General features: G+C 41.6%; 7 protein-coding genes and 1 pseudogene across 10 annotated transcripts in view; 4 read left to right on the plus strand and 4 right to left on the minus strand.

The window, feature by feature from the left end:
- The first annotated feature begins 294 nt into the window (after positions 1-294).
- Positions 295-3,374, plus strand: LOC128618404 (uncharacterized; annotated as a pseudogene).
- A 12,186-nt stretch (positions 3,375-15,560) lies between these two features.
- Positions 15,561-67,431, plus strand: nr3c1 (nuclear receptor subfamily 3, group C, member 1 (glucocorticoid receptor)). Of its 2 annotated transcripts, XM_053640776.1 has the most exons (9): positions 15,561-16,092; positions 20,492-21,642; positions 48,194-48,357; positions 50,053-50,169; positions 51,641-51,919; positions 54,710-54,854; positions 55,327-55,457; positions 57,559-57,716; positions 64,176-67,431. In XM_053640776.1, the coding sequence occupies exons 2-9, from the start codon at positions 20,501-20,503 to the stop codon at positions 64,326-64,328; spliced, it is 2,289 nt and encodes a 762-aa protein (XP_053496751.1). In that variant the 5' UTR covers positions 15,561-16,092; positions 20,492-20,500; the 3' UTR covers positions 64,329-67,431. The 2 variants fall into 2 exon arrangements, with proteins under 2 accessions (XP_053496751.1, XP_053496752.1); XM_053640777.1 differs by lacking the exons at positions 15,561-16,092; positions 20,492-21,642 and adding an exon at positions 47,202-47,303.
- Positions 67,432-72,274: 4,843 nt separating this feature from the next.
- fgf1a (fibroblast growth factor 1a) lies at positions 72,275-78,313 on the plus strand. Its single transcript, XM_053640778.1, has 3 exons — positions 72,275-72,446; positions 75,868-75,971; positions 77,621-78,313. Exons 1-3 carry the CDS (start codon positions 72,275-72,277, stop codon positions 77,810-77,812), a joined length of 468 nt encoding a protein of 155 aa, XP_053496753.1. The 3' UTR covers positions 77,813-78,313.
- A 1,022-nt stretch (positions 78,314-79,335) lies between these two features.
- ndfip1 (Nedd4 family interacting protein 1) lies at positions 79,336-89,582 on the minus strand. The gene is made up of 8 exons (XM_053641440.1): positions 89,355-89,582; positions 84,969-85,059; positions 84,635-84,765; positions 84,450-84,537; positions 83,653-83,777; positions 80,984-81,050; positions 80,766-80,874; positions 79,336-80,654 (listed from the first exon to the last, which is right to left on the minus strand). Exons 1-7 carry the CDS (start codon positions 89,382-89,384, stop codon positions 80,768-80,770), a joined length of 639 nt encoding a protein of 212 aa, XP_053497415.1. The 5' UTR covers positions 89,385-89,582; the 3' UTR covers positions 79,336-80,654; positions 80,766-80,767.
- A 3,542-nt stretch (positions 89,583-93,124) lies between these two features.
- gnpda1 (glucosamine-6-phosphate deaminase 1) lies at positions 93,125-99,531 on the minus strand. The gene is made up of 6 exons (XM_053641438.1): positions 99,046-99,531; positions 95,301-95,402; positions 95,025-95,207; positions 94,714-94,898; positions 93,519-93,693; positions 93,125-93,334 (listed from the first exon to the last, which is right to left on the minus strand). Exons 1-6 carry the CDS (start codon positions 99,167-99,169, stop codon positions 93,294-93,296), a joined length of 810 nt encoding a protein of 269 aa, XP_053497413.1. The 5' UTR covers positions 99,170-99,531; the 3' UTR covers positions 93,125-93,293.
- An 802-nt stretch (positions 99,532-100,333) lies between these two features.
- On the minus strand, positions 100,334-119,728 carry hspa4b (heat shock protein 4b). Its single transcript, XM_053641436.1, has 19 exons — positions 119,425-119,728; positions 114,441-114,498; positions 114,161-114,301; positions 112,624-112,746; positions 111,129-111,228; positions 110,881-111,014; positions 110,541-110,785; positions 109,213-109,289; positions 108,963-109,114; positions 108,629-108,735; positions 108,405-108,538; positions 108,105-108,301; positions 106,353-106,445; positions 106,071-106,226; positions 105,863-105,988; positions 103,257-103,364; positions 103,033-103,152; positions 102,795-102,956; positions 100,334-100,803 (listed from the first exon to the last, which is right to left on the minus strand). Exons 1-19 carry the CDS (start codon positions 119,529-119,531, stop codon positions 100,606-100,608), a joined length of 2,538 nt encoding a protein of 845 aa, XP_053497411.1. The 5' UTR covers positions 119,532-119,728; the 3' UTR covers positions 100,334-100,605.
- Positions 119,729-126,504: 6,776 nt separating this feature from the next.
- Positions 126,505-137,252, plus strand: mars2 (methionyl-tRNA synthetase 2, mitochondrial). Its single transcript, XM_053641437.1, has 3 exons — positions 126,505-127,465; positions 129,217-129,551; positions 134,706-137,252. The coding sequence occupies exons 1-3, from the start codon at positions 126,943-126,945 to the stop codon at positions 135,858-135,860; spliced, it is 2,013 nt and encodes a 670-aa protein (XP_053497412.1). The 5' UTR covers positions 126,505-126,942; the 3' UTR covers positions 135,861-137,252.
- med12 (mediator complex subunit 12) overlaps positions 137,102-144,179 on the minus strand; it is a 49,824-nt gene continuing 42,746 nt past the window's right edge. For all 3 annotated transcript variants that reach the window (XM_053641432.1, XM_053641431.1, XM_053641429.1), the window contains exons 41-44: positions 143,338-143,533; positions 139,888-140,088; positions 139,686-139,773; positions 137,102-137,523 (exon numbers count right to left, since the gene is read on the minus strand). In XM_053641432.1, coding sequence (XP_053497407.1) covers positions 137,474-137,523; positions 139,686-139,773; positions 139,888-140,088; positions 143,338-143,533 — 535 coding nt within the window. In that variant the 3' untranslated portion in view covers positions 137,102-137,473. The remainder of the gene's footprint in view (positions 137,524-139,685; positions 139,774-139,887; positions 140,089-143,337; positions 143,534-144,179) is intronic.

Raw genomic sequence — 144,179 nt, forward strand, 5'->3', positions numbered from 1 at the left:
CGGCCTCTCCGAGCTGGGCCAACCAAAGTGACCCTTCTTTCCTCGAGGGCATCTTACCAGGTGAACATTCCTTCATTAACGAGCCGCTCCTGGCCCCAGAAAACAAACCCCCACCCCCCCCTCCCCCCCCGGCACTGAGCCCTCCATAGCCAGACACCTTAACCCCTCCCAAGGTGATTTGCTCGCTCCCCCCAAGCCCACTCTCCCCAGCAAAATGGGGTGTTTTTCTGCATCCATCCACCAGACCTCTTATAAGGCCTCAGTCTTGGCTGTCAGACTTAGCTCCTTGTTGACATGGGGCAGCAACTGGAGAAAGGGCGTCCCTTACCCTCACTCTGGAAGGAGATCATCACTATTAATGACCTCGCCCTGTGCGATGCACGTCAAGCCATCCACGCAAGCGGGCGTTCCATGGCCTTCTCAGTGGTTGGCAAGTGTGAACTGTGGCTTAACTTATTGGGTCTCCCTGACAGTGAGAAGCAGTGCATCGCTGGAGCGCTGTTGGAGCCCGGCCAGGCCCTTTTTCGGTCCTGCCATTGCTTTGATGCAACAACATTGTGACAACAAAACGATGGGGAACGAGGCTCTCAAGCTGTGTCTGCCGAGGAAATCCATGCCACACCAGGCCCCCGCTGTGCGGTCACCTATTCCACCTGGGGGATGCCATTTCCAGAATGCCAGCAGACCGAAACCTCAGAACAAGCCAGTGGCTCAGCAGGGTAATCCCCCTTCTGCAAAGCCTTGGGGGAGAAAGTCCTTCGCTGCAGCCACAGCCAAGAAAACCCCTAGCCCTGCTCCTTCTAATGCCAAAAGGAAGCAGCCGGCCTGATGCACGGCCCCAGGGGGCTTTGAGTCCACTTTTTCGGGTGGCCAGCCCTCTGGACTCCAGTTTTACCCTCCTATCCTACCCATCCAAGGGAAGGAGGCTTTCTGTCAGTGGGGTCAGCCACCCCCCCCCCCCCCCCGCCCATACCAGTGGGTGCCCACCAGGTGTTTTAGTGGCTTCTCTTTAGTGGCATTCAGGGAGATCTGCACAAGCAATGTCACCAAACGGCTTCCCACACACAGCTTCCACACATTTAATAAAGGCTTCGGCCCCAGTGTTCTCCAAAACACAAAAATAAATAAATAAATAAATAAAAACAAATCAAATTAATTCATTTCCAGGAGATGACATCCCCTGGCAGCCCCACATGTTACCCCCAAGCTGTCTGCTAGATAGCGCCACTGTATCGCAAATGGACGAACCAGGTGCATGCGCAGTTCTGAGCAGCTCTGGTGGCAAAACTCGAAAGTCCCATAACAGGCTGCAGACTTCAGTTTGCGAAGAAACCCCTGTGGTTCAGCTGAGTTATCTCTTCTCATACATAGGAGAGCTCCGCTCATATTCTGAAAGACAAAATCTCCTCCCTCAATTCAATTCAATTCAATTTTATTTGTATAGCGCTTTTTACAATGGACATTGTCTAAAAGCATCTTTACAGAAAGATATAAATAGAGGACACAGATTTTAAGTTTGTGAATTTATCCCTTAGAAGAAGAAACCTTGAGAGGAACCAGACTCAGAAGGGAACCCATCCTCATCTAACAACAGATAGTGTGAAAGTAAAAGAAAGTTCATTATGGTTTTAACATGAAATCTGTTTTGTTAAACTAGTCCACTGTTCACCAAAGGAGACCTGCGTGCAAAACTGCATGTGGTAATTGCAGTCCCAAGGCCATTTTAGCTACCGTAGTCCCAGCAACCACAGCAAGACATTCACCATTCTCCCTCCTCAAGAGAGGGGCGATTTGAGTGGTTTCCCTGCATCTACGTCATCAGGGGTTTTATTCCTGGTATTTCCTGGTCTCAAAAAAGCACCGCCCATTTCATTCTATTCTGGATCTCAGAGTGTTGAACAAGCCTTTGAAGAAATACGCTTTCAGAATGCTGACACAGCAATCTTTTTTGCTTAATTCATTAGAACGACTGGTTCATGTCAGTCGATCTGAAAGATGCTTTTTTCCATGTAAGCATTTATCCCCGACACAGGAAATTCCTTCATTTTGGCATACATTACGAATTCACAGTTCTTCCTTTCGGTCTCTCACTGAGTCCGAGAGTATTTTGTTTGTGTGCGGAGGTGAGTTTAGGCCCTCTGAGAATGACAGGTCTCAGAATCCTAACTTATATAGATGATTGGATTATCATAGTCGATTCCAGAGAGAAAGTGTTGCAAGACACTCATCATGTGCTCGCGCACATCACATTGCTCGGTTTCAGAGTGGATGTGAGCAAAAACAATTTCACTCTTTCTCAGAATGTTATATTCCTGGGGTTGGAGCTGAATTCAATAACCATGCATGTGTGTCTATCGCAAGAGCGCATTCTCTCCCTAATGAATTGCCTCTCACAGTTCAGGGAGGAGGCGAGGGTACAATATTGCACATGTCTCACACTACAGGGCCTTATGGTTTTGCCTCTCGGCCTTCTGAGAATGAGAGCATCATGAAATGGGTTTTATCACTCCACCTCAGCCGTTTAAGTCACCTCGGCCGCTCCATCACAGTGATGCGCTTGTGCTCAGCAGCCCTGAGCCACTGGAGGAATGCAGGGTTTTACACTCAAGGCACTCCCCTCGGGGTGGTCATGTTGCGAAAAGTGGTGACGACAGATGCATCCTCAATGGGGTGGGGAGCCACCCAGGAGGACAGAACAGTGAATGGCGTGTGGGCAAACGAACTCCGCTCAGCCCACACAAAAACTATTTGGAGCTCATTACACCGTGGAAGGATCTGAAACATTTTCTGCCCCGCCTCCAGGGGCATCATGTGCTGGTACGGTGTGACAAAACCACAGCTGTAGCACATATCAATCCCCAAGGAGGGATGCACACCCCCAAGCTTCATGCTCTAGCTCACAGGCTTTCAGTGTGGACCAGGCAGCACTTTCTGTCATTCCATACAACCCATTTCCCAGGCATCTTGAACAGGGGCCTAGACCTCCTGTTGAGGGGGAACCTACTCTATGGAGATTGGCACCTCCACCTGCAAGTAGTGGACTTATTTTGGCTGGGATTCGGCCGGGATGCTGGAGATCTCTTCACCTCATGTGAAAACACCCATTGTCCTATGTTCTTCCCGCTAAGGGACAGGGACGCACCCCTTGGCATGGACGCACTGGCCCATTTATGGCCCAACGTGCTGCTCTAGGCATTCCGTTCCCTTTGCTTAATAGCCCCCACCATAGCCAGGGTGAGAGTTCAGAGCCTAACCCTCATTCTGGTGGCCTGTCCGATTATACAGCCCTCCTGTCTCAGGTGAACGGAGAAATCTATCACCCCCACCCAGTCCATGTGGCCCTCTGGGCTTGGCCCGTGAGAGGGCAAACCTGAATGCAATGGGGCTTCCTCCACATGTGGTCACCACCATACAGAGTGCTAGGGCATCCTCCACACGTTCCCTTTATGACTGTAGATGGCACGTGTTCAAGGAGTGGTGCAGTGGGTGCCACCTGATATCATATCAGTGTTTGGTTTTGGACATTTTATGTTTTTAGCAAGACTTTATGGATGGTGGTAAATCCTTTTCCACTATCAAGTCTACCTAGCGTCTATTGATGCCATGTTGAGTTCGATGGTGTGACAGTCGGTCAACACCACCTCATTCGTTGGTCCATGAAGGGTGCTCGTCGCCCACTTCCAGTCAGTGGAAAAGCTGTTCCAGAGTGGGACCTCTCCATGGTGCTGGAGGCTCTGTCGCAACAGCCTTTTGAGTCCCTGGGGGACATTTCCTCTAAGCTTCTGTCCTTGAAGGCAACTTTACTCCTGGCCCTGGCTTCAGCCAAACGTGTTAGTGATTTACATGCACTCTCTGTTCATTCCATCCATCCATCCATCCATCCATCTTCTATACCACTTATCCTTTTCAGGGTCATGGGGAACCTGGAGCCTATCCCAGGGAGCATCGGGCACAAGGTGGGGTACACCCTGGACAGGGTGCCAATCCATCGCAGGGCACAATCACATACACATACACACACCCATTCATACACTACAGACACTTTGGACATGCCAATCAGTCTACCATGCATGTCTTTGGACTGGGGGAAGAAACCAGAGTACCCGGAGGAAACCCCCATAGCACGGGGAGAAGATGCAAACTTTTTTCATTTTCATGCACTCTCTGTTCATTCCTCATGCACTTAATTCTCTCTTAGTTGAGATAAGGTTTTTCTTAGGCCAAGCCCCGCCTTTATGCCTAAATGCTTTCCAGCATTCACCTGTGAAGTGATTGAGCTTTCCACTTTTCATCCTCTTCCCCTCTCCACAGAGAGGAACAGCGGTTGAATGCTCTTTGTCCTGTGCATGCCCTTCAGGCCTACATGGATAGCTTTTTTTTAGGAGAAGTGGCCAGCTCTTCATTTTCTGCCAACAACCCCCCCCCCCCAACGCCTATCCCATTGGCTTGTGGAAGCTATTCCTTTGGCATATGAATCGAGGGCCTTAGAGCACACTCTACTAGGGGCGTGGGTGCCTTGTGTCATTGCAGGACATCTGTTCTGCTGCAAGCTGGGCCTCTCCCCATACATTTATCAGATACTGCTGGCTCAATGGCACTAGGACACCTGTAGCTCACTCTGTCCTAGGAGTGAGCTCCTCGTAGCGTTTCTCCCTTGAGCCCTCTTCTCCATCTTGAAGCTTGGACTGTCAGGCTTTGCTTATTCATGTCACCAGCATGTCCTTCATGTTCTGCCTGTGTACCACTATCACCTTCGTGCATGGTGTAACCAGGCACGTCATTATGGGATGCGTCAAGCACCACCTATCTAGGTGACCATCCCCTGGCTTACAGGGCCTTAATGTGAGTGTGATGGGCAACTGGGGAGTTGTCCATTTCTCCCATAGGTGGATCTCAAACGCGAGATGATGAAAGAGAACAATAGGTTACTGTCCGTAACCCCGGTTCTCTGAAAAATTGAGTGGAGAGATCCACCAAGCTTGCCCCGCCTGCCACACAAGAAGCAAATTTGTTCACTGAGGAAAAGGTGCAATTGGATGATTCTACAGAGGTAATGATGCCCTTCCCATAGGAGATCTCTCCACTCAATGTTTCAGAGAACTGGTGTTATGTACAGTAACCCATTGTTTTGCATGCAAGTCTTCATCATTGAACAGTTGATAACTTCAACAAAATAGACTTTATGTTAAAACTGTAATGAATTCAGAAATACAATTACTCTGCTGCTCATATTTTCAAATTCCTGGTTACACAATTGCACAGTAAACAGTTATAGAAGGGAAATTATTTATAATCACACTATCCGTTGTTACCCAGATGAGGATGGGTTTCCTTTTGAGTCTTGTTCCTCTCAAGGTTTCTTCCTCATATCGTCTCAAAGAGTTTTTCCTCGCCACTGTCGCATCTCGATTGCTCATTAAGGAAAAATGTATAAGTTTTAAATTTATATCCTAAATTTTAAATCCTAGCAATACTATTAATACAACTCATTTGTGTATCACCCTCCCCAGCCCTCCACTACCAGCATATTCCTGACTGCTGAGAACTTTGCTACCTTTTCTTTAAAAACAGATGAAGGCTGAGTTTATGTAGAGCAAAGTTCCCTGAAGTTGCCCAATGAGGCAAGTTTTTTTCTCTCTGGTTTGTTAACACAGGGGATATAATTCAGTCTTAGTTGTCAAGATAAAGGACCCTTTATCCTAAATTTCATTTCTACAAAAAATAAAAAATAAAATAATGAATTAAACTAGGTGGAAAAACACGCATTTATAATATTTAATAGCAGTTTAATTTTACATATTAAAAACCAATAGGACAATTTTAAAATCACAACAGATTTTTTTTTTTTTGGTTTGTACCTTTGTCCTGAAGATCAGCCCACCAAATTAAGCTGTAATGTTGGAAAAAAATATTAATGTAAAAGTACTATACAGAATAAGTATTGGAGCTCACAGAGACCAGTCTTAACTCCATAAACCAACACTATTCTTACAGTGTTAACTCACTGTCTATAAAGGCTCATTAAACAGTCTAGATCTGTCATGGCCAAGTTTGGAACTGCTTGTGGATTCTGTTTTTTCTCATCAGGATACCAAAACATACATCCATCCATTTTCTATATCGCTTATCCTACAGGGTCGCAGAAAACCTGGAGCCTATCCCAAGGAACATGGGACACAAGGCGGGGTACACCCTGGACAGGGTGCCAATCCATCACAGGGCACAATCACATACACATACACATTCATACACTACGGACACTTTGGACATGCCAATCAGTCTACCATGCATGTCTTTGGACTGGGGAAAGAAACCAGAGTAGCCGGAGGAAACCCCCGTAGCACGGGGAGAAGATGCAAACTTTGCACATACAGGGCAGTGGCAGGAATCAAACCCCCAACCCTGGAGGTGTGAGGCAAAAATGATAACCACTAAGCCACCCACTAAAACATACATATAATTTAAATATGCTTAACGTATGACTTTCAGTTATTTGGACAATTTAATAAAAGGTCTTTGGTGTCAGTGGTAGATTGTGGTAGTTGTGCTAGATTTATTTACAATTATTCATCTGTAGGAACCACGCTATCCTGGTCAGGGTCAAGGTGGATACAAGCTTATCCCAGGAACCTTGGGCATGAGGTGGGAATACACCCAGGATAGGAGAGCAGTCCATCACAGGGCATCATGAACACACCTGCACACCATAGGGCAATTTCTCATAGGCATTCCACCTACTGGTATGTTTTTGGGAGGTAGGAGGAATCCAGAGAACTCAGGAAGCCTATATAGACATCGGGAGAACAAGTGAAACTTCACACAAACTAATGATGAACCAGGGGTACTGCAGCTTTATGGCACCACCAAACCACGAACTCCCTTCTCTCATTTCTATCACATTTCAACCTTTTGAATATTTTCAATATTTTTTGTTTTGTTTTTTTCTCAAGAAGAATGGCTAAAATCCTGAAGTCATGGCTTTTTTTTTTTTTTTACCCAGTTGGATCTATCTGCAGATGTTCATATCGTGATTCTCTTTGATTCTCTCCTTTGTCTAATCACTTTTGGGGCGGCTGTGGCTCAGTCGGTAGAGCAGATTGTCCACTAATAATAGGGTTGGTGCTTCAATTCCCAGCCCACATGTCTCCACATGCAGAAATGTCCTTGGGCAAGACACTGAACCTCAAGTTGCTCCCGATGGCAAGCTAGTGCCTTGCCATGTGTGTGAATGGGTGAATGAGAAACAGTGTAAAGCTGCTAAGGCTAAAAGTGGTATATAAGTGCAGAGCATTTACTTTACAATACAATGAGGTCCCTATTGCATAAGGGGGAAGATTGAAAGTCATATCAGCTAATAACCAGGTGTACCTCAATGATCTATGCTTGGCCCCCACATTTTCTCATTGTATACAATCTTGGAGGAAGCAATCATCCAATCTTACAGCTTCTTGTATTACTTCTATGCTGATGACACTCAACTGTAATTTCCCCCGGGCCACACTTTGGTCTTCACATGCCTCACAGACATCTCAACCTTGTTGAAGCATCACCATCTCCAACTCAACCTGTTAAAAACAGTGTGATGTCATTCTGTCCTCCTGACAAGTGTCAGTGTTCAGTACATCACTATCAAGCTCAGGAAATAATTGCTATTGCCACCAAGTTTTACTTCAGGGGTAAAATCTGATGACCAGTTAGCCTCACAAACTTCATCCCAACATGACAATCTCCCAACATGACAGATTTGGTCACAAAAACAATCAGGCTACACTTGTCAGAATTATATTTGGTTGACACTTTTTTATTCTAAGCTATCTGCAGTTGATATTTAAACTCACAACTTTGTGATCAGTAGCCCAAAGACTTAACGACTGAGCCACTACTCCTCACACAACAGCAGGCACTTTATCCCATAGCACCACTAAAGGTTTTACTGAGGTCTCGCTGTATCTGTCCCAAATTCAGCCCAAGCCACTAATGCAGGAATACAACACAAAATTTCACCCATCCACATACAGACTGCAAATGAATGTCACCATTTGATACCACCACTGCATGCTCCAAAACTAGACTGGTGCTTCATTTTCTCTGCAGATTCGACCTTCAAGAAACACTCAAAGACTCAACTCCTCCAGGAATATTGACGCAGTAACACTTTCAGCTCGGTTTAGCTGAGTGTGTATTTGTTTATCACTTCCACTGACATGAAATCAATGATGTACATAAATTATTATTCTGTTTGAAACACTCTAAATCATTAATTAATCAGATAAAATAAAAGGTGCTAAGTTGCAAAAAAAAAAATTAAAAATTTTATCACGTTATCATGTATTATTGGCTGTTATGGCATTTTATCATATTATTGAATACAGAAGCAAATATCTGCCTTTTTGCAATATATTTCATTCCACTTTCTGGCAGTTAATTCATGTCCCAGCATCTTAGATTTTAAATAGTTTACATTTTGAAAGATTTATGTTGTGGCTAAATGTTTTTCTCAGTTAAATGCGAATGAAATGCAAGTGTGATGCCAGAATTGCAAGAGTACGCTCATATTGTCAGTGGTTGCAATCAGTTTTATGGACCATACTCAGCTCTGAATTTAACTCAATCCTGTTACTTGTACAGTTTCACCCAGAAGAGGATGAGTTGAGTTTGGGTCCTCTCACGATTTCACCGACATGTTGCTTCAGCGAGTTTTGCTCGCCTCTAGCTTGCTCATTATGGATCTAAATCTGCATCCAGTTTTAGGTATCGATGTTAAATTAAACCAACAAAAAAAAGGTAACTTAAAGTAAAAGTGTTTCTAATTTGATAAGATACATTTCTGTGCTTCATGCACAAAATAACAACTAATTATTCCTACTTAAATCCACTCTGCTGGACTCGACCCAGGACCTTTTCCATCTTACACATCAAATCTTACCAGCTACAGAATTTTCGAAAGTCTTTTGAACTGTTAATGTGTCCCTAAATGACCAACCATTCAATTACATGAAAGCTGCTCATCACATTTAAAAAAAAAATAATAAATAAATAAATAAATAATTAAAAAATAAAAACACACCATCTGTCAACTCCTAATTTATTTTTTCAGAAATCTGAATGGTTTGATTAGATAGAAAATAATGTCAATTCAATTCAATTTTATTTGTATAGCACTTAACAATTAAGAACTGATGTTGTCACAAAGCAGCTTGACAGAAAATTTTTACCTTTTAATTTATAAATTTTAACATATGCTATGGCCTGCACACTCACCAGATCTCAACCCAACTGAACACCTATGGAAGATTTTGGAGTGACATGTTAGACTGCACTCTTCATCACCACCACCATCATCACATCATCATCATCATCATCATCAAAACACTAGCTGAAGGATTATTATTTTGAAGAAGGGTGTTCATCCCTCCAGCACATTTCCAGAACCTAAGGTGCATCAAAATTCTTTAAGTTGGTTTTTCTTTCATCTGTCACCTGCCTGTATTACAATACACAGTTTACTGTAAACATTTCCACGAAAAAAGTGCAATAGGTTTTTATTATTATTATTCTGACAGCTGGCTGGTCATGGTTGATGGAGTTTTCCTCAGGTGCATTAGTTAGTTAGTTTGAAGATATCCACATGCAGTAACAATGTGAAAGGGTCATTGGCAGAGTTGGGGGCGGGTGTGTGCGAACAACCCTGGGCCCACCTTCTAGGGGGACCCCTACTGATCACAAAGATTTTTTTTTGTAAATTTATTGTCTTTTTTTAGTAACAGAACATAGATCAAATATCCATTCCAAATCATTTTATTACAAAATCATTACATCGCAGGCTACTCAATTGTATGTGGCAATTTGTTTACATATGCATCATTTCCCTTTAGAACAGTAACAGTGTGATTACCGTTAGATACTGTTGTTAGCCTTTGCTCGGCAAGAAAATATGAAAAATTAGAAAACATGAAAAGATATAAATCTGGCGCATTTAAGCAGAGAGAGAGGTTGGAGGAACAGCAGAGGAAAAACTCTGTCACGTCTAGTTGTGCCTGACTGCCAAGCTATTTCGTTCAGTTGCTCATTTTTCTTAATCAGACTGTCTGATTTTTTAGATCAGATAACATCACAGGTTGGAGCTGGATGGATTTTTAAGTTACCTGTTTGTTTGTAGTTGGTAATACTGCAACGTTGTGTTTTGGTCTACTGTAGGCCTAATCGTTGCTGAACGACTTTACGTTTTTTTGTGACCCTAAATGGAATGTATTGTTTTTGTAAACAATAAACCAACGATACTGACCATTTGTGTGTACTACGTGTGTGATTTGAAAGATTGCTGAACACAATACCTAAGCCTAGCCTACATTGTTTTGGTTTGCCGTTCCACACTGTTGAATAGATACATGTGTGTCCATTCGTGTTTGAGGTTGCATTTACTGCCACTATTTTTTTAATTATACAACAAGATATAAAAACCAAGTAAAAAACCTTTGCTCTGCCCTGGGAAAGAGTTTAAGTGTTTTTTTACACAACTGTATAACTGTAATATATACTGTACAGGCTGTAGTGAAATGCCTCACTACTACTAGAATGTGACTGTGATTTATATTTTATAGGTGCTCTTGGGAATCCCACTAAAAGGTCATAACAACCACTGAAAAGCTGCTGTTAATTCATTATTCATAGCTAGTCTATAAATAAAGCTTAACCTCCAAACTTTAAAAGTAATCTTTCATGGCCAGATAAAATATTTGTTTTGGGCACACTGGTGTGTTTTGGTGGCCTAGTGGTTAGCACGTTCGCCTCACACCTCCAGGGTCGGGGGTTTGATTCCTGCTGTGGCACTGTGTGTGTGGAGTTTGCATGTTTTCCCCATGCTGCGGGGGTTTCCTCCGGGTACTCCAAGCGGTAGAAGATGGATGGATGGATTTCATACTACATCAATATTGAATGCTCAATACTCAATACAGAAAGTATGTAATGCGTTCGTTCTAATACGTTCATCGTTTCTGTATTAACAACTCGTTCACACAAGTACAGCAGACTTTCCACATAATCTAAGCCTAATAATAAACTTTAATGATGTGCTGTTATTTAACAAAGGAGATGTTTATTGAACGTTTATGGAAGGAGTCTCCGGTGTCAGTGCTTTGTAAAAGTCAGTAAGTTTTCCACAATAGGAAAGTCTTCAGCGGTGAGAAGTTTACGCTCAGTAACTACTCTATTCTCAGTACTTACTGCTATTATGGCATTTTATGTCTTATTAACTGCAAGAGAGAGTAAAAGAGAGCGACTACTTAGGGAATGACTATTTATAGCTGCTAGAACGCAAGTGGTAACTTGTTTCATGGAGGTTGTGCATATTAAATGTAATTATAAATGTAAAAAAATATATATTCAATTGTTGATAAATACCTGTGGTATAAGAGAAATAAAACACCTTGTGATGTTATTTGAAAACAGTCATCAAGATAACTGATTATTTTCCCATGATACATTGTGTTTTCTTTGTTTCTTTAAAAATGTGTGCAGATTGCGTAACATCGAGAACATAGTGGTGTGTGGTTTGGGCAATATATAATGACACAGAAACCATCCAAGATACAAAGATGCAGTTTCCTCTACATCTCCGAAATAAGATATAATCAGGAAAATCCAAGAGATTTCTGCCGATCTAAATACCATTAAAGTGCAAAGTCATTGTTTCGTAATGTAAGTTCCTAAATCGACTGTTCAGGGAACCGTAACACCATTTCCTCTGCAAAAGCTTTAGTACAATAAGAAAATAAGTGCTATTTAAGAACTCAATGATCCTGAACTCAAACTGCCCTGGAGCATATTAGGTGTGCAGCCTACGTTACCATGGTGACATAACGCGATTAAATGTGATCCACTTGAAATTGAGACACAAAATCTAATTAAGCTCAAAGATAGATAGCTAAGCAGTCAATTCTAGTAGTGTTAAAGCAGAGATGGCTGCAGGACAGGTGAGGATATTACAACTGAGTGGATTCAGTGTTGTTTAAAGGATATGAAAGTGGTTATAAAGACAATACGAATGACTAGAGAATATTTGTATCACATTCAGAAAGAGAGATGCAAACTTTGAAATGGTTATATTTAAATGTTTCCCTATCTGTCCAATTCAGGAATGTGTTCCTGCCATGTGTCCAGTGTTCCCGATTCCACCACAAGCAGGAGCAAAAGAGGAACGAATGATTGAACAATCAATATCTTAAGATACATTAACTGAGCGTTTTTACTTATATACTAAATAATAAATGATAATAAATGTCTTGTAGGTATAAATGAAATTTGTCCTCGTCATGGGGTGCAAACTTTTCGTAATTTGTCAATTAATTTAACTTTCCTGAGATTTACAGTGCACTGTTTAGTCGTAATCTGAGAAAATAAAATGAGCTGTTAGAATAATGATTTTGTGTGGTGAAGTTATTCTCTTTTATATTAAAGTCTTTCAGTGCCTGAAATAGTCAGGTCTCAGAATTCAGTGAGTTCAGTGCTGTTTGTCTTCTTTCCCATGCTCTTTGTGTAGCGATCAGAGACTGCAAGTCTGCACATTTATCAGTTTTATCTTGGAATCTATCCAGTGTTTGAGATGTCAATGATAACACACCTAAGTGAGCTTTCTTTTAACTTCACACCACTGCTATTCGTTCAGGCAGAGGCATGTCTGAATAAGAAAAAGAAATGTGTTTGGAGAAAATAGCAACCATCAATTTGTTGGATTAAAATAAAAAGGTGGTTACGGATTAAAGGCCTGAACATGAGTACATCATGTGAAGCAAAGCAATGTTGTTGACCTGTGTAAGTCAAGTAATGCATATAAAATACATAAATGATTAGTTTAATAAAGGGAATATAATAATAATAATAATAATAATAATAATAATAATAATAATAATAATAATAATAATATAAAGAAAAACTTTATATCACTTTTCATACACATTGTAGCTCAGTATTGGAAGTAGTGAAAAATAATTTAAAAAATAAAATATACGGAGTACAATTTTAAAAAATGAAGTGAACTTACAAAATAAGGATACATGTTTTGCCATGGACGATGTCACATCTTCACTGAACAACTTGATTCTTTTTCAATTTTGCAAATACTGTAATTATAGGGTTGGGGTGGATGTTGATCTGCCACGTGTCCAGAAGGCGAGCCGGCGGAGGAAGTGTGATGCTCTGGATAATGTTCTGCTGGGAAACTTTGGGTCCTGGCATTCATGTGGATGTTACTTTGACAAGTACCACCTACCTGAACATTGTTGCAGACCAAGTACCAAGTGTCTTCATGGACACGGTTTTCCCTAATAACAACGGCTTGGTGTCAGATACCACAGCACACCTTCAGAGGTCTTGTAGAGTCCATGCCTCGACGGGTCAGAGCTGTTTTGGCGGCACAAGGCCGACCTACACAATATTAATCAGGTGGATTTAATGTTATAGCTGATCCACATCTAACTACACATCTTTCTCCATAACTGTCACTGTAGTTACCCAAAAAAATGCAGTTACTGAAAAATATCATTTAAGTTGAATAAATGAATAACAAGCTTAGACTTCGAGGTAATTCATTTTATTACATATTTAACCATCACACTACAATGATATTACTGTGGTGCATTAAGATAATTAAAATAATGTTTAATACATATTTAACCATGATATTGTTTTATGGGTTTTACAGTGATGCTTTAGGGTATGGTTATTATGCCAAAATTATAATAGATAGCATACATCTTGACTGCAACATTACTGTGGTTTTGCTGTAGTACTTAATATAAGATGTACTGTATGTTACTCTCATGACACTACTGAAAGACGTGGTCTGGCATTGGGTTAATATTTGATATACAGTAGAAGAAGGAGCAATGGTTTAGTTAGTTAATTTGTTTGTTTGTGTTTGTTTGTTGTTGTTTTCAAATTCAAAGTCTTTTCTCTGTGATACGTACATAATCCGATTGCCTGTACATTAAATTATCATATTGGTGTGGAACTTTTGACTAAACACCGATCAGCCATGTATGCTTCTCTTTGTTAAATAAGAGCACATGTTTTTAATCAGTTTATTATTAGGATTAGATCATGTGGCCATTTAAGTCCCTCAAAATAAGTTGTTACTGTAGAAAAAATATATTAAAGTGCTTTATATTGCACTACTGTCAGACCTGCGGATATAGAAAATCAATCAATACTAACCATTAAAACCTTTACCATTGCCATTATTGGTCGTAAATGGTATCCACTAGACATAACATGCCACCAATAGAAGGCAACAAATTACCAGTAGAGACCCACAGGAACCATTACAGTTTCCATTAAAGCCAGTACAACTCCCATTATAACCATTAAAACCATTACATGAGGGTTTATATTGTTGTTTTTTCAGCAGGGTCTGCTGGAGAACACCTCCGTCTGAAATGAAGAAACCCTCTGGGTATTCTGCTAAAACTAGCAGCATCGCATTACGCATGTTTGACGTCATTTGCCATCAACTGGGAAACGGCTAGTAAAAAAAAACGCTTTTAAAGTGCCCCATTTGAGACTATACTGCCCTTCTAAACTTCATACACTAGACGGTAGAGTAGAGCCAGGTGCACACTGTGCGATTTTTAATAGTCCTTCGTGGTTGTTGCTTGTCAGACTGTAAGAACATGATCCCCACTGTAGGCCATGTCACACTGTAGGATCTCAGCTGTTATTAATGTCAGACTGTACGACAGTCAAGACATGAAAAACGGATACACGCAAGAAGACTCGTACAGCGTAGGACAAGCCACACTACAGGACTTTGCCTCAAATCTTCTGACACTGCCAGACTTTAATCGGGTGTTGGGGAACGTGTCAAACTAGATATCAAAGACAACAGATTTTGGTCTAGGATTATAGGAATCTTTTAGGATTCCCAAACTCTGACGACCAAATCGAGGCCAAAATTGTACAGTGTGAACCTGGCTTAAGTACTACATAGTATAAGTGTATAGTATGTAGTAAACAACTTATGTCTTCATGGAGCTTGCTTGCTTTGTGCACAGGCGCATTGTCATGCTGGAACATTTGATTTTGGGCCTTTTAATTCCAGTGAAGGGAAATTGCAATGATACAGTAATACAATCTATACAACTGTGTGGCAACACTTTGGGGACGAACCACGTGACGGTGTGATGGTCCACATACATTTATACATACATATATATATATATATATATATATATATATATATATATATATATATGTATAGTTTATCACATATACATAAATTGTATAGCCTATATATAGGTAGTCAAATATATAGTTTATCATATATATAGTCATATATAGTTTCTCTCTCTCTCTCTCTCTCTATATATATATATATATATGTGTGTGTGTGTGGGTATCTTATATGTAATAAAGTAGACATATAGTGGATGTTTTCCATCCATCCATGTTCTACCGCTTACTCCTTCTTCAGGGTCACGGGGGAACCTGGAGCCTATCCCTATCCCTATCCTATCAGACCTCCCTTGATCCGGTTTGTTTCAGCGTTTGTCTGATATTTCTGACATGCCTGTTCACTTTCACCACTGATTGCCACACGAATGGCACGAAAACAGTGGAAACTTTCTGCCCGTGTCGTTATTATGAAACGTGTGCGGTTGTTATGACGCGTTATAGCCGTTAGGTCGCAGTGTGCGTTGTAAACACGCAGCTCTAACTGTAAAATCTCCATTTTGAATGTTGTTTTTTTTTATGGGAAAGTTAGCGCCTATTCGCAGCTGTTCACGAAATCCTAAGTGGACGCAGGAGTTTTATTTTTCTACTCACGGGTCGCGCTTCTGGATTACAGTTTGTTTGTTTTTTGACTGCGCAGTTTTGTTTTGTTTTGTTTTTTTTTGTGGGGTTTTTTTTTTCCTGCGCTGTGTTGAAGTTTGTTGAAACGACTTGACGGACTGGCTGCAGGAGAGAGAAGTGCTCGGTGTTGCTAACGGCTAGCAGCAGCAGGGAGGGAAGAAAATAACCAGGAAAAAAAAAACACAAACAAAACCAAACCATGTCAGATGATGCACCAAAACACAACGGGAACTTAAATATCGAATGGTATGTATTGTTTTTGACGGGTTTTGGCTGATTTTTCTAGGCGTTGCACCTCGAAAAAGAATGTTGAAGCCGTATTTGTGTTTAATTTGCTTCGAAATAAATCGGTGCTACTTAGCCAGGTTAGCTTAGCTAGCGGGGCTGCATTGCGTTGGCCGTGACACCATGTCATTGCTGGGCTTCTTGTCATTTTGACCTTCTAATTTAAATATAGTCTAGCGTGCAGGGGTGGTTGTACAAATTACTATTATGCTTACATATGTAACATTTTCCTGTGTGTGAGAGAGAGAGCCACGACTAAAAACAGGCCTCTCTCTTATGGGATCAGTTACCACGATAGCTTTAGTTTCGTTAACCGTAACCTGTGGCTGCGTCTCAAACCGCGTTCTATCGCGTGCAAGTGTACTAAATAGTGCGCAAAAAACCCATACTGCGCAAGTATTGTACTTCTGTACTAGTTTGTTTTTTGGATTATAGCACAGCGCTTCCTGTTTATCAATGCGCGGCACTGTTTAATCTTCATGAAGGGTTTGTTATTGAGCTGTGATTGAGGCAGGGGTGTTGCAGGTAATCTCAGGTGATCCTGTCCATGATTAAAAACCGCCTCTGAAATCAAAACTGGTGTTTCAGATTATTATTATTATTATTATAGCCTATAGCTGTTGTAGCATAGCTGGAAAAAAAAAAAAGATTCGGAAATTCTCGTTTATCGTCTGGGAATGCATTTAAAAAATTTTACGACTCATCCTGTACCAGTCTTGTGCTTGTCCAATTAAATGCTCTCCAGATCATATATGCCACGCCCCCTTTGCTTTACGGTAGCAGTAAAACGTACATGGTTCGTTGTTCGTCACGTGCGTTTCTGGCTGCGTTGACAAAAGCAGAGTTGATTCAATAAGTAGAAAAAGCGTTACACCAGTTTCGGGCCGCTCAGTGCTGGAATGTCGTATGGTTTAGTCCACCGTTCAGACGTGTCCGATCCAGGGGGTTACTCTGGGTCTGTCCGGTTTCAGACCTCGTCTCAAACATGTAGCGCAACTCCGAGAACACGCCGCGTGTCGTCGTCTGAGATATATCACCAGAGTTGGGTGTAACGCGTTACTGTAATCTAATGACTTTTTCTGATAACGCAGTAATGTGATGCATTACATTTTAAATGTATGTCATTTGATTACAATTACTGATGTCAATACAATTACGTTACAAATATATTGTTAAGAAAACAGTATAAAGTAAAATGCGTTTTTTAAAAATAAATCGGGTTTTGCGCGGCATCCAGAGGCGTAACCCGGACTGGGCATTGGGGGCTGTAGTCCTGAAGATTTTTTTTTTTTTTTTTAGCCCTGAATAATTCTCCACTTGGTGCAGTTTGTCTCTACGTAACTGAACATCAGTAAAATAATATGGCGGTTTTGTGATTTTATATCTTTAGTGAACGCAGGCGAAACCAATTAGACAGGGTTTACAGGAAAATACATGGAAATACTCGTGTCTTATTGGCTGACAGTCTCTCAGTTCTGCCAAACGCTAGCTCACAGTCATTGACTACGTTTCCATGGACAGCAGTAATCTAATTATTGACCTTATTCTGAATAAGACAATATTGTGATTAAGGTGTTTACATGAGTCGCTTTTAGAATATTCCTTTCATGTTCCCATTTTACATGTTATATCGATTAACGTCACACGTCATTACAGCCCCACGCCACGCCGTCCGACGTTCCCTCCAGAATTTCACGTATCGACATACAGTTGGTCTTCGTTATGGTACCGTATACAGTTTTGGGTGTTTTTATTTTTAATTTTACGAAAGTGCTGTTAATTATTTGTCACGCTGTACGTGCTAATAGACAACCGCTTGACGTCGTGGGCTGCGTCCCAAACCGCGTACTTGCCGTCTATATAATCGCCGATACACGTGTATTTCTCCTACTATATAAGGTAAGTACGCGGTTATCGGACGCAGCCGTGGTCTCTTGTTTACCGTCAGACGGTTGAGCGCTGCCGTGTGTGTACGTGTCCCGTCACAAAATGTGGTGAAAACTCCCACACGGCGTTAATAGTGTGATTAAGGTGTGTACATGTCTGTAACGCACTTCCATAATGCGACTAAAACAGGAATACTCCACACGTCTTAATTCCATTTGTGTTTACTACGAGTATGACTTTAATCAGATTAAGGTTATAATATATAATAATCGCTGTTTACATGCTAGTTTCTTAATCAGAGTATCATCTAAATCGGGTTAATATCAGATTATTGTTGTCCATGTAAACGTACTGAGTGTGAGGGGAAATGGATATACGGCAATTTATTTTTTTAAACCAGTAAAGAAACTGAAACGGTAACATCCCCTGATGCCGAGCAGGAAAACAAGGTGTGTAAAAGTCTATACGAGTTCCAGTTTACGTGAACGTGATCTGAGCAGAGCGAAAGGAAAGATAATGTACTTTGTAGCCCATACAACGAGAGCTTAGTTGTTCCTCCCCTTGGCTAGCGACACCAAACTAACCTAGATAGAAAAGTTTTCTATTTTATCCATCTGCTAGTCCTACAGTGTCATACGTTGACCACTAAGTTACCTCAGCGTCCGTAAAATAAAACTTAGGCTACTAGCTGAGCTGGGAAAAACGCACGGAGAAGAATCTGGGCTCAGCCCGGGATGATTAACAGTCCAGATAAGGCCTGTGGCGTGGCGTCTGCGTCAGTTAATGAGTAATGAGCATGCATTAATGAATCACCGGAGAACGCTCGGTAAAATTACTGACAGAACTCCGAGTTTCACTTTGTAGTGTATTTGTGTGGGTTTGAAAGTGACGTGAAAGTAACGTCTTTAGTAATCCGATTACTTTTTACACGCGGTAATCAGCAACGTAATCCGATTACAATTTTAAAGTAGTAATTAATCTGTAGTGGACGACTTTTTTTTTGAGTAACGTACCGAGCACTGGATGTCACCCTCATTAAAGTCGACAGAAAAGGGTGACGGTGGATTTTACGATTGCAGAAACGAATGCAAAATCAAGCAATATTCGTAGGAGCATGCAATTTTTCTTTTTTTTTTTATGAATTACCGCAGATTTCCCACAGATTTGGGCCAAGACACGTCATGTGACGTCATCACAGCGCGTATACAGCCAAAGCCCTCTTCGGATTCACGTCGAACACGAGTACGGCTTAAAGGTCTCAATTACCAACAAACAATTTCGCCAGCTCAAGTAATGAAATGAACAAAAAAAAAAACTCTGCAAGTTGCATCACAAATTCTGAAGAAGGAAAAAAAAAAATGCAGCAAATTCAAAAAGCAATTTTGGCCGCAACAATCACAACAACAACAACAACAAAAAAAAACCTCTTTTTAAACTGTCCTCCATATTTAGCTAGTTCACCAAGCTACTGTCAGGTTAGTTGGTGTATCGGGGGTGTGGTGTGTAAATCAGTTCCAAAAAGAACTACGTCATCATACAACATAATACGACATTGGTGTAACTTCACCATCATCACATGACGTCATATTAACGCTGTCTTTAATAATCGCATTCAGCGCTATTAACGTGTCGCGGTCATTGTACTTTCCCCTCGAGTGTTTGTTCGAATCGGGACTATAGGAGTGTTTCAGCAGTCAGTCTGAAAAAAATACAAATAACATAAAAGAATTCACTCCAACCGAATCAGGTACAAAAGAGATGGTGTTTTTGGTTGCTTGTAGGATAAATAGGTGTTTTTTTTTAGTGCAGTTGTGACCTACGTTTTTAACATACATATTGTCATTTCTGTATGAGCACATGCAAAAGCACACAGAATTATTGGCACCCTTCATGAAGATGAGTGAATGCCGGTGGTTTTTGTAGTTAATATCTGCTGAAGCTTCCCCTGAAGAGAAGAACAGCATTGAGTCTCCTTTTGAGCTGCTAGACCATCCCATATCTGCCCCATGCTCACGCCCGCTCCTCTGGCAAAATATTCAGTTCTTCCAGACTTCTGAAACTTGCTTATTAGTATTATTATTATTATTTTAAAACGATGTCGGTGATTGTGCCTAAGGATATTAAATCAAGTCTATTTTTTTTTTTCATATGAAGAAAACCAGTTTGCATTGATGTCAGAAGTTTATTAGGTGTGTTGATATTTTTCTGCATGCTTTTCTTTTAAAGAATACAATTTAAAAATAATAATAATAATAATATGTAAGTAGTTTCTACCTCTGTTTTACTGGAACATTTTAATCGGTGTGTTTATCTTTTATTGTGCAATCATTATTGCCCATACTCTTCAAGGGTGCCAATAATTCTGGCGTTTAGGAGTATGGGCAATACTGATTGAAAGCACGGTTAAAGGTAATTATATGACACATCTGCCGAGTTTATCATTCAAAAGTTGTTTCGTTGGGTTCCACCACAGCACTGAAAGATGGAGCAGGGAGGCGTGAAGAACGGCGCGAAGAGAGATGAGCATTTGATGACGCGGAGTTTCAGCGAGAGCCCAGCTGAGGGAGTTTTGCATAACGGCGCACGCGGCACCATGTCATTTGCCCCGACTACTGTAGTGCCTCCTGTCAGCCCTCTGTTGCAGCCCGTGACTGGAGATCTCCCCAACGGTGTGAACAACACGCCCTCTCCAGAGGATATCACCATCAATTTACCATCCCCTCTGGAGCTCTTTGTGGAGGACCCTGACCTGAAAATGGTTGGGAAGGACTTGAGGTCTCAGCAGTCCTTTCAGCAGCAGTCCTCCCTTGAGCTCTACAGCTTGGGGGATAATTTCTCACGTCTGGAGGCCAGCATTGCTGATCTCAACAGCTCCTTAACGTCCGTGGACTCTTTAATCGGAGGAGGGGACCCTACTCTGTTCCCACTGAAAAACGAGGACTTCTCACCAATGGGGAAAGGGGAAATGGATCTAGATCAAGATCCTTTCGGGAAAGACGTGGACGGCAGTAACCCGAAGCTCTTCGGCGAGAACACCATGGACCTCCTGGAAGAGTTCGACTTGCCCGAGTCGCCCACAGATCTATACTTGGGAGACGACGAGTTCCCGCCGATGGCAGACGACGCTCTGCTAGGAGTCATGGTTTCCGACAAGGACTCCAAGCCTGTGGACTCGTTGAGCCCCAGCACCAGCACCATCGCCAACGTCAACAACGTCAACGGCGGCGCCAGCTCGACTCCTTCCAGTGTGTCCACAAGCAGCCCAGTCTTGGTGATCAAGCAAGAGAAGGAGCCCATGATCCAGCTGTGCACTCCGGGCGTGATCAAGCAGGAGAACGCCAGCGGGAGGAGCTTCTGTCAGATGACCGCAGACCTGTCGAGCCCAGTCAGGAACGTTTCCATTGCCATCTGTGGCGTCAGCACGTCCAGCGGCCAGAGCTACCACTTCGGAAGCCCTGTATCCAGCGGCAGCCAGCAGAAAGATCAGAAACCTGTTTTTAACGTGTACACACCGCAGCCGACGGGCAACGAGTGGGGCCAGGGATTCGGAAACGCAAGTGCGATGCAACAGAGAGCCAGCAACAGCTTCGCCGCCACCCAGAGCTTCAGCACCGACTATGCCGGGTAAGTACAGACGAAGGTTTTTTTTTGTGTGTGTGTGTGCAGCTTATTACGCAGTGCTGCTTTCATTATGACATTTACGCTATTTGGCAGACGCCGTTATCCAGAGCAACTTACATTTACCTCATTTATACAACTGAGCAGTTGAGGGTTAAGGGCCTCGCTCGAGGACCCAGCAGTGGCAGCTTGGTGGTGCAGGGATTTGAACTCACGACCTCCCGGTCAGTAGTCCCTACGCTACCTATGTAGCGATCTGTTTGGTAGTACATCTCGTTTAAGCCGACATCAGCTAAGCCCAGGTAACCACGTCTGACAACGCTAACCTAGGGTGAAAAATAAGTCGATCGGAAGTGACTAGCTATAACTCCTAAGTTGTCGATATAAGTAGAGCTTAGAAAACGTGCCATAGGTGGAACACATGACGCTATGACCTGTACATGGCTGGATGCCGACCGTCATCGTTTACCTCGAGCATGTTAACGCAGCATGCAGAAACGAACGTTTTTTTGGCACTCAGAAGCAGAAATGTGTTGTTTGGCTTTTCCACAGTGGTTTATTTCAGCAAAGTTCCACTCAGTTTACACCCACCGGGCACTCTTGCGAACGAAACAAAAAAACCAGGCCCAAACCGGTCACGTACGCTGAGGTCTGTGGTAAATGGTAAGACGAAGGAAAAAGTGCAGTGCATTTCCTCCAAATGTGCAGTCAGGAAATAAAGAGGTCAGACGGTTGATTAAAGTGGGTTCTGATGCATGCGCTGCCAACATGTTCATCTACATCAGCTTTGTATCGCCTCGTAGCCTCCCACACTCGTTTTCACACGGCTGAACCCGAGGCTTTGGTGTTTATCGCGTAATAGATCAAGGCTTTTTACTCTTCACACCGCAGTATATTTGTTTCTTTCTCCTCACGATAATGAAATATCGGACCTTTATAACGTGATGTTATAAGGATCATGCGTATCGACCTGTATTACCGTTAGGTTTATATTGTCCTTTTCGTTGCGCTATAGGTTTTTTTTTTTTGTGTTGTTTGTGATGGGTGCAAACATCTCCTCGTCCTCCTCCACACACCACGAGAACGTGCAAAACGTGTACGCGGGTAGCTCCGATGCGGCGTGTTTTTTCCTGTTTCCTCGTTGCTCTCCACACTGCGTTGTAATTACCGGCACTCGGTGGCATTGTTAAGGCTAACGATCTTACCGTGCAGACACAGCGCAGGACTACACGGTCATTAGCTTTCCCTTCAGTACGAACACATTTTGAGAACGGTTTCCTCGCCACGTCGGACGAATCTGATTAGCGATCGAGCTGCGATAGCAGGTGTGAGTAGACGAGCCACTGAAACGGAGACCGCCAAAGGGATTTCGGGATCGTTTTGAATACCGCAGTCGAAAAAACAAATTAGCTGGGGTTTTTTGTGCTTTTTTTTTTTTTTTTCGTGTAGCTTTTGTTCCGTCACGTTTCATTCTCCGTGGATTATGTGTAGTATGTTGGAGTTGGGTTTTTTTCCCCCCATAATATATACGATTTATACCTTACAAAGAAGCGAAAGCGGTATATCGGATTAACCGCTGTAACGCGCACTACCGTTACAGAGTGCCAACATGTACATGTACAGTCAGGCTTCAGCGTTTAGGATTTCTGACCCCTTGCTACGGCAAACAAAAAGGGGGGGGACGTCTGAAAAGTGCACGTCTTTTCCCAGATCAGACAGAGCCCGAACAATCCCCAACGAAGCACCAACTCACTCATCAGTAGAATTTCTTACACTTGTTTACTTGTGCACGTCTAAAAAAAAAAATGCTAATTATCTCATCAAAAAATGCATCATCTCCATAATCACATGCCATCAGGACTGCAGAAAGAGGTGAACACGACACTTGGGGGGGGGGAGATTAAAAAAAAAAAACCATAATAATCACGAGTATTTTTTAAATGGTCAAAATATTATTAACACTTGGAAAAAATCCAAATTGTTATCAAAAAACAAATTAAAAGAAAAGCTCCTAAAACTGATTACATTGTTTACTCTGCATATTAACTGAATAGTATTTGTAGTGCTGCATGTCAGCAGGCCGTCCGAGACACACCCTCTCACTCACAGAGCCGTGTCAGGCTGAAAATAAACGCCAGAGCGCCTGTGTGAAACTCCGAACCAGAGCAGGAATTTTTGTCCTCGTGCCAACGAGGAAGCGAGTAGGAAAAAACACTGACCGGTTAGCTAATGACCGCACGAGATTTATTCAGGAGATAATACGGGGGAGATAAAAGTTTATTTTTGAAGCTGCTTCACTCCTGAAGACAGACATGGATATGATTTTATTTTCAAAGTGATATCTTTGAGTTCGAGAAACTCCAAAGCAACGGACATTCACGTTCAAGCAAGACTACCGGAGCCACTAAGCACCCAGCAGTCAGCCAGACGATTTAGACATCATCTCACCAGAAAATGTAGCACGCGGTATGGCGGTAAACATAACCTCGAGCTGATGAGGTCGCAAATCTCGCCGGGAAGCTGTCGAGTGTCACAGATAACGCTGCAAAAGTGCACGGTCTCCACTGTGTGATAAAGATGCGGTGTGGGAGTTAGTCTTTTCTTCAACGCCCACTAGAAGTAACGAAATCTTCCGAAGCTCGGAAGAATCTAGCTTCGAGTAGGAGTGGGCAATGTGAAATAATATCACATTGAAGAAAAATGTTAAGCCACGATACCTGAAGACATTTCCGTGATTAGAGAATGCTAGTAAACGACAAGCGTTCGCGGATGGATAAATCATTTGAAAATATTTTCATTAATTCATCAGGCACGATGTGATTACCTGGTCCCGTGTTGTGGCTGCCCAGAAACCTAATTGACTAGGCTACAAAGTTCATAATGTAATGTAATAGCGCTTCGTGAGCTAGTTAGCTAGATAAACCTGTTTAAATTCCAGTGGACCGGCGCCGTGTTTTGAGCAAAACTATGCTACGTACACAGCTTCTGTCTGTACGTACGCACTCATGCGATATACCTTTGGAAACTTAAGATTCTTTCCAAAGGTATACAGAAACCGTTTCAAGATGCAATCATGACAGCAGCTACAGACATCGTTTCTGTCGGACCGCCAACATACATACAAACACTTACGAAACTGAGGCAACCCGCCTATGAAGCCTCGTAGTAGTCCGCTGATCCATAACATCACGACAAAAACAGTCTTGTTACACTGGCAAAGGTCCAAACTATCCAGTTACGTAAACATATTTAGTCCAAAACGAAATCAATTTTTACCCACGGACTGTTGCTGCGCCATTTCAAATGACCGGCGGATACGCCTAATTTTTTTACGCATTCGCCGTTCTAACGTCATGTTCCTTATCGGTAGATTTCAAAGTGGCCGCCGGACTCTGACCTTTCGATTGGCACTTCATTTGAACCAATAGGAGGAGGAGTCCATGTCCTGTCCATAGCCTTCAATAGCCAATGAGAGTCCATTAAATTATGAATACACATTTTATAGATTGCTGGATATGGGATATGATTGCATTTAGTGCTCAAAATTATGAGCAAAATCCAAAGTAGTGGGCTTTTTATTCTCTGTATGTGTACGTGGTTACCTAAGGCCCTTTGGAGTCTCCAAGAGGTGATTTTTGGTAAAAACGCTTGGACGTACCCTTAGAAGAACATGTGTAAAATATCAGTTTTCTTTGGTATTATTATCAAATTTGAACTAGGATTAGGTAAGGGTTCATGCTTGGGTCCAGTTGTGTTTTCCAGCTAATAGATCCCAGGTGTAGTCATCTGCAGGAATCTGTATGCAAACCGAATAATAAATCAGGTGGGATTTTAAAAAAAAACAAAAAAAATACCCTTCTCCATTTCATTGTGTTTAAACTTCTATTACTCAATACCTGTAGCACCTTTCAGAAGGATAGCCCTTTTTTTTAGCTAATTTTACAGGAACTGTTAACTATCTCTTGAGTGTTACTTCTCTTTTAACCAAATTGCAACATAGGTGTAACACATCTCAACGCTCCGCCCAGTGTGAGTGAGCATGATATTGGAGGGCGGGGCTGTGGCAAGACATACACCGATGAGCCATAACATCCCCACGCGCATCAATGAGCCATGGGCGTCCGTCCACGACCCTGTCTCAGACTCACTGATTGGCCGCCTTTGGACCACTTTTGATAGGTACTAATTAGTGCTGCCACTAGTGATTATTTTGGTAATCTATTAATCTTTTCGATTGTTTTTTTTTTCGGTTAGTCGGATTAAAAGGCCAGTCACTGACGGGGGGTTATCCACAGTGATGTCACAGACCCGACTAATCCATAACGACACTGGTTGTCGATTATTTTAGTTTTTGATTATTATCGATTACTTGTTACAGCCCTAGTACTAACCACTGTTTACCAGGAACACTCCACAAGACCTGCTGTGTCGGAGATGCTCTGACCCAGTCGACACATCAACTTGCTGCCTAATATAATATATATCCCACCGCTTCACAGGTGCCACTGTAACAGGATAATCAGTTTTATTAGCTTCACCTGTCAGCGGTTTTAATGTTCTGGCTGATCGGTGTCATGTATGAGTTATGTCATTACAGCAGAAAAAAAAATACGAGCTGCTGGGGATTAGGGATGGGTGATATGGACTTATAACTGTATCACGATATTTTCTGTTATTTATTGCGATAACGATATCAGTGACGATATAAATACAGTACCATGCACCACTGCTTTTAGCTGCAAGTGATGGCTGTGATCTTGAGCGCCTCAGAAACACAAACACTGATCTAAAAGTAAAACTGGTTTTCTGTAACCGAACCAGTTCCAGATTGTAGAGGTAGCTCCTCGTTTAGCGATAAACTCCTCCTCAGGTTCACGTCCGCCTTCCGCCGTACTCGTTTTCGCTCCGCACGTGAGCTGCGAACGGTTCGCACGCCGTCGCACACAGAAACACATCATCAACTAGGCTTTTATCGTTAATATCGCGGGAAGACTCATTCTTATCGTGGGGAGAATATATGGTATATCTCAAACCATAAGATATCGCCCAATCCCTACTGGTTTTGAGACGTCTGTAGCTCTGTCAGAATTCATATCACAAAATTCAACACGCTTTATTTTTTGTCAAGAATAAATCTACCGGCTCGTGATTGTGATTTCAGACCGACGTTTACAGCCATCACGATACCTGGAATCCGTTGACGATTCCCGATACCGTCATCAATCGTCCCAAGCCTAGTCCCACATCCTGGACGTTTTAACATCATCCGCGCCCTCGACTTATGAGACAGTGGGAAATATCTTTAATAACCGTTCGCCGAATAAAGAACAAAATTAATGTCAAATCAGCACAGTACCTCAGAAAAACGTATCGTGACGTTTTTTTTTTAAATCACAATATCAATATCGTATCGTTATGTCATCCAGCCCTAGATTGAAAACTTATTTTTTTAAAAAAAAAAGGGTTGATGTTTTGTTGAACTTTGTTACCATGACATTTGAGGTTATTGTGTTCTCTGATGTGGAGCGTAAACTGTGTCAGGGCTTCACCGTTTCAACAGCATGCGGTTTCATTTAGCAGATATTTCAGCGCTGTATCATCTTAAGGTGTGCGTGCTGAAGGCAGCTGGCATTCGAAGTGATTTTTGGAGAGAGGTGAGAGTTGGATGCCATGCTGGATAATTTGCGTGGATTACACGTGTGTGAAGGTTGTTTAGTTTCCCTGTGTTTTAAAAAAAAAAAATAATCATCATTTAATAGACATAACTGTGTTTTGATAAATATCCAGAAACGAAGTGCTTGTTTTAGTCCGGCTTGTGAACGCTGGTAGAAAGCTGTAGAAGAGCTGCGGAGGGTCGGGTCGCTCTTTAAAAAGCAATCCGCTCTGTAAATACATCATAAACTGCGAGGATCTGGCGGTTGAAGGGAAGCAGTCGCAGTCGTGCGGCGGCTCACGGCCAGCAGCAACAGATGGCGAAACAGAAGGGTGGACTCATCTTAAGCGTTCATGTGGGCTTGATTATCCAGCCTTTTTGGTGCGCAGGATTCGAGTGGGAGTCAGGTTTTGTGTTTTCGCCGAGGAGTCTGTACATGCGTGACATTTAACGCCAGACTAGGCTACGCTCTGAAGCTTAATGGCTTGGCATCGGGTCAGAGACAGCACCGAGTTCTCACGAAAAGCACGCACACGATCGCAACCTTACTGTTTTTTCTTTGTTTGTTTGTTTGTTTGTTTGTTTGTTTGTTTTAACACGCGCGTGGTTACGACTCGTGCGATCGTTTCTTGTGTCTGAATCAGGTGCTGGTGTGTAAGTAGATGAGCTCCAGCTCCGGCGATCCTCCCTCACTGAGTTTATCCTGACTCACAAGCCTGACTGAGACGGCCCTGCCTTCAGAGCATAGCTAACTTTATTTGTTTTTTGTTTTGTTTTGGTTTGTTGTTTTTTTTTGCTCGGGTTTTCCTCCGCCAAACACACACCCACGGATGTCATTTTAACACTCTCTAACCCGTTGACAGAAAGAACTTTGGACTGTAAGCTGTCTGACGGTTCTCTAGCCGGAGTGATACTGCACAAGCTGCATGTGGACGTGATTCATTAGGATCAGCTGCGTCGGCAAAGTGACTCGTGATTGTGTAGTCCTGATTGTTGTTTTTACGACATCGTAAGCTCATAATGCTCCTACTCCTACAACTCCTATGTATACACGGGACGAACCGGTTGCACGATAAACCACGATAAAATTCCACGACGGTTAGTATTACCGCGTCGCATTTAATTATCATTTAAACCGATTTGTGAAACTCGCAATAAATGCTGTCCACACACACGCAGCAGGAGTCTGACACAGATGTGAAAACGGACATTAGAATTAAAAACTGAACGCGTCTGCTCAATTCAGCCTGAGCCGAACGAGTCAGAGGCGCAGCAGAGATCCGCAGGAGTCAAAGTTCATTCCTGACTGGGAGAGTGAGGCGAGGCAAGGGACCGGGAGAGTGAGGCGAGGCAAGGGACCGGGAGAGTGAGGCGAGGCAAGGGACCGGGAGAGTGAGGCGAGGCAAGGGACCGGGAGAGTGAGGCAAGGGACCGGGAGAGTGAGGCGAGGCAAGGGACCGGGAGAGTGAGGCAAGGGACCGGGAGAGTGAGGCGAGGCGACCAACAGGAAGAGTGAGGCGAGGCAAGGGACCGGGAGAGTGAGGCGAGGCAAGGGACCGGGAGAGTGAGGCGAGGCAAGGGACCGGGAGAGTGAGGCGAGGCAAGGGACCGGGAGAGTGAGGCGAGGCGACCAACAGGGAGAGTGAGGCGAGGCGACCAACAGGAAGAGTGAGGCAAGGCAAGGGACCGGGAGAGTGAGGCGAGGCAAGGGACCGGGAGAGTGAGGCGAGGCAAGAGACCGGGAGAGTGAGGCGAGGCAAGAGACCGGGAGAGTGAGGCGAGGCAAGACACCGGGAGAGTGAGGCGAGGCAAGACACCGGGAGAGTGAGGCGAGGCAAGGGACCGGGAGAGTGAGGCGAGGCAAGGGACCGGGAGAGTGAGGCGAGGCGACGCGACCGACAGGGAGAGTGAGGCGAGGCAAGACACCGGGAGAGTGAGGCGAGGCAAGGGACCGGGAGAGTGAGGCGAGGCGACCGACAGGGAGAGTGAGGCGAGGCAAGGGACCGGGAGAGTGAGGCGAGGCAAGGGACCGGGAGAGTGAGGCGAGGCGACGCGACCGACAGGGAGAGTGAGGCGAGGCAAGGGACCGGGAGAGTGAGGCGAGGCTATATATATACGTATGCTACAACTCTACCTCTTGTTGAGACACATGCGAAAGAACAACATATTTCAGTTCAGGGAAACTTCCATCACGTGAACGGTTTTCTCAGGCCACTGTACATATTTTGCAACCGTGGAAGAGATCAGGAAAGAAAAGTTTCATGGTAAGATAAACGGGATGAGTCAGAGGAACTTTATTAAAAATACTTTCATTTGTCAACTGTAAAAAAAATCAATGAAACCCCAGTCATGCATAATTATAGGGATTTAATTAATCATTCGTGTTCTAGCTTGATGAACAGAAATTTCATTAATACTCGCCATACTTGTTTTGTGTAGCTGTGAAGCCGCCCTGCAACTCGGACCGTTACGACCTGAAAGTGTCGTTTCTCAGTTCTGAAAGATATTCAACTTGACAATTGGTCGCGTCGTCACTCCTTTGGTTACGATTTGTAAAGCCAACACTGTGACGGACCAAAACGTCCGATAGCGAGTCGTCCGGTTATCATAGTACAATAATGTTTCACTCATACGAGTGATTTTTAGAAAAAGACGCCTCACGTGTACATTACAGCGGAGTGAAATTTTTTTCATCCCAGTTTGTTAGGAGGCTGGGGTCAGAGTGCCGCGATACGGTGCCGCTGGAGCAGAGAGGGTTAAGGGCCTTGCTCAAGGGCCCAACAGTGGCAGCTTGGCATTGATGGAGCTTGAACCCCCGACCTTCTGATCTGAAACCCAGGCCTTAACCACCAAGCCACCACTGGTCTCCTCTTCCAAAATTGGCCGTTTGTCGGGTCGTGTGATGTCTGAGAAGTGTGGTATGATTTTCCAACAAACTCTGACGTAATCTGTCTTGGGCACGAACTGTTGCCATGACGATGAGGTAAGCGTCCATGAAAATTCCATAGAAAGGAAAGCCTAGCTAGGTGCTAGGAGTACAGATCTTAAAGATCTTGGGCGGCTGTGGCTCAGGTGGCAGAGCGGGTTACCCACTAATCGTAGGGTTGGCAGTTTGATTCCCGGCCCATGTGACACCACATGCTGAAGTGTCCTCGGGCACGACACCGAACCCCAAGTTGGTCCCGATGACAAGCTAGCGCCTTGCATGGCAGCTCTGCTACCATTGGTGTGCGAGTGTGTTTGTGTGAAGCGGCGAATGAGACACAGTGTAAAGCGCTTTGTAGAACCGCAAAGGTTCGCTAAGATTTAAATATGAAGCAAGATTTTTAACTGTTTGTTTTGACTGTAATTATGAAGATTATTAACTGTTGAATGAAGCGAAACGTAATCATTGGGCGTTTCACTGTGTGTCCTGGCGTCTGTAAAGTTTGTAGTTCGCCTCTGAACGGTTGCCATCACCATCTGAAGTAGTTGTTGAAACTGCCTGGGGGCAAGCCAAACTAAATTTGAAAAGCTCCGCACATCCTCTGCCGGCAGTCCTCTGCATAAATGTAAGTAAGCAACAACCGCGGCTCCACCCACAACCTCTTCCTTTTCACGACACGTACAGACACGAGTAACAGTAAGATTTTTGATTGCGGTAAAAGAATCATCCGTTTTTAATTTTCAAAATCAGACTGCCGGAGCGGTGCGAACATGACGATTGTGGTTCCCTACATTTTAAATCCAACGGCCGACTCTTAACGGTCGGTCCGCGTCTGTCGGCGCGGTGCGAGCTAGGCTTTAGCCTTCACTCTCCCTGTTTACTAGCTGTTGGAAACTGTGAAATAAAAACCAACCCATCTTTTACTTGTGCATTCTGGTTTAATATTAGTGTTGTGAAAGGGTCTATATTTAATCTGTCACTGATTATCAGCGCTCAGTTACACATTACCCTGCCTAACTGTTGTGTAATGGGTCTTCAGGCTGATAAAAGACCTGAATTTAGAGATACACCTGGACACTGGTAGAGAGGGAGAGAGAGTGTGGTGCACGTCGAGCTTTATTTAAGTGCACATAAATAGGGGATCATTAGCTTGTCTGTCTCTGAGGAGGACGGTGGTAACTGGACCGTAAAGCCGAGTCTCACTGGCAGGGTTTTCAGAGCGCACGTAAAAATAAAGAAATCAACAAAAGCAACTGAAATTTCAACCTCGACCGAGACCGAGTGTTTTTATCGAGGTCCTCTTTGCTGACGGACATCGAACGTCTTGTTTCTACAGAGCAGTACTGGAAGTCTACTGCTGGCTCGTCACAGCTGTTACATAACAATTACATCATTTTAAAATCATCAAATTCTAAAAGGAATTACATCATGCAAATAAGCAAGCGCAAATATAACGTCTTCTCATCGTAAGTAAACGTTAATCATATCATTTCACCTAACTGTCATCGAGACCAGCAGGAAGCGAGGCTAGTAAACCAAACGTTTGAATATCCCTTATACAGCAGAAAGCGAAATCTGGCAACAACAAAAAATCTCGAACGGTGTTGCCATGGCGAGGCAATTAATTAACGTCACGCCACACAAACAAGAACGGCGGCACTGTGTCGCTGCACCACAGTGCATGACTTTACGTGTGTGTTAGGTATAATCGCGTACACGTGGCGTTAGTGAGGCCTAGCGGGGGTCGCTAGATCTGTGCCGATATATACAGTACTGTGTATATCTCTTCGCTTTAGTTGCTATGGAAGAAGGATGAGGTTTAAAAAAAAAAAAACATGAGGTAGCTGCTCCAGCTAGTTCACCTCATGGTCCTGAAGTCTTTTTTTTCCCTTTGTCCAAGTCTTTTGTCCACTGGATCCCAATCTCAGTCCACGGCACGTGACGTTGAGTAGCATTCTTTTAAAATTGAGTTAGAATTGACTTGGCTGTACAATGTAAAAAAACGCTCAGAACATCTCTCTTCTCTCTCTTCTAACTCACTTTCACCCTGTAATAGGGTTGTAATAAATATCGGTACTAAAAAGGAAAAAAAGTCGACTGTACCAGATTTTCATGAGTACCGGGTCAACCCGGTATTGACGCAGGTCGGAAACTTCTCACGGCTGCACCGTGCAACAAGAAGACATCGGCCGCGTCCCAAACCGCATACTTGCCTACTGTATAGTAGCCGAAACGCATGCGGTTTCAGACGCAGCCATGCCGACCGGCGGAGCAGACCACAAAGGGAACGTTGTCAGTAACCCGAAAACCGATTTGCAAACGGCGTAACCAAAGTTTTGTGACGAAAGCAGGAAACACATCGAACCTATGAAAGCGCCTTAAAGACCGACACCCAGATTTATGTCAAGTTTTGGTTTTGTTACCTATTTATTTTAAATGATCGTTGTTAATGTGCTTTAGTTGCGTAAGAGCTCGCGGACACACTTTCTTTTTCTGCTATCCTTACGCTGCTGTTACCGCCGAGTGTGTAAAAGCCGCGCCTCTAAAATTTCAGTGCGGATAGATGAACCGTGCTTTCAGGAAGAACCGCCGTATTTATTCAAGCAGTTCAAGCAGGTGAGTTTAAAATGATGGAAACGGTTGCATTATGAATGTAGAATAGTTTAATTCCAGTGTATTATTGCAACAACAACAACAAAAAAATACTCGTTTTTGTTTACGTAATGGTTAGCATATGCGCGTTTAACGCTAATACAGTCAGGAGTCCTTATTAACCGTTTAATGCTTTAACTTTTATTGGGGTAAAACAAATGGGAAGACATGATGGGGTGTACTAATTTTACACATCAGAGGCTTTCTGATGAGCGATATATCTGAAAGGTACGTGTTAGAAAATAATATGTCAGTCAGAAACACATTTCTTCTCTTGTCTGGAAAACTCTAGTAGCTTTAATAATGAAATACTTGAAGTATACAGAATGGCATTTTAAAAATACATTTTATATTGATCTTTATAACAGTATTAATAAAATAGTGTGTTGTTCAATTTGCATGTTTTTGTGTTGTGCTTTGGTTCCGAGTACCGTGGAATTTTACCGGTATTGGTACCGACTACTGAAATTTTGGTACCGTGACAACCCTAACCCTGTAAAGGCCTGGCTAATGAGCTGATGATGGATTTGAGTGGGAAATCAGCTAGAAGACTCTTTAAAATCTCACTCTCCTGATCTGAACTCGGTACTCGGCTCGCTTTTGTTGATCCCAAAGCCGTTGCTTCACTTAAAAGCCAGTAGATCGTACAGATTTTTTTTTTTTGTTGTTGTTGTTGTTCAACAGTTGAACCACACTCTCTGAGTCTTTGCCCAGACATGTCTCACATCTCCACAATCTAAACAGAGGCTACCTCAGATTCCAGCCTTTAAAAAAAGAAATCCTACTGGAAATCCACTTCGATTAAACTGTGTTTAGGATTAGAAAGTAGACGTTTAAAGTTGCAGGCATTACAGTGCTGTTGTTATGTACCATGAGGAAACCCTGAAGATTTGAACACATGCCAACCGTTACACGTTGTTGTGTAGGAGCTCTGCATTTTAACAGCGGAGTACGTCGTTACAGGTTTTCATGCAGAAATAATACTCCGAAAATAACACCCCCCCCCCCCCTCCCCACGGACACAATGAAAATGTCAGTTTGCATTCGAATCTGGAACGATTGACAGTCGCGCAAGCGTTTTGACGTCTCGAATATTTAACTGATGTCCTGGAAGCCCCGCCCCCTCACGTTAGTCATTTCTTGTCTCGTCGCAGCTTTCTCGCTCGATAGATTCAGCCCCGTTTTCTCGTCAAGCTAAACGGAGAACGTTTTCAGTTCATCCGTGTGGAAGAAAATCTACCGAAGTCTGTTCAACGTGTTCTCCCATCAGACAAGTATGTAGTTAAGATCAGTTCGCGGTGTATATTAGGGATGCCGCTGAAAATCTTTGGCTACAAATGCTACTTTTTCTTCCAAGTGACACATAAACAGATGTGCCTACAACCAAGTATAAAGTCCAACGCTTTTTGCAGTAGAGAACGGAGTGTACTTGTGTGTGGGAGGGGTTTACGGTAAAAAAAAAAACAAGAAAAACTGCTGCTCGTCAGTTTTATTTAAGATGTTGAAAGTAGAGAAAGAAAGTACACTTTGCTAGTGTCTACTAGAGGTGGACCGATAGTGGATTCTACCGATACGGATAACGGAGTTGGACGGTACCTGTGTCGATAACAGAATAATCAACGATGGTTTTTAAAATTGATACCGTATTACAATATACCACTCAAAGTAAAATATTTCTGAGCTTTATTACTCAAATAAACAGTACTGACTGTACCGTGTACTTTTTAAAATGAGATGCCTATTAGGGCTGGACGATGAATCGAAAAGTCATCGAAACTGAAATTCAGAACCTCTAACCGACCCGATTTCCCCTTTTCGGTTTCCCCGATTATTTCCTTTTTTTTTTTAAATCCTGTTACTACGTTCCCCTTAAGAACGTACTGACGTGTGTGTAGTCACGTGACTCCGCGCCGTCCAGTCGGCGGCATGGAGGCGGACTCGAACACAGAGGAACGTCTCGGACACGGCGTTTTTCTTTGGTACGTCATTTGGACTCATTTTGGCTTCGGTAAAGACGACCCCGAACAAAAAGACCTCAGATGTAAACATTGCAGGAAAACGGCTTCAGCGACCAAAGCTAATACCACCGATCTGTTTCAACACTCGCGACACAATCGTGTTACTGAATAGGAACTCGAAAGGAGAGAGACTGACAAGCGCAGAGTGACAAGTGCCTCCATAGAGCAGGTGTCAATAACACGAGCGTTTAAAAAATGCCGCACAATATGGAAAGGATTCAAGAAGATGGAAGGACGCCAGTGTCTTACTACATGGCAAAAGATATGGCTCCCATAGCTACACCGGAGCTCAGTGGGTTTAAACACCTCATTAAAACCCCGACACTATACAGTGTGCTACTGCGACCATTTTTTTCCCAAAATGCGCTGGCCAACATGTACAAAACATGCCGTGAAAAGGATGCTGAACTGAAGTCTGCACTTTGCAGCCACATCTGATCTCTGGGCAAGTAGGACGATAGTTTATATACAGTTTAATAGTTTGTGTTTCCTTCGATTCTTTTAAAATCACAAAGATAAGAAATGCACGCTTTCATTAGAAAAAAAATATCCCACCTTTAATAGTTGAACGTATTTACAGTACGAACCTCGTCGGTAAACTATGAGGGCAAAAAAAAAAACAACGAAGCAAAAACAAAATAATCGTTCGTTAATCGTAACATGTTCCATTAACCGAGATTTAGATTTTAAGTCATGTCGTCCAGCCCTAACATAGATAGATAGATATATATCGTACATTTCCAAATTCCAAATACAAATAGAGACCTCCAAAATGAATCAAAAAACACTTTAAATAACACAAGAAAATTCGTCGGTGATATTTCACCTTGTACTGTATAATGACAGCGGACCGTTCTCAACCCTGCAACGGACACACCCGGGAAAAACTACCGGTGTGGATTTTTGCAGATAACCGATAGTTCCAGCAATCGTTTTTTTGATGCTGATTAATCGGCAAACCCGATCAATTGGTCAACCTCTAGCGTCTACATCTTAACTAAAACAGGCAGATTTAAAAAAAAAAAAAAAAAACAACAATTCATGCCCAGGTCTCACCCTTGGGTCAGGAGATAATCTCACCTGGATGGTGTAGATTTGTACCTGCTGCTGTAATCATAAACACATCCCAGGACTCTCATTCAGAATCTGCTCATACTGAACATGCTTAGTGTAGTCATGGTTAGTTGAAGTAAGAATGGTTAGTTGCAGCACGAGTTCCCGTTTGATTCTGGTTCTTCTTACTGGAGATTGTCCTCTCGGCTGTCACCTCTGGCCTGTTCACTAGGGGTCTACATCTGGATTTCTGTAACGCTGCTTTGTGACTGAAGCACTATGCAAATACTGAGCTGAATGTAAATTAGACGCCGTCTCCCGTCTAGTTGTTTTGGTGTCTTGTGTGCGTGTGTGTGTAATGGCTATTGATCAACATGGCGTTAGCGGACCGCGCACGGAGTCCGACTGTCACTCGTCTAACCTGCTTTCCCTTCCTCTTCACAGTTGGACGGCAGCACCCATTAGAGACTGTTTTTACTATGCGTATGCACGTGCGTGTGTGTGTGCGTGTGTGTTTTGTACATGCACGCATGTGTGTACATGCACTGTTGGTTTCCTGTATCCTTTTAACCGCCACTTCTGCCAGCTCACAGTACAGTACTAAAAATGAAGGAACTACAGTGTGCGTTTGATGCGAAGGCATTTCCGCGACCTGCTTAGTGCATAAATCTGACCTAGATCTTAAGAACAACGACTGGTTGTTCCCCAAACGTTTTAAACTATTCAGCGCGAACACAGTCCAAATGCAGATGTTCGACACGTGGGTGTTGGTTGTTTTTGCCTTTCCTATTCGCATGAATGGATGAATGGACAGCTAAAAGTCAGATAAAGTAGCTATCACAGGAACACACTTCTAGAGTCGAGCGCAGAACTATCCTGCAATGAGATAACCATCTGAAACATAAGGCTGAATGAAAGGAAATGCACAAGCTATGAAGATATTCTTTGAAAACAACCAAAAGAAAGAAGTCGGTGTTTTGCCGCAGCTCTTTTTGTCCTCAGAGCCGGTTTGGAGAAGGCAGTGACCTCTGGCAGAATTTTTAAATTTTTTTTTTTTTTTTTTTAAACCAGGCAATGTGCCCCGGGTTAGAAAAGAGACACGGCTTAAATATTGTACATGAGAGGATTTGAAAAGCAACGCGAGTCCATTTCTTCCACATAATAATGATAATAATTAAAAAAAAAGAGATGAATTAAAAATCCTAAAAAGAACATTTTCTCATCATCATCATAATGATTTCATTTGTTTAATAATAAATAATCTCCTCAATTATTTGAGAATTCATCATTATAATAAATAAATAAGAAAGTGTTTACTTTGAGAAAGTAAGTTATGTTTGAGTAAATCTTTTGTTATGATGATAAACTACGCCAAGTCGTAACTAAGAGACGTTTTCTAAACCTAGCGATAGTTATAGGAGTTTCTTCTGATTATTATTATTATTATTATGATTATGAGCTAATTTCTCTTAATTACGAGATGCAAAGTCATCATTGTGACGAGACAAATCGAGGATTCGTCTCGTTATTTATTTAGTAGTGAAACTGGCTTCTGTGTAAAAACCTGTTCAGAGATTAGGAAGGAGGTCAGAGGTGTTTATAAAAGCAACAGGTTTTTATATGTACTTTATACAGGTGTTATTTCGCGGAGAAATATTGCGACACGGCATAAGGAAATGTGCCACAAGGTTATAAATGGACAAGCTGTAATAAAGCAATCAGCATCGTAAAAAGACCAATGCTGGGCACGTAAGCAAATACGTTATGATTTTAATATCTTAGCACTGCATACAGTATTTTAGTTGCTTGTATTAAGGGAGAAAGATCTGTGTAACAAAACCCGCGAAGCGTATTGTCGGTATTGTCTTCTTCGTTTTTTTGTCTTAAAGGAAATTCGAGTGTTCCTCACAAGTAATGAGTCATCGTATTTCATAAAGAATCTTCAAAATATAACAGCGAAGAAGAAATCGTCAACAGAATGTCATGTAGAACACTGGGGACTGTTCGTCCTGACACGCATCAGATACCGAACTGTATGAATAATAAGCTGGCCAAGACAGGAAGTGGAGCGTTCGAAACTATTCCACGCATGAAGCGCTTCTTTCAAGAGTCCAGAGTTTAGAGAGAGTAGACCAGTAGAAAGGGGAAGGGGAAGAGGCCAGGAACAGGAAGGTCACTGACACTGTTGACTGACAACATGTACGAGTGTATACTGGCCCTGCTATGATGAGCAAACTCATGGGAAGGGGCTGATGGGAAAACTGTACACAGATACGGGATATTAATTATGTCGAAAGCAGGGGAGATACCATGACAGGATGCACTCCACCATAATATATCACTGATAGATAGCAGTGATTGATTGTTAGCAGCCATAACCTACTGTAATCCTGCCCAATCGTTAGAAGTAGGCCATAATAATCTAATATAATATAAAATAGTAATGATAAGAAGAAGAAGAGTGTGCATTTCCTGTAGGAAAACAATGCTTGAAAGAAAATGAGGACTGTGAAGGAGGGAGAAAAATGTGAGGGAGAAGAGTACAGGACGAAAGAAAATGCAAAAAAGAAGGCGTGACGAGAGCAGAGATGCTGATTGGTCAGGCGTGCGGCCGTTTACGACCTCAGCAACGAGAGAAATGGAGACTGTGAGAGTATTGAAAAGGTAGAATGTGTAGAAGAGAAGCAGTCTCTATTAGTGTGCACATGCATTGTGTACATTTGAAACAGAGCTGCTGATTGGTCAGCTGGACACTACAGCCACTTGTGACATCACCAGAAGGGGGGGAAAAAAAAGAAAGAATGAAAAGAGAAATTGATTGGTTAGCTGTAAAGCTAGTTGTGACATGACCTGTTGCAGAATATCTAAAAAAAAAAAAAATTGAAATATATAATTTTAAAAGTGAAAGTAACTCATTGTATGCTCTTTAGTAGTAGTAGTAATAATAATAATAATAATAATAATAATAATAAATATAGCTGCAAGCAGCAATACCAGGGTCAAACCAATTATCGGCACCATGAGCAGCAAAAGAAGCTTTGTGACATGTTTTTGGTTGGAGTCCAATGAACAGTGTATTAGGAGTTAGAAAAAGTAAACTTTCAATCATAAAAAAAAACAACATTTATTTAAAAAATTAAAAATAGCTACTTAGGATTTTTGTCCAGTATGTGGTGCTGTTCTGAAACCGCTCAGGTAGCATCTGGGCATGATGGTTATCATGAAGGGTTACAAGAAAGAAAAAGCAGTTTTTGCAATCTCCTGACCAGTAAGGGGCAGTGCGCTGAATCTCTGCAGTCAACCTCAGGGCCTAATGTTGATGACATGTACCAAGTTTTTGTCAATTTCTCTGAAGCGTCATTCGAATAACGGTAGGGTTCATCAAAATTCTGTGCACAACTTTTCGCTGCGAGTGTCTCTACACGATGCAGGCCATTGTGTTTTTGTGCAAATCAGGTAAACGGCCTAGACGAGTTCGAAAAAGTAGGTTTTTCAGAAAATTCAAAAGGGCAGAAAAGATTTTCATGACGGAAAGCGAATCGTCTTGAGCGAAGGAATCGGAGGGAAAAGAATTTCGTTTCAAAAGTTATAAACGTAAGTGAAAATTTGGACAGCCGGTGGCGCTAGACGGATTGAGTTAGAGGCGCCAAATTTGCTGTAGTAACAGATCAGCCTGTCCTCTATCTGTGGACCAAATTTCATAACTTTCCCCCAAGCGGTTCTGTGGGCTGTAATAGACTCGATAGCGGAAGAAGAATAAGAAGCAAACTACTTCACCCATTCGGGACTTGACCGCCTTTGTCAAAGTCTCTCAGATCCTTACACTTGCCCATTTTTCCTGCTTCCAACACCTCAACTTTGATAACTGACTGTTCACGTGCTGCCTAATAAATATATCCCACCTCTTAACCGGTGCCATTGTAACGAGATAATCAGTGTTATACCCTTCACCTGTCAGTGGTTTTAATGTTATGGCTGATTGCAGTGGTTTTACTGTTATGACTGATTTTCCAAAATCACACTTTGTACATCAGCCTCGATGTAGTTCCCATCATAATGATGTCCAACTAAATGCAAAAACACAATGACGTTTCTATTTTTTATTTTTTTTTTTCAACCTCAGGGAATAACCATTTCCTCCGTTTCTGGTGCAGTGCGCCTTGAAGAGATGTGTAGAGTGGAAAGAAAAAAAACAGACTGCAAATACAATCCCTCTCGAGGGTACACCAGTTTCCGAACTCATGACGCGCTTATGAAACCGTTAACGTGAGTCATATCGTCCTGCTCGGGAAATTAAAAGTGTGGCCAAATGTCATAAAATAAACCGGAGGTAAAAACCTCGAGGTCTTTCGCAGGCGTCAGTTGGACGATGCTGAGTTGACGTGATCTGTCTGTCCTGGCTGTATTGTATCATAAGGCGAAAGAACAGTCTGTGAAATAAAATCAACAGTTAAAGTATTGGTCTGTTGTATAAGCATTACAGTATAGCTGAAGCCATAACAGGAGCTGGTTGTTTAGTGGGGAGATTCCAGAGTCGGATGTGTTGCAGAGCACAGCCACCGCTTCAGCTGTTGTTGTCTCAGCAAAGTCACGTTTTTGTGGTTTGCTAAAAAGAAAAAAAGAAAAAAAGCCTGTCTGCTTCTCAGCACCTCACAATGATCTGATCTACCAAATGGTTGGCTTTTGTGAGGAAACGAAGGCAGCTGGTGTTGTGGGGAAACGGAGATCGCAAGGGCATGTCTGTCCGTGCAGAAAGTTTGCACACAGTCTGTTTCTTTTCACTTATTGATGGAAGGCTGCAATTCAGTTCAGTTACCACTCAGTTATGAGCTAAACAAACACAGAGGCATGACCAGGCTAAGAAGCATTGCTGTGAGTCAGGCCTTCGTCTCGCTGGCGAAGCACAGTGCAGTGAGATTGGTAATTGACCTAGATTTCATGATGTCCAGTGTTCGATATGTGGCTACCAGCGCACAGACACGTTAAGGCCCTGACGTCTGCTGCCGGGGCACGTGATCAGACAGATGGTGCTCTAAACAGCGCTTGGGATAGATTTTCAATCCTGCTGACAAGGTCAAGGGAATTAAACGTGTGCCACATATTTGTAGATTATAAACGTTTAAGTGATTAAAGTACATTTTTTACTGAGGATAAGCAAGGTCCTCGCGTATATACAGCGGGGGAAATAAGTATTGAACACGTCAACGTTTTTTTTTTTCTTTCAGTAAATATTTTTCCAGTGAGACGATTCACATGAAATGTTCACCAGACTTCAGTATTAACTCAGGAAGTTTGGAAATATGAAGAATTCACAAGTCCATGAATGAAGTTGTATTTAATACTTAGTGGAGAAGACTTTGTTTGTAATGACGGCTTCCAGACGCTTCCTGTATGAAGAAATTAATGGGCCGCGGTATCCAGGTGTGATTTTGGTCCGTTCTTCTAAACATATTGTGTTTTAAATCTTGTTCAGCTGGATTCGAGTCAGGTGATTGACTGGGCCGTTCTAACACCTCGATTTTTTTTTTTCCTCTGAAACCAATTAAAAGTTTCCTTTGCTGTATGCTTTGGATCGTTGTCCTGCTGGAAGGTCCACGCACGTCTCATCTTCATCATCCTGGTGGATGGCAGCAGATTCTTCTCAAATATCTGCCGGTAAAGGGCTCCATTCATCGTTCCTTCAATTAGAATAGTCTGCCAGTACCATGTGATGAAAAACAGCCCCACACCATGATGCTTCCACCTCCAAACTTCACTGTTGGTGTAGTGTTTTAAGGGTGACGTGCAGTGCCTTTTCTTCTCCAAACATGGTGTCTAGAATGACAGCCAAAAAGTTCAATTTTGCTCTCGTCTGCTGCCTCCAAGTGTTTCTGGAGCTCTTTCCGAGTGGTCCTTGGCTCTTGGGCTACTCTTCTGACTATTCTTCTGACTCCCTGGTCAGAAATCTTGTGGCGGAGTGATGTTGCTTCCACTTGTGGATAATGGCCCCAATGGTGTTTACTGGAAGATTCAGAAGTTTTGAAATATGTCTGTATCCAATTCCATCAATATGTAGGTTGCAAAGGTCTTGGGAGAGCTCTTTGCTTTTACCCATCATGTGATGTTTCTTGTGTGACACCTAAAGAAAAGCCTTTTTATAGACCATCAATTTACTAACCCGGCTGATACTAATTTGCTCATATATATATATATATATATATATATATATATATATATATATATATATATACACACACACACACACACACACACATATACCCGTTGAGGCATGGACTCTACAAGACCTCTGAAGGTGTGCTGTGGCGTGTGGCACCAAGACGATAGCAGCAGATCCTTTAAGTCCTATAAGTTGCAAGGTCGGGCCTCCATGGATCGGACTTGTTTGTCTGGCACCCAACCGTTTTTTTTTCTTTCAAGTAATCAAAACTATTAGAACATGTGACAGACCGGTGTTTCTGGTTGCCCAGATTGATTGCATAGCTTACTTTAATTGAATAAGAATATCCCTGAAAGTCTGCTCTTGGTTTGAGCCCCACTGTTCCAGTACTTTTGGACAGGGCTGTTTTCCGATGCCGTCCTTCACACGCCGTATTAGATGGCAGCGGTCTCCGACCATGTAAAAAGCGAGCATTATTAGTTGTTAAAATGCTATGTTCACTCATATTCAGTATGTGATAAATGTCCCCACCCATACGGGTTGTGTTATTTATAAACGTTTACTATCATCATACAGACCGCACTTATTATTGCCGCAGGTCTATTTATAAGCGCCAGTCCCTGTTCTAGCAGTTCCAGTCTGCAATGCAATACTCTAACACAAGAAAGCAGCAGACAATGGCTCCTCAGTGGTGTGTCGTCGGGATCTTCTCGAGCTCCATACCGGCATCTCGCAGTGCTTTTGAGAATTGGCTTTTGATAGAAACATGTTCGGTGTATATTGTTGAACGTTTAAACATTTTGACTGGAGTTGGAATTTGGGTTGGGCGATACGGCAAAAATATATCATAGCACTTGAAGACATTTTATACCACACATCACGATATTTATAGTTTTCTAACAAAATGCTAGTATCGCGAGCCGGATTTCTAGCATTCGCGGTAGAGTAGTGAATAAACAGGCCAGAAGCTGCGTGCTTTCACAGAAAGAATCAATCTGATTTAACACGTATTGATTCGTACACAAATCTTTATTCATTTTTAAATAATTCTGTTTTATTTTAGTCCGTATTTGACAGTATGTTTCTATGAAAATCTCAGCGTTGTGCTGTTCCGAAGTTTATTTTCCCGTATGAACGTTTGCGTACGCAGAAGTGTGGACAGCCAATCAGATTGAAGCCTTCTAGATTCTGACGCTTGTGACTAGAAAAGTGTAAAAAGTGTATGTTTGTTTAAAAAGAGGGAAGATGAACCGTCCGGTACAGCGAGCTACTTGTTACTCTGAGAAACGATGTAACTGAAGTACTGATAATACCTACAGTATCTCGCATACAATGTACATATTATAGCTATAACAATATTGACGTTGCGAGTCGAAATTATGATATAATAACAGACTTCTCAGCCGCTCCTTCTAAAGGACGCAACCGGGAAAAACTCGTTTATTAAACTCGTTTATTAACTTCATTAATACTTTGTCAAATGTGTTTGAAGGACTTTTACTTAACTCTTAAAGTGCACTTATTATGATTTTGAAACGTCCCTAATTTTGTATTAAAGCTCTCATACAATAGATTTACTTGCATGCAAGGTCAAAAAACACTTTAACGTGCTCATAATTTAATCTGCAGCATTACCTTTTTCCCCCAGTGTCACAAACGACTCATTAAATGATTCATTCTAAAGGATTCATTCTAAACTCCTCCTTTCAGAGAGCATACTCTGCTCTGATTGGTCAGATGTCCCAGTCTGTTGGGATCGGTCTACCGCTGTCAGCGAGCAGCCGATGAAGACCAGAGGCGGGGCTTTTTGTTACAAACCTACGTAGGTTAGTACAGGAAGAAAGTCTGGAATCATTAACGAATTGTTTCAGCTGTGTAGAATCGATTCTTCTTTAAAGAGTCAGTCAGTACGTTTACATGGGCAACAATAATCCGATATTAACCCGATTAAAACGATACTCTGATTAAGAAACTAGTCGGATCAAGGTCATCAATAATCTCTGTTTACATGCTAAAGTCATACTCGTAGTAAACACAAATGGAATTAAGACGTGTGGAGTATTCGTGTTTTAGTCACATTATGGAAGTGCGTTACAGACATGTACACACCTTAATCACACTATTAACACTATGTGGGAGTTTTCACCACATTTTGTGACAGGATACGTACACACACGGCAGCGCTCAACCGTTTAACAGTAAACAAGAGAGCACGGCCGTATCCGAAACCGCATACTTACCTACTACAGTATATAGTAGGTGAAATACATGTATTTCGGTTGCTATATAGTGGGTTTGGGACGCAGCCCACAGCTTCAAGCAGTCGTCTATTTGCACGTACAGCATGACACATAATTAACCGCACTTGAAGCTTTCGTAAAATAAAAAATGAAACACCCAAAACTGTATACGGTACCATAACGAAGACGAACTGTATGTTGAATCGTGAAATTCTGGAGGGAACGTCGGACGGCGTGACGTGGGGACGTAATGACGTGTGCTGTTAATCGATCTATGTTCTAGAACATGTAACACGGGAACGTGAAAGGAATATTCTAAAAGCGACTCATGTAAACACCTTAATCACAATATTCTTATTCAGAATAAGGTCAATAATTAGATTACTGCTGTCCATGTGAAAACCTTGAGACCAGTCTTTCTCAGAGCCATGAGATCAGTATGTGGGATTGATTAGCTGTGCACAGATCTCTCGGTCCTGCCTGCAGAAACGTTCTGGTTTTTGTATGAATCTGTTTCTATGAACTGAAGTGAAACGATTCTAGACCGAGCGCTGCCCGTCGTTCTTTAAAATCCTAGCGAGAGCGTAAACATCGCAGGACTGACTCACACCCCGGACTGCTCCATGAAAATAAACCTGCAGTTATGTAACCGAGGACTTGAGGATGTGAACATATATAAGATCTAGACTTTTTTTTTTTTCTTTCATGACTCACCACTTACTGCTTCAAACAAAACTTAAATAACTTTTAAATAGTAGATTCTGTGAGCTTATTATAAGTCCAGTGACCAATCCTGCTGTGAAAAGCTCATTATCTGGTGGGGTTCAAACGTTCGCCCCCCCCAAACAGATAACGTGTTCTACACAGATACAAATATGGCATCTGGTTTAAACTAGAGGTGTGCATCGAGGCTGGATCCAACAAGAGTGTTGCTCAAGCAAGCGCAAGCTTTTCACTCGAGTGTGGCGGATCCGATATGACGAAAGATAACGTTTATTATCATGTATAGTATAGTATTGAGACACTCCTCCTTAGTAACTACCTGGTCCGGGTGACGGTGATTGACATTAGACTAGTTGTTTGTTTATATTTTGGGAAGTAGAACCAGCTACGTTTGATGGAAAATATCGTACGAAGATACTTATATATATAATATATATATATATATATATATATATATATATATATATATATATATATATCTGCACAAGCAGGATTAAAAACCAGTTCTGATCATGAATTGGAGTTGAGGAACTCTCAGAACCAGAAATCATACACCACGTACTTTCTTAGACCGTTCCCCCAGTCATCCCCCCAACCCAAACCAACCAAAACCCCACCAAAAAAAGGTTTTTCCTGAAGAATAGTGGTGGAGTTCATATCTAAATAAAAATACAAATATCCAGTTTAAGCCACGCCCACTTCCGGTTTAAATCCGAATACAGGTATTCATTGTGCTTTGTCACGTGTCAGGTTGCTAGCATACTAACATACTGGTGTATTAGATGAGACGTTAAACCGAGGTCCTGACTCTCTGTGGTCGTTAAAAATCCCAGGACACTTATCGTAAAGGAGTAGGGGTATAACCCCGGTGTCCTGGTGAAATTCGCCCATTGGCCCTTCTATATCCTTAATAATCCCCATCTCTGAATTGGCTACATCACTCTGTCCTCTCCACTAATAGCTGGTGTGTTGTGGGAGTTCTGGAGCACTATGTCTGCCGTCGCATCATCCAGTCGGACGCTACACACTAGTGGTGGTTGCGGACACGCCCCTTCGTGAGACGTACCAGTATAAGTTAGCTATTTTGTTACATTCTGATCTCATGATACCTCCATGTCATATCACATGGTATGAAATGTGAACTTTGTGTATGGTTACACTTGAACAGACACACGTGTTTGATGCACTACAGAGATGCGGAGTGTGTCATTGTGTTACACCCCAGTACACACAGGGCAGGTGTGGGGGAGCAGTGAGATGGTGAGAGAGGTAAGACTGTGAAACTAGTGGCTAGAAGAGAGGTAGGAGACGGAACGTTCCCTGTGGGCAGAGCGTCGGAGGCGGAGTCTGACAGCGTGCCCGTAGAACAGCGGTGTACTTTTATAGAAACTGAAACAGTGAAGCGTTTATTTAGTGGCGACTGAGACAAACCTGCAGGACTTGAGCATGTGAAGATATAAATATAAGCTTTAATCTTGTGATATCAGAGTGTACTTCAGCTGCTTCTTTTTTCCCTTGTTTTTGCAGCACGTCATTTGCACGTACACTATCCGTTTCACACTCTGTATCTCTCTCTTTCTGTCTCTCTCGCACCTTCCCTCTCTCTCGCTCTCTCGCTCTCTTTTTCTTTCTTTCTCTCTCTCTCTTTCTTTCTCTCTCACTCTCTCTTTATCTCTTCTTCTCTCTCTTTCTTTCGCTTTCTCTCTCTCACTCTCTTTCTCTCGATCTCTTCTCTCTCTCTTTCTCTTTCTCTCTCACTCTCTCTTTTTCTTTCTCTCTCTCTTGCTCGCACTCTTTCTTTCTCTCTCTGTCTCTCTCTCTCTCTGTCTCTCTGTGTGTGTGAGTGAATGTGTGTGTGTGGGGGCGTTTTTGGTTGTTGATACAGCTTCGTGCAGTCAGTTCTGTGCCACTGTGGCTGCAGGGCAGGGCTCAGCTCACCCGCTGCAGGCTCTCATCGCCCCCTGGTGGCCACATCAACACCAGCATGGCTGTTTCTTCTCCAAAGTGACCTTTGGATAGAATTTGACACTCTGGCGTGTCCAGATGTCAGAGCTAATTCACAGCTCCTCGATTTGGTAGGCCGTGCGGGTGACAGTTTTCTCCTTCACAGCGGCGCGAACGGGTTTCTGCGACGATGAGCATAAACGAAGACGAGAACAATATTAAAAGCCGAGGATATTCTGTCATTGATTTGAAGTGATTAAAGCAGAGAGGTGATGAGTGCGGAGAACAGCTGGGGGTTGGGGTATGTGCAGTTTTTATCATGAGAGTTGTGTCTTTTTTCTGAAACGGTTATATTACATGAAATGTCCGTTTTAAATCTTTATAATAAAACCCTGTAGGAACATCTCAATGTCTAGTACAAGGCAGTGGAAGTGGATCTTATATAATAATAATAATAAGAAGAAGAACATATTTTATTTTATATAGCGCCTTTAAAAAGGACTCTCAAGGCACTTTACATAAGAGTATATAGGCATGTATCAACAAAACACTTAATAATAAAATACAATTCAGTTATTAATAATCATTAAATAATAATAATCATGAAATAACAAAAATCAGTCATCGAGTAAAAGCAGTCGTAAATAAATACATTTTAAAAGATTTAACTACACTAAAAGACTGTTTGTTTATTTACATGCCTATTTAATAATTTATTTCCTTGCGTATTTATCTGCACACTCGAATATAAATAATGTTTTATTTTATTTATGTATTTATTTGCTCGCTTTGATTTGCTTGTATTTATGTACCTTTGAATTGTTTTACTCGTGTATTTACGTATTTATCAATCTATTAATTAATTTATTTGCCTTTATTTATTTATGATATCAGTTGATGCTACATTTTGCAATTTTTTTTTTTTTTTTTTACAAATCTACATTTGTATTCTTCTTTAACCCATTGTAAAAACAATAAGAAGAAGAAATAAAGAAAGGGGAAAGAAAGACTTGAACGGCATGAGACAAAAATGGTATTGAAATGAATTACTATCAAATTCATGCCTCTAGGCTGATCGTACCTGAGAAGCATAATGATGTCCCTCTCTCTCTCTCTCTCTCTTTATCTCTCTCTCTCTCTCTCTTTATCTCTCTCTGTCTCTCGCTCTCTCTCTCTGTGTGTGTTTGTTAGTTCGACTGCCAGGCCCGAGGCCAACACCGCCACATCCTCGGCCACAGGGAAGGCCAGCGGCACACACAAAATCTGCCTGGTGTGTTCAGATGAGGCATCAGGCTGCCACTACGGAGTTCTCACCTGCGGCAGCTGCAAGGTCTTCTTCAAAAGAGCCGTGGAAGGTGAGGGGCTCTCTAACACGCCCGAGTAACGCTGCTCGCTCTCTCTCACTTTGTCTCTCTCTCTCTTTCTCTCTCTCTCTCTCTCTCTTTCAGGGTTTTCCCTGCAGCAACAACAACAACAAAAAACAATAGAAACATTACAGTAATTCTAATAGTTTCCACTACAGATACCATTACAAACCATCAGCTGTTAACCATTAAAACCATTACCCGACGGTTTCCATTACGTAGCAAGACGTATTAAGATCGTAGGTCCTTAATGGAATCCACTAGACCCATTACCAGTAGAGACCCACGGGGCCCCATTAGAGCTTCCATTAAAACCAATACAATTCCCATTATAACCATTAACGCCACTAAAATTCTATGAGGGTTTCTATTGTTTTGGGGTTTTTTCAGATGTAGATCTATGGATCTACATCTGGGTTTCTGTAAAGTCAATATCTGTTCAAAAATAAATAAATAAATAAATAAAAAGAAGCTTTAAAAAAAAAAAAAGAAAAGAAACCTCTCTGTGTCATCACCGAGGCGTGTTGTGAGTGTGAGGAGTGAGGGGGTCAGAGGGAGCTCTCCCACCTCCACACACCCACATACCCACACACACACACACACACACACACGTACACCTGTATATCAGTGCCCTGGGTAAACAGAAAATGAATAATATAGCATTTGTTCATTTGTGCCGTGTTTGTGGTGCAGTAGTCACAGTTTTGTTGTTGTTTTTGTTTTCGTTTCGAGACGTTAACCTGTTTGACGTGACACTCAGATAAACTACCGATCTGGTTCATCTGTGCCACGTTCCTGTCTCGAAAACCATCCAAACCCAGCACTAGCACCGACACTCAGACGCGTTTGATATTATCTTCTGGCATCTACATTAAACTACAATGGCATTTATTTATTTATTTTTAATCTAATCAACGATTTGTTTATTTATTTATTTATTTCTCTGTACCGAATCCGTGGCCTTAGCTGTCTTTTATTCGTGTATTGTTATAATAAAGTCGTCGACTTTACATGAACTTTAATAAGGGCAGTGTTTATCTCTGAACGCTGTCTGAGGGACAGGTCCATGTTCTGTTCATACATGCGCTCAGGACAGAACGCAGATGGGAACTAAACTCAGTAAATACTGCTGATGTCTGCCTCCGCTGTCTCTCTGAGCCTCATCGTGTTAAGATGAGATTACCAGCATGATGTCGAAGTGTGTGTGTGTGTGTGAGAGAGAGAGAGATTCTCTGGCTGCTGATTGAACCGTGCTGTTCTTCTCTGTTAGACGCAAAATGCATCTCTGCAGCGTGTTATTAGAGAAGAGTCTTGTTTGGATGTAGATTCCAAAAATACATATTTCATCTATAAAATTTCTTATATACTTATTTCATAATATCGATTAAACACTACTTGTTGTTTAATGCTTTGTAAAGTGGGCAGTGTCTCTAAAAAGCACAAATAAATAAATAAATAAATAACTGTCCTTTATGCGTGCTGTGTTTGTGCTGGTTTGGTTTTTGATAGAGATGCACCAATACTAAATGTCTCAGCTGATACGATAACCGAGTGATATCGGCCGATACCGATAACTGATTTTTTGCTGTTGTTGTTGTTTTTTTGTTTTTTTTTAACGACAATATCTGTCCATCCTAAACAAGTGCACTTGGTTTGTTGCCTAATTTTTACCTTGACTCCTCACAGGGCAACACAATTATCTGTGCGCCGGGCGAAACGACTGCATCATCGACAAAATCCGCAGGAAGAACTGTCCCGCGTGCCGTTTCCGCAAGTGCCTCATGGCCGGCATGAACCTGGACGGTAAAACTACATGGTGTTGTGATGTATGCGTTGAATATTAATGTGTCTGTGATGTTATATCGCCGTAGACAGACAGAATATTAGCTGCGGTGCTATGCTGTACGTTAGGGCTGGGCGATATATCGATATAATATCGATATCCTGATAACTGATCACACGATATGCTTTTCTGAGACATCGTTGGTATGGTAATGTATTTTTTATATATATATATATATATATATATATATATATATATATATATATATATATATTTATAATTACAAGTTAAATAGTACCGAACGGATGCCGTCGATTTGCCGTAGTTATTTTTACAAACTTTTTTTTAATCTTCGTCGTCTTTGTAGTGATCAATGAAAGTTTTTTTTTTATTTTTTTTTTTTATTTTGCCACTGTTTCGCCGACAGTTTATTAGCCAAATTATATATCGTAAAACGCATCGTGAAACACGAGGACATCGAGAAATGTCCTCGATTTTATATAATATGATACGTGATCTGCTATTATTTGATATTTTTTGTCAGCTCTAGTATACGTTCGTGTCACTTAAAGAACAAAAAGGGGCAAATTGTGTCACCGTCTTAAAGTGAAGAGAATTGCAGAGAGACAGTTTTTATATAATTTCATTATATAAACAGTTTCGATATTTCTTAATGCTTATATTGAGCTCGATTTTTGCATTTCCTGTCTGACCCGTTATGTACGCTCATCTTCAGCAGGTTAAATATTAAACGTCTTTCCTATTCACCATATGTACGGTACGTGCTCGCTACATTGAGTATAGCGTAATGGTGGTTTAGACCCAGTGCACTACGTGTCCAATACATAATAGATTGTAGATTCAGACACACAAAAACAGCTTCTAGAAAGGGTGTGTTGGAAATCAACTACTTAAATATTTAAAAATGGATTTTTGTCTTAAATATTCTGGAAATGTCAGGAGTATTTAGTAAAAGTCTATATATATATATGACGATAAACTATCGCATGAGTTGTCCATGTGAAGCCACAGGTATACCTTGCTGCAGAGCAGATGTCCATGTGGTGGAGTCTGACCTGACCCAGCTCCTCCTACCTATGCGAGTCGAGTCATAAGTCCAGGTGTGGGGGTGTGCTTCAGGCTGGACATGTGTGATTAACGTGTTGTTTTGTGTTGTACAGCATTGTGTGGGTTAGGGGTTATAGGAGGAGTTGGATGAAGTACAGCTCCACCCCCTGGACTTTTGGTTCTGCAGCAAGGATTATCTCTGTTCAAGCTTTTTTTTTTAGGGATCAAGTCTCAAGCCGTCAGTTTGGACAAATCGTAAACTTAGTATTGTAGGGTTTTATATATCTCCTATTTATTCTTAACCCAGAGAGAACCTTACCATACTAAGGTCACAAAATACGACTTCTAATACTAACTTTACCTAAATATCCACTCTGACTCGGCTGTTTCAAAACACTAACAGATAAACATCTCCTCCCCCAGCACGTAAATCCAAGAAGCTGAAGATGAAAGGTGTACAGCAGACGAACACGGCCGAGGTAACTCCTCCTCCGGCGCCCGAGGCGCGCTCGCTGGTGCCCAAAGCCATGCCGCAGCTGGTGCCCACCATGCTGTCACTGCTCAAAGCCATCGAGCCCGAGACCATTTACGCCGGCTACGACAGCACAGTCACAGACACCTCCACGCGGCTCATGACCACCCTGAACAGACTGGGAGGGCGCCAGTTCGTCTCCGCTGTCAAGTGGGCCAAAGCTCTGCCCGGTACTGACAACACGTACACTTCATTCACACGAGACTGTACGCCATAGATCGATGGAGAACATAGTGTAAATTCACATATCACCAGGGTCGGTGGATAAAGATGCTCACTGGCATTTTAAAACGAGTCAGGTGATTCAGTGGTTAATATCTGAAGTGTCCCTTCTGCCAGATTAGGACTATCATTACTGATACCATATAGTGCACATATTGATTGAAAATGGAATGAAATAAAACCTTGAACGTAACCGTTGTACAGGGTGTCCAAAAAGTCTCCATACAGTAGGGGACGGTGTTTGCCAGCGCCACGTCGGTTGTGCCTTCGTCAGTGGATATTCGTGGACGTCTACTTCTCCATTTGCAACACTTCAAGTCTTTTTGAATTTGTTGATAAGTTTGGCAGCCGTGTTGTGTGTGTGTGTGATGAGATCGGCACGTTTCCTGTTAAAGTCCATCGCAGCCTTGCGACAGCTTCCTGATCCAGCCATGAGAATGATTTCAATACATTCTTCTTTTGTCAAAGACTTTCTGGATCTCTGGAATATATATATATATATATATATAAAACTAAGTATGACTTAAACTAAGAGTCTTTTGGGACACCCTGTATTATTGTGTTATTATCCACCCTTAAAGACCTAAATTTGGTATATTTAGTATTAAGCAGAGTTTTGCCTGAGCGTGGACATTGAGACTTTAGTGTAGGGCTGAACAATTTGGAGAAATGATCTCAGCCCCTACAAAGTGCACGAGCATAATTACAAACTGTGTATAAAACCGGTCAGATGAAATGATCCTGTTCTTTGTATGAATGTTGAAACTCCTGTTACGTTGCTTTCACACTTTATACTTTCATACGTTTTTGTTTGCACCCCGTCCCCCCACCCCCCCATCTGCCACTGTGCACGTTTTGCATGTCATCCTGTGGGAAGCGTTTGGATAGCAGACAGGATGTGGGCGCTTTTAAAAAGCGGAACGCTCCAAAATGAGATCAGCTTTTCAGAGAAGCACCAATGTGAAGTGGTTTTTTTTTGTTTTGTTTTGTTTTTTTTTGTGGGTTTTTTTTTTTTTTTAAACCTTTCAATCAGTTTACAGCTTGGGGTGCAAAAGATAAAGCAGTAACATGGAGGACAGATTTGCAGCGTGCTGAATCAAAACTTATCTATTTTTCTAACTGTAGTTACATACAGCCAAAGCTACAGCGAAGACGAATCACCAACATTAAAGTGCACCTGTTATGGTTTTGAAATGTGCCTCATTTTTGTTTTAAAGCTCTCATGCGATAGATTTACATGCATCCAAGGTCAAGAAACACTTTAATGTGCTCATAATTTAAACTACAGAATTACCTTTTTCCCTTCAGTGTCACAAACGACTCGTTAAATGATCCGTTCTAAAGGATTCGTTCTAAACTCCTCCTTTCAGAGAGCATACTCTGCTCTGATTGGTCAGATGTCCCAGTCTGTTGGGATTGGTCTACCGCTGTCAGCGAGCAGCCGATGAAGACCAGAGGCAGGGCTTTTTGTTATAAACCTACGTAGATTAGTACAGGAAGAAAGTCTGGAATCACTAACGACTCGTTTCAGTTGTTCAGAATCGATTCCTTCTTTTAGGAGTCAATAACTCTGTTTGACCTGCGCTTTGATTTTTGAATCTTTTTACATTCACAAACAGCTCTATAACACACTACATGAAAGGTAATATCTGAAAATCCATAGTAGGTGCACTTTAAACTGTTCTTTATTTCTTCTTTATTACTGCTAACGATACACCTGATCTCCAAAGCGAGCTAAAATGATCTCAACCCTTAGCCACTGTGAACGTAATTTGCATTTTTCTGTCCCGTTTCCTCTGTTTTAGAACTAACAATCAGTGTTCACCTCAGGCATAAAAACACAATAGGATTAGAATTGAAATAATGTTCGTAACTTTGTTGTTCGCTATTGTTTTAGCTCTCTAAATTTAGAAGCACTTAAATAAATGAAGTGGGGGCGAAAACAGCAAAAACAGACTCGAGACTTGAATTTGTTCAGTTAAAAAAAAAAAAAAAGTCTAAAATAAACATATATCTATGCACTTTATAATACATTTGTATTTTAATTTCATTATAGACATATGTTTGATCGTGCTATATTTAGCTCGATTTTGCATTTCCTGTCTGATCCGTTATGTATTTTCATCTTCACCAGGCCAAATATTAAACGTCTTGCCTATTCACTATATATGCTCTGTACACACTGAGAATAAAATAATGGTGGTTTAGACCCAGTGCACTACGTGTCCTATAAACTATAGATTATAGATTATATTATAAATTATAGGCAAAAAAAACATCCTCCAGAAAGTGCCTGTTGGAAATCAACTGCATAAATATTTCACTGTGGGTTTTTGTCCTTGAATATTTCAGTATTTATAAAAATTTCAGTAGTATTCGGTGAAATCCAATCTGGCAGCCCTGTTGTGCAACATTAGACCAGAACACAAGCCCACGGCGTGCTGCGTATGCTTTAAGAAGTAGACCAAAACATTTGACCCTGTCCCGCGTTTGTAGCTGTGGTCTCATATCCAGTGTTCGGTGCTTCCTATTGGCTGAACTCGTCCACAGGCGTTTAACTGAAGCTTTTGGAGCGATGACATTTCGGTGATGGAGGTCGAAACCGAAATTGCCGCTCTTGTGATGTAAAACCCACACACTTCTGTATACACGTATTAGTTTGTATTGTAATTCAAACAAAGTAGAATAAAGCTCGACCTCAGCGTCGTGACGGCTCATGAACGCCTGCTTGTCTTTAGGTTTCCGAAACCTCCACCTGGATGATCAGATGACTCTGCTGCAGTCCTCCTGGCTCTTCCTCATGTCGTTCGGTTTGGGCTGGAGATCTTACCAGCAGTGTAACGGCAGCATGCTGTGTTTCGCCCCAGACCTGGTGATCAATGAGTACGTACACCTCCTAATCTCCTCAACGCACTCTGATCTGACTGTAGATGACCTTTTTGTGCTGATCCAGGGCCAGTTTAGATTAAGATGAGAAGACAAACAACTAATTTGGACTAATTTTTATAGCTAAATACCTTCTTTTTTTTTTTTTTTCACACAATAACCAACATCTGGAATATTACCGATATAATAATTAAAGAATGAAAATAAACACGCAAAGTCCTTCTGACGACAGGTGTATGTTTGCTCAGGCACGAGATGGAGGTAATGGAACAGGAAATAAATTTTTTTCCTATTTGTGTCGTACTCGCGTTCGCTTTTATCAACACTTTTATTCCATTTATTTCCAAATCCCCTAAACATAATCTCTATAATCCATTTTAGTAAACCATTTCCATTTTTAAACTTCATTTTAGTATTGTTGCGCTCGCAGTTAAACGCAGGAGAGTAACTGTTGTGAACGTGTGTGCAGGGAGAGGATGAAAATGCCCTACATGGGAGACCAGTGTGCCCAGATGCTGAAGATTTCCAATGAGTTTGGGAGACTGCAGGTGTCGAATGAGGAGTACCTGTGCATGAAGGTGCTTCTGCTGCTCAGCACAGGTGAGCAACCCACCACGGCACACGCCTCTCGGCTCACTCCTTACCCCGAGAGCTGTTTACACGCAGATGGTAATAGGATCACGTGATGCAGTGTAGCAGTTATATCAAGTCTAGTCTGATTATTTCAACAGAGTTTGTAAACTTTTAATCTGATATCTGTTGGAACATAACTAGACAAGAGAGAAAACTTACCTCATAGATAAGAGATGTGCCGTTTGCACCCAGAAAAAAAACCCCAACAACTTCCAAATAAATATTTATCATTAAAGCGACTGGTAAAAGTCAAATTTGCTTCCAGACAACTGACAAGAAATACATATGATGGGCCGTACTCTTTTTAAAAAAAAAAAATATTGGAGGCATTAAACATGATGGAGCATGTTTTTATAGGAAAATAATCAACGGTGCGATGTGACCTGATACGAGGCGGGTGCTTGGAATGGATTACTTTCCAATAACGCCGTGTCTTGAAGTTTTATTCCTCCTTACACCAATGTATTATTAATTAATAAACATTTCATATGCATTCACTTCATATAGTTTTTATCCATGAACTTTTTGTGTTATACTACACACCATGTCTGGAGAAGAAACGGCACTGCACATCACCACTATACCGTCAGTAAAGTTTGGAGGTGGAAGCATCATGGTGTTCCATCTCCAAAACATATTGATGGAATCGGATGGAAGCAACATCACTCCGTCATCAACCGGCCACGCACAGGAGCTCCTCGCAAGATTTCTGACCAGGGAGTCAGAAGAATAGTCAGAAGAGTAGCCCAAGAGCCAAGGACCACTCGGAAAGAGCTCCAGAAACACTTGGAGGCAGCAGATGCCATCGTCACAGAGAAAACAATAGGCGATGCACTCCACTGCTCACGCTCACCCCGCAAGACTCCATTACTAAAGAAAAGGCATGTCGAAGCTCGTTTAAAGTTTACTACAACTCATTTGGACAAGCCTATGAAATACTGGGAGAGTGTAGTCTGGTCAGACGAGAGCAAAATTGAACTTTTTGTCTGTCATACTACAGACCGTGTTTGGAGAAGAAATGGCACTGCACATCACCCTAAAAACACTACACCAACAGTGAAGTTTGGAGGTTAAAACATCATGGTGTGGGGCTGTTTTTCATCACATGGTACTGGCAGACAGGAGATTCTTGAGAAGAATCTGCTGCCATCCACCAGGATGATGAAGATGAGACGTGGGTGGAGCTTCCAGCAGGACAACGATCCAAAGCATACAGCAAAGGAAACTCTCAACTGGTTTCAGAGGAAAAAAAAAAATCAGGCTGTTAGAATGGTCCAGTCAATCACCTGACTCGAATCCAATTGAACAAGATTTAAAGACAATATGCTTAGGAGATTGGGTCAAAATCACACCTGGATACTGCGGCCCATTAATTTCTTCATACAGGAAGTGTCTTAAAGCTGTCATTACAAACAAAGGCTTCTCCACTAAGTATTAAATACATTTTAATTAGCGTGTTCAACACTTTCAATATTGCCGTGTGTGTACGTGTCCTGTCGCGGAATGCGGTGAAAACTCTCACACGACGTTAATAGTGTGATTAAGGTGTGTACATGTCTGTAACGCACTTCCATAATGCGACTAAAACAGGAATACTCCACACGTCTTAATTCCATTTGTGTTTACTACGAGTATGACTTTAATCGGATTAAGGTCATCAATAATCTCTGTTTACATGCTAGTTTCTTAATCAAATTATCATCTTAATCCGGGTAATATCGGATTATCGTTGTCCATGTAAACGTACTGAGTGTTGTATTGGCTACGCCTAATGCTTATGCAATGCCTCTGATAGACTTTCCCTCTTTTCTCATCTTCAAACCGGCCTGCTTTTCTCCCATAGACAGCTCTCTGATCTTCATGTTGGCTTATCCTTTTGAACAACAAATGCAGTCTTGACAGGTGAAACTGAAGTTTCAGAGGCGACTGTAACCGTGCTGGATTAGTTATTGCCGAAAATGTGTTGTTGGGTTTTGTTTTTATGGGGAGATGAACCAAAAGCATTGCTCAGTAAAATGTACACGTTACCCCTATTTATATGAAATAATACTTTGCCGTTCTTCCTCAGTGCCAAAGGACGGTCTGAAGAGCCAGGCTGTGTTCGATGAGATCAGGATGTCGTACATTAAAGAACTGGGAAAAGCCATCGTGAGGAGGGAAGAGAACTCCAGCCAGAACTGGCAACGATTCTACCAGCTCACTAAGCTACTGGACTCCATGCACGATGTAAGAGTCCTGCGATTCTGCACTTAGATACAAATAAGACACAAAACATGGGATACAATTCTGATATGAAATCCGTCTCCTCCCAGCTTTGATGCGATGTTATGCACAAAACCCGTCTTTCCATCGACGGATAATGTAGCACAAGGCATGTTTAGTGTCTGAAGTGTTTGTTTCTGTAGTGTTGCACCGGGCTAATGCAGAGAACGTTTAAAACAAGTCTGTCTCACTCAGAATCTGTCTTCAAACCATGACCTCTTCTTCAGCAACGTCACTTGTGGTCTGAGACACGGTAATCTATAAACATCACCACGTAGCTGAACTCTATAATGTAACGACAGCTGCAAGTCGAGATCAGATCATCACCCCCCAGGCCCTGCATCTCAGCGGTTTGAAGACAGAAAGCTGAAAGTCATGAAGACGTTGATATAGTTTCAGATTAAAGTTACATTTTTAAATGTGGACAATTCGTACTGTCGTTCATAATTATTCAGAAATGAGATGAATAATGTCAGTCCAAGCGTGTATATGAGCATCTGGACAAGTAACATTACCCTCAAAACTCCAGTGCAGGAATAAATAAGCAAAAGTCAGACAATAAACATGTCACTGCTGTGAAAAAGTATTCGCCCCATCCTGATTTCATCTGTTTTTGTGTATATCTCATACTGAATGGTTTCAGAAATGAAAACAAAATCTAAGATAAAACAAAGGCAACCTGAGTAAAGACAAAATATAGTTTGTTTGTTTTTTAAATGATACTTATTTATTGAAGCATAAAAGTTATCCTATACCAACTGGGCCTGTGTGAAAATGTATTTGCCCCCGTAGTTACTAATTCCCCAAATATATGAACATGCATTCATAACAGGGTTCAGCTGGACTAGACGCAACCTGATTACTGCAAACCCTGTTCAATCAAATCAACACTTGAATAGAACTTTTGTTTTATGTTGTGTTTTGTTTGAAGATCTAAAACTATTTAGTATGAGATATACACAAAAACTGAAATAATCAGGATGGGGCAGATACTTTTTCACAGCACTGTACATTTGGGCTGGGAGGACCATTTATATTCACACGTATGGCATTCGGCATTGACGCCCTTCTCCAATACGCCTTCTAACTATTATTATTATTTTATATATATATATATATATATATATATATATATATATATATATATATATATATACATATATATATATATATATATATATATATATATATATATATATATATATATATATAACTGAGTAGTTGAGGGTTAAGGGTCTGGGGCAGTGCTGGGATTTTTGCACTCACGGCCTTCTGATCAGTAGCCCAACATCTTAACCACTGAGCTACCTCTGCCATTTCTATACATTTTTCATCCGCTTTAAAAGGTCAAGCATTTTTAAAACGATTGCGTTTATTCACCGTTATTGTCGTCATCACCGTCTTTTTATTCAATACCGTTTACGATTCATCCTTCAGTATAGCAAGTGTGAAGTGTTTTCACGCACGTGATGTAGAGATGAACCGAAGCTAAATTTCTCGGCCAATACCGATAACCGATTATTCAGAGTCACATCGACCGATACCGATACCGATAGTTCTGCCTTTTATACCTTCTTCTAAATGAATAATAATTCATTCCACAATTCTGAAAGAAATGCAGATAAAAACTTTATTCTCTCCGTTTCAACAAGCTGTTTCACAGTAACTGCTCTCATCAACACAAAACACATGACTCACATTAACATTAACACATGAACTCAATTCTGAAGATTAAAGTGAGATTATTAACTTATCGAATGTTATTAATTCATATTAACAGAATTCATTGACTGAATTGTAAAAATCCTCCTGTTAGTCTCACATTCACTCAGCACAAACAAAAGCATTTCTACTTCATCATTAACATCAAACTGCTAATATACAATATCCACTTTTTATATATTAACATTAACTGGATATGAAATACTCTACTCTACAAATATAATTTTCTGTGTAATATATACTTTTTGTGAACTCTCCTTCAGCAGTAGTGTTGTATCAGTGTGAGGCGTGAGAGCTCAGCGTTCCTGTGTAAAATGTGTTGGGTTAAATCTGTATGAAGTGCTGATACTATAGCCCTGTTACACTTGATGTTTGGTAGTTAGTGCTGATGAGCACTAGATGGCAGCTGAAGAAGGAAGTGAAACCAGCGGTAGTGAAGCACACGCTGATGGTTTAGTGGAGAAAATACAGCAGAGAATAAACGAGCCACGCGGTTTAATTGATTCTTTAAACGTTAGCGGGACGTTCCGAGCAAATTAGCCGTATTTTAGACTCGATCACTGATTGGAGGATGACATCAGCGCTTTTATTCATGTTTAATGAGCAGTTACCGCAGTACCATTTAGAAGGTGATTAGTCCATAAATACACACACATACACACACACACACACACACACACGCACACACACTTTCATTCTCTAGCTGTCTGCTTATCCCTCATTCTTATTCGTTCTCTCTATTATTCTCTCTTATTCTTTCTCTGTCTCTCTAATTCTCTCTCTCTTTCTAATTCTGTGTCTCTCTAATTCTCTTCTAATTCTCTCTCTCTCTAATTCTCTCTCTCTCTAATTGTCTGTGTGTCTCTCTCTAATTCTTTCTCTAATTATCTCTCTTTCTAATTGTCTCTCTAATTCTGTGTCCCTCTTTAATTCTCTCTCTCTAATTCTCTCTGTGTGTCTCTCTCTAATTCTCTGTGTCTCTCTCTCTCTAATTCTCTCTCTCTAATTCTCTCTCTCCTAATTCTTTCTCCCTCTCCTAATTCTCTCCCTCTAATTCTCTCTGTGTGTCTCTCTCTAATTTTCTCTGTCCTAATTCTCTGTGTCTCTCTAATTCTCTCTCTCTAATTCTCTCAGTGTCTCTAATTCTCTCTCTCTAATTCTCTCTCTGTGTCTCTCTCTAATTCTCTCTGTGTTTCTCTCTAATTCTCTCTGTGTGTCTCTCTCTAATTCTCTCTGTCTCTCTCTAATTCTCTCTCTCCTAATTCTCTCTGTGTCTCTCTAATTCTCTCTCTCTAATTCTCTGTGTCTCTCTAATTCTCTCTCTCTAATTCTCTCTGTGTCTCTCTCTAATTCTCTCTCTCTAATTCTCCGTGTGTCTGTGTCTCTAATTCTCTCTCTCTAATTCTCTCAGTGTCTCTCTAATTCTCTCTCTAATTCTCTCTCTGTGTCTCTCTCTAATTCTGTGTTTCTCTCTAATTCTCTCTGTGTCTCTCTCTCTAATTCTCTCTCTCCTAATTCTCTCTCTCCTAATTCTCTGTGTCTCTCTAATTCTCTCTCTCTAATTCTCTCTGTGTCTCTCTAATTCTCTCTCTCTAATTCTCTGTCTCTCTCTAATTTTCTCTCTCCTAATTCTCTCTGTGTCTCTCTCTAATTCTCTCTCTAATTCTCTCTGTGTCTCTCTAATTCTCTCTCTCTAATTCTCTCTGTGTCTCTCTCTAGTTCTCTCTGTGTCTCTCTCTCTAATTCTCTCTCTCCTAATTCTCTCTGTGTCTCCCTCTCCTAATTATCTCCCTCTAATTCTCTCTGTGTGTCTCTCCTAATTCTCTCTGTCTCTCTCCTAATTATCTCCCTCTAATTCTCTCTGTGTCTCTCTCCTAATTCTCTCTCTCTCCTAATTCTCTCTCTCTAATTCTCTCTGTGTCTCTCTCCTAATTCTCTCCCTCTAATTCTCTCTGTGTGTCTCTATCTAATTCTCTCTCTAATTCAATTTCAATTCAAAGTACTTTATTGACATGATTGTTTACATACAATATTGCCAAAGCGTCAATATACATAAGAAAGGAGAATTCAAAAAACAACAATTATGCTGGAATAAAATGTAAATAAAAATGAAAAATAAAGTGGCGGAATGCTAGGTGCCAGTGTAGGACAAACGTAGAAAGGTTACAGTAATTCTGTACATCAGTGCAATAAAATAAGACGGTGAGGTAGACGAGAGTAAATGAGCAGTACGAGTGTGTACGATGGTCCAGTGAGATGTGATCAGAGCAGTAGTTGGTTTGTGAGCATGTCCAGGTCAGAGATGAATTTTACTGCAGTAGGTGCGTGACTCCGCCCCCAGCCGCACCTGCATTCGTTTGTTTCTGATAGGCTGGAAAACGCCGGTAAGAGCTTAGAGAATTTTTCCAGGTATTTTTCCTCTTGTGTCATGGAAGGTATTACAGTGAAGGAATAAGTGTGCCTCTGTCTCAACCTCACCTAATTCTCTCTCTCTCTCTCTCTCTCTCTCTCTCTCTCTAATTCTCTCTCTCTCTCTTTCTCTTATTCTCTCTCATTAATTATCTCTCTCTAATTCTCTCTCTCTCTCTCTCTAATTCTCTCTCTCTTTCTCTCATTCTCTCTCATTAATTATCTCTCTCTAATTCTCTCTCTCTCTCTCTCTAATTCTCTCTCTCTTTCTCTCATTCTCTCTCATTAATTATCTCTCTCTAATTCTCTCTCTCTTTCTCTCTCTCTTTCTCTCATTCTCTCTCATTAATTATCTCTCTCTAATTCTCTCTCTCTCTCTAATTCTCTCTCTCTCTCTCTAATTCTCTCTCTTTCATTCTCTCTCATTAATTCTCTCTCTCTCTCTCTCATTCTCTCTCTCTTTCTCTCATTATCTCTCTCTAATTCTCTCTCTCTCTCTCTCATTAATTATCTCTCTCTAATTCTCTCTTTCTCTCATTCTCTCATTAATTATCTCTCTCTAATTCTCTCTCTCTCTAATTCTCTCTCTCTTTCTCTCTCATTAATTATCTCTCTCTAATTCTCTCTCTCTTTCTCTCATTCTCTCTCATTAATTATCTCTCTCTAATTCTCTCTCTCTTTCTCTCATTCTCTCTCATTAATTATCTCTCTCTAATTATCTCTCTCTAATTCTCTCTCTCTTTCTCTCATTCTCTCTCATTAATTATCTCTCTCTAATTCTCTCTCTCTCTCATTCTCTCTCTCTAATTCTCTCTCTCTCTCTCTAATTCTCTCTCTCTTTCATTCTCTCTCATTAATTCTCTCTCTCTCTCTCTCTCTCTTTCTCTCATTATCTCTCTCTAATTCTCTCTCTCTCTTTCTCTCTCATTAATTATCTCTCTCTAATTCTCTCTTTCTCTCATTCTCTCTCATTAATTATCTCTCTCTAATTCTCTCTCTCTTTCTCTCTCATTAATTATCTCTCTCTAATTCTCTCTCTCTCTTTCTCTCTCATTAATTATCTCTCTCTAATTCTCTCTCTCTTTCTCTCTCATTAATTATCTCTCTCTAATTCTCTCTTTCTCTCATTCTCTCTCATTAATTCTCTCTCTCTCTCTAATTCTCTCTCTCTTTCTCTCTCATTAATTCTCTCTCTCTAATTCTCTCTCTCTCTTTCTCTCTCATTAATTATCTCTCTCTAATTCTCTCTTTCTCTCATTCTCTCTCATTATCTCTCTCTAATTCTCTCTCTCTCTCTCTAATTCTCTCTCTCTCTTTCTCTCATTAATTATCTCTCTCTAATTCTCTCTCTCTCATTCTCTCTCTCTCTCTCTTTCTCTCATTCTCTCATTAATTCTCTCTCTCTAATTCTCTCTCTCTCTCATTCTCTCTCTCTCTCTCTTTCTCTCATTCTCTCTCATTAATTCTCTCTCTCTCATTCTTTCTCATTAATTCTCTCTCTCTAATTCTCTCTCTCTCTTTCTCTCTCATTAATTATCTCTCTCTAATTCTCTCTCTCTCATTCTCTCTCATTAATTCTCTCTCTCTAATTCTCTCTCTCTCTCATTCTCTCTCTCTCTCTTTCTCTCATTCTTTCTCATTAATTCTCTCTCTCATTCTTTCTCATTAATTATCTCTCTCTAATTCTCTCTCTCTCTTTCTCTCATTAATTATCTCTCTCTAATTCTCTCTTTCTCTCATTCTCTCTCATTAATTATCTCTCTCTAATTCTCTCTCTCTTTCTCTCTCATTAATTATCTCTCTCTAATTCTCTCTCTCTCTCTTTCTCTCTCATTAATTATCTCTCTCTAATTCTCTCTTTCTCTCATTCTCTCTCATTATCTCTCTCTAATTCTCTCTCTAATTCTCTCTCTCTCTCTCTCTCTCATTCTCTCTCATTATCTCTCTCTAATTCTCTCTCTAATTCTCTCTCTCTCTAATTCTCTCTCTCTTTCTCTCTCTCTCTCATTATCTCTCTAATTCTCTCTCTAATTCTCTCTCTCTCTAATTCTCTCTCTCTATTCTCTCTCTCTCTCATTCTCTCTCATTATCTCTCTCTAATTCTCTCTCTCTCTCTCATTAATTATCTCTCTCTAATTCTCTCTCTCTCTCATTCTCTCTCTCTCTCTTTCTCTCATTCTCTCTCATTAATTCTCTCTCTCTCATTCTTTCTCATTAATTCTCTCTCTCTAATTCTCTCTCTCTCACTTTCATCCTCTCTCTCTCTCTCTTTCATCCTGTCTCTCTCCCCAGATGGTGGGTGGACTGATGAACTTCTGCTTCTACACGTTTGTGAATAAGTCTCTGAGCGTGGAGTTCCCCGAGATGCTCGCCGAGGTCATCAGCAACCAACTACCAAAAATCAAAGCCGGGAGCGTCAAGCCGCTGCTCTTTCACCAGAAATGAAAGGGGGAAGAAAAAAAAAAACCCCAAACTTTTTTTTTTTTCCAGCAGCGGGACAACATGCCTTAAAGCTACACCACATCACCAAGCGTTCCTCACGAACCACCCAGAGGGACGGAGAGACACGGGGGCAGTGGATGAAGGGCTTATGAGGGGAAGAGACATGGTGTCGGGGATGGATGGGGAACAGTATGCAACAGATCCAGCACAGAACAACGACGGACAAGTTTAAAGACGGGTAAACGATAGAAAACTAGACAGTGACTACAGTCTGAATAATAGTGTAGTGGATGAAAAAAACAACTTATATTATAAATGTTGTCTCAGGTGTTTGATTCTCAACATTACAATAAGTAGTAAAGCTATCTCTACACATCGTCTGATTTTTTTTTTTTTGTTTATTTTTTGAGCAAAAGCAATGCCATAGCGCGCACTGTCACTGCTCACTCCGCTCGATTTTCACATCTTTCATTTCTGTCCAAACAAATACAGATTTATTACGTCATCTGATATGCATCCTGTCTGAATGAATCATTTCAGTAATGTGTACAGCGATTATAGCTTTGACGTTGCTTGAAGTTAGAGAAGTTGAGTACTTACACAAGACATATCTTTTTTTTTTGTTTTGTTTTGTTTTGTTGTTTTTTTTTTCTATTTTAATGCTCACGATTTGCTAACCGCTTTACTGAATCTCACAATTATACAATTATAGCAAAAAGGGAAAATATGTGCCTTTTTTTGAGCTTGGTCCCATTTTAGCCGTTCTTTTCTGTAACAGTGCGTACCGAGCGTTCTGCATCCATCATGTTCGATATTATATTTGATTGTATTTTTATACCCACTTGCACTGGCGGTTTTATTTTCCTTTTAACCCGACACGGCCGTATTTCAGTTCCTGGCAGCTCCGTGATGATATAGCGTGAACTAACCTAATCTTTCTCGGTATCGACATTTAGGAGTCTGATCCGCAAGTCACATCTTTCCCACGTCGGCCCGTCGGACGCGACTAAAATGCGATTTTAAGCACTTTTTTTCCACTCCTTTTAAACGCTTTAAAAGACGGGAAAGATCGCAGGTTTGCGTGCGAGCGGTGGAGCTTGTGTGTTTAAGTGTTTGCCACGTTGGATTTGTTTTCGTCGTTTGTTGACCGGTGTAGGAATGAATTCATGCAATGTGAATCGCGCTTATGATTTCTGTTCATTTATGGTCCTTTTTGTTTTTGTGTTGTCGTTGCTGATTTACGGAGGAAAAGCCAATCATACAAACGAAACAATACAGACTTTCACTCATGAATAATGAATGAACCATCCTGCATATACAGACCGCCTCACTGAACGGTAGTGAATGAAATACAGTACAATCATTATAGAGCGCTCTCGCGCTCTCTCTCTCTCTCTCTCTCTCTCTCTCTCCCTCTCTCTCTCTCTCTCTCTCTCTCTCAGTCTCACACACACACACACACACACGCAGTACGCGTCTCAGCTTAATGCCGTTGTTCCTTAGACGCTCGTGTATGTTATCCTCGCTCTGCTGTTTAATCAGTCTAACTAACACTTGTGGTTATAACCTTACTCAGTCCATTTCTCAGATAATGAGCAACGTGCTAGCCTCATACTCACTTCTCGGGGAATTTCTACAAGCCTGTATTTGTTGTATTCTACTCTTTCTGTGCCAAAATGTGTATTACTTTCTGATTTTTCGACGCGTAAAACTGTGCTCGTCTTAACAGTTGTCAAGAGTTCTGCTGAGCAGGAAATGGAGAAAAAGGAAAAGGAAAAAAAAAAAAAAAAAAAAGATGGAATATTTTCATTTTCCTCTGTTAAAGCTTATTACATGTTTAATACATGAATAAAAAGACCCGATTATACCTAGTGTCCCTTTGTTCACCAAGTTCTCTGGGATCAGCAGCAGCCAGCTATGAGAAATCAAAGCTATGAGCCATTAAGCTGTAGCTCTTTCTCCAGAGATGGAGAAACGGAAGCCTTCTGGCAGCAGGACAACACGCCTCGAAGCTACACTATAGCACCAAGTGTTCCTCGTAGTGAAGGGAATTATGGTTTTACGGAATTCATTTTTCAGCTGTCGAACGCATTGTTGATGAGAGAGGTCCGACTGGTTTGAGCTGACAGGAGGCTACAGTAACTCAAGTAACCGTGCTTTTACAACCACGGTGAGCAGACAAGCATCTCCGAATGCACAACACGTGGCTGTTGTAGCCCATCCGCTTCAATGTCCAACATCAGCCGCAAGACCACATCAGGTTCCACTCCTGTCAGCCAAGAACTGGAAAATTGCTAAAAAGTTTGAACATTTTTTCCCCACCTTTTTCTAGCGTTCTGTGTAATCCGTCTGCCAAAAATGTAATACGTTGGACGTCATCTATCTATCTAGAATGGTGGTGCCATCAAATTACCGGCTTGACTGATACGCAGGTACAGGGTGGTTTGTACTGCAAGCTTCTTTTTGTGTGATTGCAGCCATACCGGACGTGTTATTTACACCATTTGCATCAGATTTTAAGAGTCCTTTCAAAATCTGTTGGAAACATCCTCCTGTCGATCACGTTCTGGTTTATGGGTCTCTCTAGCGCCATTTTGAAATTCACGAGTCAGAAAATTTTGGGGATGCGACTTTAGCCAAAAATGTATCTTTTCGTAACGTTTATCTACAAAAAGCACTTTCTATGATCATCCCTTACACAACATGTGGTTTTGTTTGGTTTGTTTGTTGTTGTTTTTTTTTTTTTTTTAAAATGTTGGAACTACGAGCCAGTGTTTTAATGCCTTAATTCCAGTAAACCTTCCAGGTTAATAGATCGATCACTGGATCAGATTTAGTGACCTGCAGGGGTTGCCGGAATTAAGGCTTGGAAACACTTGCTTGTAGTTCCAACAGTGTTTTAATGCCTTAATACCAGTAACTCCTGCAGGTCACTAAATCTCTCACTGGATCAGATGTTTTTGGTTTTTGTAATAAACACATTAAATTACTTCATCAATCATTCATTTGTTTGAAGCTTTTCAGTAGCTGACAAAAATGATAGATTATTAAAAAAAAAAAAAAAGTCAGTGTTTGTCAGGCTGTAATTAAACGCCTTTCAAAGAGATGTGATGATGTGTGGTGTTTTATTGAGATGCGTCGAGGTTATGACTTTTTGGCGATCAAATTTGTTATACGTTTAATCGCAAATAAGGATTTATTTAGTTTTCTGTTGACAGTACTCTAGTCTTATAAACACAACATTAATGCACATACAGTTGTTTGCAGAAGTATGGGCACCACTGGCCAAATGACACGTTTTAATGTGATAGATTTTTGAAGTGTAAAGAGGTAAACAGAACTGCTGCATCTAACTAATTAAAGACATGAGATGTTTTAAAGTTGCTAGAAAAAAAAAATGAAATGGTAATTGTGCCACATAATAAATTCTCTCTCAGCAAACCTTGTGCTAACATTCAACACCGATGGGGTCGTCTAAGCAGCTTCCATCTTCTATACCGCTTTATCCTTTTCAGGGTCACGGGGAACCTGGAGCCTATCCCAGGGAGCATCGGGCACAAGGCGGGGTACACCCTGGACAGGGTGCCAATCCATCGCAGGGCACACACACACCCATTCATACACTACGGACACTTTGGACACACCAATCAGCCTACCATGCATGTCTTTGAACTGGGGGAGGAAACCGGGGGAGGAAACCCCCGCAGCACGGGGAGAACATGCAAACTCCGCACACACAGGGCCACGGTGGGAATCGAACCCCCAACCCTGGAGGTGTGAGGCGAACGTGCTAACCACTAATCCACCGTGCGCCCCAGCTTCCATCTTGCATGTCGTAAATGTCATTAATAAATGACAATTAAGAGGAACTGTGGAAATCAAAGCAAGATCTAGAAGGCCAAGAAAACTTTCAGGTAGAAGTGCTCATATGCTGGCAGACACGCATAGCGAAACCCCCCAGAATTACACTAATGACCGGCAGGAAGGTTTCGCTGACACAGAATGGTGGTGTATCGTTCTATTCTGCGGTGTTAATTCCACAAACATGATCTGCATGGAAGAGTCATCAGAAAGGGAACCTCACCTCACAATAGTCAACGTCTATTTTGTGTAAAAAAAACATCTAGATAAGGGAGAGGCATTTTGGAAACAAGTGTGGACTGATGACGTAAAAAATGGAACTTGGGTCACAAACACCAAAGGTTTGCTTGGAGAAAAGAAACGCCAGTGACAAGGGGAAACATTGCACACAGACGCTGCACAGATGGAAGAACGGATTCCAGTAAATATCGGAAGCGAATGTGATGCAGTCAGTCAAGACATTGGAAAAGAGCTTGGCTTCTGTAACTGGACAATGATCCAAAACTACTTCACAAAACGCAATCTGAACCTTTTTGAACGGCCCTCACAGTCCCCTGACTTGAACAACATTTTAAATGCGTAGGTAGATCTTAAATATGCTGTGCATGCAAGACAGCATAAGAATAACTCGGTCAAACCTAGAAGCATTCTGCAAGGAAGAGTGGGTGAAAATTCCTTAAACAAGAACAGGAAGACTCCTAGCTGGCTACACGAAGCTTTTGCAAGCTGTGATAACTGCCAAAGGTGGTGTTACTTAGTATTGACTAAGTAGAGTGTCAAAACTTTTGCACATGCCACAATTTATTTCTTTCTTTCTTTTAAATTAAGGTCATCAAATACAGTCGGGGAAATAAGTATTGAACACGTCAACATTTTTTTTCAGTAAATATATTTCCAATGAGGTTATTCACGTGACTTTTTCACCAGACTTCAGTATTAACTCAAGAAATCCAGAAATATAAAGAATTCACAACATTAACGACCATAAATAAAGTTATGTGTAATAAAGAGGAATGACACAGGAAAAAAGTACTGAACACGCTAAGAAAAAGCAGTTCTCCAAGGCAAGGTAAGGCAAGGAACCAGCTGAAATCTGTAAGTAATCATACCTCCTATCTGTGCAAATTAATATCAGCTGGGTTAGTAAACTGATGGTCTATAAAAAGGCTTTTCGTTACCAAGGTGTCCGACAAGAAACATCTCATGATGGGTAAAAGCAAAGAGCTCTACCAAGACCTTCACAACATTATTGTTGCGAAACATATTGATGGAATCGGATACAGATGTATTTCAAAACTTCTTAATCCCCCAGTAAGCACCACTGGGGCCGTTATCCACAAGTGGAAGCAGCATCACTCCGTCATCAACCGGCCACGCACAGGAGCTCCTCGCAAGATTTCTGACCAGGGAGTCAGAAGAATAGTCAGAAGAGTAGCCCAAGAGCCAAGGACCACTCGGAAAGAGCTCCAGAAACACTTGGAGGCAGCAGGTGCCATCGTCACAGAGAAAACAATAGGCAATGCACTCCACTGCTCGCACTCACCCCACAAGACTCCATTACTAAAGAAAAGGCATGTCGACTTGTTTAAAGTCTGCTACAACTCATTTGGACAGGTCTATGAAATAAAAAGATTTTTGGCTGTCATACTACACACCATGTTTGGAGAAGAAATGGCACTGCACATCACCCTAAAAACACTATACCAACAGTGAAGTTTGGAGGTCGAAGAATCATGGTGTGGGGCTGTTTTTCATCACATGGTACTGGCAGACTTCATATAACTGAAGGAACGATGAATGGAGCCCTTTACCAGGAGATTCTTGAGAAGAATCTGCTGCAGTTCACCAGGACGATGAAGATGAGACGTGGGTGGAGCTTCCAGCAGGACAACGATCCAAAGCATACAGACTCAGGCATGAGGCGGGGGACACCCTGGACCATCGCAGGGCACAATCGCACACACATTCACACTCTACAGATGATTTAGAGATGCCAGTCAACCTACAGCGTATGTATTTGGATTGGGGGAGGAAGCCAGAGTACCTGGAGGAAACCCTCGCAGCACATGCAAACTCAGGGCAGAGGCGGGATACGAACCCCCAACCCCAGCGGTGCATCTTTACACTGTTACAGAAAAGAAATAAAGGCAGAATTTGAGTTTGGGGCTGGTTTGTACTGCTCATTTTATTGGTTTACTTTTGTGTCATAAACCTGGCAACCCTCTAGCGTGGATAGTCAGTGAGTCAGATCATGTAGCTCACCTATAAGAGCTAACTGTTTCAACTCCTAAATAGTTATATTGACTTTTTTTTTGTTCTAAACTGTACAAAGTTTGTGAATTTTTCTCCAACATCCAATTATCAAAACAACACCTCTTTGCACTGCATTGTATGAATTCTAGATAAATAATGATTCTGTGTAACCAAGCCAATACACGTGTGCATATAGTGAGCATCCCTGCATTAATGTTATTCAAGTACATGCACTTTATTAAGAAGATTCATTTTCATTTGTACTGATAATCACCTCCCGTAATACGCTTTGTGTACATCTTCAACAAGCAGAAGTTTCATTCCCCATCCCCATTTTTTATTCAATTGCTCAACAAGAGTAATGTCATTGCCTACATCTACAACAAAGGGAAAAGAAGAAACCCAAATGACTTATACATGCAAGGTTCACATGAAGGAGCCGGTCGAAGGGCCGACAACATACTGTACGTCTCACGGATAAAGATTTGCACTTACCAAAAACAAGTTGTTCTCAAGACACTAGTTCACTCCAGAAGAGGATAATGTCACTTGTATACTGTTCATTTCTGCTGTAATTATAAAGCCTGGTCTGTGTTCAACGCAGGACTCTTATACACATACACTCACTTCATGAGAAACACCTGTCCAAACAGCCAATGATGTGGCAGCAGTATAATGCAGGTTCGACTTGACAAGGCTACAGTAACTCGGATAATTGCTCTTTACAACCACGGTGAGCAGAAAAGCATCTCAGAATGCACAGCATGTCAAACCTTTAGGCGGATGGACTACAGGAGCAGAAATCCACATCGGGTTCAGCTCCTGCCAGCCAGGAACGTGAATCTGAGGCCACAATTTCAATAAATGTAACAGTGGTGGCTCTGCGGTTAAGGCTTTGGGTTACTGAGCAGAAGGTCAGGGGTTCAAGCCCCAGCACTACCAAACTGCCACTGTTGGGTCCTTGAGCAAGGCCCTTAACCCTCTCTGCTCCAGGGGGCGCTGTATCATGGCTGACCCTGCGCTCTGACCCCAACCTACTCGAAGAAAAAGAATTTCACTGTGTTATAATGTATATGTGACCAATAAAGACTCATTATCATTACTCCTCTGCACTTCTGCTGTATACTGAATGATAATCCAGAAGTGTCTCAACCAGAAGAGGTTCACATTTGAGTCCGGTTCTTCTCAAGTTTTCTTTTCAGGGTTTTCCCTGCAACAGCAACAACAACAAAAACAAAAACAAAACAAAACAAAAAAACACCAATAGAAACCATCACAGAAATTCTAATAGTTTCCACTACAGATACCATTACAAACCACCAGCTGTTAACCATTAAAACCATTACCCGACGGTTTCCATTACATAGTAAGACGTATTAAGATCGTAGATCTTTAATGGAATCCTCTAGTCTGGAAACAAATTACCAGTAGAGACCCACAGGACACCATTAGAGCTTCCATTAAAACCAATACAATTCCCATTAGAACCATTACAAATTCTATGAGGGTTTCTATTGTTTTGAGGGGTTTACTTAGTGTTGGCTTGCCACTGTCACCTATGGATCTGCATCTGGATTTCTGTAAAGTCAACATCTGTTCAAAAATAAAGAAATAAAGAAATAAACAAACTAATAAAAAGAAGTTTAAAAAAAAAGAGAAAAGAAACCTCTCTGTCATTACAGAGGCGTGTTGTGAGTGTGAGGAGTGAGGGGGTCAGAGGGAGCTCTCCCACCTCCACACACACACACACACACACACACACAGGACATTTCGACACTATCACGTGTTGGTGGATAAGACATCAGATCTGACCTGCTGAGTTCACACTCGCAGTAATGTCGGAGGCGGAAGTTGTGGCACATTTCCCCCGCGGTTCTGATAAACTGGACCTCAGCGGGTTGAAGCCCACAGAGCTGACCCGGCTGTACTGCATGAAAGGCGGTCACCACCTGCAGCTTCTCCCCGAGGGCTCAGCGAGAGGAAGCAGAGAGGAGCACGACCCTTACAGTAAGATCCTTAATCCTTAATCCCAGCCTTCACTGGGGCAGATCTAGTAAGAAACACCTGATGGTGTTTAAGATTAGACATGTATAAGTGTCAGATAAACAGCACACTAAAGTCTAGTGTAACATGTCTGTGTAAACGGGTTATTATATATTTATAAGTGGCGTAAATGGCAGTGTTTATAACAAACATGTTTCCTCTTCAGGATACAGACTGCACATAAACGCACTTTCTTCTAATAATCTGAGGCATTGGGAGGGGGTTACTGTCATCAACTGCACTCAGGGGAAGATAGGGGGCGCTGAAGGCATGTGTTCAAATTCCCCATGGCATTCCCAGAAATCCCAGGCTCCAGCCTGAAGAACGGGGCGGGGCTACGCTTTGGGCGGGGCTATACGTGTCGCTTCGCCCATAACTGGTCTCACTGGTTAGTGGTAATGTAATGACATGGACGCCTCAGTACTATCACAGGAAATGCAGTTAGTGGCAATAGGAAATGCAGTATGCTTACAACTCATATGTGATATTAAACTGTGTTTGATATTATGGGATATTAATAAGCTACAACCCACAGTTCATACACTGTCAGTTTGTTTATTCACAAGTACATTTCCAATCAAGAATCCACTTACTGATTTACTTGGCTGATTTGGACTTAGCCTTATATACTCAGCAAAAAAAAAAAAAAAAAAAAAAGGAAAGAAAGAAAAAAAAGAAACGTCCCTTTTTCATTTCATTTTCAGGAGGCTGTGTTTTAAAGATCATATTGTTAAATCCAAATAAGCTTTACAGATCTTTTTCATGCTTGGTCAATGAACCATAAACAATTATTGCACATGCACCTGTGGGACAGTCCTTAAGACATTAAGAGTTTACAGGCGGTAGGTGATTAAGGTTACAGTTGCAATAACTTAGGACACTAAAGAGACCTTTCTACTGACTGAAAAACACCAGAAGAAAGATGTCTAGAGTTCCTGCTCACGGTTAAATATGGTGGTGGCGCTTTAATGTTTTGGGGCTGTTTTTCTGCCAGAGGACCTGGACATTTTGTTAGGATACATGGCATCATGGACTCTATCAAATATCAACAGATATTAAATGAAAACCTGACTGCCAGGAAGCTTAAAATGAGCCGTGGTTGGATCTTCCAGCAGGACAATGATCCAAAACATCCATCAAAATCAACACACAAATGGTTTACTGACCACAAACTCAAGGTCCTGCCATGGCCATCCCAGTCCCCTGACTTGAAACCTGTGGGGTGAACTGAAGAGGAGAGTCCACCAGCGTGGACCTCGAAATTTGAAGGATCTGAGAGATTCTGTATGGAGGAACGGTCTCAGATCCCTCGCCATGTATTCTCCAACCTCATCAGGCATTATAGGAGAAGACTCAGAGCTGTTATCTTGGCAAAGAGAGGTAGCACAAAGTATTGACTAAAAGGGTGCCAATAATTTTTGCACACCAATATTTAACAAAGATATTTTTTGATAAACCTGTGTTTTATTTGCAATTGTTTGATATCCGTGAGAGCAGAGTATTTTTGTGAATTTTTTTTTGTTAGAAATGTGTTCAGCATGAAGGTGCATCATCTCAGCATTGCTGTGTCCTGTTATGTAACACATCCTCAAGGTTTAATTCTGTGCTTAGTTTCCATCATTTCCTATTTTCATTTTTTTTTTTTCTATTTTAAGCGAGTATGAACATGTTCAGGATTGAGCAAAGCAGCTCAGCACAGTACATAAGAGCAGGCTGGTATTAGAAAACATTTTTTATCCATTTAAGTAAGCATTAGATTAAGGCAAGACACTACATGTGAATATGGTCTTTTTTAAATAATAGATATAACAATCAACTATAAAAACAGAATATCTAAAAAAAAAAAAAAAAATGTTAACTAGATAGAAAATGTATCAAATGTTTGCTCTACTGTCTTCACTCCCATTGGTAGTCGCTGCGCCAAGTCGCTCCAAATTTGCATAAACTTTTCTCAACTTTCAAAGTCGCTGGACACGCCCACATCCAGTCGCCAATGGTCGCCGTCACCCTCCAGAAGTCGCAGTTCACAGTGAAAATGAATGGTCTCCAGTCACATTGTCGCTGTGAGTCACTGTGTGTGTGAATGCACCTCAGACTAAAAGCGGAAGCGACCATGCATAACGTCCAATCAGAACATGCTGAGGCTTCGACGTCATTACATTGCCACTAACCAATGAAATCGGTTATGGGCGGAGCGACACTGTAGCCATGCCAAAAATGCATCTCCGCCCCGTTCTCCAGGGTGCAGCCAGGACCTTCTCAGAAATTCAGGTAAAACTGGATAACCAAACATTGAATTAATTGATTAGCACAAAACGTAGTTAAGATCAGAACGTTGTGAGTTCATATCCCAGCACCACTGATCGACATTATCGGGCAAATTTACCCTCAAACTGCTCCGTTTTACACGATATGGACAAACATATGCGGACACCTGAACATCACACTCACACGTGGTTCTTCCCCAAACTGTTGCCACAAATTTGGAAGCACACGATTGTATAGGATGTCTTATATGATGTAGCATTACAGTTTCCCTTCACTGGAACTAAGAGGCCCAGTCCTGTTTCAGCATGACAGTGACCCTGTGTACAAAGCGAGCTCCATGAAAGCATGGTTTGACCAGATGGGACTGGAAGACCAGAGCCCTGATCTCAATGAACTGGAACAACAACTTCACGCCAGGCCTTCTTGCCAGACATCTTGTGCTCTACTGGTTGAATGATCACAAATCCCTACAGCCATGCTCCAAAATGTAATGGAAAGCCTTCCCAGAAGAGTGGCGCTTCTTACAGGGAAAGGAGAACTCAATATTAATGCCCATGGTTTTGGAACGGGATGTAATACAGCAGCAATCTTTTCTGCTGTGATTCTTGGAAACTAGACACTGTGTGTTTTGGCCTTTAAACCCCAGGGTCAGGGTTTAGTGATTAGCTGAACCTAGCTGTTTTTAGACTTGGAATCTAAACATATACATTCCCTCCATTCGCTGTTCCCTTTAAAGCATAGATCTGCAACTGGCACCAAAGTGCTAAATGGAGAATTCTCACAGACTTACAGATTTTTAAATGGTAAGATTTAATTCAGCTAAATGGGTAGTTAGAGATGAGCCATGAAGCTCATCACTACTCATGACGCCAGGCTTTACGTAATCCGAATAAAGAAGGGATAGTTAAAACTCAAAGAAATACGAGTGTTGTTATTCATATTAAAATATCAGGACCATAAAAGTAGGCGTTCTTGAATGCACTGAATTCCAGCTGTCTAAACTCCATAAAATTTGAAATAGAACCAGCAATTATGCGCAAATTTACAGTCTTAAAAGAAACCATCGTGGGTGCCATGGTAGTATTGAGTAAACACAACCTCCTGTGTGTTTTTAAAGGTGTGTTGCGGATTAAATCCGTGAGCGCTGGAGTGGTGGTCATCGAGGGAACAGAGGCCAAACGCTTCCTCTCTATGAGTGAGGATGGCAAGCTGTATGGATCAGTAAGTGCATTATCTACAAATCATACCCGAAGCTGATGCACCTACTCTGTAACTGTAATGGCAATTACTATCAGGTAAACCTACCAATATACCGAAGTGCGACAAATGAAACAAAAAACCTGAATAAATAAGTGGAGAAACATGAGTGAAGGTGTAGTGCTTGATACAAATACAGCGGGGGAAATAAGTATTGAACCAGAAATTTTCACCAGACTTCAGTATTAACTCGAGAAATCTGGAAATATAAAGAATTCCCAACATTAACGTCCATAAATAAAGTTATGTGTAATAAAGTGGAATGGCACAGGAAAAAACTTTTGAACACGCTAAAAAAAAAAGCAGTTCTCCAAAGCAAGGTAAGGCAAGGAACCAGCTGAAATCCGTAAGTAATTATACCCCCTACGTGTGCAAATTAAAATCAGCTGGGTTAGTAGAGTGGAAGCAATATCACTCCGTCATCAACCGGCCACGCACAGGAGCTCCTCGCAAGATTTCTGAGCAGGGAGTCAGAAGAATAGTCAGAAGAGTAGCCCAAGAGCCAAGGACCACTCGGAAAGAGCTCCAGAAACACTTGGAGGCAGCAGGTGCCATCGTCACAGAGAAAACAATAGGCGACGCACTCCACTGTTCACGCTCACCCGCAAGACTCCATTACTAAAGAAAAGGCATGTTGAAGCTCGTTTAAAGTTTACTACACTCATTTGGACAAGCCTATGAAATACTGGGAGAGTGTAGTCTGGTCAGAGGAGAGCAAAATTGAACTTTTTGGCTGTCATACTACACACCATGTTTGGAGAAGAAATGGCACTGCACATCACCCTAAAAACACTACACCAACAGTGAAGTGTGGAGGTGGAAGCATCATGGTGTGGGGCTGTTTTTCATCACATGGTACTGGCAGACAGGAGATTCTTGAGAAGAATCTGCTGCCATCCACCAGGATGATGAAGATGAGACGTGGGTGGAGCTTCCAGCAGGACAACGATCCAAAGCATACAGAAAAGATAACTCTCAATTGGTTTCAGAGGGAAAAAAAATCAAGGTGTTAGAATGGCCCAGTCAATCACCTGAACAAGATTTAAAGACAATATGTTTAGAAGAACGGGCCAAAATCACATCTGAATACTGCGGCAGATTAATTTCTTCATACAGGAAGCGTCTTGACGCTGTCATTACAAACAAAGGCTTCTCCACTAAGTATTAAATACATTTCAGTTAGCCTGTTCAATACCTTTTTCCTGTGTCATTCCACTTTATTACACATAACTTCATTTATGGACTTTAATGTTGTGAACTCTTTATATTTCCGGATTTTTTGAGTTAATACTGATGTCTGGTGAAAATTTCATGTAAATAACCTCAATGGAAATATATTTACTAAAAGATTTCTTGACGTGTTCCATACTCATTTCCCCCGCTGAAAGTAATTGAAAGAAATATCCATCCTGAATGACTTTCAAAAAAAAAAAAAAAAAGCCATTCCTTTGGCTTGTAGTGGCTCAACACTTTACTAAGACACTTTATGTTGGTTTTCCTTTAATTGGTCACCCATCTGTAGATCACAAGATAGCAGCTAAATAAATCATTATACATAGAACCACTGGGATGATGATAAAATCTGCCTAATTGTGTGTGTGCGCATTTTGCAGTCGTCGGTAACAGATGAAAGTTACTTCCTGGAGAAGATGGAGGAGAACCACTACAACACGTACAAATCCCAGAAGTACGGCCCAGACTGGTATCTTGGAATCAAAAAGAATGGGAAACCAAAGCGAGGCTCGAGGACACACATTGGACAGCAGGCCATTTTCTTTCTACCTCGGCAGGTGGAGCAAGGATAAGACTAAAATGTGCTTGAACAGTTGTTTTTCAGTTAACTTCAGTCACACAAAATATATAGAGGCGCTTATTTCCTGTGACACAGCTGTAGCAAAAAAATCACATGTGGAAACACTTTACTGTAGACAAGTTTTTATTTTTGCCAACATATGAACCATATATTTTATTTTATCTTATTCAAACCTCATAATGCGAGCCTTACCTAAGGTTTACTACATTTTTATCTAATATTAAGCTGAGGATGATGCTCATTTGTTTTTACTGTCGAATGCACTTTTTATATTGATTAGGACTACTCTACAAATACATCCTCTGTATAGACTGATATATTTGCTTGATTCTCTACGGGGAAATATCTGTACCAATCAGGGATCACTGAACAAGCAAGCATTCAAAAACAATAATTTTAAAAAAACCTACATATTAACATATCTACATATTAAGTCACTACAACATTTATTTAACATCACAATTGTGTGGATGTACTCTGAGGAGTAAAATGTGAATTGGGTCAATTATATTTTATATTTAAATCAAAAAGGCATTTCTTAGTCTACTCTGTATTTATTCAAGTGTCTGTGGGAGTGAAGGGGAGCGGTCGGGGCGTCCGTGGGAGTGAGGGGGAGCGGTCGGGGCGTCCGTGGGAGTGAAGGGGAGCGGTCAGGGCGTCTGTGGGAGTGAAGAGTGCAGTCAGGGCGTCCGTGGGAGTGAAGGGGAGCGGTCAGGGCGTCCGTGGGAGTGAAGGGGAGCGGTCAGGGCGTCCGTGGGAGTGAAGGGGAGCGGTCAGGGCGTCCGTGGGAGTGAAGGGGAGCGGTCAGGGCGTCCGTGGGAGTGAAGGGGAGCGGTCAGGGCGTCCGTGGGAGTGAAGGGGAGCGGTCAGGGCGTCCGTGGGAGTGAAGGGGAGCGGTCGGGGCGTCTGTGGGAGTGAAGGGGAGCGGTCGGGGCGTCTGTGGGAGTGAAGAGTGCAGTCAGGGTGTCTGTGGGAGTGAACGGGAGCGGTCAGGGTGTCTGTGGGAGTGAAGAGTGCAGTCAGGGTGTCTGTGGGAGTGAACGGGAGCGGTCAGGGTGTCTGTGGGAGTGAAGAGTGCAGTCAGGGTGTCTGTGGGAGTGAAGGGGAGCGGTCGGGGCGTCTGTGGGAGTGAAGGGGAGCGGTCGGGGCGTCTGTGGGAGTGAACGGGAGCGGTCAGGGCGTCTGTGGGAGTGAAGAGTGCAGTCAGGGTGTCTGTGGGAGTGAACGGGAGCGGTCAGGGTGTCTGTGGGAGTGAAGAGTGCAGTCAGGGTGTCTGTGGGAGTGAACGGGAGCGGTCAGGGTGTCTGTGGGAGTGAAGAGTGCAGTCAGGGCGTCTGTGGGAGTGAACGGGAGCGGTCGGGGTGTCTGTGGGAGTGAACGGTCACGGTTTGGGTGAGCAAGGGATTTAAAGAAAGCGCTTACTTCCAGCTCTACACTAAACTGATTAAATACATACAAAACAATTTTTTTTTAATTGTGTTACTGACAGGAGGAAAGCCATTAAGACACGGGTGATGTCGGTATAGAAGCAATGTTTATTAAAAGTTATTTTTGCACAAGTGTAAACATATAAACCACATTATACCACAATGTGCAGAACTGTTTAATCACCATGCATGTCACGGAAACTTAAGAACATCAACAAGACAGTGGATTACGTACTGATACTTTTGGCATTATAAATTACCGTTGTTCATGATACAGAGCACAGAAAAATACAGGTACAATTTTAGGTGTCACTGCATTACAAATCGGTGTGCATCAGACTGAAAAGCTTCTTTTGATTATTTGGTCCTAATCACAATAGCGAGACCCTTTTTTAAATGTTAGATCGATCATTCTGAGACTCATTAATCATGATTTTGGAGTAAAGGCCTACACTTTGAAACTGACTGTTGCTTTACCTTCAAAACATCTTCAAAGTGCAAGTGTAAAATAACATCTGATATTCCACTGTACCTAATACATCTAAACATTATATTTCACAAAAAAAAAAAAAAAAAAAAAGGTTATAATACTTACTCTCAAAGTAAAACTAAAAATTTCTCCCCGGCACTCTATAAATGACGACACTAAAGCCCATTTTACACCAGATGCCACACCTGTGCTGCTTGAAACACACTCCTACGTTAACTGATGTGTCCTTTTACGTTAGCTGAACTCACTGAGTGCCGTCATAGGCCCGTAATCTTACACCATATGGGTTTTTTAATACTACAACAATAAATCATAATGCAACACTATGAAATCAAACACAGGAGTGAAATCCTCAAACTTTAGAAACGATATAAATTGTGTTTAATAATCGGATACTGAATTCAGATAACCGCACGTTCTATTGAAACAGCCATGGCGAGAGAACGCACAGGCGCTCGATGCTCTGGATTTTCCCCTACGTTTGTACGAATTGAAAAGCATTACAGCGTGGTTGCTGCATTGCATCTGGTGTAAAATGGGTTTAACGGGCATCATTCAAGATATTCACTGGGTGCAGTGTTTGTTTTGCAAGGCATTACCTGTCTAAAGCTGTGGCGCCTATAGGGCTGTTCGTTATAACCATCAGTGTGCTGATTAAGGAATATTAAGAGACAATGCATCTGTCACCATGATTGATTGCACTGGAAATTAGTTACAGATAAATACTTGATTAGAGGGCTATCAACAGCCTGGTAAATATACATAACTGTACCTAAATCTTTTTTTTTTTTTCTTTTTTTTAATTTCTCATTTATTTGCATTTATTAGCAGCGGCTTCTGCTTAGCGCCGTTTTCTGAAGATTCAAAGCCGAATTTCGCCATTTTGCGGATTTCATAACAGTCCTGAGATGCAAAATCTGAACACAAACAGAGCACGGATTTAATAAAACATGACAAGATGTTATCACTCTTCACCCTCACACACACACACACAGCCTGTTACAGTAAATACGTCATGACAGATTTACCTTCAGTAGATAAAAAGGACTCTGGTGCGAGAAACGGTTGGGAAGGAATGATCAGCCATGTTGCGCACTCTAGAGTAATTAACAAACCCTCTGATAAACAGTAGGAATCCTGTTTAAAAATAAAGAAAGAAAGATAAACACAATAATTTCGCATTTTTACCAGACTTTGATAGAACAAAAAAAACAAAGATGGTGCACATTTAAATATGCGTACTTACCTACAACCAGAAACACCCACCACAGCCAGTACTGTCCATCAAAGTAACCCGGAAAATATGTGGAGAACTGGTTTAACACAAACAAGAAAAAAATGGTTACTGACATCAGGGACAGAACTGATTTATGAAGCTCATAACTCGCCGCGTCAGTACTGACTGAAGCTCATAACTCACCGTGTTACACTGCAAATACACCATAGAATGACACACTGGAATTAAACCTTTTAAGCAACTCGCACCAGTTTCCCCTGCCCCTTACACACAGTGGAGCATTTTGGATATAAACATATTTGTGCTTCCGTGCTACACAACCTCCACTTTGTAAAGTTTACAGTATGCTCCACGTGTTTAATAAAAAATGCTCCACTGCCTTACGCCTCCGTCTGATGGTGACTGAGGTCATGTTGGGTATAAAAGGTAACGTTGATATAAACAGTAAACAAGAAAGTTATTGTCGGTGACTCTGGATATCTGCTAAAGCTAGCTGCAGTGCATTGCGTGCATTTGGCATCATGTTCCATCGACTACGAAGCGGCTTATACTTCCAATGTTACCTTTCTAACGTTCACACACTAGAAGGTAGAGTACACAGTGTATAGTACGTCATTTGGGACACAACTTTAGTATTTACTCTCTGATGCGTGCTTTCGGAACAGAAGTAACGCAGTGAGTAAACGCGCCCCATGCCGCGCAGCCCGACTGATCGACAATCAGATTCGTTGGCAACGATTTTCATTATTATCGATTAGTTGCTGCAGCTCTAATCCTTCCCCGTAAACTTCTAATTTTTTAAAGCCACTTCAACTGTAATTAAGCAGAAGATTTGTAATGATGATAAACAAAATATAAAAACCCTCACACTTCCAGGTGTTTAGAAAAGAAGAAGTAAAAACGCTCACTCTGAACACCCCTATACAGTCCCTCCAGGAAAAATCAAGGAAACTGCGCAATATTTGTAGGAGCTTGTGATTTTTCTAAATTACCGCAGATTTGGGCGCGCATTCAGCCAAAGGCCTCTTCGACTCACTTGATTCGAACAGGAGTACAGCTCAAAAGGTCTTATTTACTAACAAACATCACTGTGAAAGACAGTTTCATGCAATTGTAATTTCGTCGATTCCAGTAGTTTTCCACCAGGAAAAAAAAAAAAAAAAAAAAAAAAAAAAAACAGCCCGAAATCGTGTACTATAGCCCAAGTCTTGACAGCTGATGGTTGTTATTGCAGGAAAACACCCGTACACTTTTTCCTTACAACAAGCACAGCGAGAAATGACACTGACAGGTGGTGCAGCTGCTTTTTTCCTTTTTTTCAGGTGATCTTAAAACACTATTTGAAACTATATGACTCTTCGTATAGAACGGAAACAACGTGCCCTCATGTACGAAAACTCTAAAATCCTATAAGGACTATGCAACCTGAGATTTGCAATATTTATAGTTTGAAATATTATACTTATTAAGTTGTGTAGAACTAACAGGTATGTTTCATACTACAAAAAAATTAAAGGTCCTTAATCACGGATCAATTCCTCTTTTAGTCGCATTATCGATGTTCATTACAGACATGTACACACCTTAATCACACTATTAACGACAGGAGACGTTCACACACGGCAGCGCTCAACCGTTTAACGGTAAACAAGAGAGCACAGCTGCGTCCGAAACCACGTACTTACCTACTATATAGTAGGAGAAATACACGTATATCAGCTACTAAATACACAGTATCTCTTCATCTCTGTTATCAGCTACTATATAGCGGGTAAGTACAAGGTTTTGGTTTGGGACGCAGCCCACGGCTTCAAGCAGTCGTCTATTTGCACGTACAGCATGACAAATAATTAACCGCACTTGAAGCTTTCATAAAATTAAAAATAAAAACACCCAAAACTGTATACGGTCCCATAACAAAAACCAACTGTGTGTCGATACGTGAAATTCTGGAGGGAGCATCGGACGGCGTGACGTGGGGACGTAATGACGTGTGCCGTTAATCGATCTATGTTCTATAACATGTAACACGGGAACATGAAAGGAATATTCTAAAAGCGACTCATGTAAACACCTTAATCACAATATTGTCTTATTCAGAATAAGGTCAATAATTAGATTACTGCAGTCCGTGTAAATGTAGTCATTGACATGTATGCCTTGTGCGTCGGGAAGTGGGTCACCCGCTTAATGCAGTTATTGCAAGCAAGGGATGAGCAACATTAAGCATCTACCTGTTCCAATACTTTTGCTCACCTAAAAATTGGGTGATCTGATACAAAAGGTGCCATGTTTTAAGCTGTTTAACACATCTAGACGTAAATATAATCAAATTCTAATCTATCGCCTTGTTCATCTCAAACCCAAATGTCTTCAAAGTACAGCAAAAACAAAAAGAATTGACCTTGTTGTTCCAATACTTTCGGAGGGGACCGTGTGTATGTATGTATGTATGTGTGTGTGTGTGTGTGTGTGTATATATATATATATATATATATATATATATATAAACAAACATGATCAATGCGAAATATGGTAATGAGCCTGAAAAAATATTCTAGATAATCCTAATCCTAGATTAGCTTTTCTTGTGTATCTACTGCATCTACAACAGTATCTCTCCATCTCCGTTACAAAAACACGGTCCCTTTCCGTCCATTCGTTCTAAAAAGTCTTACCCTGACAATCAGGACCCACTTAACCAGGGAGAGGCCGAACCCAGAGACTGCGCCGTAGCGCCCCGCTGCAGAAGTGGTCAGGCAAAATGACAGAAAGAAGCCAATCCAGTTGAAAAGGAAAGCCACTGAAAACGAAAGAACACAGGAGATCATCAGCCTGCCTGCTAAGGACGGCGATCCAACACACTCAGCACTGCTAGAGTTACACAGCTGATCGTAACCGACTTCTACCACAGCGCTGTGGATTCTCAACTCTGATTGGTCAGAACGCGTCGATTAATTTCCTAAAACAGCAGCTCTGACAGCGCTGCCGGGATTTTAACGAAGGAATAAATAAATAAATCTTTTTTTTTTAAAAAGAGTATGAGCATTGAAGACAGATTTTGACTCATTACACTTAAAGAGAGAGGAAAGGGGATGCTGTTTATAGCTGCTACAATACAAGTGATAATAGGAACTAAACCATCTTGTAGACACTCCACAGTAAGTTAAATGTCACTGTGAATGGTTACAAAGTATCGGTCTTTGCTGTGACGCGAGAGGAATAAATCACTTCGGGACATGCCGTTATAGGAAAATAATTCATTCTGCCGGTTACTGCTCTCCCCGGTCGTTGATTACTTCCCGATAACAGAATGTCTCGTTATGTTTTCTTCCTTACTCGGAGGATTAACAACTCACCAGCTAATAATGATATCACTGTGTAATCAAACGTAGTGCACAGAACAGAAGAGCTAAAATCGAGAAACGAACGCCACACTGTTAGTGATTATGTTCGTCTGGGACGCAGGTCTTACTAAAAAACGTTAGCATGAATATGCCGTCATTCCCGACTCGCAGCTGGTCGACGTCGTCAAAGTCGTCTCTGGAGACGAAATCCTCGTCCTGTCAGAAGGAAAAACGATTTTTAAGAAAGAGTTGAACAGAATCATGTGAAAGTTTGACTGATAATCAGCGTTTTGCGTTCCGCTCGTTTCCTCACCCGTGTAGGCATCAGAGGAACGCTGGACTCGGCCTTGTTTCTCTCTGCTTCGTCGTACGATGGCAAAGACGTGGCGACGTTGTATGACGGGGGCTTGGGGTAATTCCCCTCATCTTTGTAATCAAAGAAGGCTGTTGGAACAAAACAAAATCATTCATACACTGTACTGCATACTCGATTACTTACAGGGTCAAGATCAACCTAATCAGAAAATAGGCGCTGATTATTAAAGGAAAACGCATTTCTACTTCTCTGGATTATACATTAAACCTAGACGAATCCTCGAAAACGTTTCATAACCTCGCGCCAGCGTGTCGAGGTGAGCAGCTCTTACCCGTGTCAGCGGCGATGCTGGTGTAAGGAGGAGGAGCATCAGCTCCCTGCTGGGGCACCTCAGGTGTCTCCGTCTCCTCCTCATTGGTTAGCTGCAGACGAGAAAACACACTATACTGTAAATGTAAATTCTATTTATTATTTTTATTATATTCTTCTGCGTAAATCCATCAAAACCACACTTGGTTGTTCGGGGACAATCTGACTGTGCTATCTTGGACACGATATTCCTTTATAAAGCACGTGTTAGCGTCTGTTTTATAATCATTCTGGTTATTTTCTCACTACTTGCAATGAAGACTTTTTTTAAAAAATAAATAAATAAATAAAAAGAAGTGCAAATATTTAATAATTTATGGATCCAAGGACGCACCGGGCCACTGTAATGTACTTCAAGTCAAGAAACGCTAGTACATTCCAATCTTTACACCAGTAGTTCCCCCGCCCGGGGTTGAGACCTTTCGTGTCTGACAGTTCCACTCGCGCCAACACTCAAGTTTTTAAACACCAACCTAAAGCGCTCTCTCGATTGGTGCAGAGTTACGTTTTGTTTATTTAGCTCAGTAGTACATCAAGGACGTGAAATCTGCACAGTTCCATGGTCTTGCTGCTCGGAAACCTAATTTCACCGGCCAAAGAAAACGGAATCTAAACAGAACGTTAAAACGTCGGTGAAGCTCATCGGCAGGTCGTTAGCCAACGTTTTGGATACGAGCTGCGGTGTCCTCGCCAAGACTCTGCAATCTGGTGATTCAGAAATGGTTGTAAATCCTAAAGGTTTGTGCAGGGTAATTAATCCATGTAGTGAAAGGCAAGGTGGGATACAGAGCGAGTAGTAGTTGCACGCTGTAGTTACAGTGTCGAGGTGTGGCACACCACCAGGAAGCACATTTTATTGTAATATACACACCGTAAAAAATATTTACTTTGCGAAAGACAGCGAGTCTGGGGTTTTCTCTTTCTCTAGCTGTTTGAATGAGGAAAAGTCTTCACTAACTGACTGGACATGGAGATTTGTCCACTTCTGTGGTTGGTTATAAATAAAATAGATTATTGTATTTTTTTTTTATTAGGTCTGGATAACATGCCGATTTAAATGCTATCGTGATCAATTAATTCAGTATGGTGAGAATCGTCAGAAATTCCGTCACTGATACTTAGACGAGACTCTGATTAAACGTACAGTTTTATTCCTTTATAAGTATCTTGCATAACGTTTGATATATTTATGTAATATTTTAGAGTAATAAACACTAGCACACGTGAATCTGCGCACTCTCAGTTAAACATCCAGAAAGAAAATAAAGACACTTGAATAATATCTTCGAGGACGCCACACGTCATATCTGAAACGCTGGGCAACACTTCACAAGTTAAATTAAATACGTGTTAAGATTTTTGTTTCCTTTAATGCCACTTCACCATATCTGCAACACTGATACGGAAAATATAGAAACCTCATGTTTCCGGTAAAGAACGAGTGAAGACGCTCACGCTGAACACCACGATAACGGCTGACGGTGCTCGTTTCAGGAAGCTGCTCTTACGCTTGGTCCTGACTACAAGCACAGTGAGCGAGCAACACTGACGACCTTTCTTTAAGGACGCCCCGTTTTCTATTTCCGTAACTCGAAGAATGAAGAAGAGAAACTTGTCCATAAAACAGAGAAAGAAGGAAGCTATAAGACCCTTCCTCACACTCAGCACGTTTACATGGACAACAATAATCCGATATTAACCCGATTAAGAAACTAGCATGTAAAGAGCGATTATTGATCACCTTAATCTGATTAAGGTCATACTTGAAGTAAACACAAATCGAATTAAGACGTGGAGTATTCTTGTTTTAGTCGCATTATGGAAGTGTATTACAGACATGTACACACCTTAATCACACTATTGTTGTGTGAGCGTTTTCACCGCATTCTGCGACAGGACACGATCACACACGGCAGCGCTCAACCGTTTAACGGTAAACAAGAGAGCACGGCTGCGTCCCAAACTGCGTATTTACCTACTATATAATAGGCCAAATACACGCATCACAGCTACTATTACAGTAGGTAAGTACACGGTTTGGGACGCAGCCCACGACTTCAAGCAGTCGTCTATTAGCACGTACAGCATGACAAATAATTAACCGCACTTGAAGCGTTCGTAAAATTAAAAATAAAACTCCCAAAACTGTATACGGTCCCATAACGAAGACGAACTGTATGTCGATGCGTGAAATTCTGGAGGGACGTCGGACGGCGTGGCGACGGGACGTAATGACGTGTGCCGTTAATCGATCTATGTTCTATAACATGTAACACGGGAACATGAAAGGAATATTCTAAAAGCGACTCATGTAAACACCTTAATCACAATATTGTCATTCAGAATAAGGTCAATAATTAGATTACTGCTTTCCATGTAAACGTAGTCAGTGTTAGAAGGACATTAACAAACAGGAAGTGCTCACATTTACAGCTCTGTAGAAAGCGCATTTATAATTGATCATCACATCACTGTTTGACTGAACGTCAGAAATGTCCGACACATTTTCCCACCGTTAGTGTTCGCCACCAAACAAGTAACAATAAATCCTGAACGGTCATTTCATTTCAAACAAAATGGCGCTTCTCTGACTTTCGCACGTTTCATACTAAACCGTACTATTAAAGCTGCATCATCACTTATTTTAAGACCTTCGAGGCTTTGTAAAGACCTGCGGACCTGTATTTATTCACACCGAGGGGCTGTTTAGTGTAGTGCAGCCAATCCACATACTTCCTACTTATGTTTATGTCAGGAAACCTGGAGGATGCGGATGAAACCCGTGCGGATTCAGAGACAAGATGCGAGAACGTGGCCGATTGTAACCCGCGCTGAGGATCAAACCGTGGACCCTGGAGCGGTTGTTTGACGTATCAAGTAAACATGCTCTCAAGACTCCACATCTTCTTGGAGAATAACTTCAACTCAAGTTGAAGAACAAGAAGAACAACGGACACTGTCACAAAGCAGCTTTACATATATCTGAATGTAGATATTTATACCGATTCATATTTATCCCCAAGGAGCAAAACATAGGTGACTGTGTCGAGGACGAAGCCCTCCCCGAGAGGGACACGAGGACGAAGCCCTCCCCGAGAGGGGACACGAGGACGAAGCCCTGCCCGAGAGGGGACACGAGGTCGAAGCCCTGCCCGAGAGGGGACACGAGGTCGAAGCCCTGCCCGAGAGGGGACACGAGGACGAAGCCCTGCCCGAGAGGGGACACGAGGACGAAGCCCTGCCCGAGAGGGGACACGAGGACGAAGCCCTGCCCGAGAGGGGACACGAGGACGAAGCCCTGCCCGAGAGGGGACACGAGGACGAAGCCCTGCCCGAGAGGGGACACGAGGACGAAGCCCTGCCCGAGAGGGGACACGAGGACGAAGCCCTGCCCGAGAGGGGACACGAGGACGAAGCCCTGCCCGAGAGGGGACACGAGGACGAAGCCCTGCCCGAGAGGGGACACGAGGACGAAGCCCTCCCCGAGAGGGGACACGAGGACAAAGCCCTCCCCGAGAGGAGACATGTCGAAGAAACCTTGAGACGAACCAGACTGAAAAGGGAACCGGTCTTCTTTCATGTGTCCTCAAACACTTCAGGGGCACTCCTTTTTTTTTTTCTACGTCTTCTTACTATTATTATAAACAAGTCCTTCTATCTAAAATGGCCTGTCAGGAGTCTAAAGACAAAAAGAAAAAGAAAAAAGATTTACAAATGGGATTAAAGATTATTTGTAATTTGTTCTCTGCAGTGGCTTGTTCAGGTTTTCAGACATGGGGAGGTAAAGGAAAGGAAAGGAAAAGAAATGTGACTTGAGGTTAAAAACCGGGTGATAAGCATAGTTTAAGGGGGTCACTGATTAAACAGGAGTCTTGAGTAAATCTGGACAGAGTCCTGTGTTGATTTTCCCCCCCCACATTTAATCGGATTACATAATGATTAGGACTGCGGGATAAAACTATCAGACCAGATGATGGGCCTGTAACCGCAAAAACAAGAAAATACGCAATTTAATACGGCTTTCAGGCTCCAAAGGGCTCAAAAATTTTCTACCACAACAATTTAATTATAAACGAAAAGGAAAAAAAAAAAGGAAAGTAAAGAGCTGACAGGATTAACAGCGAATGAAGACTGTGCTACTGTTTAGCTAATTAGCGAGATTAGCCGTGTAGGTGTCCACCTCCAAAAGCACATTTGCTGTAAAAACAAACGCTTTTATCTGACCAAAACGACATTTTAAAATCTATCAGTCGGTAAATTAGCAATAATTAAACTTGTTTACGAGGTAAACAATCTAACTCTAGCGCGCTAGGTATCAGAAGAAGCTAGCATGCTAAGTGTTTCCTACCTGCCGATATCCGCTCCTTTGCTCAGCCATTCTCTGCTACGCGTCTTGAGCAGTAATCACTTATTCATACAAGTAGCTAGCTAAATAATTTAACCAGCTGTATGAGGATATATCCTCGCCCTTCTTTCTTTCTTTTTCTTTTTTTCCCCACCACCACCTTAATTGTCTGTTGTAGACACTGCGAGGTCAGCGCACTCGGTTTAAAAAAAAAAAGAAAAAGAAAAAGTAACCACAACAGAAATGGCAGCCACTGCGCATGCGCACTCGGGAGCGTTGACCTTTTTCCGTCAGGGAGTGTTTACAACTCAAAGATTAACACCGAGCTAAATCATACGACTAATAATAAACCGAGTTGAAAACGTTTAAAACATTATGTTCTTCATGGGCATTTAATAAACTACCATGTAATCTTCAAAAACTTGACCCAATAACTGTATTATTAATGTTATTTGAGATATACAGCAGTGTATTAGCATTAGTGTGAGGAGGAGGCTGGCAGTAGGGTGGCAGTAGAATGGGAGTAGAATGGCAGATGGGTAGCAGTAGAATGGCAGTAGGGTGGCAGTAGAATGGCAGTAGGGTGGCAATAGGGTGGTTAGGATAACAAAAGAAGAAGGGGAAATGTAATACATGCAGTAAAATAAAACAAGCACAGGTGCCATCTAAAAGTATTCAACACCTTATACTGCTTTTTTTTGTTTGTTTTAAAGAGAAGTTCATATGTATTACTGCACAAAATGCTTCACAGACTGTGTTTTGGAAAAGTATTGAATTGTTTGCCACATTGTGGTACAGAACTTGTGATACTTGTAGTAACCCATAAAGTAATATGTCTAGCAGTATCAGGCCTACTATATGGACAAAAGTATGTGGACACCTGACCATAAGCGGTTCTTCTGCAAACTGTTGCCACAAAGTTGGAAGCACACAATTGTACAGAATGACTTGGAACTAAGGGAGCCCCAAATCTGTTCCAGCATGATCATGCCCCCGTGCACAAAGCGAGCTTCATGAAGACATGGTTTGCCAAGAATGGAGTGGAAGAACTCAAGTGTCCTGCACAGAGCCCTGACGTCAAACCAGGTTAACACCTTTGGGATGAACTGGAACGCTGACTGCACCCCAGACCTCCTCACCTGACATCAGTGCCTGATCTCACTAATGTTTCTGTGGCATGATCACATCCCCATGGCCACACTCCAAAATCTAGTGGAAAGCCTTCCCAGAAGAGCAGAGCTTATTATAACAACAAATGCCGACCAAATCTGGAATGGGATGTTCAACAAGCACATATGGGTGTGATGGTCAGGTGTCCACATACTTTTGGCCATAGAGTGTACTATAAGCATCCAACTGCTTAAATAAGTATTAGAATTAAAATTAAAGTAAAAACAATGTAAAATGTCTTAGCAAGGCCATCATGGGCTGCCAGAAAGTCTCTAGAGCTGTACTGGTTGGACAAACAACATTCTTCTAAAAGATATTCCCTTAAGTGGTGTTTTGATGATAATAATGGAGAGCGAAGTGTAACACACTCAGAATTACTTTGTATTGATTTGCAGCGACCCTTCCATCTAAGGAGACAAGTGAACCCAAACCAAGCTAGCAAAAATAAATGTGCCTACAGCATAACTGAGCCACTGGTTTTTACCTTTTTCACCAATCTGTATGCTAGTAATAATCATACTTTTTTTACAGTCTACCTTCAATATTTAATACTATTCTTATTGGTTTTACTCTTTCCTAAATTGAGATCTCGCTGGCCTGTAATGAATAAATCAAATGCAAATGTCAAATAGGTTTCAACAAAGCCAGCAACAAAGCTGTCAATTTGAACTGAAAACGGCAACAGTGTAAATGAAATATTTTGCGATGATGTCAGGTTTTTAAAATAAAGGTAAAAGCACATGCATGCAGTATGTTGTGAAAACCTGAAGACTGAGGTGGTCAGTGTAAAGCCTTATACATGTGCTAAAAGTTAATACTGTACTTGATTACTCTTGTTCCGAGATTTGTTCTTTTGGCTTGTATAAAATGGGAACTAACATTTGTGTATGTTATCCTCTTAATGCGCTGAGGCATGAGTGAGTCTATATATGTACAATGCTGTGAAAAAGTATTTGCCTCATCCTGATTTCTTCTGTCGTTGTGTAAATCTCATACTAAATATAGTTTTAGATCTTCAAACGAAATACAACATAAAACAAAGGCAACCTGAATGAACACACAGTACAGTTTTTATTTTACTGAAGAAAAAACGTTATCCTACACCTATCACCCATGTGAATAACTAATAGCCCGCTTAAACTTAAAATATGTTTGTGCCACCTTTAGCGACAATAACTACAAGCAAACTCTTCCAATAACTGGAGATCAGTCTTTCACTTACTTCTAGGACTAGAACTTACTCCTATGCTTTGCATCATTCAGTTGCACTTGTGTTTCAACTTACGGACTTAAGACCGGACATTTTCCTTTAGGATTTTCTGGTAGCGAGCAGAAGTCATGTTTCCCTCAATTACTGCAAGTTGCCCAGTTCCTGAAGCAGCAAAGCATCCCCACACCATCACACTACCACCACCATGCTTGACCGTAGGTATGATGTTCTTTTTGTGGAATTCTGTGTTTGGTTTTTGCGCCAGATGTAACGAGACACCTGTCTTCCAAACAATTCCACTTTCAACTCATCAGTCCACAGAACATTCTCCCAAAAGGTTTGAGGATCACCAAGTTGTGTTTTGCAAAATTCAGACGAGCCTTAATGTTCTTCTGGGTTAGCAGTGCTTTTCACCTTACTAGTCTTCCATGGATGCCATTTTTGCCCAGTGTCTTTCTGATAGTGGAGTCATGAACAGTGATCTTTATAATTGATGCAAGAGAGGCCTGTAGGTCCTTTGATGTTGTCCTTAGCTCTTTTGTGACTTCCTGGATGAGTAGTTGCTGTGCTCTTGAAGGAATTTTGGAAGGTCGGCCACTTCTGGGAAGGTTCACTACTGTGCAGAGTTGTTTCATGTGGAGATAATGGCTCTCTCCTTGGAGTCCCAGAGCCTTTGAAATAGCTTTATAACCCTTCCCAGACTGATGTATTTCAATCACCTTTTTCCTCATCATTTCTGGAATTTCTTTCACCTTTGCCATAGTGTGTTACTGGGTAAGACCTTTAAACCAACTTCATGCTGTTGAAAAAGTTCTATTTAAGTGTTGATTTGATTGAACAGGGTTTTACAGTAATCAGGCCTGGTTGCATCTAGTCCAGCTGAACCCCATTATGAATGCAGTCTCATAGATTTGAGGAATTAGTAATTAAGGGGGCAAATACATTTTCACACAGGCCCAGTTGGTATTGGATAACTTTTTTGCTTCAATAAATAACATTATCATTTAAAAAGTGTATTTTGTGTTTACTCAGGTTGCTATCTTAAATATTGTTTTAATTTCTCTGAACAATTTAGTCTGAGATATACACAAAAACAGAAGAAATCAGGACGGGGGCAAATACTTTTTTTCACAGCACTGCAAGTCCCACCAGCTCAAGATTTGAGTTTCAATAACTTCCATAAACACCTCAGTAATAGAAAAAAGGATGCAGACTAAATTAAAATTCAAACAGGGCTATAGAAAAGGTAACACACACACACACACACACACACACACACACACACACATATATATATATATATATATATATATATACACACACACACACACACACACACACACACACAAACACATCAGTGTTGTTTGAATCATAAAACCAATTTGCCACCTCTAATCATTAACTAAACACACACATTTCTATTAGAATTTTCTTTCATTTATTTAAATCCTTTGTATCATTGCTACTGCAAGTAGAAACAGTATACATTTCAAAATGTTAAAAATGTAATACTTTAAAATATAAAATACAAAATCAATGTCTCCTTCTAATTTCAGCTGAAACTATGGTTCCTCCACCAGCTTATTGTGAACATGCATCATGCCTGTGGAATACAGAAAAATAATAAAGTTTAAAACACAACTTTTTACTGTCTTATTTCAAGTCTTCATTTATTATCTTGTAGATACTAATAATTATGGTAATTCTACTCAATATTATTAGGCTTTCTTCTGGAATAGATCGGATTCTGCCTTGAATCTGTTCCTCACGTCCTTCAGCAGTGTTACCTTTGAAGTATTTCACAGTCTTGACCCGCAGCTCTTGTGTCGCATCGTCATCACACACGAAGATGGTCTGAGGATGTTGCTGAAATGCTGAAACCGTCCACATGTGGTTCACACCTTCCTCTATGGCCTTGTACAGGGCAAAAGCTTTATGTGCACCGGTGATGAGGATCATCACCTAATAAACATCCAAATACACACAGAGACATCACGCTTCAGTTTTACTACAGAAAAGCGCTCTTAAAGCCTATAATTAAAAATGACAAAGTCTCCGAACAGCATGGAGAATAATTACTCATGTTTCCACGAAACATTGAACACATCACTGGAAATTTTAATCTTTAATTAAAGTTGGTGTTTTGTGTTCTCTTCTGTTCTTTAGGACTGTTACGTCATGAAAAATTCATGGTATGATGCAACTGTACGTGCCACTGCCGAAGTTTTTGTGGGTACATCGTAGTGTATATATACTGCACATTTTCATAGAGGACAACAGTGAATGCCATATAACAAAGCAACAGCAGTGAAATTATCAGATTATTTACTTTTTGTAAACAGCTAGTGCATTTTACATTTACATCTTATCATAGCCTTCATTGGCTGTAGAAAACAATGCAGAAATACCATTTTCTCAGGATTTCATCTGGTGGTTTTATGCTTTAAAAATGTCCTAATCTTTTTTTTTTTAATAAAAAAAATTGTATATTATACAATTAATATTAATATTGTAGCATATTTCGAAGGATGCACCAGATCTGGATTTTTTCCCCATATTTATGGGATATAATCTGCACTGGTGCAGCATAATATTAATGTTAAACTAATTACAGACTTCCAGATCACAGTATGCTGTCGTACTAGCGTACTGCATGTATGTACCTAATTTGAAATGGTCGAAAGAAATAAAATTAAAGCAGCAGTTTGTAATTCCCTCTGCTTCCCATGAGGCCCCCAATCCCTATCCACTCTGCCTAAATGAAATATATACTGCCATTTAGGGAAAAGGGGCTGGACTTTGCAGCTTGGAACTAATTTCCAGGCCGGAAAACTGTAACCTTAGCCATAACTGAAGAAACGACCATGGCTCAACACATGTACAAATTGTAAATTAATTTGCCTTTTTTTGACGATATCTGTGAAATTCTATGATTAGTACAGGTCTAGAAAACTACAAACTATATCTTAGATGTGGCCATACCTCACGGGCATCCATCACTGTGCCAACTCCTACAGTAAGAGCCATGGTCGGGACTTTGGACAGATCTCCATCGAAGAAACGAGCATTGGCCAGGATGGTGTCCATAGCCAAGGTCTTGACCCTGGTTCGAGACACGAGGCTAGAGCCGGGCTCGTTGAAAGCAATGTGACCATCAGGTCCAATACCTGCAACATAAGTTCAAGATATTAAGATGATATCTGAAAGCCTGGCTTCATGGAAACTGGCCAATCCTCATAATGTGTCATCTATGGTTAAATGACATGAGGTTAAAGTTCACTCAATGCTCTTACCACCTACAAAGAGATCAATCCCACCAGCAGCTTTAATCTTCTCCTCAAAGTCCTGGCATTCCGTCTGCAGGTCTGGAGCGTTGCCGTCCAGAATATGTGCGTTTTCTGATCGGATGTCGATATGCTTAAAGAAGTTGTTCCACATGAAGGAGTGATAACTTTCGGGATGGTCTCTGGGCAGTCCTGTTCAGAGATGTGCTTGGCATTTAAAGCTTTAGATGCTAGATAAGCGTGTAATTAAAACCTGCAAGTGTCCCCAAATGATGAAATACATACCTACATACTCATCCATGTTAAAGGTCTTCACATACTGAAAAGATATTTCCCCTTTCTTGTAGAACTCAATCAGTTTCTTATAGCATCCCAGCGGAGTGCTGCCTGATATTAAATATAAATGAACAAAAATGACTACAGTGATAGAAAAATATAGACAGTGTGTCAAGATCTTTCTCAATTAAAAGACAAAGTAAATGGTCAAAAGTACACAAAAACTCAGTGCTTAAATATACTGAAACAAAATCAGTGCTTAAATATACTGGAAAAAGATAATCAGTGCTTAAGTATACTGGAGAAAATATCAGTGCTTAAATATACTCAGGTATACACTTAAATCAGATATTAGAATATTCAGTCAAAAATAATGACAAAATGAATTGGCTGACTAAGTTGGTAGCCAAACAACAGAACAAAAATATCGTCAGTTCTGTCAAGCATTTGAAAGGTCCAAATGAGTTTGTTTTTTTTTTGTATGAAATAAAATCGAGAACACGTCCAATGAATTTTCAAAAATCCTCAAGTAAGGTGCAAATACTGAGGTGTAGTAACTGTGTATGTAGTCATTCAGAATAACTTTCAACTTTCAATTATACTCAGGTAATGTTCAAACAATGCTGTGTTGTTTAGTAACTAAGTATACTTTCCAGTTATACCTGGGTAAAGGTGCGTAGTAACTGCTTCTGCAATCACTGATTATAATGTTCAATAATTTTCAAGCAAAGTTCAAATGCTGAGGTGTAGTGACTGCTTCTGTAGATAAACTGAGATATAACCAAAATAATCAGGAAAATACAAATACTGAGGTGCAGTAACCGAGTATAATACTCAATAATACTCGGGTAAAGATAGAAATACTGAGGTGTGTTAACCGAGTATAATACTCAGGTAAAGATAGAAATACTGAGGAGTGTTAACCGTGTATAATACTCAATAACACTCGGGTAAAGATAGAAATACTGAGGTGTGTTAACCGTGTTTAATACTCAGTAACACTCGGGTAAAGATAGAAATACTGAGGTGTGTTAACCGTGTATAATACTCAATAATACTCAGGTAAAGATAGAAATACTGAGGTGTGTTAACCGTGTATAATACTCAATAACACTCGGGTAAAGATAGAAATACTGAGGTGTGTTAACCGTGTATAATACTCAATAACACTCGGGTAAAGATAGAAATACTGAGGTGTGTTAACCGTGTATAATACTCAATAATACTCAGGTAAAGATAGAAATACTGAGGAGTGTTAACCGTGTATAATACTCAGGTAAAGATAGAAATACTGAGGAGTGTTAACCGTGTATAATACTCAGGTAAAGATAGAAATACTGAGGAGTGTTAACCGTGTATAATACTCAGGTAAAGATAGAAATACTGAGGAGTGTTAACCGTGTTTAATACTCAGTAACACTCGGGTAAAGATAGAAATACTGAGGTGTGTTAACCGTGTATAATACTCAATAATACTCAGGTAAAGATAGAAATACTGAGGTGTGTTAACCGTGTATAATACTCAATAACACTCGGGTAAAGATAGAAATACTGAGGTGTGTTAACCGTGTATAATACTCAATAATACTCAGGTAAAGATTGAAATACTGAGGAGTGTTAACCGTGTATAATACTCAGGTAAAGATTGAAATACTGAGGAGTGTTAACCGTGTATAATACTCAGGTAAAGATAGAAATACTGAGGAGTGTTAACCGTGTATAATACTCAATAACACTCAGGTAAAGATAGAAATACTGAGGTGTGTTAACCGTGTATAATACTCAATAACACTCAGGTAAAGATAGAAATACTGAGGAGTGTTAACCGTGTATAATACTCAATAACACTCAGGTAAAGATAGAAATACTGAGGAGTGTTAACCGTGTATAATACTCAATAACACTCAGGTAAAGATAGAAATACTGAGGAGTGTTAACCGTGTATAATACTCAATAATACTCAGGTAAAGATAGAAATACTGAGGAGTGTTAACCGTGTATAATACTCAATAACACTCAGGTAAAGATAGAAATACTGAGGAGTGTTAACCGTGTATAATACTCAATAACACTCAGGTAAAGATAAAAATACTGTGGTGTATTAACTGAGGTGTATATACAGTGAGGGAAAAAAGTATTTGATCCCCTGCTGATTATGTACGTTTGCCCACTGACAAAGAAATGATCAGTCTATAATTTTAATGGTAGATTTATTTGAACAGTGAGAGACAGAATAACAACAAGAAAATCCAGAAAAAGGCATGTCAAAAATGTTATAAATTGATTTGCATTAATGAGGGAAATATGTATTTGACCCCTCTGCAAAACATGACTTAGTACTTGGTGGCAAAACCCTTGTTGGCAATCACAGAGGTCAGACGTTTCTTGTAGTTGGCCACCAGGTTTGCACACATCTCAGGAGGGATTTTGTTCCACTCCTCTTTGCAGATCTTCTCCAAGTCATTAAGGTTTCGAGGCTGACGTTTGGCAACTCGAACCTTCAGCTCCCTCCACAGATTTTCTATGGGATTAAGGTCTGGAGACTGGCTAGGCCACTCGAGGACCTTAATGTGCTTCTTCTTGAGCCACTCCTTTGTTGCCTTGGCTGTGTGTTTTGGGTCATCGTCATGCTGGAATACCCATCCACGACCCATTTTCAATGCCCTGGCTGAGGGAAGGAGGTTCTCACCCAAGATTTGACGGTACATGGCCCCGTCCATCGTCCCTTTGATGGGGTGAAGTTGTCCTGTCCCCTTAGCAGAAAAACACCCCCAAAGCATAATGTTTCCACCTCCATGTTTGACGGTGGGGATGGTGTTCTTGGGGTCATAGGCAGCATTCCTCCTCCTCCAAACACGGCGAGTTGAGTTGATGCCAAACAGCTCCATTTTGGTCTCATCTGACCACAACACTTTCGCCCAGTTGTCCTCCGAATCATTCAGATGTTCATTGGCAAACTTCAGACGGGCATGTATATGTGCTTTCTTGAGCAGGGGGACCTTGCGGGCGCTGCAGGATTTCAGTCCTTCACGGTGTAGTGTGTTACCAATTGTTTTCTTGGTGACTATGGTCCCAGCTGCCTTGAGATCATTGACAAGATCCTCCCATGTAGTTCTGGGCTGATTCCTCACTGTTCTCATGATCATTGCAACTCCACGAGGTGAGATCTTGCATGGCGCCCCAGGCCGAGGGAGATTGACAGTTCTTTTGTGTTTCTTCCATTTGCGAATAATCGCACCAACTGTTGTCACCTTCTCACCAAGCTGCTTGGCAATGGTCTTGTAGCCCATTCCAGACTTGTGTAGGTCTACAATCTTGTCCCTGACATCCTTGGAGAGCTCTTTGGTCTTGGCCATGGTGGAGAGTTTGGAATCTGATTGATTGATTGCTTCTGTGGACAGGTGTCTTTTATACAGGTAACAAACTGAGATTAGGAGCACTCCCTTTAAGAGTGTGCTCCTAATCTCAGCTCGTTACCTGTATAAAAGACACCTGGGAGCCAGAAATCTTTCTGATTGAGAGGGGGTCAAATACTTATTTCCCTCATTAAAATGCAAATCAATTTATAACATTTCTGACATGCGTTTTTCTGGATTTTCTTGTCGTTATTCTGTCTCTCACTGTTCAAATAAATCTACCATTAAAATTATAGACTGATCATTTCTTTGTCAGTGGGCAAACGTACAAAATCAGCAGGGGTTCAAATACTTTTTTCCCCTCACTGTAAGTGATAAGTGACTGTGAGGTGAAGTACCTGTCGGAAGGCCCAGGGTGAAGAACCGGTCCGGACCGGGTTTAAAGCGGACTATCCTGTTTCGGATGTATTTGGCAGCCCATTCGCTGGCTTCATCATAGTCTCTCAGTATTATCAGCTTCATTGTTGTCACTCGCTCAGAGATTTGGTTTAAACCCGAACTAGAACAAGGTAAAAGCTAGAACATGTGAAAGCTAGAACCCGTAAAACGAGAATGACAGTCAGTGCTGCCTGGTCCAGACTTTAGCCTCATAAAAGTGACTGAATCCGGAAGAGCTCTTCTTATCAGGGCTGGAAATCTGCAAAGGGGAAGGCTTATTTCAGTATATGTACATATACATTTTCTTTAAAGCGCTTTATTGTTAAAATACCATGTTTTTGGAGATTGTTTCTACTTATATAGAACATAAAGTGGTAATAATATTCCTCCTAAACGTGCTAGAGTGTGTGTAAACGGTGTAACAGGGGGCTGCACTCATGTGACTAGAAAGAAGCGAAAACACTCAGTCAGCTGACACGATGCAGCAGGACGGCGCATGCGCAGTGCGAGTCACACGTGGATTTCCTAATGAACACAAAACGCACCGAGTTTAGAAACAATCCTAAAGTACAAAGGCTTGTGTAGTGCATCAGGATAGGAAGGAAGGGCTTGTTAGGAGGACAGCCAGAACAGCAGAGGAACTGCTGAGTGTGCAGAAAATGACACACACCTCAAATTTCTCAATGAATAACATTATATAGTTGCATAATTACTAAATGTATTATGCACACTATGCATTGTATTTGTTGTAATTAAATGAAATATAGTTATATAACAATAACCCTGCTCGGAATAAACCCCCCCACAACAATAGAAACCATTACAGAAATTCTAATGGTTTCCACTACAAATACCATTACAAACCATCAGCTGTTAACCATTAAAATCATTACCATTATTAGTCCTTAAATGGTATCCACTAGACGTAACATGCCACAAATCGAAGGTAACAAACTGTAGTTTCCTACATACAGCTGATTTCGACATCCTTCGTATCTGTTTTGAAAAGACTCTGACCTTCTTTTGTCTTCGAATGGAAAATAATGCGTAACTCATTATCACACTGGAATTATTCATGAGTGACTCTACACCAATACTCTGCAAAGCACTGAAGCGCGAAAGCACTACCCTGAACACAAAAGCAGGCAACACGGTGACGTTAAATCTCGAGCACGGTCCCAAACGCTCAACCATCACGTGTCATTTAGGACGAGGCCGCGGATCCAGAAATACGACGCAAACACGAAGACAATTTAAAGTCCATATTTATTAAAACTCAACAGTTGCCACAGACCCAAATATTTTAGAATACATCACATATACTCAGTCATATGCGCACACAGCATGGATGTCCATGAACAATTTTATTGCATTATGCTGTATTTATTTAATTTTTTTTTTTAAAGAAAAGAAAGGACATGCACCATTTATCCACTAATGATTCTGACTTTCAAAGCAACCCCATGGCAGCAGGGAAGATGGAATGACCAGAACAGAGACTGGGAAACCTCACAGTCCTCTTAGTCGAGGTCCATGTCGGGTTTGGACTCGGTGCCTTCTGTCTCGTCCGTGGGTGCTTTGTCGTTGGCACTGGGCTCAGCCTCGGGGTTCTCCTGCGCGTCGACTGGTCCGTTCTGTTCTGCTGGTTTATCCTCTTTTGGCACTTCTACTTTAGGCTTGGGTTTGGTCACGATCGGATTGCAGCTGGAGAACAGCTCCTGAGGAAGAGAAATTTGCTCATTACTAACTTACTAACTGAGCTCACAATCACCAACTGCCTATGTAGATAAGCTCATTTGAAAAGAAAAAAAAACCCCTAGGTTTGTTAGGAAGCTGGGGTTAGAGCCATGATACAGTGCCTCAGCTCATGGCTCAGCAATGGCAGCTTGGTCATGCTGGGATTCATAATGCCAACCGTCTGATTAGTAAACCAGAACTTTAACCACTGAGCCGCTAAACACTATCACCCTAGACTTTTTAAAAAGTGATTTTTCTGCTCGATTCAAGTGTGCATAACTGATCACAGTGAAAACAGGGGTTTTTGCCACACTTTTAGAAATAAGAAGCGCTGCAAAAATTCACTTTAAAAGAAAGGTCATTGCACCGTAAAAAATAACAGCCTACCGGGCTGCATCATGCAAATACGAGCCACGTAAAATATGCTGCCATCGGAAAGGGGTGATGGTGTGGGTTATTAATAAGTATACTGTTTAAATCTGGATGTGTTAACCCTCTTACCCCTTAGTTCCCACAGTATTATGTCCCACAACCCTATATTCCCCATAGAAACAGCACACCAACCCTGAGTTCCCAGGCCAAAATTGGCCCCAAAATCAACATTTTAATTTTAACATTTTTAGGCCTTGAAACAACTTATAATGTATTTGTGTAATATTACTTTGAAAATGAAGCAGTTCAGTGTTTTGACTCCACTTAGAGCACAATTCTTAACTAGAGAAATGATGAAAAATGCTCGCTAAAATCCTTCTACTCATTTACAAGTACCATACGAGCATCAGCGTGGTCAATGCCTTTGAATAAACTCAAGTAAATAATAAATAAATAAATAAATAAATAAATAAATAAATGAATGAATGAATGAATGCATTTTAGCGCCAAAAGTCAAGTTTCTGGTGATAACCAGACCAGCAGGTAGTGTTTTCACGAATGCACAGAAATGGTCCCGTTATGACTCCAGACCCCTGCAGTGTCAGTCGCACTGGTTGATGCTGAAGATGAAGACGGATCAGGGTCTGAATCAGGAGAGTTTGCGTCTCTATCAGTTTCGGTTTCAACATCGCCTGAACTTTCACTGCTGTCACTATCTAGAATCCTCGCTCTCGCCTGTGTAACTGTGTATGTTTTCTTTTTTTTCACTGTTTTAGATGTACCTGTGTTCACTGTAGGTGTAACTTTAGCTGGAACACGATTAGCTTTTCGCTTTGGCATTTTTAGTTCACTTCTACTATTACACCAATATTCACGCTTGGATCTTCATCGTAATGCCGGCGTAATAACGTAATCACGTCGTGACGTCATGACGTCATCAACCTCCCGGGTCAAAAAATAATAATTAAATAAGTAAGGAATCATAGCAGAGGAATGCCGGTACACCGGCCTTACGAGGATAACGTTTACACTGTAAAGCTGCTATATCGGCCTTAGGGGTATCTGGCATAGAGGACCAAGCCGGTCAATCGTCCTTACGGGAATAGATCAAAGATGGGCAAGCCGGTTTTTCGGCCACACGGGGTAAGAGGGTTAATATAGAATAAAATAGGTCTTAATGTACAGAGATTGTGAATCCTGAAGACAGTACAGTCGCCCATGGCCGGGAGTCCAAGAGAGCACAAAAGTGGCTAGATAGGAGCAATGGTATACTCTCCTGTCACTCACAGCATCAGGAGCCAATCGCTGCAGTGGGTGAGCTCACGCATGCAGAATAGGGCAGATGGCGCTTTTCTCAGAGTGTGTTACGCTGCTCTGTGACGCAGAATTTCGCACAGATGCAGAGGTTGGCTTCATGTGTCTTGGAGGAAGCATGTGCCAACAAACAAGTGCCAACAAACCAGTAGTAGATGATGTCATATTATAGGGAAGAGTTAGCTAGTGGGTGTGAATTGGCAAGACAAAATCATGGAGAATGGGGGGGGGGGGGCTTCTCACAAACAAGAAGCTGCAGGAATTTGACCACAATGTAAAGACTCACCCTCGTTTTTGCTGTAATCTCTGCTGCTGTCACCACTGGATCCACAGTGAGACTCTGTTTGCTCTGCTGGTTCATTCTGCTGTTCATCCAGATCATAACATCACCCACCATCTTATCCACTTTCTGAATCTCAGCCTCATCCAGATGCTCATACTGCTCCTCCTTCAAGGTGAAACACATGCTTTAATTAATGTTCAAATAAAAACAAGCACACAACTCTGCAGTAATCAACACTCACCTTCATCTTGAAGGCCTCCACAATCTTCATGTACTGCTGAAGCTGTTTTCCCAGCTCATCAAAAGCTTTTGGCCGCTCCTCAGACTCTGTGTATCTGTCTTGAATGGGTTGGCCCAGTTTCTATAAACAGGATGAAACAAAAATATATATATTTTCAAAATATTTGTTTAAAAAACCCCCAAACAATTATGTTTACTACAACCCAAATCCACAAACACAGTTACCTTTAATTCATCAAGTTTGTCAATGTACACTTGTTTAGGTTGGTCCTCTCCGTCTTCATACAGCCAGTTTTCTGTGTCCTCCAGTTTTAATGAGAGAGTGTCCCTGTCCTGTGCCGAAAAGAAAAACAGCAGAAAGAGCAGTATAAACAAACTGCACAATGTACACCTTCAGGCTGTTGAGGAATGGCTGTGATCTCGGTGTTCAGTTGCAACGCAAGACGGACGTTCAGATTAAACTCAACTGCTGAAGTACAGAGAAACAGCAGTCAATAGACTGCTCACTGTTTTCTTTGCCAGTTGGGAAAAAAAAGAAAAAAAAAAGTTAGGTAATTTACATGATTCTGGTGCGATGTAATTCTGAACTGGAATACCTGTTAGTGGGTTATCTTGACTTTAGAAAGCTACTAAAATGAACAGCTACTTAATACTGAGCAGCTCCTCCATTTGTTTCTCCACAGCTCAGCCTATTGTTTTCTGCTGGCTCACATTAATCTCAAATTAGAATTAGGCTTTGCTTAGGGTTAGGTTTTGGTCTAAGGCTGGACTACATTTAGGATTAGGAAGTAGGGTTATGTTTGGAGTAGCCAAGGTCTAGGGTTGGACTAGGGTTGGCCTCAGACCAAGGTTTGGAGAAGGGTTTGAATTGATCCAGTGTTGAACTAAGGTTAGGCTTGGAGAAAGGGTTAACCAGGGTCTAGGGTTAAGTTTGGAGAAAGGGTTAGAACTGGACTAGGCTAGACTTGGCGAGAGGGTTAACCAGGGTCTAGGGTTAGAACTGGACTAGGCTAGACTTGGCGAGAGGGTTAACCAGGGTCTAGGGTTAGAACTGGACTAGGTTAGGCTTGGAGAACGGGTTAACCAGGGTCTAGGGTTAGAACTGGACTAGGTTAGGCTTGGAGAACGGGTTAACCAGAAATGGACTAGGTTAGGCTTGGAGAACGGGTTAACCAGAAATGGACTAGGTTAGGCTTGGAGAACGGGTTAACCAGGGTCTAGGGTTAGAACTGGACTAGGTTAGGCTTGGAGAACGGGTTAACCAGGGTCTAGGGTTAGAACTGGACTAGGTTAGGCTTGGAGAACGGGTTAACCAGGGTCTAGGGTTAGAACTGGACTAGGTTAGGCTTGGAGAACGGGTTAACCAGGGTCTAGGGTTAGAACTGGACTAGGTTAGGCTTGGAGAACGGGTTAACCAGGGTCTAGGGTTAGAAATGGACTAGGTTAGGCTTGGAGAACGGGTTAACCAGAAATGGACGAGGTTAGGCTTGGAGAACGGGTTAACCAGAAATGGACTAGGTTAGGCTTGGAGAACGGGTTAACCAGAAATGGACTAGGTTAGGCTTGGAAAACGGGTTAACCAGAAATGGACTAGGTTAGGCTTGGAGAACGGGTTAACCAGAAATGGACTAGGCTAGGCTTGGAGAACGGGTTAACCAGAAATGGACTAGGTTAGGCTTGGAGAACGGGTTAACCAGGGTCTGGGGGTTAGGCTTGGAGAAAGGGTTAACCAGGGTCTGGGGGTTAGAAATGGACTAGGCTAGGCTAGGCAAAAGGGTTAACCAGGGTCTAGGGTTAGAACTGGACTAGGTTAGGCTTGGAAAAAGGTTTAACCAAAAATGGACTAGGTTAGGCTTGGAGAAAGGGTTAACCAGGGTCTAGGGTTAGGCTTGGAGAAAGGGTTAACCAGGGTCTAGGGTTAGGCTTGGAGAAAGGGTTAACCAGGGTCTAGGGTTGAAATGGACTAGGGCTGTTCTCTGTTCTCCTTTCTGCTGGTTCAAAATGTTCACACACAAAGACCCACAAGTTTTATATTGAACTCCTGATGCCCTCTAAATAAAGGTTCTGAGCTATTCAAAAAAAAAAAAAAAGAAAAAAGAAATGGACTGGGGCTACACACTGCAATTTAAAGGGTTAAAAGTTCATTCTGTATAAACAGAAAGTAACCAGTATGTTTCTTCCTTCACCCTTTCCTGTTCAAGTGAACATGAAAAGCAAGTCCAGATGTATTTGCCCCATTAAGATAGGGTTAAATCTGAGATCTCTCACGTCAACACAACACACATCGTGGATCTCGCGTGAACACGCTTCAGAGACCTATGTGGAAGTGAAGATATTTTGTGAATACTTTGAGTTTATTTTGGTGCACACACAGCATTCATATCACTTCATTAAATTGGGATTAAACCACTGGAGTCATATGGGTCACGTTTACGATGTCTTTATGAACTTTTCGGAGCTTGAAAGTTTTGATTACTGGACTGTAAATGGAGGGACAAAAATCTCCCAGGTTTCATTAAAAAGGTCTTCATGTGTGTTCTAAAGACGAACGAAAGTCTTATGGGTCTGGAACGACATGAGGAGGAGTAACTGATTACAGAATGTTCATTTTTGGGGTGAACTATCACTAAGTATTGCGTCTGTGACTTTTCTTGATTCCATCACCCTTGAGAGCAACAGGCCCATGCAGAAGATCTTAGATGTGACATTTAAAAAGCTTTAGTCTATTTCAGGACCCCACACAACATCTGATCTGCGTCATGATAATGTCTCTGGTCTGTGTATAGATGTGTGTCAGTGATTGCTGCACTCTGTTTCAGTACAGTACTCACACTTTCACTGATGAACTTCTCAAACATCCCGTGCAGTTTGTCCCTCATTTCGTACACATACTCCTCCAGGTTGTTCTTGGCATCGTTTCGTTCTTTTTCCAGTTTGTCCTGCATGATCATCTTTCCCTGTTTGGGAATAACAGAGTACCACATACAGTATAGCGGCATCTCAAAACACCTATATCTTCATAACTGATGTAAGCCTTACCTCGTTTTCCACAAACAGATTGAGCATTTCGATGGCTAACTGCCACTGTGGATTGTTTTCAATGGGCAAATCCAGGACTTTTGTCTTCACTTTAGCCTTTTTAGCTTGTGGAGGCTGATCTGCCTTCTTTTCTTGCTTGCCGTCCTCTGCTGATGTCTGAATGAAGAGCAAACAACATCCAGTAAGCGAATGATAGCAACACCCTGAAGCTCTAGATGACAGAGAGAACAGTTTCTTTAATGTGTGAGGAAAGTGGGAAGCGCCGCATTCATCTTGTATTACCTCCATCTCCTCTGCGTCTGCTTTCTTCTCTCCATCTTCTTTCTCTCCGTCATCCTGGGCCTTCTGTTGATCTTCGTCCACCTGCATTTTGTTCTGTAAGGTGGGGAAAAAACCCAAAAACAAAAAACAGTTCGTACATTACAGTCACGGAGTGGATGAAAGCCTTAAAAAAAAAAAAAAAAAAAAATACACGTAAAATAATATTTCTTCAATATTTATGTAAATACATTTGAGGTTCCATAATCCTCAATCTCAAAGTGCTTTTTAATATCACTCGGGAGTTGTAATTCGATGCTGTGTGTAGACGTTTTTTTTTTAAATAGGCGTTTAGGATAGGATGTGTCGAAGAGCTTGACTTGTTTCCACAAAAGCCTTCAAATCAAGCAGATTTTAAGATTACGAAGACACAGAAATGAAGCTGAGGCAGCTAAAAACACCGTCCATGAGAGGTGCCCGTTTACCTGGACGCCACCACCATCCATTTACCTGGACACAGGTTTGGCATACGCTGTGTATTTTCTTTGCATTTGTTTCTCTATACACAAGTATAATTAAATACTTATAATTGCTTATTAATTTAATTATAATAAAAACAAGCAAAAACAAAAAACATCAGAGTTTCCGTTACTGGTTTTTAACCGTTAAAATTATAAATGTCTGCTAAAATAAAAAATTGTCGGTACATAACGTCCGGTAAAAATATTAACACGAAGCAGATGTTACACAAAGTACGTTAACAACTGCACAACTAAATAAAGTCTCTGACAGCGTAAAAGGTTTTTTCCCCCCACCACACTTCTCCTGTAATGAGTACTCTGATTGGCTCGCATTAAAAAGTTCATCCAATAAACTTTATCGTTCCCAGACACCTTGGCCAGCACCACAATATCTTCGCAGAAACAAAATTTCTCAGTGGATACAAATATATATTACATATAAATTATATACATACATATACATATATACACACACACACACACACACACACACATATACACACATATATATATATATATATATATATATATATATGTGTGTGTGTGTGTGTGCGCGCACATGTACAGTACTGTTTCAGGCACACTATTGTTTTGTATAAACTTTGTTAGATGTTTTGATTTTGTGTCTTCTACATTATCGTGTACAAAAACATTGTCGATTTCCAAACATTAGTTTTCCAGCACAAAATTAAATGTTACTGAAAAATGTTTGTACGTCAGTAAAGAAAGCAGCATATTAAGTAAGAAACACTTTTCAGACCTAAAATAAATAAATAAATAAAAACACAATGGAGGTTGCTGGGTTTTGTTTAAAAATAAAATAAAAATAAAAATCAGAAGTGAGTGTAACAGTCAAAGTCTCCAGAAGAACCGTGGCTGGTTCTGCAAGATGCTCAATAACACGAACAGCTCATTTCCTCATAAACCTGCACAAATTCAATCTCAGACTACTATGTTTTTTATAACCAAAGGTTCCTCACACTAAATATTGACTCTCTTTTATTTATTACTGTTTACTACACTTTATAAAATATACTTTCATGTAGAACCATTTCATTATTTTTGAAGGCATCTTTGCTCTACAGCATTTCTTCACACGGTACTTTAAATACATTCAGCAAATAGTGTTTCAGTGTAAAAAAAAAAAAAAAAAAGAATTTCCATTTCTACCTTAAAGTAAGAATGAACAAAAATAAATAAATAAATAAAAAGTGTCTGCGAGACAAGGAATGCGTGAAGTATAATGGTGTAGCACCTCTTCTTCCTTCTCTGTGGTCGGTGATGTGGTCTGTTCTGTGTCCATGGGCTCCTCGGCTTCCTCGCTCTTCAACACCTCCACCAGTGAAGCGCTGGACACGCTGAAGATTCCATGGATGTTCATCCTCACTTTGACCTTCACTTTAGAGCTCTCGCCCGTGGCCTGGGGCACAACCTTCTGGATCATGTACTGTCCTAATAAACGGACGCAAAATGTTTAGTCGCATGGTTGTGATGCATCATTTAAAAAAAACAACCACCACCAACCCGATGCAGGTGCTGTAGGGGTATTACTTGCCTATTGTGGGATCAGGGTACGGTAGCTCTTTAGGGCTGTTGTAGTAGGCTTCCAGAGAGAAGGGCTCTTTCCGGTAGAAGGTGAGCACTTTGGAGAATGGAGCCGCGTGGTTCTTTGGGAACACCTCACATTCGCTGAAAAATGATGAATGGTTTAGGAGGTGGTCCTTTATAAACAAAGAGTGAACTTTAATTATAGGGAAGATTTATATCTCGAGCTCGCACCTTACACCATCCTCTGCTGCAGAGCTCCATTTCAGAGAGATTGGATACGGGACTACGTCTGTTATGGAAAACTCACGGACTTTGAAGGCAGGAGACAAAATTGCGCACTGCGCAAAAAGAAAAACACTTTATGAGAAGATAAATCTTACAGAGATGCAATAATAGTTCATAACTTTACCCAGTGCGATTGCTAAATAGGTATTAAATCTTATCGTTCTTTTCTCTGCACTCTGTGAAATGCTCCCTCTGGCACCACATTCAATGTTTCCCCATTAAGAACAGTGCCGATAAAAAGGCTTAGTGCAGCGCTTCAGATGAAATATCACAGCCAGACCTGAAGGGCACATCCTCTAGCCACGGCTTCATCTGCGTTCAGGGTCATGCTCAGTTCCTTCCCAAAGAATTTGCTGATTCGCTCTTTAACGGCTGGTATTCTTGAAGCACCTCCCACTATTTCTACAGCGTAAATGTCCTCGCTCTTCAGGTCTACGGCGAGAAGCATAGACAGAATATGAGGTCAGAAAAAAAAAATCTGTGATATCCAGGAAGGTAACTGTATAGATAAACAGACTCCTGCTACTCACTGGCTTGTTCCATGATACTGCACAGCGGAGCGTCCACTCTGGCCAGAATGTCAGCACACATCTCTTCAAACTGACCTCTGCAAGAATACAAGGAAGTCAACACTGTCCCGATGAGTTCAGAGTTCAGGACATCTAGAGGAAATCAGTCCGTACAGGATTTCGGCTCGTTTTGTGATCGTTGCGGCCAAAAACGTTCGATTTTGCTGCGGCTTTTTTCTAAATTTGTAATGCAATTTGGGAAGTTTGTGGGGGTTTTGTTTTGGTGGAAAACTACTTGAATTGGCAAAACTGCACTCGTTCGCAGTGACGTTTGTTGGTAAACGAGACTTTTTAGCTATACTCGTCCGAGAACTGAAGACGGCTTACGAAGAACGTATATTGAAAATCTGTGGTACTTTAAAAATTTTTTTTTATTAATTACTTAAAATTGGAAGCACCTCGGAATATTGCGGAGTTTTCCTTGATTTCGCGTTAATTTCGGTGATCGCAAAATCCTGGAGGGACTGCGACATCCTCAAATATTAACACTTGCTGACCAATTTATTAGGAACCCCTGTACATTTGCTCAATCATGCAAATATCCAAATCAGCCTATCATGAGGAAGCAGCTCAGTGCATCAGATTGGGAGGAAAATGTGATCTCAGTGACTCTGACCGTCACTTTGACGGTCATCCAGTAAGCAGTAGTTGTACTTGTGTCTCCGTTGTTACCCAGATGAGGACAGGTTCCCTTCTGAGTCTGGTTCCTCTCAAGGTTTCTTCCTCGTATCATCTCAGGGAGTTTTTCCTCGCCACCGTCGACACCGGCTTGCTCAACAGGGATAAATTCACACGCTTAAAATCTCTAGCCTGTGTTTATATATTTGTGTAACGCTGCTTTGAGACAATGTCCGTTGTTAAAAGCGCTATACAAATAAAACTGAATTGAGTGTGTGGACACACCATGTTACACACACCTCTCTGTCAAAGGAGAATGGCCAGACCTGTTCAAACTGACAGGAAGGGTATGGTAACTCAATCACAACAGTTGTGAACAGAAGAGCATCTCCAAAACAGTTTTAGAATGGGATTCCTAATAATTTGGTCAGTGAGGTTTATAGTTTTTATATATTTATTTATTTTTAAACCATAAAAGTAATCTATGTACAATTTATTGCCTATGAAAATACTTTAAATGGCGTAGAGACATCTCTACTCCTTTAGCCAATGGCACCATTTGTCACAAATAGATGATGTTCGGATTTATCCATCTTATACAATTTAATCCATCTAAATAATCACAATCTACCGCATCAACAAATGTTCAAAACATTCCCCTTTTAGTTTACCTGTTGAGACGTCCGGAGACATCAATGTCATTCATGAAACACTCAATATTGAGGGGAAGGTCAGAGGAATTGGCACTCATGAGCTTTTTGAGTTTCTCGCACTCCTGGAAGAGGCGAACCAGAGCCCTGGGCTTGGACTTCACATCCAGCTTGTACTTCTTTCCAAACTCCTCACAGAAATGGTTCACAAGCACCTGATCAAAGTCTTTTCCTCCCAGCTGAGCGTCAAAGGCTGTAGCGAGAACCTGTTCGGACAAAGAGAACGGACGTCATGCCGCCATATTTCACGCTCCTGTTCAGAGCCAGAGTTCTGAGAGGGAAAGTGGATTTCAGTACGCACCTTGAGCTTGCCTTTGTTAAAGGCGCACGCAGAAACCTGGTAGCCTGAATGACCGAGATCCACAAACACCACGGTCCTGGGCTTCTCCTCTGGGGCTGGAAGGTCCTGCTTGTAAATCCCGTACGCCAGAGCCACTGCAGGGAGAAACAGACATTTCATTCATTCATTCATTCATTCATTCATTCATTCTTCTCACCCGAGGATCAGTGAAAAGTGAAAAACGCAAGGTTAACTGCTGCTGAATTTACCTGCTGTCGTTTCATTCATGAGCCGCAAACAGTTGAGTCCAGCAATCTGAGCCGCGTCTACGACTGACCTCCTCTCGGCATCCGTGTAGAAGCAAGGAACCTTAAAAAAGCATCACGGACATGACTTAGCTATGTGAAGTGGTGCTATAGGACAGTAAATCTGAGCAATAAATGCTTCACTCAAAAAAAAAAAAAGCCACGAGACCTAAAAATGAAAAGAATCTAGTGACAACTACGTTCAGGTGAAAAGTTCTTCTGACCGATCGCTTTTTTTTTTTTTTCCTATAAACAAACATTTCTACCCTGATGGGCGCGGTCTCTTCCAGTATGGCTCCGCCCCAGGGCTCACTGAAGGCAGTCCCCCCAGGATTCCGTGAGTTTGCGATCGCAGAAATGAACGCAAAAATCAAGCAAACTCCGCAGTATTCGGGGAAGCTTACGATTTTTTTTCTCCAAAATTAACGCAGCTTTTTTTCCCCCCCAGATTTGGGCCAAGACGTGCCACGTGACGTCATCGCAACGCACATTTGGTCAAAGCCCTCTTCAACTCACGTGCGTCGACCATGAGTACAGCTAAAAGGTCCGATACGCATCACTGTGACAGACCGCAAAAAACAATTTCACGCAACTGAAGTAGTTTTCTACAAAACAGCACAAAAAAAACAAAACAGTAAAATCGAGCATTTTTGGCCGCAACAATCACAATAAAAACCTCAGCGAAATCCTGTGGGGACTGTGAAGGGTTTGATGAGAATGATTATTCCTGTTCAAGAGAGATTTGTAGACTCATTGGTGAGGCACACTGAAGCTGGTCTGGAGTGAGTGTTCTCATCGTGATCAACACGTCGCTGTTTTCCCTTTAATTTGTCGCCATTTGTATATTCCTTTAAATATATATTACTAATAAGGCTCCACAGTTTAGATTTTACACAACTGTGACGATGATGATTTTTGGTTCGATAGCTAGATAGATATATTGGTTTATTAAAACCTGTCCAGTCTTTTCACAAGCTCCCCACTTAACGGACATAAAATGGTGAACGAATCTCTTATTTGTTCGTTTGACTGTTTAATCATCTCGGTAATCATTCGTGTCAATCATTCATCTGTGTGTGCGAGGGAGAGTCAAATGAAAATCTTAAAGTACAACATGAATTAAGAACCAGAGGAATTTCCTATTTCTTCTAGAGGAATCGTGTTAAGCTCAGGAACAGACTGAAAGAAATGGAGATCATGTTTTAAAAAAAAATTTTTTTAAAAAGGGAGGGGCTGGGTCACTTTGTGGGGGGAAAAAAAAAAGTTTTTGTCTGACTCACCAATGTAGATATCAAATGACATTTTGAAAGAATGCAGGCTTATAAATATACAATGACAATAAAGACCGATATTAAATACCGAGCAAAATGATTCTTTTAGCCGTTGTCATGTGGCTCTGTTTACTGATCAAAAATGAAAAGGGAGAAAAAAAAAAAAACCCGCCAGAAATCAGACTCACTGAAATAACGCAGTCGGCCACAGGCTTCTTCAGAGCGCTCTCAGCCGTCTCTTTCAGTTTGGTAAGAAGCATGGCTGTGATCTGCTCGATACTGAACACCTTCTCCTCCTCCATGTACGTGACCTGAGAAAACATCAGAGACGTGTCAAAAAACAGCACGGAAATCTCAAAATGGAGTCTGTCCAAATCAGAAATGTCTCTCTGGAGAATGACTCGATCAGGTGTTGTCGATAAACTCATACCTGGGGATTCAGACATTTGGTAAATCAAGACAGTGATGCTGAGGCTGTACAGATATGATTAGAGATGCACCGATACTAAATTTCTCAGCCATTACGATAACCGATTATTCAGAGTGATATCGGCCGATACCGATAGTTCTGCCTTTTATGCCTTCTTTTAAATGAATGATAATTAATTCCACAATTCTGAAAGAAATGCAAATAAAAACTTTATTCTCTCCGTTTCAACAACTTGTTTCACAGTAACAGAATTAATTGACTGAATTGTAAAAATCCTCCTGTTAGTCTCACCTTCACTCAGCACAGACAAAAGCTTTTCTACTTCATCATTACCATCAAACTGCTAATATATAATATCCACTTTTTATATATTAACATTAACTGGATATGAAATATACTACTCTACGAATATATTTTTCTGTGCAATATATACTTTTTTTTTGTCAATTCATTTTCATTTAAATCTTTCAACGGTGTACTGGCGCTTTAATTCAGCGTGAGCAGCGCGGCAAAAAAAACAACAACATTAGACTCGACGCTGAAACTCCCGCTTCACTGCTGCAGCGTCCGGTGTATAATTTTAGCTTTGCAGAGATTACAGAGATTACACACTGCAGTTTTATCATCATTCCACACGAGAGACATCATCTTTACACACAGAACGAAATCCATGTGTTTTCCCGCCCTCTTTTGATTGACAGGATATAATCGGCCCTGATCATCGGATGTTTTTAAACTATCGGCCGATGGCCTATAGCGTGAAAAATTGCCTTTGTCGGCCGATACATCGGTGCATCTAGATATGATCTGATGATCTGGGCGTCAGTGCCAGAAGACAAAGACTTTCGTGCAAATTACAGCCGTGTGATGAGCGTTTCATTCTACAGGAGAGAGCTGATCTTCTCCGAGATCAGCTCTCTCCCTCTGACTCTGTGCGCGTGTTGGTACATGTGAATCTAGACGTGTTCCTTTGATGTTAAAACCGTTTCTCATAGCTACTAATTATTAATAATTATTGTTTTTGGTGTGCATTAATGATGTAAATACTAAGACTGTATTTATTCACAGTCTGATGATCCTTGCAGCACTTGGACTTACTCAGAGCCACAAGTTTGAACGGATTTGTGGCTTTCGCTCTTCTACTACTTCTTCTTCTTCTTGCGCTCCTTTCTGGTGAATGAAAACTGAGTTCAGCTGCTGAACTGGATCGCGAGTCGCTCGAGTTAAAAGCGGCAGATAAACAATAAGGTTACGGCAATTCCCCTCGTGCTATTTTCGACCGTTTCGCCACTCACCTTGATTCCCGTCGTTCCCGTCGGCATCTGCGAAAGCTCGTAAACCAGACTGGACTTCATACTCTGAACAAACGGGTCTGAGAAAGCGCGGCCATGGAAACGCTTGAATCCCTGGACGGTGTTCTTACAGTTAGTCACCACCTGGGATTTAAAGTGGAAAAGAGAAATGAAGCTTTCATGTGCCGCCTTTTATTCATAACACCACATTACAGCATCGTCAGAGGAAAATACTCATGCAGACACATTTATTATAAACTCAAATGATTCCTCATATATATACCTGGCTTTTTGCGGCCGCGCCGATGGATCGATTTCTTGGGCCGAATGACACGCATGCTCTAAAATCACAAAAAGGTTACAGGTGAAAAATTATTTACATGTCCCATATTACAGAGATGCGTTAGAAGTCGAACCAATTGAGCAGTTCTGTCAAACAATTGGCAATAGCTATCAGGTCCGCCGTCATTATACAGTACGAGAGCGGCCTCTAGAGGCAAAATAAAAACTCAATCACTGACAAATTTTGTTGTGTTATTTTATGTGTTTTTTATTTTATTTTATTAATTTATTCATTTTGGATGTCTGTTATTTGAAGTGTTACTTTTTGGTCCAGTTTGGATGTACATCTTATTTACTTTAATATTTATTAATACATTCTTTATTACATTCAAAAATGTACAGTACATTTTCATGGTACAGTCAGCACTGTTTATTTTTGTAATAAAGTTTTTTTTTAATCAATTTTAAAAACTTTAATCAGTTGATTAATCGTTTATCGACAGGTACTGCCCAACTTAGTATCGGTAAAATCCACGATCGATCGAACTCTAAAACGCATCAACAAAATGTATTTTGTTTTATCTTTAGAAGACGTGGAAGCCCAACATTTATACTAATTCACTAATATTCACAAAATGTCATGAGCTCGAATCCCAGGGTCACTGATTGGCCCTTTAACGAGGCCCACACTCGTTCTTCGTTCGAATATGCTACTGTTTCTATGTTAACGGCGCACATGTGCAGTGGACGCTTCACATAAACAGTTTAAAAAGCACATGGCGGTTTCCATTAAGATTTTTTTCTCCTTTGTAACAATCAGAGATAAAGCTGTAACTTTAGTTTTCATACACGGGGACCCTTTCGGGCAGACGCTGTTGCACTTCGTGGTTTCTTCTCAGTAACATGACAAGCTAAACTTAAACTGTTTTTTTTTAACTTCAAGTAATTAAAAAAAAAAAGAAAAGAGACGCTGGTGAGAGAACGGTCCCGTTTGTAGCTGCTTCAACGCAAGTGATAACAGGAACTAACCTGTTAGCTGTTTCCCAGACTTTCCAAATCAATAAACGCAACTATAAACGGATAAAAAGTATTCGTATAACGCATCATTCTTTAGCCCTTTAACCCAGGTCTATCGTCCACACTCATGGAAGGACGAAATCAGCTGCGGCATATGACGTTACTAATTTATCCACATCAAGACGCTGCTATATTTTGCTCAGTTATATAATGATTTTGGTCAACAGCAAATATTTTATGCCTGAATGTTAACAATATTTATGAACACGTTGAAAGAACGCTTATTCAATGTGTTTGTATCTGGTATAATGTGTTACTCATGGTATTCATTCATACTAGGGATGCACCGAAATGAAAATTCTTGCCAGAAGCCGAATATAACGAAAAACTTGGCCGAAAGCCGAAGACGTTTCTTCCATTTATTTTGCCATTTTTTTTCACCATTGCATAAATTAAATAGACAAAACTATTTTGTCTTGCTTTTCAAAGAAAAAAATCAATTACAAAAACTACAATTTCAAAATATTTAACACTGAACATTTTTTTTTTCATTCCAGCAGGTATAGGCTACCAACACGGCACAATATAACTTTAAATAAATAAATTTGTAAAATAAAAATATTTTGATGTGGTCATCTTTGAGCCCCCCTTGAATAGCCGATGTTAGGCCTATAACTGACTGCTGAAAGAATGTAACACTCTGTAGCCTACAACAAAAAAGTGCATTAAAAAGTCCATTGACAAGAGTGCAAAAAATGGTTCTATTCAGTTCTATACGGCTGATCATATTGGGGATATATACCGCTGGCGTCCCTGTACGCCCCGCGGAGTATTATAGTAGATATAGGATTTGTCTGCCTGCCCTTAAATAAATACGTCTTTACCTGCTTCCGTACTCTACTCCCTTACGTCTCGCGACGTGACAGAAACATAACAAACGCACAGTAAACATCCGAAGAGCACATGGCTCGTACACGTAGCTCGTGCATGCGCGCGCCGTCATTGGGGTCGTGACATTTGCACGTCTCACTCTGGTTGCTAGGCTATTTGGTCGCATCATCAAACACGTCAATTTATTTGGCCTTTTCACTTATTCGGCCGAACACCGAAAGTGCTTTTTTTTTTTTTTTTTGCTATTTTCGGCCGAATAATTTCGGTTGCCGAACATTCGGTGCATCCCTAATTCATACACATGGACAATCCATCTTTAAAAGAAGCGATACTTCGGGAAAGAAAAGTCAAAATGCACACGTGCAAAAAAACTAAATCTAAAGAATCTGATTTTTTTTAAAAGAATTATGCATGAAAAGGTTAAATAAATAATAATATAATCGAATAATAATAAATAAACTTATTTATAAGAGGAATTTCCTGTGTGTGTATATAAGAGGATTAAAACACTGAGGTGGTAATGGTAACTCTAGCACTTCACCACCCCGGTGGTGATTAATTTCCAATAACGGCACAACTTCATGTGTTTTATTCCTTACAGGAATCGTTTAGCTTGGTCAAGAGTCGACATGCAGTATAAGATTCGACGATGCAAATGCAGATCCTGTATGCGTCAATAAAACGTGCCAAGAGTAAAATTATAAGTTTGATTGGGTTTGATAAACAAGTACTGACAGTATGAAGTGTTGAAAGGGTTGCGTTTCGGGTCCAAACGCGAATAAATAAATGGTTCTGAGCAAATCAAACGGCGTTAATGACGAAACTAGAAGATGTTTGGTGATCAGGGCTCCGGAGTGACGCAACAGAAAAGTGTTTCTGAAGAGATCTGCAAAACTGGCCTTTTTCTGAGTGGGAGGGGCAAACTGTCTCTCTCCTGTCAATCACAGCAACACTAGCCGATCACAGGTTCGTGTACGAGGAAGAGGGCGGAAAGCGCTTTACTCTGAGCGTGTCACGCCGCAGCAGTTTGAACAGAAGAAGCTGGCTGGCTTCACGAGTGTCCGGTTTGGCGAGTTACGACGAGGGCCTGAAAACACTCTTAGAAAGCACTGACACTGGAGACTCCTTCCAGAAATGTTAAAGAAACATCTCCTTACTGCTTAAAGCTCACCGTTATGTTTGTCCTTTTTTAAAATAACGACATTTCATTCCATTTAGTATCAGCCTCACTATAGATTTATGTTTCGTGTAATATTAATAAGATGTTCAGTTTGAGCGAATCTTTGATAGGAACCGAGAATAACGAGTTGTCTCAGAGAGAGATTCGTTCATTTCATGCTGACCGCACACACACGACATTGTTTAGTTCGTTTGTAACGTGAAAACCGCAGCGTGTTTAGCTCACCTCACGAGTCCCTACTCCGGTCTGAGTATTTGGTTTTAATGTATGCTGCTCATTTGATGTGTTCTCTTGTATTTTAATTGCCCCCCCCCACCCCCAAGTCTGTATTAAAGTTTTGATTGATTGATTGTCTCATGACCGTGACAAAAGAACGAACGACGCAGACCAGAAGACACATCCGAGTGGTGAATTATCAAAAAATCATTTCAGATTCTCATCATTTGTCCTCGGCTGCATTATCATTTTTTTCCTTATTGGGAATACGATCAAAGTTAGCCTACGTAGACGCGTTGGGGAATAAAGATTCGTTCATTTTACTGAACGAGATTCAAAGATCCAAGTCGGTAAAATGATGAGATCTTCCCATTGATTAACAATATTAATATAAACCTTCCAGTCGGGATTAGCGTCAGAGCTGCTTTTATAGGAAAGTAATCAACACTTTCTGACCAATCAGATTTGAGATTTCAACAGCAGTGTGGTATAAAGCGTAATAAATCAGACCACCGCAGCGTGTACGATATCGGTACTGTATCGAGAACGGAAACTGAAATATCGTATCAGATTTCTGTAGTCATGAAGGCTAAACAGAGGGACGATGGAGGGGACGATGGAACGGCGATGGAGGGGATGACGGAACGGCGATGGAGGGGACGACGGAATCATGGAGGATACGATGGAATGATGGAGACGATGGAAGGGCGATGGAGGGGATGGTGGAAGGAATGTTGAGGGGACGATAGAGGGACGACGGAAGGAACGATGGAGGGACGATGGAGGGGCACAGATATTTACAGGCCTTACAGAGAATTATTTTTAAAAGGTGGTTATATTTCCTATATTAAGAAATAAATATCAATAACTGCTATTAGGACAGAATGCAATAACATTAACTAAGAGATATTGCTACCATATTAAGTAGAAAATGTGTCTCAGGATTTGGGGAAATTTGACAGAAGTTTCTAGAATATTTGCAGATTTGCAAGTCGATAAAGGAGAAATTTTGGCTTTTGGTTGAAATCTGTTTAAATTATGTGTAAGAATTCTTTAAAGCTAAAAAGAAAATCCGAAAACATATGCATTATAATTGCTAATAAAAGCTGAAATAAAAGCGAAGAAAGTGTCATGAACAAAGGCAGACATGGCTAGCTCAGCTCAGCTACTTTGGCAGGTAAGGAGAAATTTCTAGAACATCTCCTTCAGGCAGTAACCTTAGCTTTTATCATTTCATTTCTGTAATAAAAATAATTACCCAGCTAACGTTATATCAAATATTTAAATGTTAAAGAAATACAATTTGGACGTTAAAGGCGTTTGTATTCAGCTTCATTGCCTGTCACAATCTGTAAAATAGCATTTTAGCTTTCAACAGTCATTGAACGCTAAGCAGCTAACCTAGCGGACTAGCAGTGCATGCTACCTGGGCTGCGTCCCAAATGGCTGCCAACTCACTACACACGCGCACTAGGGCACAATGGCATCCCCGCCCTACATAGTGCACTACGTGTTGTACAGCGAGGTATTTAGGACTCGGCCCCGGCATCATTTTTTTTTCTCTTTTACATTTCCCGTCCACTATAAATGAATTATCTGCTAAAACAGCACCGGTGATGAAGAAGATGAAGTGTAATAAGTGATATATAAGGGTGAGAAATGATCCGCCATGTTTACTCACGGTGTGCACCGGTCGCTGTATTCATTCGCTATAGTCTCAATGCCTCCGGCTCGCGCCACCGCGATGTAGCAGTTCATAAAACCGACGTCGAACCCCACCACGGACATCTTTATGAAATTAAAAAAACAATAATCCTACAACTGACTGAAATACTGATGCGCCGGACTACACGCTAAACAACAGCGAAGACTCGAGAATCTGATCATATAAAACACGAGGCGTTTTAATTCATCATCTCAACCCTGATTCACGGGATGCGCTGAAGCCGGTGGCGAGCTGACTGGTGGAACACTACTTCCGGTTCAAAGTTCAAGGCTGTCCAACGCCGGGGAAAGTAAACTATAGAGCCTGCAAGTGTAGATGTGTTTTACCAATAAGCTGTTTAAACTGTGTATGCAGTCATACTTTGGTTATTTACTGGAGCTAGGGTTTATTTATTTTTTAATTGTTGAACTTTCCACCAATAAATAAATAATAAATAGAGAGAAAATTCACAGACCCTGTCAGTACAAAATTCTTTTACAGTCAGATACATGTGCATATTATATGTGCAAAAGTAGAGCAAAGATGCCTTCAAAATGAATGAAATCAAATGTTTCTACATTAAAAAAAAACCCAACTATAAATAGTAACAGGAATAAATGAAATACAGTCCATATTTGTTGTGACGACCTTTTTGCTTTAAAAAATAATTAATTAATAGTCTGAGGTAGAATTAGTGCAGTTTTTATAAGGAAATGAGTTGTAAGTTTTGTTGTATCTTACAGAACCAGCCACAGTTCTTCTGGAGACTTTGACTGTCGCAACTCACTTGCTTCTTATTTTTGCAGCAAAACCCAACAGCCTTTATTAAGGTTTACATAATATGTCTTACATAGTTTGGAAATGTAAAAAATGTTTGTACTGACTTAATAATATAGGATTCACAAGATAAAAATCTATAACAAAGTTTGTACTAAAAAAAACCAAACACTTTTGCACAGTACTGTATGTATGTATGTATGTATGTATGTATAAACACACACACACACACACACACACACACACACACACACACACACACACACAAAATTAACCTGAAATCGAGAAACTTGCAATATTCATTACCTGGAAATATTTAAAATCACAGTATTTCAGGTGTTTCAGCCACTCCAATTTCTAACAGGTTAATAAAATATAGCACATAGCCATGCAGTCTCCATAGACACACATTGGCAGAAGAATGGGTCGTACTGCAGAGCTCAGTAACTTTAAACATGGCACAGTCAAAGAAGCCACCTTCACCACAAATGAGTCAGAAATTTCTGCATTGCTAGATCTGCACCGATCAACTCTAAGTGCTATTATTGTGAAATGGAAGCCTGTAGGAGCAACAGCCACGAAGCCCTAGACCACGTGAGCTCACAGTGCTGAAGCATGTAGCATCTAAAAATCCTCTGTTGCGTCACTCACTACAGAGCTCCAACTAGGTTTCCATGACCGAGCAGCTGCACACACGTCTAAGATCACTGTGTACAATGCCAAGCATCAACTGGAGTGGTGTAAATCACACCGCCAATGGACTCTGGAACAGCAGAAATGTATTCTCTGGAGTGATGAATCACGATTCATTATCTGGAGGTCTGATGGATGAATCTTGACATGCCAGGAGAACGCTAGCTACTGGAAGGCATAGTGCTCAAAGTAAAGTTCGGTGGAGGAGGGATGATCTGGGGCTGGTTTTCAGTGTTTGTATATGTAATGGGATGTCCATCAAGCTCATATAGGTGTGATAGTCAGGTGTCCACATACTTTTGGCCATATCTTTAAAATTATATGATTAGTAACGTTTTTGCACTTTTAAACATTAAACACTGCACCTTTGTTTGATTTAATGTTGGGTAAGCCTTACGTAAGAAGTTACGTACAATACTATTATATTACAAAGACTGCCATCTTTGTCACATGGTGTAAAGAACACAGTCTTGTAGTTAATGTTAAGAAAACAGAGGAAATCCCAAGTCAAAATGATGAGTCACTCATCATGATTGATCTTTTTTTGTGGCCAATATTGTTGCTATACTTCTGCTGCTACGTTACACTATAGTTTACAGTTTACAGCCCATGTCCTGTGTATATATTGTCCTGTTCTGTGTATTTATTGTTTTGCACTCGTTACAATTCAAATTTCTGGTGTAGTCTTGCGTACTGTTCCGTGTTGCACCATGGAACTGAAGAAATGACATTTCGTTCCAATATATACAAGCTACATAGAGGAATGACAATAAAAACCCACTTGACAATGAGCCTATTAGACAGGTTGCCTCATACAAGTACCTACGCATACCTATTAATAACAGCCGATTGGGGTATGTGCATGTTGGTAATAATAATAATAATAATAATAATAATGTCCATATCTGCATCTACGTTGTGACAGATTACTTCACCTCTGTCACAACATAGATGCGGAGACAGATGCAAATGCAGTTGAAACAGTTTTATTTAAACAAAGTCCAGCAAACAAATCCAAAACAAAAGGCAGGTTAAAGGTCAAAGCATGCAAAAGGGTCAGGATAAAACAGATATTGTAGGAAAACCAGAATACAAAAAACAGGAAACAGAGTCCATCCATCTTCTATACTATTTATCCTACAGGGTCGCAGGGAACCTGGAGCCTATCTCAGGGAACTTGGGGCGCAAGGCGGGGTACGGGGGGCATAATCACATTCACTACGGATGCATGTCTTTGGACTGGGGGAGGACACCGGAGTACCCAGTGGAAGCCCCTGCAGCACGGGGAGAAGATGCAAACTCCGCATACACAGGGCCGAGGTGGGAATCGAACCCCCAACCCTGGTGGTGTGAGGCAAACGTGCTAACCACTGTGCGCCCTGAGCTTGAGCCAATTAATGTTTGTTTGTTTTGCACGTTTTTCAATAATATCTATAGCTTACAACAAGGTGCTGGTATAATTTCTGGCTTCTGAACAATTGATGTACAAATGGTAAATTATTACATTGCCTATAATATCTTTCCAGTTCCAGGAGGCAACCATGGATGGAGTCCGCACTGCCCTCGAGTCCTACTTTCTCAAGTGTCCCAAGATCAACACTCTGGAAATAACGCACTGACTGCAGTGTGTGTGCTGCTGCTGTTGTGTGTTCTCCTGCTGAGTGCTGTGGATCACTTACAACACCCTGACTATAGAGAGAGAGACCAGTTACAGATCACGTACAACACCCTGACTATAGAGAGAGAGACTAGTTACAGATCATTTACAACACCCTTACTATATAGAGAGATCAGTTACAGATCACTTACAACACCCTAACTCTAGAGAGAGAGACCAGTTGCAGATCATTTACACGACCCTGACTATAGAGAGAGACCAGTTACAGATCACTTACAACACCCTAACTCTAGAGAGAGAGACCAGTTGCAGATCATTTACACGACCCTGACTATAGAGAGAGACCAGTTACAGATCACTTACAACACCCTGACTATAGAGAGAGAGAGACCAGTTACAGATCACTTACAACACCCTGACTATAGAGAGAGACCAGTTACAGATCACTTACAACACCCTAACTCTAGAGAGAGAGACCAGTTGCAGATCACTTACAACACCCTGACTATAGAGAGAGACCAGTTACAGATCACTTACAACACCCTAACTCTAGAGAGAGAGACCAGTTGCAGATCACTTACAACACCCTGACTATAGAGAGAGACCAGTTACAGATCACTTACAACACCCTGACTATACAGAGAGACCAGTTACAGATCACTTACAACACCCTGACTATAGAGAGAGAGACCAGTTACAGATCACTTACAACACCCTGACTATAGAGAGAGACCAGTTACAGATCACTTACAACACCCTGACTATAGAGAGAGAGACCAGTTACAGATCACTTACAACACCCTGACTATAGAGAGAGACCAGTTACAGATCACTTACAACACCCTAACTATAGAGAGAGAGAGAGAGACCAGTTACAGATCACTTACAACACCCTGACTATAGAGAGAGACCAGTTACAGATCACTTACAACACCCTAACTCTAGAGAGAGAGACCAGTTGCAGATCACTTACAACACCCTGACTATAGAGAGAGACCAGTTACAGATCACTTACAACACCCTGACTATAGAGAGAGACCAGTTACAGATCACTTACAACACCCTGACTATAGAGAGAGACCAATTACAGATCACTTACAGATCACATACAACACCCTGACTATAGAGAGAGACCAGTTACAGATCACTTACAACACCCTGACTATAGAGAGAGAGAGAGACCAGTTACAGATCACTTACAACACCCTGACTATAGAGAGAGACCAGTTACAGATCACTTACAACACCCTGACTATATATAGAGACCAGTTACAGATCACTTACAACACCCTGACTATACAGAGAGACCAGTTACAGATCACTTACAACACCCTGACTGTATAGAGAGAAACCAGTTACAGATCACTTACAACACCCTGGCTATAGAGAGAGAGAGAGACCAGTTACAGATCACTTACAACACCCTGACTATAGAGAGAGACCAGTTACAGATCACTTACAACACCCTGACTATAGAGAGAGAGAGAGACCAGTTACAGATCACTTACAACACCCTGACTATAGAGAGAGACCAGTTACAGATCACTTACAACACCCTGACTATAGAGAGAGACCAGTTACAGATCACTTACAACACCCTGACTGTATAGAGAGAAACCAGTTACAGATCACTTACAACACCCTGACTATAGAGAGAGAGAGAGACCAGTTACAGATCACTTACAACACCCTGACTATAGAGAGAGACCAGTTACAGATCACTTACAACACCCTGACTATAGAGAGAGAGAGAGAGACCAGTTACAGATCACTTACAACACCCTGACTATAGAGAGAGACCAGTTACAGATCACTTACAACACCCTGACTATAGAGAGAGACCAGTTACAGATCACTTACAACACCCTGACTATAGAGAGAGAGACCAGTTACAGATCACTTACAACACCCTGACTATAGAGAGAGACCAGTTACAGATCACTTACAACACCCTGACTATATAGAGAGAGACCAGTTACAGATCACTTACAACACCCTGACTATAGAGAGAGACCAGTTACAGATCACTTACAACACCCTGACTATAGAGAGAGACCAGTTACAGATCACTTACAACACCCTGACTATATAGAGAGACCAGTTACAGATCACTTACAACACCCTGACTATAGAGAGAAAGACCAGTTACAGATCACTTACAACACCCTGACTATAGAGAGAGAGACCAGTTACAGATCACTTACAACACCCTGACAATATAGACAGACCAGTTACAGATCACTTACAACACCCTGACTATATAGAGAGACCAGTTACAGATCACTTACAACACCCTGACTATATAGACAGACCAGTTACAGATCACTTACAACACCCTGACTATAGAGAGAGAGAGACCAGTTACAGATCACTTACAACACCCTGACTATAGAGAGAGACCAGTTACAGATCACTTACAACACCCTGACTATATAGAGAGACCAGTTACAGATCACTTACAATACCCTGACTATATAGAGAGACCAGTTACAGATCACTTACAACACCCTGACTATATAGAGAGACCAGTTACAGATCACTTACAACACCCCGACTATATAGAGAGACCAGTTACAGATCACTTACAACACCCTGACTATAGAGAGAGAGAGACCAGTTACAGATCACTTACAACAGCCTGACTATAGAGAGAGAGACCAGTTACAGATCACTTACAACACCCTGACTATAGAGAGATCAGTTACAGATCACTTACAACACCCTGACTATAGAGAGACCAGTTACAGATCACTTACAACACCCTAACTCTAGAGAGAGAGACCAGTTATTGGTGACCACTCTCTCAAAACTAGCCTGCACTGTTTGAAATGTCTTTTCTGAAAATAAATTCACCAGACCATCTCTTTGTGAATTGGACATCCATCCATCCATCTTCTATACCGCTTATCATTCAGGGTCACGGGGAACCTGGAGCCTATCCCAGGGAACTTGGGGCACAAGGCGGGGTACACCCTGGACAGGGTGCCAATCCATTGCAGGGCACAATCACATACACATTCACACACCCATTCATACAATATGGACACTTTGTACACGTCAATCAGTTTACCATGCATGTCTTTGGACTGGGGGAGGAAACCGGAGTACCTGGAGGAAACCCCCACAGCACGGGGAGAACATGAAAACTCCGTACACACAGGGCTGCGGCGGGACTCGCACCCCCGACCCTGGAGGTGTGAGGCAAACGTGCATCTATTTAGTTAATCAAACAATGACTTATCAAAAAAGGACACTCACTGGCGCCACCTACTGATGTAATGATCTAACTTACAGAAAGCGTCACTGCACGAATCTTACTGGTGACTGGAATCAAAAGATTCAAATCACTGGTGCAGTATGAATCACAATTACCACAGCTATTCTGTAGCCCCTTGCTCACCCTTACAATACTGAACATTTGCATGTGCTGCTCTTGATGGCTAAGTGATGCTATAACCACAGAGCAGTCAACAGCGCCTTACCAACGGGCTAGATTTGATGGTCAGTGGAGAATACAAGAAAAACCCTATCTGTAAGTTCAAAAACAAATCATATTAACAGAACCAAATATGGCATGAGGACATGAGGGAAAAAATGAAAACGAATGAGTGAAATGAACCTTTTCAGTACCATAAATAAGTAAATAAGCACTTTCGCCTCACACCGTCAGGGTTGTGGGTTCGATTCCTGCTGCTGCTCTGTGTGCGTGGCGTCTGCATGTTCTCCCCGTGCTGTGCTGTGGGGGGGTTCCTCCGGGTACAGGACACACTTTCACACTCTCACACTCTCTCTCTCACACACACTTTCACACTCTCTTACACACACACACTCTCTTTCAAACACACACACACACACACACACATAAACACTCTCTCTTTCTCTCTCACAGTTTCTCACACACTCTCTCTCTCACACCCACGCACTCTCTCTCTCACACACACACTCTCTCTCTCTCTCTCTCTCTCACACACACACACACACACACACACACACACACACACACACACTCTCTCTCTCTCACACATGCACACACACACTCTCTCTGTGGGGGGTTCCTCCAGGTACAGGACACTGCACACACACACCTTTTTTTTTTTTTTTAACTTTGGGACAATTTGGAATAGTCGATAATTGGATAATTATTGGGGTGTTTTAGGGAGGAGGGAGGAAACCGGAGAACCCTGAGGAAACCCACATGGACATGGGGGACAAACAAGTACAGAAACTCATTGTATTTGGCCAACACTACTCACTGCACCATCCTGCCTCCTTTAAGTTTTTATTCAGGGGTCAAATTTCACTCATGTGGATGTAAAAAAATATTACAAATATTTGTATTTATGTTTTATGTTTTAAAATGTATTTACGTTTTTATAATACTTCCCTAAGAATGTCAGTAAAAATAAATGAACAACAACAAAGTTAACGAACTCAGTCAGGCTTTTATTATCGGACTCTTAGTATTGAACCTCTTTCCCTTCATACTTACTGACCAATTAGCAGCTTGTGAGTATACAACTAGCCAATCACAGCGCAGGAGGCGGGGTTTGTTCTCTTTTTTTCTGTGTACGTGTGGAGAGAAACATTCGCCGCCCGGAAGTACACTGAATCGAGTGCCTCTCACTTTCACAATGAGCTTTCAAAGTTCAGTCCTCCAAAGCAAGGGAAGACTTTTGTTACAGGTGTTAAAATACGGCTCGCGCGGAGAACAAACCTATTTTTATCCATCACTTCCGGCAAAGAGGCTGCACACACACCTGGTTTTGCGATGCACGCGCACAGGAGAGTCGCGGAGGTCATATTATATCACCACACCGATCTTCTACGTGAACGCGGCGCCTCACATCGGACACGTTTATTCCGCCGTGACAGCCGACTGTTTACACCGATACCAACTCCTACAGGGGGTTAACTCCAGGTTTGCTACAGGTACTGTTTCAGCTCAGGTGGAACCTCTCTCTCTCACACGCACTCGCTCTCACACTTTCACTTTCTCTCTCGCTCTCTCTCTCTCACTCCCTTTCACTCTGTCTCGCTCACACTCACACACACTCTCGCGTACACACACTTTCACACAGACTCTCTCTCACACTTTCACACACTCTCATACTTTCACACACACTCTCACACTCTTGCACACTTTCTCTCTCACACACTCTCTCACACACTCTCTCACTCACACACACACTTTCTCTCTCGCACACTCTCTCACTCACACACACTTTCTCTCTCTCACTCACACACTTTCTCTCTCTCACACTCTCTCACTCACACACACTTTCTCTCTCTCACACTCTCACTCACACAACTTTCTCTCTCTCTCGCACACTCTCTCACTCACTCACACACACTCACACACTTTCTCTCTCCCGCACACACACACACTTTCTCTCTCTCGCACACTCTCTCACTCACACACTTTCTCTCTCTCGCACACTCTCTCACTCACACACACTCACACTTTCTCTCTCTCTCTCACACACACACTTTCATGCACTCTCTCACTGTCTGCCGTTTGCAGAAATCTTTAAAGGTGAAATCCATCTCGTGAGGAATACTGATCGGTGTCTTTATTACATTACAGTGTCATGATCACATGAGCTTTATCCTGGTCAGGGTTGTGGTGGATCCGGAGACCATCCCGGGAACATTGGGTTTGAAATTCAATACACCCTGCATGAGACACCAGTGTGTATGCTTTCATAACTTGGGTAATTTAGAGTCGACAGTCCACCTACTGGCATGTTGTGGGAGGAAACTATAGCACCCTGAGGAAACCCATATAGACCCGGTCACAAAGAGTAACCCGAGCTCAAGATCGAACCAGGGACCGTGGAGCCTCATCACTTTATGCGTTTGTGAAATCCGTACGTGTTGTTAAGAATAAATCAGTTCTACTACCGAGTATCCCCATTTTGTTTCTTAAGCTACGTTCTCACCCACACATACACACACACACAGACACACTGACTCACAGCAAGAAAGCGACCAGAGACTGGATGTGGGCGTGTCCAGTGACGCGACAAAGATGACAAAATTTTAACGTTGTGCAAATTCGGGTCGACTCGGTGCAGTGACCAACAGTGGGAGTGAAGACGGAAGAGTGCACATGATCCGCCATGCTGCCTGCGTCAGAATTGCTTCGTGGACTCGGACAGTCAGCGGCAAACAGCACACACACACACAACCCGCTTCTCCTTCATCTTGTAGGCTATGCTGTGTATATACACTCTCCTGAATATTATATACGGACACTCTCCCTCCAGAATGTTTCATTTTAGCAGCAAGAAAACTGTTTGCTAGTTGCGCCACCTGCTGATAAACGTTACTATGGCGACCAGTCGTAGGAACGCCTACTGGCGACTTTGTAGTACTTCGACTTGCAGCGATAAAATCACTGAGTACAGTGATACAAGATCCAGTCGTAAAAGAAGCCAGGGATTTAGAAGCTCCTGTCTTTAAATGATATAAAGATATCAGTGTGAGTGTAAGGTTTCATTGTCAGCATCTGCGTCAGATTGTTTTGGGATTTTTGTGGCGCCGAGTGAAAAAAAAAAATACACGACGCTCGGGCGATCTCATTCTAGCCCAGACTGTAGATTCACGCAGCTAATCAGTGACCGTCATGTCAGGTGAAATTTCGCCAGATTGTTGTATTTTATGCTTCTGATTTTTCCCAGGTACCGACGAGCACGGGCTGAAGATCCAGCAGGCGGCCAGCGCCGCCGGTAAAGAGCCGCTGCTTTTCTGCACCGAGGTGTCAGGCAGGTTTCGCGACGTGTTCCGGAGCTGTAATATCGCATACACCGACTTTGTGCGGACGACGGAGGACAGACACAGACGGGCGGTGGAACATTTCTGGGCCAAGCTGCTGGATAAAGGCTTCATCTATAAAGGCACTTATGAAGGCTGGTACTCCACACCAGACGAGAGCTTTCTCGCACCCGGCCAAGTGACCGAGAGCACAGACTCCACGGGCAGAGAGATCAAAATCTCCACCGAGAGCGGACATAAGGTACCGAAAACAACGCCACGTCGATAAGAAATTATTCTAGTAAATACAGTCATGTAGAAAAAGGTGAGAACTTTTATGCCAAAGCACGTTCAGAATGAATCTATCGTGAATAAGAGTCTTGGGACATGGACAGGACAGGACAGGACAAGGTTTATGGGTGCGTCTCAATCAGCTTCCTAGTTCAGCAGTCAGGGCGGTGATCAGGGAGTCGGCCATTTTAAGCTCTGTCGCGATCGCAGAATCTTTCCAGCGCACTGGAACGTCCGCTCCCTAAAAAAAATCTCGCAAATACCAGGGAGCATCGATGGCCACCGTGTTCCCTTACTTGCCTGAATGACCGTGTTTTCTGAAGCCTCTCCGCTTGGAAAAAATAATAAATAAACGGAGGACGAACTCTCAGCCAACTTCATCTACAACTGCAAGTAGCTTGTTATCGCTGTTGTGGCTCTCGATGGATCACTTACGTTAGCGATTTTTATCTTTATTTGACGTACACACGGTTTGTTTGAGTCTAACGACTTTAATGATTTCGAAAAAAAAAAAAAAAATCCGCTAGTTAATCTACGATCCTGCTTGAAGTACCATGCCAGACACTCGTGTGATTACGCTAACAAATTTCTATGACACAAGACGACCTCGGTCCTTCCTGTAGTTGATGAATGCAAGCGGGGACGTTTTACAACGTGAGTACCGGAAATCGAGTCATCAGTGACTACGTTTACACGGACAGCGGTAATCTAATTGTTGACCTTATTCTGAGTAAGATAATATTGTGATTAAGGTGTTTACACGAGTCGCTTTTAGAATACTGCTGTCATGTTCCCGTTTTACATGTTATAGAACATAATTAGATTAACAGCCCGCGTCATTACGTCACCGCGCCACGCCGTCCGACGTCCCTCCAGAATTTCACGTATCGACATACAGTTCGTCTTCGTTATGGGACCGTATACGGTTTTGGGTGTTTTTATTTATTTTTTTTACGAACGCTTTAAGTGCGGTTAATTATTTGTCGTGCTGTACGTGCAAATAGACGACTGCTTGAAGCGGTGGGTGTGTCCCAAATCGCGTAGTTACCGTCTATATAGTAGCCGAGATGCATGTATTTTTTCCCACTACAGGCCTATAGTAGGAAAGTATGCGATTTGGGACGCAGCCGAACTCTCATTAACCGTAAAACTGCCGTGTGTGATCGCGTCCTGTCGCAAAATGCGGTGAAAACTCCCACACGACGTTCATAATGTGATTAAGGTGTTTACATGTCACTACTACACGTCCATAATGCGACTAAAACAGCAGTACTCCACCTGTCTTAATTCGATTACTGCTTACTACGATTATGACCTTAATTAGATTAAGGTAAGTAAAAATTGCTGTTTACATGGTAGTTTCTTAATCACAGTATTGTCTTAATCGGATTAAGAGTGGATTATTGTCGTCCATGTAAATGTGTAGCGAACCAGGGTCCTTACCTCTTATGAAGCTGATCGAGACGCACCACATGATTACATGATTGCGCACCACATGATTTCTTAGGAAACAGACCCGGGATGATTGACTGAAGTAAGGGAGAGTCCTGGGAATAAACCGTTTCTGGGAAGTGTAATCTTTAACGTGTAGAAGTGGGACCATACAGAATAACTTAAATAAACTGACACGCAAGTGCAGAAGCTCCAAGAAGAAGATGAAGCAGGCAGTGTAAATGAATATGTAATGCCAGTGTTAATACATCACTGCTCAGCATTTTCCCAAATCTGCTACTTCATGCTTCTTACAACCGCATTTACTACTTCCTGTTTCCTGCGATTCTTTTTTCTGCCGTAACACACCCGACACAATGCATCAGGTCTTTAACACGCTCTCCATGATGTTACACTGTGTGTTCAGGCATGGACAATCACATAACGTACCACAAACACACCCTCGTTTAAAAGAAAGAAATAAATAAATAAAAAAGGCACAGCGAGTCTGTGTATTAATTCATGCAAGTTATTTGACTCATGGCGTTATTAATTGTACATACAGATTAAATAGAAAAGAATCGATCCTCAGGTGAATCGCTCATGATTCACTCTTAAACAGTTGATAAATCAATGTCGAAAAAAAAACCCCCGTCAATATCAGACTTCCACATGGGATAATGCAATTTTTCTATCGAAAATGATCAACCGTACCAAATATCTGTGACGGAAAAATAAACACTAAAGGATATAATGAACCGAGTGCTGCTTGTGATGGATGGAAGTATTGTGTGTTATAAAAACAGCACGCGGTTGTAGTGAAAAATCGTAATGTCGGACATGTCGGACCACGTTGGTCGCGTCTTCGTCCACGAACGTCCACCGCTTCTCGGTCGGTCCGCAACACTTCCGGTCTTTTTATTAATTTTATTAATAAGTTTGGTGACCGTGTGTGTGTGAGAATGATTTCAATACGTTCTTCTTTTTGTCAAAGGCAAAAGGGCGCACTTATATAGCGCTTTTATCCAAAGCGCTTTACACTGGTTCTCATTCACCCGTTCACACACACACACACACACACACACACACTAACTTGCCATCAGGAGCAACTTGGGGTTCAGGGTCTCACCCAATGACACTTCGGCATGTGGAGTCACGTGGGCCGGGAATCAAACCGCCAACCCTACGATTAGTGGACAACCCGCTCTACTACCTGATCCACAGCCGCCCCTAAAGGCATTCTTAAATTATACCTGGTGGGAAAAAAACAAACAAACATGTAATATAAGCTACGTTAAACGTTAAAAAGTGTTCATTTCCACTATGTATCTCCATCTCTTTTTTTTTTTTGGGGGGGGGACAAAAGTTTATAATCATACAGAATCATGAAGAGTTCTGCAATATGGAATCTGACATGCCGGAGTTTCCGACCGTCATGAGGAACTGAAATCGTTGAGCGAATTTCAGTAGAAGCAAATCTCTGCTGTCAAAGCTACGCTGCTCCCTAGGAGCAAAGAACGTTTTATTTTGAAGCTAGAATTAATACTTTCCCTCCTTCCACCATTCTCAAGGAAATGAATCCACTCCCTTTCATTCGTTCATGAAGCGCAAATGTGTGTCAGAGCACGGAGGCTCAGGAGAAGGCCTGGACAACACCGAGCTAGTTTTTGTCTGTCGGGAGAGATAGAAACCGCTGACATGAGATCGTACAGTGGAAGGTGTGTATCCTGCGTCGAGCAGCTGGAAATCTGGGACTTACTACGTTAATTATAGCTAGGCTTCCATGCACTTTACGCATGTAACGCAAGCTCTGAAATGTTACAAATGTTTTTATTTGCTCGAGAACTAAACGGTTTTCCCCGAAATGCTTTACGTAATGATTTCGCTTCCTGTTTTCTCCGATACAAACGCTTGTATTCGTCACATTTCCAAGAATCATATCATGTATATTGCAAACTTTCCAGGTTTTATCTGATGTACGGTTATTTAATATTAATATTGGCCGGTGAGGTCCCTCAGTGAACTTGCCCAAGGCCCTTATCAAGAGAAGTTGTTTCAGATAATAATATTTGGACTATAAATAAAAGGTCCTGGCTGCAGTCTGTCAGTTTAAAACGAGCGATCCGGCCACATACAGCGCAGCAGATGTTTATAGGGGCCGAATAGCACTGTTACGGTGTAGTAATGATGCTCATAATAGCACTGTTCACTGCAATTAAACGTGACTACGCAACTGTTTTCAAACTTCCAAACCTGCATCCACCGCTTGAGTGGAGAGAAGTTAATGTTAAGTTCACGGACTGACCCTGCACTCTGAGCGCTGGTCACTGGAGCTGATAAATGATCCCACCCGACACAAAGTTTAAGCATAACTGCAGTATTTTCCTGTCAAAAACAAGTTCTTGCAATATTTCACATACGTACAGACTTTAACTGCTAAAGTTGAAGGAAAAATATTCAGGATATGAAAATAATATTCTCTTTGTGGCTCAGTAAAGTAAGTAAATCCATCCATCAATCCAATCATTCATCCGTCCGTCCTTCATGGTATAGATCCGTCCGTCCATCCGTCCGTCCTTCATGGTATAGATCCGTCCGTCCATCCATCCGTCCTTCATGGTATAGATCCGTCCGTCCATCCATCCGTCCTTCATGGTATAGATCCGTCCGTCCATCCATCCGTCCTTCATGGTATAGATCCGTCCGTCCATCCATCCGTCCTTCATGGTATAGATCTGTCCGTCCGTCCGTCCATCCATCCGTCCTTCATGGTATAGATCTGTCCGTCCGTCCGTCCTTCATGGTGTAGATCTGTCCGTCCGTCCGTCCATCCATCCGTCCTTCATGGTGTCCATCCATCCGTCCATCCATGGTATAGATCCATCTGTCCATCCATCCATCCGTCCTTCATGGTATAGATCCATCAGTCCATCCATCCATCCGTCCTTCATGGTATAGATCCATCTGTCCATCCATCAGTCAATCATGGTATAGATCCGTCCATCTATCGGTCAATCACAGTATAGAGCAGGGGTTTCCATTCTTATCCGGAAAGGGCCGGTGTGGGTGCAGCTTTTCATTCTAACCAAACAGAAGCCACACCTGAATCTATTGAAAGCCCAAGAGCAACTGATTAAACAGGTGGAATCAGGCATGGCTCCTGCTTGATTGGAATGAATCCTACACCCACACTGGCTTTACGTGGATAAGATTGGACACCCCAAGTGTAGATATCTGTCTGTCAGTCAAGGTATAGATAGATGTCTATCTATCTGCCATATCTTTCTGCAAGTCTAGTTGCTGTTTCCATGGCCTACTTTGGCAAATATTTTTGCACTTGGGTGGAAACCTGACTTCTGACAAACTTGTAGATTGGTGTTATAGCTACAGTTAAAGTTACGCGTATACTGTGTGTATATACACGTTTCTCGCTAAAAATGTATGCCATATACACTAATTCGAAGACAGTCTTGTGTACTAAAATAACCGCCTTCTAAAGGTGAGTCTTGATTCCTACCGAGGTTTCTTCCTTCTTAGCTCCATGCTCGGCCCGTTTTCCTTCTCACCATCAGCCCTGGCTTACTCACCAGGAGTTCTCTGTAAAGCTGTTTTGAGACAAAAAGGAGAATAAAAATAAACTTCTATTCACTCCAAGTTGAGCTTCTTGTCTAAAAGCTTTTGTATCACCCTACAGGTGGAGTGGATGAAGGAGCACAACTACCTGTTCCGCCTCTCCGATTTCCGAACCAGTCTTCAGGAGTGGTTAAGGTCAAACCCCAAAGCCATTCAGCCGGAGAAGTTTTACCATCTTGTCCTTCAGTGGTTGGAGACCGAGCTACCCGATTTATCAGTGTCGCGTCAGAGAAGCCGTCTGCAGTGGGGCATCCCGGTTCCTGGAGATCCTGAACAAACGATCTACGTGTGGCTGGACGCTCTGGTGAACTACCTGACTGTTGCGGGTTATCCAGAGAAATACTCGCAGTGGTGGAACGTCGTCCATCACGTCGTAGGCAAAGATATTTTGAAGTTCCACGCCATATACTGGCCAGCGTTTCTTATGGCTGCGGAACTGCCCCTCCCTCAGGCCATATACGTGCACTCCCATTGGACGGTGCAGGGAAAGAAGATGTCCAAGAGTCTCGGAAACGTAGTAGATCCGCTCGAGAGCTCGGAAAGGTTCACGGTGGACGGGCTGAGGTATTTTCTACTCAGGCAAGGGGTCCCAGATATTGACTGCGACTACGACGACGACAAGGTGGTGAAGTTGTGCAACAGCGAGCTGGCCGATTCTCTCGGCGGTCTTCTCAACCGCTGCGCCGCACCCTCACTCAACCCGGAGCAGGTTTATCCTCCGTTCTGCAGCGCCTCCTTTCCAAAAGAGTCCGGCGGAAGAGCCGTGTCGGAGGATTACAAACTGGTGGAGGCCGTTTCAGGGCTTCCCGCTTCGGTGAAGCAGAACTTTGACCAGCTGCGCATGTATAAAGCACTGGAAGCCATCAGTGCGTGCGTACGTCTGACCAACAGCTTCGTCCAGCGACACGCGCCATGGAAGCTCGACCGCACTGACCCCGAGGATAAACTCTGGCATGACACCATACTGCATGTGTCTATGGAGTGTCTCAGGATCTACGGCATTCTCCTGCAGCCCGCCGTGCCTGTCGTAGCAGATAAAATCCTGTCCAGGCTGGGGGTCAGGTCCGACGAGAGGAGCTGGGATAACGCACTCGACTTCCTGTCCAAGTATGAAGGAAAACACTGTCCTTACGAAGGAAGAGCGCTAGGTCCAGACACTGGCGTGCTTTACAATCGTATTGAGAGGAGCAAACCGAACCAAAAAGCAGAAAAATGACCAAAAAAAAAAAAACACAACAACCCAAGGTCTAAGTAAAGGAAAGATTCGAATGTCTCGCCGTGTATTTTGAGGAAAAGAATTGTATTGTAAAAGTTTAAAAACCTGAAAATAAACTGAGCACTAGAGGTGGACTGGAGGAAAGCGTATCTGCTGGTAAACAATTGCAGTGCACATGCAATCAAATGTGATGACTACTGAGAGTCCTAAACGTACTGATAGTTCAGCACACACCATTTTCCCTAAACGTAGTCGATCAGCCAAGACGTGTTCCGCGTCGAACGCTTGCTTCGCTTTTCTACCGGAACGTCTAAATGCACACCGTTCTCACACGCATTCACATCTCGGGCTAATTTAGAGTCACCGCTCCATCTACCGGATGTTTCTGGGAGGTGGGAGGAAACCGGAGAACCCTGAGGAAACCTGTACAAACATGTTCATGTTACAAACCGTAAGAATCTTAATAACGATTAGAAACTTTGCTTGGACGCGTCACGTCAGATTGTTTGATCTTTAAACTTGTAAGACGTTACAGATCTTTTCCTCCAGCTTTTCAGTGTGAAAGTCCATGAAATTTCCACGACGTTGGTTTTAAAACGCATCATTACCGTTTCACTGGCACTTCGATAGCAAACCTATACATCGTCGTACGCATCGAAACGTCTTTAAATATAATCGCCATATTGCCCAAATCCTACTGGTAAGCAAGGATTGTTTCTAGCTACTGGTCAGTTTACCATCAAGCAGACTCCTACCTCATAAAAGAGCAGAATAACCAGTATTTCAGATCTATTAACATCCAGTCATGTATAAATCTACCGTTATGATTTGGGCAGCGCTTCCTGCCGGAGCCTGACGTTTGTGTGATGCAAAACTACGAGAAAGAATCCGATTTGGCTTCAAGATACTACTGTTTTTGGTTCCAAGTACGTACGGTCACCTGGGTAACGATTTAGGTATGCGGTTTGCACACTGCTAACCCCCGTAGCTATAAGCGTTCCTTATTTGTTAGCGAGATTAGCATCGTCTCCACTAGAGATAAGAAAGGAGCAAACGTCCGGCGTGAAATCTATCCATCTATCGATCTATTTTCTGGATAAACGTGTATTATAATGATTGTTGTACTACAGTGTGTTGGTGGAGAGGTGTGTGGGGTGTGTGTGAATTCAGTCATGATGCCTTATTATTATTATTTATATTAGTTTGTGATAAATCCACTTTTCAGAGTCTGGGACAAGATCTAAAAATTGACACGACTTTTTTTTTTTAATGAGAATACACGAAACTGAAAAATTGTACAAAGTAAAATAAAATAAAAAACACTGCATTACTCTCATCATTTCGTGTTTTTTTTTGTGTTGTGTTGTGTGTGTTGGTTTTTTTTTTTTTTTTTTTACATAAAGTCCTTCCTTGCGCTTCATGATCACCAGTTCACAGCCTCATACCTCAGACCGTCGTGGAATTACACAAAATCTGAAAGAGGTTTTATTCCTAGAAACAGCACTGTGGTCAGATATCGGATCGGCCGGGAATCAGTCTCTCGTGTCCGAGGGCCTCCCGGCTCTCGAAGACTCCGGAATCGTCCGGTCCGTGTCAGAAGGGCCACGCAGGACTCACTCGTACTTGGGGTAATACGAGTTGGTGTTCTGTCCTGGCTGTGTGCCTGTGTGGGGAAACGTATTTGATTAAAACATGACCGAATGCATTTTATGTATTAATTAAAAACAAAGGCAGTGCAGAAGCACCAACGATGACCAATAAACATATTTCCTCATAGAAATATATAGAAATACTCCCTCCCCCACCTCTCATTTTCTGACAGACCCCGCCTCCTGTGCTACGACTGGCTAAACCGATGGCTCGATGGAGTTCGGTGGAAATTATAACCCAACATTATCAACATTATTACATTTATTATTGCGATCGACTTAACTTGGAAGTGGGAAGTCTGAACTCGGAATCACGTCATTTTTTTACCTCAAGCTACAAAATGGGGGGGAAAAACATGTTAAAAGTTTTGTTAGAAAACTTTGTTAGCTAGCCATCTAACTGATCAGTGATGTATATTTTCCTCTGAATTGAACCGTGTGGTTAATGTTATAGATTTAACAAGCAAATATGTGTATGTCGATTGATCGAAAGCAAATACTTCTACAGGTTAAAAAAAAAAAAGAAGAAGAAAAAAAAAAGTGCTTCTTTGTTTACTTCTGATGCTGTGAGCAACCTCATGAAAGAGCAGAATAACCAGTATTTCAGATCTATTAACATCCAGTCATGTATAAATCTACCGTTATGATTTGGGCAGCGCTTCCTGCCGGAGCCTGACGTTTGTGTGATGCAAAACTACGAGAAAGGATCCGATTTGGCTTCAAGATACTACTGTTTTTGGTTCCAAGTACGTACGGTCACCTGGGTAACGATTTAGGTATGCGGTTTGCACACTGCTAACCCCCGTAGCTATAAGCGTTCCTTATTTGTTAGCGAGATTAGCATCGTCTCCACTAGAAATAAGAAAGGAGAAAACGTCCGGCGTAAAATCTATCTATCTATCGATCTATGTCTTGTCTGCTCCACTGAGATTTAATATCAGATTTGATGTCTGTTTCAGGAAACTTTCCGAGTTCAGGGGGCGTTTTTGTTTTTTTCCTAGTTACGAGTTTTATGCTGCGACTTGTAATTCCCAGTAAAAGCCAAAGAAAACACCCCCTCAACTTGAAATTCCTACTCGTCAACTCGGGCTAGTCTTCTCAGCTTACAAATTCCTTACATTTAATCTACGTTTACATTTACGCTATTTGGCAGACGCTGTTATCCAGAGCGACTTAACATTTAATCTCATTTATACAACTGAGCAGTTGAGCGTTAAGGGCCTCGCTCAAGGGCCCAACAGTGGCAGCTTGACAGTGCTGGGGCTTGAACTCCTGACCTTCTGATCAGTAACCCAGAGCCTTTAACCACTGACCCACCCCCTAATCTAGTCATATAAAGTAGTTGTATATTAGGAATACAGGCACCCTTGGTAAATCTGAGTAAATTTGTTTTTTTTGTTTTTTTTTTGCAGTCCGTCTCAAACGAGTCTGCCATAGGGGTGTTTTCTAATACAAAAAAAATGTCTGCGTACACAGCGTATGACCAAAATCAAAACAAAAAGATTAAATCCCGTAATTATTGTTCTTTCTTGTGAGAAGGACCGTTCCATAAAATTTCTTACGCTGAAAGAGTGTGGCTGTGAGGAAGGATGACATGCTAAGCAAAACGACTAGGCCAAAAATACACAGTAGTTTGGTTTAGTTCGGGTCCTTCTGTGCGTTAGGTACCCATTGTGTATGATAAAATGACACAAACTGCAGGAGGGACCGCTAGCTCGAGCAGAGTGAAACCAGTATCTAATACTAACGTGTTAACGACGTTAGCGGATCACACAGCCAAAGGGTTTTCAGTGCGGTGGTGCAGTCTTTGTGGAGAAAAGGAGGTTTTGATGTAGTATGATTTAGAGCGAGTCCACAGGGATTAGGGTTGTGATATATTATCGTCACGGAATGAGAACCGCTGGACTGAGGAACTGTATTAGGTTTAAAAAATAAAAAAAAAAGAAACAAATGAATGAACTGTAGAACGGTAGACTGTAAGAAACTCTGTATTTTGAAAAGAATCAACGGTGAGTAAACTGTCCTAACGTACACTGTGACTAACCATAAAAGTCTAACAATGCCAGTCTAAATAAATAAACAAACAAACAAACAAACAGTGGTTATGAAAATATTACTAAATAACTTCATCAGTGGTTTCATGGTTGGCATGACAACCCTGTATTCGTGGACTTACTTGACAGCTGCTGTTGGAGTTGTCTGACCAAAGCGGCGGTCTGTTGTTGCTGTTGCGTCTGCTGCATGCCCTGCCCCTGTCGAGGGAACTGAAACACACACACACGGTCATTTTGATTATCATTATAACACTGATATATCTCCAGTCATAGTCAGTTCCTCTGTCATTAGACAAGCTGAATCGCTGCTAAACGGCTGCTCACCATGGGCTGCTGTGGAGGAAGCGGCTGCATGCCCAGGGCCTGACTCTGGGGCTGGCCGGGAGGCTGCGCCGTGCCCACCTGCTGCTGCTGCTGCTGGACCTGCTGCTGCTGGACCTGCTGTGACTGCTGCACCTGCTGAGAGGGGACCTGCTGCTGCTGCACCTGCTGTTGCTGCTGCTGTACCTGCTGCTGAGCTTGTTGCTGTGGAGGCGACAAAAACACAAGAGTCTAAGTTCAAAAGGGTCTATATCTATATAGAGAGAGCGAGCGATTTATTTACGGGCTTTACGGGCTCAGCCAATATTGACGCGATCTCTGATGGAGGTCGACCGATAGTGGATTATACCGATAGCGATAAATATGTTGGTCAGTACCTGCAGATGAATCAACTGATTTTAAAACTGATAATTATAACACTCAAAAGTGAAATATTGCTGAACTTTATTACAAAAATAAACGGTACTGACTATACCATGAAAATGTATTGTACTTTTTAAAAATGAAATAAATATAGAAATACTGATTATATATTAACTATTAATAAATATTAACATAAATAAAAGATACACATCAAAACTGAACCCAAAAGTAACACTCCAAACGACAAATAGAAAAAAAATGGAGACGTCCAAAATGAATCAAAAACACCACAACAAAATTTGTCCGTTTTTTATTTCGCCTCTAGAGGCCGCTCTCGTGCCGTATAACGACAGAGGACCCTTCTACGGACGCAGCCGGGAAAACTATCGCTGTGGATTTTTGCTAATAACCGATAGATCCAGCACTCGTTTATCGGTCGATCTCATCTCTAATTTGATAATCTGATTTCTTAAAGGGGACCTATACTGTAAAATTCACTTTTACATGGTGTTTGAACATAAATGTGTGCCAGCAGTGTTTGTACACAACGACCCTACAATGGTAAAAATCCACCCACTCCTTTTTCAAAACAAAACAAAAAAAACCCCATAAATCATAAACGTGAGTTGGTTTCGTTTTCTCTCCAATGTGACGTCACATTAGAACAGGCCCCGCCCACGACTGGTGACGGACTCTGCTCTATTAGCATAGCTCCTCCCCTGAGTGATCTGCGCACAGTGCACCGTGTTCTCCATGCTGGAGCTGCTAAAGTGATAAGAATGTCTCAGCTTCATAAGCTTTGTAAGTGTTCTGTTGTTGGCTGTACGAATGAACATGAGAGTCTTCAAGTACTCCCGGCATCAGAGCCTTATAGACACACCCACAAAGGAGCATTTACAGCATGGTGTAATAAATGATCCGCGGGGTATTTTAAGCTGACACTCCACAGACACGTTTTGGGGACACCTGAGACATATTACATCTTGTAAAAAGGGCCATAATAGGTCTCCTTTAAAGCTTACAACAACGGTTGTGACCAAACTACGGTCATGAATTAGCTTCTTATAGCTAAAACGATTCTTTTCACTAAAATGCTTTGAATGATTAATTACAACTCCGATTCCAAATAAGCTGGGACGCTGTGTAAAATGTAAAGAAAAACAGAATGCAATGATTTTCAAAATCTCATAAACCCATATGTTATTTACAATAGAACATAATCATATCAAATGTTTAAACTGAGGAAAATGTACCATTTTAGGGAAAATAAGGTAATTTTGAATTTGATGGACGCAACACATCTCCAAAAAGTTGGGACGGGGGGCCAACAAAAGGCTGGAAAAGTAAGTGTTACTGAAAAGAAACAGCTTGAGGTGAATTGGCAACAGGTCAGTGACATGATTGGGTATAAAAAGAGTATCTTAGAGAGGCAGAGTCTTTTAGAAGTAAAGATGGGCAGAGGTTCACCAATCTGCGAAAAACTGCGTCTACAATTTGTGGAACAATTTCAGAATAATGTTCCTCAACGTAACATTGTGAAGACTGAATATCTAATCATCTACAGTACATAATATCAAAAGAATCAGAGAACCTGGAGAAATCTCTCTGCGCAAGGGACAAGGGTGAAAATCAATATTGCATGCCCGTGATCTTCGGGTTCTCAGGAGGCACTGCATTAAAAACAGGCCTGATTCTGTAATGGAAATCACTGCATGGGCTCAAACACCTCCAGAACTCAGTGTCTGTGAACACAGTTCACCGTGCCATCCACAAACACTGGTTAAAGCTCTATCATGTAAAGAAGAAGCCATGTGTGAACGTGATCCAGAAACGCCGCCGTCTTCTCTGGGCCAAAGCTCATTTAAAATGGACCGAGGCAAAGTGGAAAACTGTTCTGTGGTCAGACGAACTGAAATTTGACATTCTTTTTGGAAACCATGGACGCCGTGTCCTCTAAACTAAAGAGGACTAAAGAGGAGAGGAACCATCCGGCTTTTTATCAGCGCTCAGTTCAAAATCCTGAATCTCTGATGGTATGGGGTGCATTAGTACCTATGGAATGGACAGCTTGCAATTTTGGAAAGGCACCACCAATGCTGAAAGGTATATACAGGTTTTAGAGCAACATATGCTTTCATCCAGATTCCATCCCATCTTTACTTCTGAGAGACTCTGCCTCTCTAAGATACTCTTTTTATACCCAATCATCTTACTGACCTGTTCCCAATTTACCTAATCAGTTACAAAATGTTTCTCCAGCTGTTTCTTTTTAGTAACACTTACATTTCCAGCCTTTAGTCGTAGCAACTTTTTTGAGACGTGTTGCGGCCAAGAAATTCAAATTCACCTTATTTTTTCCTTAAAAAGGTACATTTTCCTCAGTTTGAACATTTGATACGGTTTCTATGTTCTATTGTGAATAACATATGGGTTTATGAGATCACTGCATTCTGTTTTTATTTACATTTTACACAGCGTCCCAACTTTTTTTTTTTTTTGGAATTGGGGTTGTACAAAAGCAAAAGGCATAACATCACCGTTTCATTCATCTTTGGCGAGAGGACGGAATACAGTGTCCTGGATGAGATGCCAGTCAATCACAGGGCACTATCCACACACACATTCACATGAATCATGGGACACATTACCGTCACAAACACTGCAGTTAGCATCTGTAACATCAAACATTTATATTAAAAAAACAAAACAAAACGAAACAAAAAAAAAAAAACCCCAGATGTTCTCATTCCTGCATGGTTGCAGGTTGTTCACAGGAGAACATCTGTTCTGTCACAGTTATACTAGAAACCATTTAGGATCTGTGATTTGTACTTTTATTTTTTATATAATTGTATGATATAATTATATCGTGGACCGCTATTCAAAACTTTATATGTATTTTCTCCCTTTAAACACCTTTATGAGACAACAGAAGTAAGACTGGTAGAAGATCTATGCATATCAATAATATTAACAGATCGTAAAAAGACAAAACACACTGACTGACTACATCAGTGAATCCCCAGGCAGTGTATTCTTTTTTTCTTTTTATAAACACAGGTCTGGGATGTGGTGTAAAAGTAAATGTACCCGGAGGGCCTGTTGTCTCAAGTACTGCTGCTGCTGCTGTTGCTGCTGCTGCTGCTGCTGTTGCTGCACCACTTGCTGCTGCTGTTGGTCCAGCATCTGACTGGTGCGCATGTTGGGGTGCATGCCCTGCGCCTGCATGTGGCCCTGCCCCAGGCCATGCATCATGGGAGCCTGCGGCATGGGCTGATGGGTAAACCTGCATCGCATTCAGAGGAGATCGGATTACGACATAAGCAAGAGAGCAAGGGGAGATTAAACGCACATGTTCACACTAGCAAGCGACAAAGCAAAAGGCGATGGACATGTACAACCCAGAGCCGTGAATTCAGTGACCAGCGACATTTGAATGGAGATTTCCTCGATGCAAATTAGGGCAACAAATCCAAACAGCTGGCTTGACCTGACTCGGACCAATTCTACTGCACGTGTGGTCTGACGTTTCTTAATAAATCCCCCGCCCACTATTCAAGTTCCTACGTGCATTACGTATTTGTGTTTAGAGACCTTACGAAGAAAAATAAATGCTTCGCTAACTGCCAATGTCAATCAGAACAACACACCCATTTGTCCCTCATTTCATTTGCGTTTCATTACCACGCATTATAATCTATGTACATACCGCGATTAGGGTTTCTCGTCTGAACTAAAAAAACACTGGAAAGCGCACGCCCACAAGCGTCAACAGTACCGTCAAAGCTAATAATAGTCTTCCACATAAATTACGTACAAGTATACCTACAACAGTGCCTCTCATTATCCGACTGTCCAACTAAAAACCCCAGTAGATCAGTCCTCGTTTTGGCATGCAGAAGCCTAGGAATGAATGTACAGCACTATATTTT

The sequence above is a fragment of the Ictalurus furcatus genome, chromosome 14, assembly GCF_023375685.1.
Source record: "Ictalurus furcatus strain D&B chromosome 14, Billie_1.0, whole genome shotgun sequence".
Lineage (NCBI taxonomy): Eukaryota > Metazoa > Chordata > Actinopteri > Siluriformes > Ictaluridae > Ictalurus > Ictalurus furcatus.

Coding starts and splice junctions, on each gene's coding strand:
- fgf1a (XM_053640778.1), top strand. CDS start 72,275: ATGTCGGAGGCGGAAGTTGTGGCACATTTCCCCCGCGGTTCTGATAAA. Junction 72,447..75,867: donor AGAGGAGCACGACCCTTACA/GTAAGATCCTTA, acceptor GTGTTTTTAAAG/GTGTGTTGCGGATTAAATCC. Junction 75,972..77,620: donor ATGGCAAGCTGTATGGATCA/GTAAGTGCATTA, acceptor CGCATTTTGCAG/TCGTCGGTAACAGATGAAAG.
- ndfip1 (XM_053641440.1), bottom strand. CDS start 89,384: ATGGCTGAGCAAAGGAGCGGATATCGGCAG. Junction 84,766..84,968: donor CAGCATCGCCGCTGACACGG/GTAAGAGCTGCT, acceptor TTGTTCCAACAG/CCTTCTTTGATTACAAAGAT. Junction 80,875..80,983: donor GTGGGTGTTTCTGGTTGTAG/GTAAGTACGCAT, acceptor ATTTTTAAACAG/GATTCCTACTGTTTATCAGA.
- hspa4b (XM_053641436.1), bottom strand. CDS start 119,531: ATGTCCGTGGTGGGGTTCGACGTCGGTTTTATGAACTGCTACATCGCG. Junction 106,227..106,352: donor CAGACGCAGAGGAGATGGAG/GTAATACAAGAT, acceptor CTCTTCATTCAG/ACATCAGCAGAGGACGGCAA. Junction 103,365..105,862: donor AGAAGTTCATCAGTGAAAGT/GTGAGTACTGTA, acceptor TTTTCGGCACAG/GACAGGGACACTCTCTCATT.
- nr3c1 (XM_053640776.1), top strand. CDS start 20,501: ATGGAGCAGGGAGGCGTGAAGAACGGCGCGAAGAGAGATGAGCATTTG. Junction 50,170..51,640: donor GGCCGGCATGAACCTGGACG/GTAAAACTACAT, acceptor CTCCTCCCCCAG/CACGTAAATCCAAGAAGCTG. Junction 57,717..64,175: donor TACTGGACTCCATGCACGAT/GTAAGAGTCCTG, acceptor CTCTCTCCCCAG/ATGGTGGGTGGACTGATGAA.
- mars2 (XM_053641437.1), top strand. CDS start 126,943: ATGAACAACAACAAAGTTAACGAACTCAGTCAGGCTTTTATTATCGGA. Junction 127,466..129,216: donor TAACTCCAGGTTTGCTACAG/GTACTGTTTCAG, acceptor GATTTTTCCCAG/GTACCGACGAGCACGGGCTG. Junction 129,552..134,705: donor CCACCGAGAGCGGACATAAG/GTACCGAAAACA, acceptor ATCACCCTACAG/GTGGAGTGGATGAAGGAGCA.
- gnpda1 (XM_053641438.1), bottom strand. CDS start 99,169: ATGAAGCTGATAATACTGAGAGACTATGATGAAGCCAGCGAATGGGCT. Junction 95,403..99,045: donor CACCCTGGGCCTTCCGACAG/GTACTTCACCTC, acceptor ATTTAATATCAG/GCAGCACTCCGCTGGGATGC. Junction 93,335..93,518: donor GACTGTGAAATACTTCAAAG/GTAACACTGCTG, acceptor TGTATTCCACAG/GCATGATGCATGTTCACAAT.